This window comes from Myodes glareolus, chromosome 6 (genome assembly GCF_982192425.1).
Source record: "Myodes glareolus chromosome 6, mMyoGla1.1, whole genome shotgun sequence".
In the NCBI taxonomy this organism is placed as follows: domain Eukaryota; kingdom Metazoa; phylum Chordata; class Mammalia; order Rodentia; family Cricetidae; genus Myodes; species Myodes glareolus.
Window position 1 is genome coordinate 1,694,060 of NC_142031.1, and position 129,417 is coordinate 1,823,476.

General features: G+C 54.6%; 4 protein-coding genes across 9 annotated transcripts; 2 read left to right on the top strand and 2 right to left on the bottom strand.

Moving 5' to 3' along the window:
• The first annotated feature begins 1,783 nt into the window (after positions 1-1,783).
• Plch2 (phospholipase C eta 2) lies at positions 1,784-59,251 on the top strand. Of its 2 annotated transcripts, none has more exons than XM_087906778.1 (22): positions 1,784-1,921; positions 33,313-33,459; positions 35,461-35,723; positions 35,894-36,022; positions 39,177-39,347; positions 40,980-41,073; positions 41,648-41,851; positions 42,095-42,215; positions 43,502-43,673; positions 44,016-44,123; positions 45,494-45,652; positions 49,338-49,436; positions 49,749-49,831; positions 50,971-51,068; positions 51,156-51,338; positions 51,557-51,664; positions 52,225-52,349; positions 52,428-52,512; positions 52,693-52,839; positions 52,938-53,017; positions 55,050-55,347; positions 57,417-59,251. In XM_087906778.1, exons 1-22 carry the CDS (start codon positions 1,891-1,893, stop codon positions 58,709-58,711), a joined length of 4,200 nt encoding a protein of 1,399 aa, XP_087762904.1. In that variant the 5' UTR covers positions 1,784-1,890; the 3' UTR covers positions 58,712-59,251. The 2 variants fall into 2 exon arrangements, with proteins under 2 accessions (XP_087762904.1, XP_087762905.1); XM_087906779.1 differs by lacking the exon at positions 1,784-1,921 and adding an exon at positions 23,374-23,573.
• Positions 59,252-61,088: 1,837 nt separating this feature from the next.
• Pank4 (pantothenate kinase 4 (inactive)) lies at positions 61,089-75,884 on the bottom strand. Of its 2 annotated transcripts, XM_048416600.3 has the most exons (19): positions 75,733-75,884; positions 71,061-71,143; positions 70,480-70,694; positions 70,059-70,242; positions 69,750-69,842; positions 69,255-69,408; positions 68,688-68,869; positions 68,069-68,150; positions 67,729-67,829; positions 65,529-65,684; positions 65,324-65,436; positions 65,119-65,206; positions 64,507-64,658; positions 63,722-63,777; positions 63,493-63,542; positions 62,900-63,004; positions 62,359-62,459; positions 62,174-62,242; positions 61,089-61,724 (listed from the first exon to the last, which is right to left on the bottom strand). In XM_048416600.3, the coding sequence occupies exons 1-19, from the start codon at positions 75,854-75,856 to the stop codon at positions 61,511-61,513; spliced, it is 2,322 nt and encodes a 773-aa protein (XP_048272557.1). In that variant the 5' UTR covers positions 75,857-75,884; the 3' UTR covers positions 61,089-61,510. The 2 variants fall into 2 exon arrangements, with proteins under 2 accessions (XP_048272557.1, XP_048272562.1); XM_048416605.3 differs by lacking the exons at positions 68,688-68,869; positions 69,255-69,408; positions 69,750-69,842; ... (2 more) ...; positions 71,061-71,143; positions 75,733-75,884 and having other exon boundaries at positions 67,729-67,868.
• A 1,629-nt stretch (positions 75,885-77,513) lies between these two features.
• Hes5 (hes family bHLH transcription factor 5) lies at positions 77,514-78,977 on the bottom strand. 2 transcript variants are annotated; one of them, XM_048418224.3, is made up of 3 exons: positions 78,828-78,977; positions 78,576-78,741; positions 77,514-78,485 (listed from the first exon to the last, which is right to left on the bottom strand). In XM_048418224.3, the coding sequence occupies exons 1-3, from the start codon at positions 78,879-78,881 to the stop codon at positions 78,205-78,207; spliced, it is 501 nt and encodes a 166-aa protein (XP_048274181.1). In that variant the 5' UTR covers positions 78,882-78,977; the 3' UTR covers positions 77,514-78,204. The 2 variants fall into 2 exon arrangements, with proteins under 2 accessions (XP_048274181.1, XP_085546296.1); XM_085690170.2 differs by having other exon boundaries at positions 77,514-78,741.
• Positions 78,978-108,553: 29,576 nt separating this feature from the next.
• Tnfrsf14 (TNF receptor superfamily member 14) lies at positions 108,554-115,010 on the top strand. 3 transcript variants are annotated; one of them, XM_087906782.1, is made up of 9 exons: positions 108,554-108,572; positions 109,047-109,160; positions 109,720-109,828; positions 110,224-110,349; positions 110,448-110,603; positions 111,235-111,376; positions 112,869-113,038; positions 113,686-113,717; positions 113,876-115,010. In XM_087906782.1, the coding sequence occupies exons 2-9, from the start codon at positions 109,056-109,058 to the stop codon at positions 113,966-113,968; spliced, it is 933 nt and encodes a 310-aa protein (XP_087762908.1). In that variant the 5' UTR covers positions 108,554-108,572; positions 109,047-109,055; the 3' UTR covers positions 113,969-115,010. The 3 variants fall into 3 exon arrangements, with proteins under 3 accessions (XP_087762908.1, XP_087762907.1, XP_087762909.1); XM_087906781.1 differs by lacking the exon at positions 108,554-108,572 and adding an exon at positions 108,577-108,665; XM_087906783.1 differs by lacking the exons at positions 108,554-108,572; positions 111,235-111,376 and adding an exon at positions 111,377-111,467 and having other exon boundaries at positions 108,739-109,160.
• Positions 115,011-129,417: the final 14,407 nt, after the last annotated feature.

The following is a 129,417-nucleotide window of genomic DNA, read 5'->3' on the forward strand; positions in this document are numbered from 1 at the left end:
CTCTTTCCTGGTGACAATATATGGTATGACAGAGGGTTGTGGCTATGGTAGGAATGCCTGGTGCTACTTACCCCAGGGCAGAAACTGAGCACACCCAGCTCCAGTCAGATGAGGCATTCCAGAAGGTGTCTGACAGAGCTTTCCAGAAGGTGTCTAACAGAGCTTCAACTGCTGACTTTGAGGGGCCAGCGAGCCTCGAAAGCAGAGTGTCTCGGGGTTCAGGTGCCCCACAGGTATGACGTGTCATCTCTCGTGAGTCAGCTTTGACCCAGGATCAGTGGGTGACTTAGAATAGTCACGGATCTGTAGAGAACGGGAAGTTTGCATCAGGGGAAACTAAGGCTGGAGGGGAGGTCCCGGGCATCTCATAGATCTGTAGGAGCTGGGGCACAAACTCTTTAAGTCATTAGACCACAGCCAGTGAGTGGAGATCTGGCCTGGGACAAAAAGAACAGACAATATTTGTCCCGACGGATACCCTTATAGCTCCATATAGCTCCATTCCATATAGTTCTCCTGCACCTTGCCTCGTCCTTGCTTAGAAACCTGTTCCCCGTATGCAGCGATGGGTCTCATCCCAGATTGATTTTCTTCTGCTGGGTGACATTCAGGGTTTGAGTCTCCTCATTGGGTCATATGCCCTTCTTTGGCTAAGATTTCCCATCCCGTTCTGAACCATCCCAGCTCAGACCATAAAACATAGAGTCCAGGACCCTATTTGGTATGGAAACAGCACAGAATGGGCGTTAGGGTCATGAGTCCTCTGCAGTCTGGGGTCTGGGAGTGACTTGCTGGCAGGATGGGACCCTGTCTGGGCTATAATTGGCAAAGTGGGTTGACCAGAAAGCTGTTTCTCAGCCTGAGCCAGAGCATCCCTAGGAGGGTGGCACAGGTGTGATTGGGACATTTTCTCTTGGCCCTTCCCCCTCTTCCTCTCCATTCCTGCTCGCCACAGGAGGGGGTGAAGGTGGGGGCACCCTAGGAAGAAAAGAGCTAGGGGCTACCGAGAAGCCTAATTTGGTCCCAAGGATCCAGGGCCTCCCTATGCCAACAACTATGGATACCCTCCAGGACCTAGAACAGCAGGAGAGGCCAGTATTCTGTTTGCAGTCCCCACCCTGGTCCTTTCTCCAGGCCTGAGCAGCGGTTTCCAAGACAGCAGCACCAAGCCCCCTCCCACTCTGACCCAGAATCAGCTCTCCAGAAGGGAGCCAAGGGATGTTCCTATCCAGCTCTGAGGGCCGAACTATTGCTGGTCTCGGGACCGTCAGCGCTCTGCATGTGACCCCTGACATTTTGTTTGGGGAGAGGTGACCCAGACCCTCCTCTTCAAGCACCTGGGGTAGAATGGGGAGCAGAGAGCAATGACCTCCCGCTCAGGGCTTTGCTTTGACAGCCTCCAGATGGGGGAAGCGCTCTCGGCCCCGCCCCCTCCTGGTTCAAGGCTCTGGCCACGCAGAGGCAAGGGGGAGGCTGCGGGTGCATCTTTGCAGAAAGAGTACTTTGGTTGCGGCGGGTGCGGGGCGGGTGCTAGCCCCGCTGTCCGCCCCGCGCCCGCCCGGCGCTTGGTCTCTGTGCGTTGCGCTTACCCGAGGTTCCACGTTGCGCCCCGCTCTATGCGCAGCGCAGCCGGGGGCCCCCAGGCCCCCTCCCAGCGTGGGGCGGGCAGGGGGTGTGGTGCGGGCGGCACGAGTGACAGCGTGCTCCTCGCGCGGCGCCTCCACGGGGCTCAGTGTCACAGCGCCCGAATGTGCTGCGCGCACAGCCCGCCGCGGGCCGCTAGCCCTGGCGAAGCGATGCCCTCGGAACCTTAGCCCGAGTCAGAGCCCGGCCACTGACCACCCGAGTCCGCGCCCTCCTTGCCATCTCGCTGCTGTCAACGAGGAGACAATGGACGCGGGAGCCGCCCCGCAGAAGCACAGTAGGTGCCGCTCCTGTTGCTGCAGACACCGGGCTGGGGCGGGTAGACGCGCGGGGGCGCCGCTGCTCCTGGCCCGGGTAGGGGCTGCTCTCGGGGAGGGGGGAGTTGCAGTTCCCGAGCCGCATGCGGGGCTCAGCTGCTTCTTTTCTCCATTTGGGCACCGGTGCGCAGGTGGGATCGCAGCAGGACAGACAGAGAGGTCCAAGGCTCTCTAGGTGGCCTCAGGTACCGGATGAGGGATCAGAGCGCTACTCCCTGCAAACTTTCCTCTCCAGGTTTCAGGACGGTGTCTTACTGGGGCTGTGATTCTGTGTGGAAACTGACCCCTGCCAGGGTGGGGGTGGGGACGCCCCTACTTCCTACTTAGCGGTGCAGCAGGGCCAGTGCCGCCTGAGTCTACCCCAAGTGCTGGGTGGACAGCTGCAACACAGTCGAACACACACATCTGCCTGGGTCGGAGTGGGCTGCACCTGCCCAGCCCCCAGCCTTGGACTCTGTGGGGCCAGGTGGGAACCACATGATCCTGGATGGCGGTGTGGGGGAAGAGTTCAAACGTCCACTGTGTGTGGTGATCCCTGGGGCTCTGGGCCTTCAAGTCCTTATAGGGCATCCTGTAGGGGATGGAGTACTGCTAGAACTCTCTAAAGGGAGATGCCAAAGAAATAGGAGGCCTCCTCTCCTCTCCCCTCTCCCCTCCTCCCTTCATCTCCCCTCCCTTCTTCTCTTCTTCCTTCATTTCCAGCCCCTCTCTACACTGGCTGGTGACAATTGAGGGATATGAAGTGATCATAGACTCCGTCCCAAATCAGGCCTTTCTCCCCGATCTTGTTGCATCACCACGAAGAGGTACCAGTGTACACACCTTGCTTCCTAATGCCCTGGGTTCCGGAGGAAGTGCCCACTATTCTACCCTTCTCATGCCTGGGTCACAGTACTGAAAGCCTCCATCCAGGGATGCCCACTGGTGTCCTGCCAGGACCCATGAACAAAGAAAGGCCCAACTTAGGAGCTGCAGCTGCAGAGGGGAGTCTGGGCACCACGGACAGGAGCAGGTCAGAGGTCAAGCCTACCTTCTGAGCTCCCAAGGACCCTGGCCCTAGTTACCCCATCCCCTCTGCACTAACTTCACAGCCACTTTCTCTGCAAGTCCCCGTGAGAAGGGCTGGACTTTAGATAGAATGAGAGGTTCAGGTGACAGCTAGCATGTACCTTTGGCTTACCTGGGGAGCCCTGCGGTCCCATTCCCAGAGGCTTAGCTTCTTGGGGGTCCTTGTCCAATGTAAGACAACAGCTGACCCCTCACACTCTTGGAAAAGGGGAGATTGGATAGTAGATTGGCCTGAGAGTCGCTCGAAAGTGTGTGCTGTTTGGAGCTCCAGGGTTTGGCTTGGTAGCCTTGATGCCTTGGAGGAAGCTGAGTAAGCCTGGGACTGAAGCAGACAGACACTCTCTCTTCTCTCTCTCTGTCATTCAGTAAGACCAATACACTGCTATTGGGTAACAGCCAGCTGTGGGGTCTGAAAAGGTATTTAGAGAGATGGTGGGCCCTCCACTGGGTAACCCTTCAGATAAGCGTAGGCTAGACCCGTGGCCCTGGGCCCCCTGCAGGTCCTGCTGCTTATGAGTGAGAGAGCCCCCCCTGCAGACCCTCCTAGGGATAGGAAGCCCTGGTGCCTGAGGCTCTCAGTCCTACCACCAATAGTTCAGGTTACATAATCCCCCACCCCACACATGGCTTGCTGTAATCGGCAGCAGCCAGGTTTGACAATGTGAGTTGTAATTGGATTTTAATTTTTAATGCCTGCAATAGATGAAGAGCTATGGGCCAATTTGTATAGACTCAGTTACTCTGCGCCTAACAGGACTACTTCATTAGCTGCCAACTATCACACCCAGCCTGCCTTCTAGGCTCCTGGGAGGGGTGACGAGCCTGGCCCAGAGCAAGCGCCGGGGACCCGAGGGCAGCCTGCCACCTGCTGCAGTGGAGGGACTGCCCAGGGAATGAGTTACCTCCTGGATCTCAGCGTGGACTGAGGATGGGGCAGAAGGACCCATCCTGCTGCCTACCACTCTTCCTGTATCCCTGCAGCTCCCAGCTTACATGGGGCTCTGTCTGCCCTTGGCTTCCAGGAAAGGGGTTGCCATCCAGGACCCAGGCTTCAGGATGCCCAACCCAAGCTGCAGCTGCCTGCTCTTGGCCAGGGCTTTTGACCTCAGGGCCAGTAGGCACAGGTGGCTTAGGGTCCTTCGGACTCCCAAGTCACCCTGAGAGCTCTGGGCGGGGATGGGAATCAGGACTGCAGCAGGTCTCCCAGGTGCTGTGCTGGGGGTGGGGGGAACACTAGGGGGGCGGCACCTGGCCTCCACATAAACTGAGTCTTTAAGAGGAGCACGGTCCTTTCCCAGTGGTTCCTCCCACCTCCCCAGCTGGAGGGGTCCCGGGGCGAGGCGCTCGTCTGCGACCGCCCTTTAGATTATTCTTAGGTCTGTTGTGTAACAGGCAGCATCGCAGGCAGATGGAGGAAGGGCTCCTGGAGATGTCTCCAGTGGCGGCAGCTAGCCGGCCGGGAGTGAGCTTTTGTCCTTCCTGCCTGCCCAACACAAAGGGACAAAGGAGACTGCTTCTGCCACCCAGTCCTGCCAAGAGCTGGCCAATCTGGAGAGGGGCTCAGAGTCATGGGGTCTCCGTGCCCCTTGGCCTCCCAGGGCTCCCTGAGTTGAGGGTGAACCTGACTGGGAGCTTTCTCAGACTCCTGCCTCTGTAGCCTTACGTGTGCACATTTGTGCATGCGCGTGTGTTCGTGCGCATGCATGTGTGTATGTGTGCGTGTGTGTGCATGCATGTGCGTGCGTGTGTGTGTGTGCGTGTGTGTGTGTGCGTGCATGCATGTGTGTGTGTACGTATGTGTGTGTGTGTGTGTGTGTGTGTGTGTGTGTGAGCCTATACTCTTCTCCCAGATCAGTTCTGAACAGGGGTCTGAGGAGAGAGTAGAAGTGCCCACCCTGGGTCCAGAGTTTCCTGCCCCTTGCTCTTCTTCCTTCCCCACCCCACTCTCCTCTCCCAGCAGCTTTCAAGCTTAATTCCAGGGTCCCCAACCCCACAGATTGGAGCAGGCTCCTCGTTCCTTTTTTTCTGAGCTCATTCTGGTATCAGACCCCAGTGGGCAGGGCATGTCAGGAGGAGTCATTTCTGATGACAAGCAAGAGGGACTTTGGAGAGACTGAGAGGCCAACGAGACCACGGAGTGGAGTGGACTCTTCCTGCCGTCAGAGGCTGCTAGAGAAGGCCCCATGGATCCCAGTTCACCTGTATCCTGTGGACTCATGGCCTTCGTTACCTCATCCCGCCTCCTTACTAGATCTTCTGAGATATCTATATATCCTGGAACACCTGTGCAAATATCTGGACACACACATACATGAATATGTGTATATAGCTTACACATGCACGCATAATCTGCACAGTTACATAGACCTACTTCCAAGGCAGAGGCACCAAGTCAGCCTGCAGATGGAGCAAACTGGCTGGCATCTTTTTTAAAAAAATCAAAACAATGTATCATTTTGTAGCTCAGACTAGCCTTGAACTCCAGACAGTCTTCCTGCCTCAACCTCCCAGGTCTGGGATTCCAGGCACGGTCTACCACACATGCCGGCTCTAGCTCGCTGCCGCTCTGGAGGCTCATGCTCTCTCCCAGGACCCTGCTGTGTGTAAAGGGCATCAGAGAAACGAACTGTGCAGGGGCTTGAAGCTCTGGGTTGCTAATCTACTTACGACCCACGATTAGGACTGATCTGCTGAGAACCTAAAATGCAGGGGTCGCTGGGGGATGGTGAAGGACAAGCTTCTGAGGTTCTTGGCTAGTGAGGACCCAGGGAGGCCACTGACCTGAGTACTATACCAGAACCTCTAGCCTAGACTCTTGTCACGGGCCAGCCTAGATCTGGACTGGGGTCACTTGCTGATCTGATGCCTTCACGGGGCACCATGACATCTGGTAGCTGTTCTGTCTGTGTGAATGTCCCCCTGAGCTGACGCAGAGGTGTCCAGAGGTGATACTAAGGATGTTTGTGCAGCGCCTAGGACCTTGGAGTCCCATGGGCAGCGGGGATTGGGGGGTGGGGTTGTGCTTTGCTCTGATCCCTCTAACCAGCTGTCGGAGCAGGGAGGTCACCTAACCATCTGTGAGTCCCTTTCTCCTCTTCAAAGTCACATCAGCAGCCACCCGCTCCAGCGATCCTGCAAGCACTATCTGGGCCATTTAAGGAAGCACACGGCTCTGTGCTAGACACAGACACTGGGGAAGCCTCAGGGCCCTTCCTTCCCTACAGGAAAGCCTTGGTGACAGCTAGCCTGGACTCTTCTTCCCGGGACTCCCAGTTGTCCACCCCAGCATGAAGGTTATCATATAGGTTGCTGGAACCAACTGCCACACACTGATGACTTATACTGTCCTGGTGGCCTCAGGTCTGACGTGTCAGGCACGGGTGGGGTCATGCTCCTTCTGAAGGCTCTGTGGGAAGGCTCGTCTGTCATCTTCTTGTGGCCATGGTCCTCTTTGGCATCCTTATGTCTATACAATTTCTCCCTTTGCCTCTCTCTTTGGTGTCCTCTGCTGTCTCTTTAACCTTCCCCTTACTTCTGTGGGGCTCATTGCTCCTGGTGGAAGGTGTTGTCCACACCCTGGCCCTGTACACTGGAGATGGCCATGGCCAAGGCTCCTGAGCCTCTTGCCCTGTCCTACCTTACCCTGGGTCCCCGATGTGACATGTGAGCAGGAACCAGGATGGCTGCTGATACATTAGGCCCCTTGGGTAGCCACAGGTGCTCAGGGTCATCGCCTTTAGGCCATCAGCTTAGCCTTATTTGCAGAGATGCTTTCCCATTGTAGCCACGCTTGTGGGTTCCAGGGACACACACACATCTTTGTCATTACTCTGCCCACCTCAGCGGTCATTTCATCTACCCTGGAATCTCCCTGACTCAACACTGATGAACCAGAATCAGGGGCTCAGACTTCCCGCTACCGAGTCCCACAGGCTTGTGGCATGCTAATGGTCTGAACATGGCTGTTCAGCTGGGGAAGTCCAGGTTCTCCCCACCCCCATCTCTAATTGGGCTGCCACTGTCTTCAGAGGCTACTAGGATAAGTGGAGAAAAGCTGGGTTCTCCCAAAGGTCTCCAATCAATGTCTACTTTGAAAGAGCAGGTTGGGCCCCTGGGCTGCCAGGTATACACACAGCATCCGTTCTTCCCTGGCAAGGTCATGAAGGCTGGGCAGTAGCTTTTCCAGGAAGGTGGGGTGGGACCCAGCAGGGTAGAGACCACAATCCTGGGACTGGACAGGGAGGTTGGACCTTGGTAAGCTCAGCCATGGTGTCTTCTGTTGTGTAGCAGCCTCTGATGGACAGAGCTGCCCACACTATGGTCCTTGAACATGGCAGAGGGCAATGGGTGAGGAACTTGAGCCTTTTAACCTGTCCCATCCCTCCGCTGATCCTTGATGCCCCCCAGACCCAGACTCACATCCTTCCTGTAGAACAGTGACTCTGGGCGGCTGGTCAGTAGCTGCAGGTACCTGTGACGTGTGAGCAGGAGAGTGGCGTTGAGCCAGGATGGACGCTAGTGCTCTGAGCCTCAGTTCCCTTGAACTCGACCCTAATAACCTGCCACTTTTTGGGGAGAGTGGGACGGCTGCTTTGTACACAGTGTCTCAGCATCTCCGCTGGGCTTTTCTGAGATGCCCCGGAAAGCCTGTGGCACCTGTCCTGCTCAGCTGTGTCCCCAGGGTTTATCCATGTAGACTGCTTGGGGCAGAGACAGCTCTTCTGGTGATTACTCCACTGTTGTGACCGACACTAGAGAGCAGGCGGATTCGGTCTGCAATGGTGGCCTGAGGCTCTGGTTCTTCCCAAGGTTTTTGAGGTGGCTCCCTTCCTTGCTGGTGGCCCTCCCCAAAAGGGTTGCAGTCTTCTGGGCATCTCGTTAAAAAAATCACGAAAGACCCCACTGTCCCAAGAACTCCGATCGACTCCCCGAGCCTCTTGCACACAGTGGAGACGGGTTGGTCTTCTGGGAGGCAAAGCAGATGCAAAAGGGGCCAACCACCAAGCTGGTACTCCCTGGCTGGTCCTCCCTGGTGTCTCTCCTTGCTCCACAATCCCCAGACATGCCACACTATTCCTTGCTCAGACGCTCAGGTCAAGTCACCCACGACCAAGTTCAAGGCCCAGAGCCGGTGCAAGGATCTATTTCCCCCCAGGTTGTTCCAAGTGGCTCTGACAGGCCCCTAGGGCTCCACAGTGCTTCTAAGGAGGCACAGGCTGGAACTTCCCCTGGGAAGCCCGGCTCCAGCACTGCCCCAGGCTACAGCTACTTCTCACTTACTAGAGAAGCAAGGAAAGTGCAGGCCAGCCTGTCCCTGCTCCTGTTGGCCATCTCTGGAGAGGTGTGCCTTCCAGTGAACTCTGGACTGATGCCGCTGTGGGGGGAATGGAGGAGGGGTGGGCTCAGGGCCAGGTCTACATGTGACCTCTCCTGTTCCTGGAGGGAGTCAGTTACCAAAGGCCCAGTTTCCTCATCTGTAAGAAGGGGATGGATGGCACTGGTTAGAAAAGGTGAGGAACCTGCTAGAGGGCTTCAGTGCTGCCCGTTCTGGGCTTCCTGGTTCCAGGGGAGGAGCATTTAGCTCCAAGGAGACAACCTGCCCTTGCGCCTTCTCTCTTGGGCCCATTGCTTGGATATTTAGCACATACTACCAACCCTCCCCTCCTCCAGTCATTGGAACATGGTCTGGGATGAAACTTAGATTGGTCTGTACAGCAGGCAGTGGACACACTTGGGTGTCCCGGTCAGTTTCATGTTGCCAAGATGCCAGGATACTGCCCAGCCCCCTCCACCCCACCCCCCTCCAGATGATGGCAGGCTGCTGGGGGTTTGTTTTAAGTCCTAACCCAGGGAGTCCTAGCCGTCTGTGTCTCCTCCGGCCCCGATAACGAGATGCAGCATCCTCTTCAATGGATAAGACTTCCAGAGACAAGTGAAGAATTGTAGCCAAGAACACGGCTAATGAAGAAAGATTTCAGGGCTGTGCCGATCAATGCCGGCCTTGGGGAAGCCTGGTTAGCTCCCAGCAGCTGGAGAAGGTGACTTCCATAGAGCCCTGCTTTCAGAGTAAGGCCCTCCTGCCTGTTCCTTATCTCTTCCAGCCCTAAGAAGTGTCACCAGGAGCCACATTCCATCCCATTCCATCTCTGTAGATCACAGCCCTGCCAGGGATGTGACCCGGATGTGCTGTGGGCCCTCTAGATGCAGAGAAGGGGTAGACAGCCGCCCTGGAACCTGATACCTGTGGTTGACCATGCCAGTGCCAGCCGTTCTGAGGGGTTAGGGGGATGGGCCTTATTCCCCTGAGTTCCACTGGGGCTGGACCATGGTGTGCTCTTGGCCTCATCCTGGCTGATGATTCAGGCCCAAACTGCAGGGGAGGTACTGTCGTCTGCATGCTGGTGCGGAAGTGTCTGTTCACACACGCAGAAAAAACACATTCTGAGCCCGGGATCTTTGTCATCTTTAGAAATGCCATGCCTGTTAAGTGAGGGCTGTGTTCTGCCACGGGCTGGTGGGGTAGGAGATGAACAGAGCCTTCTGTCTGGGTACTCAGCCTGGTGGTTCACCTGCTCCCATGGCAATCCTCTCAGGCAGTAGTAAGTGAAGGGTATGCCTACCCTAGGCTTCCTGGTTTTCTCGTCGGATGGGGTGCCCCTGGGCATGGAAGTGGGGGTGGTGGGCAGCCCTTGCTGCACCCTCCAGCTGTTTGGAGTATTGCTGTGTTGTCCTCCAAAGTCACGGGGAGCCTCATATCCACCCAAGTTTACAGAAAGCCAAGACTAGAGAGGAGCTGGGATACGTGTTGGACTGAAGGCTGTGGACCCTCGGGGAGCAAGCCGGAGACTCCCTAGGAGTTGCGGAGGCCCGAGTCCCTCCACCTGGGCCTTGCCCAGTGGGTGAGCAGCACTGTGGAAGTATTTCATCTCAGTTCAAAGGCAGCAGCTGTTGTCCCGGAGTGAGCCTGTGGAAAAGGGCTGTCGTGGGGACTCAGAGTCCTTGATCCTGCCCCTTCCTGCCTGGCCTACCCTACCTGCCCCCCTGCTCTTGAGGAGTGGAACTGTGAGCAGGGGGAGGCTGGGGCTGGAGTCTGAGGCTGGGGCTGGAACTATAGCCAGAGAGGCTGGGGCTGGGACTGGGGCTTGGCTACTGTAGAAGGCTAGGCTGTGTCAGGAGGCTAGGTAGGCTTGCTTCTCTAAGAGTACCTGTAAGAGAGCCACAGACAGGCCTAGGGAAGTGCTTCAGTAATTCATAGGGACAGAAGACAATGCCTGCTAGTCCATCTTGGTTCTGGGAGGGAGGGTGCTGGGCGGCTCCCTTATCCAGCTTCCTGGATTTTCAGATGGTCTTTCTTGGTCTCCAGTCTCATTCACAGCAATGCACAGTAAAAGCCCTTTCTTGGCTGGCTAGGAGTTCCATGGAACCCTGGGAAAGGTTTCCCTCAGGGGGTCCTGTCTGAGCTGTACCGTCCAAGGGCCAGACCAGGGAAATAGCCAGGAAGAGACCTTGCTGGTTTCCATCGCTCTCCTCCCCTGAACCCCAGCTGAGTGTTTCACAGCTGGTCACCCCATCCTGCTTTGGACCACACCCACCCCACCTCCCACTGTCTGACAAGAACCTCCTGCTGGTCCGGTTCCTGAGAGTTGACAAAAGTTGGAACTATTTATCAAAATAAAGAATAACAGGACCACCCCCAACCCTCTCAGCACTACTGCTTCCTCCACTCAGAGCATGACCTGGGCTACCATGCTCCCCTGATGGTGCACATGACACAGAGATCACCTTATATGTGTGCTTACAGCTGGTCCTGCCTTGGCCCCATCTTAATGATAAGGAACTTGAGTCTGGAGGGGGAAGGACTTGCTGGGGTCTCGAGACCCTGTGGAGGGTTGGACAAGGGCCTATGGACAGAGTAGGTGCTATGTGTGCTTCCTGGGCAAGGTCTATGGACAGAGTAGGCACTATCTGTGTGTGCTTCCTGGGCAAGGTCTATGGACAGAGTAGGCACTATGTGTGCTTCCTGGACAAGGTTTATGGACAGAGTAGGCGCTATCTGTGTGTGCTTCCCTTTGTGCCTGGAGAAGAGCTGTGAGGACTGGGCCTGCTGGAAATCAAGTGGCTCTATCAAGGGTGCCCCCAACAGGGTCTAAAGCCAGGTCCTGTGGGGGGACATGGACCTCCTGCCTCTACCACCTCTTCTGCCTGCGCCTCTGTCCCGGAGCTCAATTCTCTCAAGAGGGAGAAAAGAGCCACATTCAGCTTCTGGCTCCTACTGTTCTTTTTCTGGGATCCGTGAAGAGCTTGGTAGCCTTCATCACTGTGTCTGTCAGCAGTAGCCTCCATCAGTGGATTCAGCTGGTACAGTTCAGCCAAGGCCAAGGGGTCCCGACTACCTGTGCCCCAAGATTGCAGTGGGGCTGCTGAGAGTCTGGGTTACCTGAGGTGATGCTCTGACCAGGGCCCACAGGCTCGGGCCCACACTCCTGCTGCTGAGCCCGTGTGTGCTCTGACCCGTGCCCACAGGCTAGGGCCCGTGCTCCTGCTGCTGCAGGCCTGACAAGACACCCTGCGATGAAGCAAATCTCACACTCTGCCAGTTTCTGAGCAACAGCTCTTAGGCCAGGCCTGTGGCTCACTTCTCAAGCAGTGGGGCTGTTGTTTACAGCAAAATTTCAGGGCAGCAGAGGTAGCTGTGGCCTGGGTAGATGAGGGGCAAATGCTAGCCTTGGCTTAGGGGCCCTTGGGCTCGCCTGGGGCAGGAGCAATGCTGAGACAGCCCGTGCCATCCAGGCCTGAGTGAGGCACCCAAGCCCATTCTTCTTGGCCGTTTTCTTTGCAGTCTTCAGGGGCAGCAATCCCTCTGGTCAGTGCCTGCTGGTGCAGGCTGCTACCTGCCAGGCCCTCAGGAGACTTTCGAGATTTGGTGAGCAGGGATAGGACCTGATTACCAGGATAACAATCCTGCTATTAGACTGTCATTGCTCACAGATGACACTGTGGAGGGAGCTGTCTTGGCTACAGGGCCCAGCCAAGCATTTCCTTCCCCAACTGCTCTCCATGGCCAGCTCTGCCCTGCTCTTCCCTCTCCCCGTTCAGGGCTGTTGTGGACCCAAAGAAACTCAAGCTCAGATGCCCGGACTTCTCTCCCATAAATTGTTAAATTGGCATTCAGGATGTCCCAATGGCCCCAGTAAGGGGGTCTCATATAAGGCCCCTGGGGGACAACTATTCTGCTCTTTACTCAGAAAGTGGCTGGGTGGCCTCATGGGATATGGTGGCTGCCCTCTGGAGTGGGCTGTAGAAGACCAAGGCCATAGACTATTCCTTTTCTAAGGGTTGAGATAGTGCACCCTGAATGGACATCCCCCCCATTACCAGACAGAGATGGTCTGACGGCTAACCCTGAGTGGATACCCCCCTCCCCGCTGTGTTAGCAGACAGGGATGGTCTGTCGGCTAAGCCTGAGAGGACACCCCCCATTACCAGACAGGGATAGTTTGATGGCTAACCCTGAGTGGACACTACCCTCCTCCATTACCAGATGGGGATGGTCTGAGCTAACCCTGAGCTTTCCTGGTAGAGTCTACTGAACCTTGGAGCTCCCGTGCTAATGAATCCCCGAGTCTGGAGAATGGCTCTAATCCCAAGTCTGGAGAACGGCTCTAATCCCGAGTCTGGAGAATGGCTCTAATCCCAAGTCTGGAGAATGGCTGTAATCCTGAGTCTGGAGAATGGCTCTAATCCCGAGTCTGGAGAATGGCTCTAATCCCAAGTCTGGAGAATGGCTCTAATCCCAAGTCTGGAGTATGGCTCTAATCCTGAGTCTGGAAAATGGCTATAATCCTGAGTCTGGAGAATGGCTGTAATCCTGAGTCTGGAGAATGGCTCTAATCCCGAGTCTGGAGTATGGCTCTAATCCTGAGTCTGGAAAATGGCTATAATCCCGAGTCTGGAGAATGACTGTAATCCTGAGTCTGGAGAATGGCTCTAATCCCGAGTCTGGAGAATGGCTCTATTCCCGAGTCTGGAGAATGGCTGTAATCCCGAGTCTGGAGAATGGCTGTAATCCCGAGTCTGGAGAATGGCTCTAATGAGTTTCTCAGCAGCTCCCAGGGCTCTGGAGAAATGGGCTTGTCACTTCCAGGCTGTTGCCCTGGCCTGGCCCACTCAGCATCCTGACTCCTGCTCAGTAGTTCCAGACAGGGGCCTATCTTTGAAAATTGCTGGCTTGTCCCTGTGCCTAATTTGGAGTGACTGAGTGACTTTAGGTTCCTGGAGCTGTCATTTTCATGAGTAGGGAGTATTCCCCAAGAGCCTGCTGTTCAGACTAGAGTGCATAGCAGCTTGGGTTTCAAGTGGGGAAACTGAGGGCAAGAGAGGGTGGTCATATATTGGCTCCTTTCCACAGCCTCTGTTGGTCCGGGATGTTTAGCTGTGGGACCTGTGTTCCTTCCTGCTGTTCATATCTGTGCCAGCACTGTGTGAAATACCCTGGGACCAGCCTGCCCAGGTTCTCATGGTGTAGGAGTTAAGGCCAGTAGGAACCACCTGCTGGCTACTTGGTGCCTGTGAATCCATCCACCGCTCTGTCTCTGCCTCCAGTCCCAAGAGTAAAGGTGCCAGCGACGTCCCTTTGGCCTGAGAACAACCTAGAGCTGGTATCTCCTTTGATGTAGTGGTCCGTGCCAAGTACACAGGGGCTGGGTACCCTTGGGTGAGGGGATTCTGGCCAGGAGACTCTGGAACAACAGGAGACTCTCTTCTGCCTTCCTCACCGCCACATAACCTCCTTCGAGCCCCAGGGAGTGAGGAATAGGGTCCCCCTCCCTCATGTCCCCAGCCTCACCCTGCATACCTGTTGAGCAAGGCCCGTGGGTGGAGGCAAACATCCTCAGAGGCAGTGCTCACGTATGCCCGTGTTTGTGTGTGCCTCCGTGTATTTTTAAAGCGACTTGCAGCTGTGTTTGAGTCAGCCCTGTTCTCCCCCCGGAGCTCGGCAAGCCGCACACTGGGGTGTTATTTTGGGCTTGGCATTATTGGGAATTATTATATTCTGTTTGAAAGGAGACAATGCAACTTGGGGATCATGAGGCTGGGAAGTGGGGGCTTGATGTGATTTGGGAAGTGGGATTCCGAGTGAATCCACGTATATCCCTTTGGGTCATCAGAACCAGGTCTCATATCAGCACTTGGCCCCAGTTCAGATGCCCTCTTCCGGGGACCTCTCCGATTTGAGCCTCCTCTCCCTGACTCCAGGTGATACTGGGGCAGAGCGGAGCTCCCGGACTTCCTTCTTTGGAAGTGTCTGGAGATTGACTCCCTCTCAAGGACACTCACTCCCAGCTTCTCAGCAAAGCCCAAGGGACCTCATCTCTGCCATCCTGCAAACACACCATTCCTGATGGCCAGCTTCTGTACGATCCCTGTAGGACATAAGGGCAGGCTTCTTCCTCAGGAAGGAACTGCGGACCAAAGCAGGGTGCAAAAGCATCCCACTACGGCTGGCGTCTCCATACCCTGTTCTCTGCCGTGTGTTCCTGCGTCTCCTCAAAAAAACCTAAATTACCCCTGCAGTCAGCTGAGCCTTAAAAAGCTGCAGGCATGACTCAGACGTCACTGCTGCCTCTGCCCCAGGAACACATGAGGTCACAGAGGTGGCACCTTCTGGCAGCACAAGCCAGGCTGGACCCTGTGGACCTTAGATGACACTTGACCCTTGCAGGTCAAAGGGTCATATGGACAAGGTGGTGGACTGGGATAGGTGCCTAGACACTATACCTTCTTACCACGGCTAGTGACCTCAAGCAAACCTGCACCTCTGGGCCTTCATTTCCCCATCTGAAACCAGAGAGCTGGGCTTTCCTCTGAGTGGGGCTTGTTCAGGAATCTTGGTGTAGGACTAGTTCCCACTGTGAACAGGACAATCCTTGCATCCTTCCTGGGGAAGAAAAGGGGCTGTGAGGGATCCTCACTTGGAAGAGACCTCTGCCCCTTGACTCATGCCTCAGAGCTATGAGGGATGACTGTACCTCTCCGATAGCTCTTGGTCAGGCTTTCTATCCAAGCCTATTGCTTCCTTTCTTAGGGGACAGAGCTGCTCCTAAAACCCACCTGATATGTCCAGTCCTCAGACATTCAGGTGTAGCCGCAAGCCCCTTAGGTATCCTGCTGTGGTCTAGGGTATTCTGGGATCAGAAGTACCCAGGGATATCAGGGAGTCAAACTGAACTAACCAATCACCAGCAGGGATAGGAATGAAGTCTGACTCTTGTGGATACCGCCCTCATGGGGTGCCTCCTGTTCTGCATGAAGTGGGACCAGAGAGAGAGAGTGTCCCAAAAGCAACTCCACAGGCTGTGATAACAGGGTGAGGTACCTCTGCCTCAGTCTCTCTAAACATGTGTCTTGCCTTGGGGCTCCTGTTGCATGGTTATAGGCATTCCTTCCTTCCCCTAACACTCCAGGAACCGGTGGCAGTCGGGTACATGTCCCTGAAGGTGCAACTTTCTTAGAATGTCTAGCCATGAGGGGATGACAGGTTTACCTTGAGTGGCTGCCAGAGCCAGGCACCTGCAGCCTTGGGGTGGGGTGGGGGTGAGGGTGTTTCCATTTCTACCCAGTGGCTGCTGGCTTGATGGCCTCAGCCTTCTGCTTGAATACTCCCAGTGACTCACAGGATTTCTTCTTCTCTCTCTCTCTCTCTCTCTCTCTCTCTCTCTCTCTCTCTCTCCTAAAGGAAAAAAAAATAAACATTTGCCCATGTTGCATTGGGTGGCTGCTGGGCCCACACCTTCTGCAGGTGGCACATGGTTGGGGGCCTGGCAGAGGGCAAGGAAAGGCGCTGGCACCGGGAATAGGCAGATCAAAGTCAAAGTGGACTCTGGGTGAGTGTGTGTGAAGGCGTGGTGTGGTGACAGCCGTGGGGCAGAGAGAATAGAGTGTCTCACCTAGACCCATGACCCACACCGCAAAGGGGAAATGATGGTTAGGGTTGAGGGCATCCGGCTGGCTTCCTGAGAGTCAGGATCGAGCTCCCTGCTGTCAACTTGCTGAATACTTGGCCCTGGTGAGACTGAGAATAGATGCTTTTGTAGGAAACAGGGGCTTCACCCAGGCCTTTGGCTGCTGGGAGTGAGGGAAAAAATCAGATCCTGCTGGCCGTGGAGGTCGAGCACCTCAACAATGGTCCATGAGTACCGGATAAGCCTGAGACTGCTGCCTGCTCTCCTTGTGTCCCCTCCCTGAGCTCTGTGTCCGCAGACCCATCTCAGCTGTGTTTCCATTCTCACCCTCCACTCCTCAGTCGTGTGTCCACGTTTCCCCTAACCTTTGCTTACACTTCCTCCGCGAGCCGTGTGCTCACACCCCTTCCCTGAGCTGTGTCTTGCTCATACCTCCCAGGTCCGTTCACACTGCATTGGTGCTGACCATTGGTGAACTCTGCTCACCTAGCCTGACCGCTTCCTTCTAGCTGCTCTTGGAAGATGCGTAGGTATGTTTCCTGGCAGAGCGGCAAAGACTTGCCGCTTGGGTTGATATTCAGGGAGGATCATTGCACAAATAATATAAAAGAGCTGTAGTACAAGGTCCCATGTAGTGTGGCCAATGGGTCTGCTTCCAGGGAAGACCCACGTGGGCACAGCCTCTTCAAAGACGCATCTGCTCAGAAATGGTTCCACGGCTAAGTTTCACTCCCTTCTTGTTTTCCCAGGGCCCCTTCACCTTTAGTCTCTGTTTTTGCAATACTACAAGTGGTGGGGATGGCACACGTATGGCAGGATATGTGTTTATACGTGTTTATACCCTTGGAGAGGCAGCCCAGGAACACGGTTTGATGGCTCTCCGTGTCTTCAGTACCATTGAACTGCTGGCTCCTGGGGACCCAGTCCCCTCTGTGAAGTCTGGCTCCCACTTCCTGCAGCCACTCTGGGGTTGGAACTCAGGTGGGCAGCAGGGCTGAGCAGAACTTGTGAAAGCCCAGCCAGTTTGCAAAGCCCTTATAGCCCATCAAGAACGGCCTGGTACACATACTTAGAGTTCTACTCTCTGTGGCTTCGTGGAATGTGGCAACCAGTTTCCCACTGACCACAGGCAGGTTGTGGCTTGTGTATTCTGTTTTTTGTTTTGAATGTATGAATTACCACTCAGTATTTTAAATTCTACCACTGAACACTGGCGAGCAGTTTCCAAAGGAAGTGTTGGAGCTTGCGCTGAGATTGGCGTGGGAAGCCCAGCATTGGAGAATACTTTCAGGTGACCGTCAGCAATAGGGCTATTCATCCCATGGTACAGTGAGGGGCAGGTGCTGATGGCCAAGAGCAGGGTCCTATGACTGTGCACTTTCTGAGTGTGTGCTCTGAGCACACACTCATGCCAAGTGTCCTTTTGTACTGATGGTGTCTTGCTGGCAATGGCATGCCCTCAACTTCCTCACCTCTGGCTCTAGGTCTGGTCCGAGGTACACAACCCATACCCCAGTCTGTACTCAGTTGTTCCCTGTTCTAGTCCTCCAGTGCCCACTGGTCTCCAGGGAAGAGGTCCCTTTTTCCCTGGCTTCTCTGAAAACGGCTACCTTATTCTCTCTGTCCAGAGTAGAACCACTGCAACAGCCCTGCCCTCCCAGTCAGGAGCTCCCCAGGGCGTGGGTTGCTTCTGAGGGACGTGTTACTGCCTTCCTAGCCCTGAGCAATGCCTGTACACAGCAGGCGCTTAATAAATGGTGACAGCCGAGGAATAGGCAGAAAGGAGAAGAACAAGAAGAGACACTGAACTGGGGGATCGTGTGGCCTGAAGGACCCCTCAGGCCTGAGAACTAGAGAGCAAGGACACATTTGCATACATTTGCATGCAGGGTGCATACTTCTCAGTTTTCAGGGATTTTTGATTGATTTACATATCCAGGGGCACAGGGTGACACATGGGTGTATAAGACCAGATGCTGGTCAACGGCCCTGTGTTTCAGGATGCCAGTCCTGTGGGGGTCAACCGACCTGCTTTTGAGCAGAGACTGTAGGTCTCTGGCCAGCATCTGTGGCTGCTGGCGCTGAGCTGAGGAATGGCTACAGCAGGCCTTGTGGCTTCTCAGTCTAGGACCCCCTGCTCTAACCATAGAGCTGCTGGAGCGGGAAGAAGACGGCAGAGAGGGTTTAACCCCCTCTGTCTTCTCTTCCTCTAGCGGCGCTTGGGTAGGGGCCAGACCAGAGAGTGGAAGCCAAGGGCTCCTCAGAGCTTCTCAGGTAGGGGCCTTAGGGCCCCAGAGAGGGAGGGATTTGGAAGGGTGGGCAGCACACATGGAGCCCCACACCAAGTGTATCTTGGGCCCATCCTAGTGGCCATGTGGCTGTACTGGCTCTAGATCCTACCCACTTGTCTCAGTGCCAGGCCGGCCGCAGCTCCGCATAGCTGCTGCACACGGGCACAGAATCTAGGTCAGGCTGGTGCAGGGAGGCAGGGGGAGCTGCCAGGGCAGTGTCTGCCCACTTTGGCTCTATCCAGGCTACTGCCGCTCCAGGCAGGGCTCTGATCCATTGACCTAGACTGGACCCCTCCCTTTGGTGCCTGAGCAAGGCTAAGAGGCCCTCCCGGGGAAGTGAGAAGCCAAACAGTGGATGTGTGCTGTGGCTGCAGATGTCTTTGGTGCAAGCAAGATGCTGCTTGCCTATGTGGCCAGGCCTCTAGCATGGGGTGGGGGTGGGGGTCAGCACCCGTGGTTGTGACAATTTAGGCCAAATCTTTTCTAAAACCTCTTGACCCTCCAGCTGCCCAGGCTTATGCTCCCTGCCACTCTCCCCATTATCACCCAGTCTGTGCTGGTGTCTGTGTTCACTGCAGCCCATGGGCCCTGGATACCAACCTGAGGGCCTCAACACTCTTAACCTGGTCAGAGCATCCCTCTTCCTTGTGCTGTCTCCCTCCTCCGTGGGTCCCACCTCTGGCTGTTTCTGCTTTGTCTGTTTCTTTGCCTGCCCTGGAATTGAGTGATGTTTCTTTTGAACCTGATTTCACTCGGCTTGGGGGTAGGGCAGGTGGGCACGCCAGACCTAGAATGGTGGTCTCCTTCTTGGGTAGTCTGAGGCAGCTGTGGTCCCCGGGGCAATCAGTTGTGATCAATGGTGTAGATGTGGTCAGCCTGGACAGCCAGAGTCACTGGGACAGCTGTGGTCACTGGGCAGCTGTGGTCACTCCGAGGCATTTATGGTCATTGGAGCTGTTGTGGTCACTTTGGGGCAGTTATGGTAATTGGATAACTGTGGTCAGGCCAGTTCTCTTGAGGTCACATTCATCCTGAGGATGAGGACCCGGGCTCAAGTCAGTATTAGTGACTCCAGGAGGGGACCTGATGACCATGGCAGCAGGGGTCTTTTGTACTGGAGACACCACCTTCCACATTCTGTCACCTGTTACCCAGATCAGGAGGTTGCTCAGCCTGCTCTGGTATGTAGAGTGTGCCGGGGGCGGGGGGGTGGCTGTGGGATGGTTGGGGGATCCCTACCACATCCCCTGAAGCAGCTTTGGTTCCTCACTAGAGGTGGTAACATCGTTAGAACTCTCAGACAAGGCAAGAGACAACACGAAATTGGATTTGGTGTTGAATAATTAATAAAATGTCTTAGGCACAGGCTGCTGGGCCTGTGTCCCTCCCAGCCGCAGGATCGTCGGCACTGACTCGATACCCGAGGGGCCTGCATGTCATTATCCAGCACTTCTGAGGTGATTACGGCCCACGTCAGTGGACCCTGGTGCTCACACTCTTGGGCTCAGCAGGGTCAGAGTGACTGTGGGGACCAGTCCACCCCAGAAGGTTTCTCTCTCTGGAAAGGAAAGAGATTGAAATCAGTGGTTTCTCAAGCCTTCCTGATTTGGCATTCTGAGAGGGACTCACGGGAGCAGAACTGGGGCCCCATTAGGGCCCCTACCCTGTGCCTGTTTCCTAGTGACGTGCCCAGGATTCTGTGCAGTGGCCATTGCAGAGATGCGGAGCTGGGTGCACAGCTGGCCTCTGGAAGCGTTTCCTTGGAGATTTATGTAGGACAGAAGTTGGAAGTTTAGATCTGAGGTGCCCCACAAAGACTTCAGAGGTGTGAATCGCTCTGCTGAGTTTGGGGATGCGTTTTTCTCCTGGCCTTCTGTTTCTGGAGATTATTGAAAAGTGGCAGCTGTTGCCTATCTACGGGCAGAGCTAATGACCCCAGAACCATGGAGCCAATGCTCCCAGGTCCCCTCCTTGTAGTGATGGTCATTAGAAGAGACTTGGCCCTTTCGCCTTTGGCCTGGTGGGTCACAGAGAGGGTCCTGCCTCCCACCTACAGGACTCCTCTTCTTCCATGGAAGAAAAACCTCAGCTCAAGGCTCCAGGTTGGCCCCTGCTCTCCCAGGCTGCTGGTTCTCCCTAGATGCTGGGTAGGGAAGTAGGCCAGAGAAGCATCGCATCCCAGTGGATTGCTCGTAGGTAACAGAGCTCTAGGATGTGATCTGTAATGTTTCCTGGCCTTGGCACTGCTTGCCACGCCCCTTCCTGGCTGAGCTCGACCCTGTCTGTGGTGGTATCTGCTGCTCTGGTGCTGTTTCCTAGGATATCCCAGGCTCCTCTCTCCCATACCCGCGTCCTCAGCCCAAGGACCCAGTCTCAGCTGAGCTGGCCAGCCTAACTTGTGCCTTGCGCCACCCACAGGTTTCCTATGGCACTGCAAGGTGGAGACATTCGCGTGCAGGACCCTGTGTGTGTGTGTGTGTGTGTGTGTGTGTGTGTGTGTGTGTGTGCGCGTGCGCACTACTTCATACCCTTCAGATAAACTGGGAGCCTAAGCGAAAAGCAGCGTCAGGGGAGTCAGGGCCTGACCCCTCCCAGACTGCTGCCATCCGCTGTGGGACACTAGAGCCCCCTGGCCTCTCTGACCTCTGTCAAAGCTGTCAGGCAAAAGTGCTTGCAGCTGAGAAACTAGAAAGCAGGCCCTTTGGTGCCTAGGGTGGCCCTGTAAGGTGTGTGTAACACAGCTAGGCCGGATGAGCTCTCAGCACATAGCCATGAACAAGGGGCAGACCGGGGGTATGTGTGAGCACACGTGTGGTGTTTTCATGAAACTCTGAGGAGAAGAAAGAGGTTCTGTCCTTCTAAAGGCCTGTCTCGGGGTGTATCATCCTCCTGCCCGTCTCTGGCAGTGCCACTAAAGATAAGGACAAGGGGACGGCACTTAGATCCGGACGGTGAGAACCGGTCCCCAGGGAGCAGAGTCCCCTTACAGGAGGAGCTCAGGTCCAGCAGAACCTTGTGGCCTGTGGGCACATGGAGGTCCTCCCTTATCTGAACGTGTGGAGCTCACTCCGGAGGAACATCGTCACCACAGGAGTCCCCGGATGTATACCCTGCTCGTCTGTCGGGTGGTCCTCTTCAAAGGAGAAGACTAAACTTCTCGAGCCGCCTCACCCCTTTAAGGTCACAGGCTCTTTCTTTCCCATGGAGTCTTCCTGCTTGCGACCAGCCAGGCCAAACGCTTTCAGAGCAGAATTCTGCCAAAATGCCCAGAAAAAAAGAGATTGTCATCCAAGCAAATTAACATGTGCCTGGTGGATTTTAATCACCGTTTTTAATCGCGGCCCTGGTGCTGGATTCATCTCCTGGCTTCATCGGGGGAGGGGGTGGAGCCGACTCTGCGATGGATTATTTATTGCAGTGTGATCTTAGGTTTCACCCAACTTCTCCAGGGAGGCTCAGGGGCCTTTTGTCCGTCAGGGAGAAGGTAGCCCCACTCTGGGTTGCTCTCCAGGGACCTTGTTACCTGCCTGACTCGTGGGAGCACCTCCTCCCTCCCTGCCTCTGGTTTTTGCTGTCTCCTTGCCCTTTTCCTTCTCTTTCTCTGCCTCAGTTTCTTTTCTCTTTTCTTTTCTTTTCTTTTCTTTTTCTTTTCTTTTCTTTTTCTTTTTCTTTTTTTTTCTGAGGAGGCTGCTAGTTCCTGGAGGAAACACATAAGGCTTAGCTGTGGGCGCCTTCCTGGGATTTCTCCCCCTTGTGGTCTTCCGGCCTTTGGCGCCCCCATCTTCTTGTCCCAGAAGCCCACTGTGCTCCAGAATGACCTCATCAGCCAATACATACCCAGAGGAAGGGCGCCTTTCTTTCTCGGATCTTTCAGTGGGATGCACATAGACCCTGGAGTCGTGCCTAGGCTGTATGCCAATGAGAGACAGAGTGCCTACCCAGAGGGCAGCTCCTATAGCCCAGGACAGAGCGACTCTGCTAAAAAAAAAAAAAATATGCCAGAACAAAGAAAGGAGGCTGCTCCTTTAAGGGTGCCAGGCAGCAGGGCCAAGGGCCTTTCCTGGCAGAACCCAGCTGGTAGTACCCACAGAGGCTCTCCTCCCCCTTCACACCTGGTGCCCTGCATGGCAGGAGGCTGTCACACCTTGGAGGTGGCAGTTCAGAGAGCCCATAGGTGGACCCGTGTTTATCTGTTCTTCTGGATCCCCACTGACTGTCCCTCTGGGGTGCGAATTTAAAGCCCCACCAGATGCTGGGGGGGCAGAAGTCATACCTTTCACCACCTCCCCTGAGCTGGAGTGAGCAGTCTGGAGGACAGAGCTTTGCCCAGATGCTGTGCACAGATCAAGGAGATTCCAGAGAGGCGAACCCAGGCTGGACCAGACCATGCCCCTTACCCTGAACCCTGTATAATTCAGGGCAGGAGTACACAGGGGGCATTGCCTGCCATGCCAACAGTCATTCCCCCCAGACCACACAAACCTGTGCAGCCAAGCAGAAAGTGCTTAACAATGGACATGTGGAGTCAGGCGGAGGAAACCTGGGTGGACACAGGGTGGGGCTTTTACAGAACTAGCCCTTGGGCTGAGCCTCTCCAAGCCTGTATCCTTCCAGCCAGGGAAGCTGATGGGAAGACACTTCAGCAAATTTGGAAGATCTAGCCACAAAGTCTAGAGTGTGGTGGTCAAAAAGACTCCGTGGTCACCAGGAACTGCCAGCCGGATTCATTTGGCTTCTGTTCCTTGAGGGTGTGTATAACTGCCCCTCTGGTAGGAGGGAGCAGCTTGGAGAGAAAGGTGGGCATGGTGAGTGGTCTTTCACTCACTTGGAGAGAAAGGTGGGCACTGTGGGGGTCTCAAGCGGCCAGCACTGCCTCCTCTTCTGGCCTCTGAGCAATGCTGGCTTGGTGCCCATCTGAAACTCCCTCCTTGATTCAAACTGATGTCCCTGAACAGCAGCCATGGCAGGCCAGGAGCCGGACATCCAAGAGTTAAGGGCAGGCGGGGCTCCCGTGGGAGGGGCGGTCCCAGTGGCGGTGAGGCCTCATCCCGCCCCTCCCCTCCCCTCCCCTCTTTTCCTTTGCTTGCAAGCAGCAGTGGCAGCTAGCTACAGCGGGCTTTGAACCGGTATGGGCGCTGTGCGTGGGGCGCCTTGGATCAGGCTACAACTCTGGGGACACTGGGGACCAGCACAGGGTCCCGGCCCCCTCGGGCCGTGCCGGTAACAGTGGGGCTGGTGCCTGCGGGGCATGGAAGAGCCTGGGTCCACCGGTGGGCTTAGCCAGGACCAAGGTAAGGGCAGGTAGGAGGGTGTCCGGAAGAGGCTCATGACTCCCGGCTCAGCTCAGACCCAAGAGCAAGGGCTATGCTATGCTTGATTCCCCTCTTAGGGTCTATGGGGGACAAGCCTGGTGACCCCATCCCCTGTCAGCTGCTATACAGGGCAGCACCCCATCTACCCCCATTTTGGCATCTTGCTCGTAGATGCTACCTGTGACGGTACTGAGGTTCCACTCTGCAGGACGAGATGCGCCTGCCCCGCGCCGCTGTCCCCTGATTTCCAGTCCAACACCCAGGGGATGTCTGGAGCAGGGATTGTCTGGAGCTGTCAGGGGGATGTGTGGGCTGGGGGAGAGGGGGCAAACGCCTTGATATCTAGTCAGCACCATGGACAGAACCACCGCCTTCTCTCCCAGCGGCCCGAGGTTCTCCAGGGCTAAACTCCCTTGCTTGGATCTGTCCCACTTTCCCTGTCTAGGGAACTGGCATTGCCCTAGGCAAACAGCACGGACCAGCAGGGGTGCATGAGTCTTCCAGGCTGCCCACAGGAGCGGAGCAAAGGGGGTTGGGTGTGAGGAGGCATCTTTAGTGGGGGTGGGAAAGGGCTTCTCCTAGGTAGGGTCTCAGCTCCAACACAAAACTTGGTTGGGGTCAGGGTGGGCGAGACTAAAAGTGAAAGAGACCCAAGGCTATGGCTGCATCAAAGTGATTTGAGTTAGACAGCAGGAAGAACTTCCTGATCAAGGCTCCAAGTTCCAAGGGGAATGGGCTACGCCGTCTTGATTTGTTTGGTTGATCTGGGACTAAACTTGTTCTACTCCTGACTGACGAGGATGTTGAAGAGGGGCAGGGGAGCTTAAAGGGGTGTGTGACTCCCCACTGACGACCCTCCCTGAACCTGCAGGGAGGGGAAGGGAAGGTGCGGGGCCACCTCATAGAGCAACTTGTAAGTATTCAAAAACTGTCTGCGGTGTCCCACCACACCTGGTCTGTGTGTTGCTCCAGCCTGTTCCTTCTCTCCTGTCTCGCCTATCCTCTGCTTAAGATGCTTTTTGTGAGTTGGGGACAGCATGGCCAGTGCGGTCAGCGTTTGGATAGACCCCTGTCCTAGTGTACTAGGGTTAGCTGACCTGAGAAAACCTGGCTGGCCTGCAGAGTGCCCATGGAGTCTCTACCCTGGGGTTACTGGACTTAGGACAGCTGCTCATTGAAGGAGCAGGGAGTGGATGCTGCCATGTAGCCTTAGGTGCCAGGGTCCAGCGGACTGGACATGCATGGGGGTTTCAGCTGCCTGAGGAAGAGCCCTGGTCTTAGGAGATGGGTGGCCGCTGGAGGACTCCAAGCCCACCTCCATCTTCTGGCGACCCCAGGAGAGACATACGACAGCGGAGTCCTTGCAGTTTCAACGTGCAGCTGAGGACGGAGCAGATGGGCTGCCGTCCTGAGCCTGGCCCTCCATCTGCACCACTGATGAACTGATGACGAAGGCTCCTTGGCTCCAGGCACCTGCCCTGGGCAGGTGTGGGTACAGGGGCTCCTCCTGGGCCAGAACTTGTGGCTCCACCGCAGAGAGAGTTGGGTGGAGGAGAGAGAGCTGTGAGGACTGAGTAATCGGATGAGTGAGCCTGCTTATTCCTGGGAGTTTGCTTTCAGCACAGAGTACGTGGGCTCATGGCCGGCTGGACAGACTTCCTGTGTGGGGAAAGGAAGGGGCAGGGTGGGGGGATGTGAGCACCAGCCCTAGGTTTGGGTGTTTCCTTTGATTTCTTGGTGACATTCCTGAGCTGTGGTGGATAGCCACAGGTGACTGAGGTCAGCTGCTGGGACAGCCTTGACATCCCTCCCAGCTCGCCCCAAAAAGGAAGCCTTCAGACATGAGGGCAGAGCCCTGACTTGGACACAACTGGCCAATCAGTCCATGGAGGAGGAGGTCCTCAGCCTGCTCAGAGGGCCTGGGGGCATCTCGACTCCAGGCTGGTCAGACCCCAGCCCTGTATCATCCATGGCTCCATTTCCTGCCCTTTGGGTCTCTAGCTTCTGAACCTGTGGCTGAGATGACTTAGGTTTTGGCAGCCCAGGTCTCAGATGCAGCTCCTGCTGTTTTGGGTTACGGGGGGTGGTGGGACAGCACAGAAAACATTCTGGGAGGTCCAGAACCAGGGAGAGCCTGGACCCACCCTCGACAAGAACAAGGTGGGAATGGAGCAGATGCTGGTAGATGTCTAGCAGGGTCGATGTCCAGACAGGTGTCTTCAACTTCAGGAGACACCGACACTGTAAAAAGTCAAACTTGGCAAGCCAGCTCGGCGTGCAGAAACGTGCTCTCTCCTGAGGCTCACTGGCCAGTTCTGGCCCCGTGGAGGGCCCAGTGCTCTCTAGCCTCAAGGTGGCTCTAGTTGCCCAGCGCTGGGCACTTATTCAGGGGCTCAGATCTCGTTTCCTGTTGTCTCTGGCCCCTGCTTGACCATACCCAGAGGTCACCCACCCTGTTTCAGCTGCTGCCATCCCTCCTGGCCTGGTCTGGGCTCCAGGGTAAGCAGTCAGCAGGATTGGCTCTTCTCGTTATGACTTGCACTCTTGAGAGAGATCCCTACCTGGATCTGATGGTTTTCCCGAAGGGGCCCCACACAGATGGTTACAGCCTGTTTCCCATGACAGCTCATTCCTCCAAGGGTGTCCTGGGCAGTGGCTTGGGGTCAGAACCTGTCCACCTTCAGGAGCCCAGCATGGCTGCTGACCAGGCCCTGCTGGAGGAAGACAGGGCAGCTGTGGCCTCAGGGAAGTGAGTGACTCTTGGCAAAGACAGGAACCCCCAGGGACACAGGAATGAGGGCCACCTGGGGGAGCTGAAAGCTGTGAAATGGGATATTAATAGAGTCCTTTCCCTAGCAGGGCTGTCGAATGTGATTGAAGTCACTCCTGTGAGCTAAGCTGCTACATGCTACCAGCTAGTGATAGCCAGGGATAGTGAGAGGGTAGGAAGGACCCTGACTGTGGCCTTGGAGCTCTGCTAGAGATAGAGGAAGGCCAGAAGCTGGGACCTCTGTGGGCTAAAGGCATCAGACCCCCATGGTCATTGCAGGTATAGTTGGAGGTAGGCTTGGGAGACCTGGTTTAGACCTGAACATGTGGGGACTTCTCTAAGTGGAGGCCTTGGAAGTGCTGACACTGCTGACCCTTGAGAATGCCCTGTCTGTCTGCTGCTGCTGCTGCGGCTGCAGTTGAGTTCTTGACCTCTGATGCCTTCACACGCAATGTAATGGCTTTGAACTTGGGTTCACCGTCACTCCTCCTGGGCTAGGGTCAACAATAAGGCCCCGTGAGTGGGCTGGACTGGGTCGGGGCTAGATCCTGACACCACCAGCTAAGGACAGGCCAGGCTGCTGCCCGGCCTTTGCTGCCCAAGGCCAGGTCCCTGAGCTGCAGGAACAGTGGCAGCTTAGGTCAGCTCGTGAATGAGCAAATGAGTTAGCATGGTGACTGGGGCATGGAGAGCCTGTTTCTACCCTCTAGACCGCTCATATCCTTGGCTGCCCCAGGCATCTGAACGAGGTCTGGTGGCCTGTCTCAGTCGTCCTGTGGCCCTCCCCACTGCTGGGTCAGGTGATGCGGTGGGTCAGGCCCACCCTCCCCGCCCCTGACAGAACTTGCCTCCTCCTGCAGGAAGCTGGAGTGGCATGCCATGGGGCAGACACTGCTGGAAGAAAAGGGCACATCCACCCATCAGAGTGGGCCTGCTGTTCCATCCCCAGGGCAGCCTCAGGCCTGGTCAGACAGCCCCGGGCTGGGTAGTGGCTGTCGCTTCTGCTGAGGGATTCCTCAGGCCCTGCCTTGGCTCAGGTGCCTCCTGAAGCTAGCACAGCCCCTTGGGTCTGGCCGGGGAGGGCAGGAACAAGCCGGCTCACACTCCCTGATACAGTAAAAATAGTTGGGGAGGAGGCGCCCAGACGTGCGGGGGGGTTGCGTTGCTGTTCTCAGACATTTAAATAAGCTTGGCCATATGTGTGTGGGCCTGTCCCTCCCTTCTGAGTGGCACAGGGCCAGGGGCCAGGCTCATCCCGGTGGGTACCGTGGGGCTGGGGCAGGACAGCTTCCTCCTCCCTCCACTCCACCCCAGGCACCATCTCAGTGTTGACCCGGATGACCTGCAGGTTGGGAGGCGCCTGACGAGGCTCAAGGCTGCAGGGAAAGGGCTGGGTCAGGAGCTTTGCTCCCTCATGCCCCATGCTGCTGACCTGTGGAGCCCCACTCACCAGGGAATGCATACAAGTCCTGGCTTGCTGGTGGGATGAGGGGCCACGATACCCAGAGGTGCCCCCGTGTATGTATGCATGTCTGGCAAGGGGTGTGTGTATGATATGTTGGTTTATTGGGAGAGTAAATTGATTTTCCAGCTTTCCCCGGGGAGAGGCGAGTCTGTTAACGGCTGCTGCTGTCTTGTTCACAGCAGCCATCAAGCTGGGCTGCCCACTGTGCTAGGACAAGATCGATCTCCCTCGCAGAAGTAAAATTGCACCAGTGGGCCCGGCACTGGCCAGCATGGGCTCCTTCTCCTTTCAGCAGCTGCTGGTATCTGTGGGTCCAGGCAGGAGGAGCCAGGGCTGTGGTGGGGGACTAGGGCACATAGGTGATGAGGACACCCAAGCTAGGGACATTAGTCCGGGCATGGCCTGGGTGGCATAGTTGCCCACAGCTCCCAGAGCAGACTGTGTGACCTTGGTTCTTCTTGGTCTCCCTCATCCATCCTGTCTCTTGCTGCTGGGGCAGAGCAGAGAGGAGACCCTCGGGGGCAGGTAGCATTCTGTGGAGGAGTTGTGTAATTCAGTGTGGGTCAGGTGAAGTTAGGACAGAGGCGTTACTGCCCTGCCTACCTGTCCTGGAGATGGGTGGTTGGGGCAAGTGTGTCTTTTTTGCTAGGCAATCAAACGCACTTGCTCCTCTCACACACGAGTCTTTGTGGGGCTGGTACACGGCAGCAAGTTATAGAGGTCACATTGCAACACCTGCCTGAACCACCAGAGTGAGGACCATGGTGGGTGCCTTGAACTTCTGGAAGCTGCAAGTCCTTGCCTCCTGAGGGTCCTTAGAACTTCTGGGGGAACAGGGGAAGCTCCAGGGCCTAACCATGAAGGAAAGCAGGGGTGTCTGAGCACGGCTCAACTGTGAAAGACAGTCTGGGGTCTCAGAGTCCCTCTGTGACCTTAATATGGGGAACTTACTGTCTCTGACCTCCGAAGGTGGTCTTAGTCAGCCCCCAGGGGCAGATGGGAGTTTTACCCATCCCTGGACCTGGTCCTAAGCATGACTAGGGGCTGATGGGTAGCTCTGGGTGAATGTGGGGTCCTGGTGGCATTGGAAGGGGCAGGGTACTCCTCCTACTCCATTGCCTTTAGTTCTTCTTGGAATGGCTGTCCTTCTTTCTGTGCCGGGGTGGGAGGGTATGCCTCAGCTTTCTACCTGGCCGGGGTGGCCAGGTGGTCAAGTTCAGGCCAGCTGTTGATGGTTTTGAGCCCTGTGTGGCCGGTAACCTGGGTGCCTCTTGCTGCCTGATCCCAGTCCAGTGCACTATGGACAGTCTGCCCCTGGTAGCTGTCCTCCACAGTCTTCCTCAGCTAGGGCACTGGGTTATTGCCTGACCCTGGTCCAGTGGACTAGGGACAGTCTGCCCCTGGTAGCTGTCCTCCACAGTCTTCCTCAGCCAGGGCACTGGGTTACTCGGTGGCCACAGTGACATTTCCCCCTTTTTTTTGCAGTATTGGTGGTGGGTAGGGTCACCTTGGTCCCCAGGACAGTGGGAGAGGCCTTACTAGCAGAACCCTGTGTGAGTGTGGATTAGCTGGGCCTCTGCCGGCCTCATCAGTGGAGGATTATGGCCTGGGGCCACTAGGAGGGTCAGAGAGTCCGGGTTCAGTGATCTACATCCTCTGCTGGGGCTGCTGGTACCCCTACAGTCCCTGCCTAGGCACCCTCTCCGGCTGATGGTGGGAGATGAGTGATTAGCGACAAGCAGGGAGGGGGAGAGGACAAAGGTACCCAGTTCTGGTGAGATTTGGGGAGCATGAATGGCCCTAGTCTGGGCTAGGCCCAGGCAGGGGAAGATCAGGTGTGTCCAGAGGCAGGAACTCCAGACGTCCTGGCACACAGTGGGCTGTGAACACTGAGTGGGGCTGGGATGTGGGCAGCAGGCAGGAGGGAGGGTAGCATAGCCACCATCCAGGGTGGAGAATCATGTGACCCTGGGGCGCTCAGAGCCTCTGCCCCATCTTGCCCAGCCTTAGCACCCCCATGGCTTTCCTGACTCTTAGTTCTTCCCTTTACCCCAGCTTTCATTCCATTACTCACTGGGGATTCTGGGCTTTGCCTACGCAGGGGACCATGCTGTCAGGGCCTCCTGTGTCCTGTCTCCTAGGGGAGGGGAGCTGCTAAGGGCTGTGCTCCTTCCTGTTCTAGCAGTAAATGGCTCCCTAATCTAATCTGTGGCAGAAAGGGCAGGCCGCCTGTCGACCTCCATCCAGCAAATGAGGCAAGGCCTCTGGCCAAGGCTCCTAATTGGGTCCTGGGTTTGGCTGTGAGTTGATTACCTTGGACCTGACCCAGTGGGTCCTGATTCCCTGTGGCTGGGCTTCCTGTTACCCAGGACACATGAGCAGACAGGGTCAAGAGCATTCAGGGTGCATTTCGAAGTGGGGAGCTATGGCTGTGGGACTGTGGAGTACCCTGGTAGGGATTATTAGGATGAGGTTAGGGAGGAAGTTGAGGTGCCCATGACCCCGAGGCAATGAAGCCATTGCCTCCCATTCCTACTGTCTCCTCACTTCTGGTTGCCCCGATTATGGGATGCAGAATTGAATACAGCACTTGGATACTTGGCTGCCCCTTAAGGTTACTTATGGCTGGTGTGGAGTGGTGGCTTCAGCTGTATAGTCAGTGTCCTGATAGGTGGACAGGTCCCCTCTGGGTCCTGGGACTGTCATGTGGGGTCTGGGTGCCCAGATATGCCCAGCCTTGGGTGAAGGATACAATGGTAATGAACCCTGGGTAACAGGATGCCTCTATATCTCCGCTTCTGGTGGACATCAGGAGGGGTCTGGTGGGGGCAAGGGAGATCTAGGCTTTGGAGTGGAACCTGCACAGGCTCAGGGAACCTACATTCTTCTCCTCATGCTGAAGGTCCAAGTGGAGAGGTGTCCCCTCTGCCCTGGTGCTAGGCAAGTAGCCCTGCCCTGGCTTAGCTCTGGCCTCCAGCCAGAGGGGTCTGGGTTCTTGTCCCATCTGAGGAGCAGCTCACTGCCACACTGCGGGGGTCCACCTGGAGGTCCCTATTTGTACAAGAATTTCAGACAGGAGGAAGTGAGAGCTCGAAACAGAGACTCAGATACCAGCCCTGGCTGGGCATGGTGGAGCACGCCTTTAATCCCAGCACCTCTGTGAGTTTGAGACCGACCCAGTCTACAGAGCGAGTTCCAGGACATCCAGGGCTGCAGAGAGAAACTCTGTCTCGGAAAATAAAAGAAAAACCAAAACAAGAACTAAAAATCAAGAAGATACCAGATCTGGATATCTAGTATGGGCAGGATTTAGAAAGACAGCCTCATGTAGGAGCAAACCTATGGATAGACAGCCCATCCTAGGGGAGATCTCACAGAGGCCTTCACACCAGGTCTTGCAGCCACAATTTTGTGTCCTACGAGGGTCCCTTGTCTGACCTGTTATCCTCCCTCAGCCTTAAACATGAGTCTGGTTGGTCAGACATGGGGCAGCCCGCTCTAAACTGGCAGCTGGGCATGCCCCTGGCCTCAATCCTTTGGCCAGCTGGGCTGGATCCAGCAGGATTACTGTGGGGATTGGCCAAGGATGACAGGGTGAGGCTTGGCTGCTCCCCCACCCCTGGGATTCATCTCCAAACAGACCTGTGAATTGTAGAGGATGGGTGGGCTGGCCTGGGGACCAGCCAGGGCTGCAGGTTGCAGCTGGGTCAATGCCAGTGGAACCTGCAAACAGCCCAGGGGGGACTTCAGCAGTGGGCTCCAAGGAGGAAGAGGTAGAGGAGAAAAGGGGAGCCCCGAGGAGCCCCTGTGCCAGCCGCCGCCTCGGGTGGGCCTTTCATCGAGGGCCCTTTCTGGCCTTGGGGAGCAAGCCTCCAGCTATCATTCGGATATGCCTGATCATCAGCCGTCTGCTGCCAGTTGGACCACAGGAGCTGTGGCCTGCCTGGCAGAGGCGCTCCTCTGGGTTGGAGGGAGCGTGGTAGTGTCACCACAATGGCAGCTCAACCTCTTAGGTAAGAAAGGGCATAGAGTGGGTCCCTCCTGAGGACTGGCCAAGTCCTGCTGGGTCACGGAGTGCATAGCTTCCTAGGGTTTACAAAAGGCCTGGGTTCTCTCCTGCCTCACACCGACCTCCCATTCCCTTGCATCTCCCTCTGATCTCCAGAAACATTGCCTCCTTGCTCCCAGCCAGAGAGACCCTCCTTAGCAGAGCTTGGAGGGCAAGTGGGGAGGGAGCCAGGCAGAACTGGGGCCAGAGCCCCGGTTGTATGTGCCGGGAACTCACAGGTGGCTTCGGAACTCTTTCTGAGGGGAGTCCTTGGAATTTTATGGGGCAGTGATACCTTCAGCCTAGTTATTGAGGCTGGCAGGTATAGATACCATGACCTCTAGACGGTGTCAGAAGCCCCTGGACCACGTGGCATTGAACAGAAGGAAGAGGACTGCTGGGTGGTCAGTGGGGAGGTCCAGGGCATCTCAGGAAGTCACAGACGCCCTGGTCAAGAATGTTAGATTCACCACTCCTAGCTCCAGGAGCGGAGGGTGCACATTCAATTGCCTTTGTCTGGATCAGTATGAGCAGCATCAGGAACTTGTCCCTGTCCCGAAACCCTGCCTCAGGTGCACCCGGCAGCCATACCTGTGTCCCCAAATTAGCTTTGTCCCCTAGAGAGTCCTATCTACCTTGAGTGCTCACCCATGCCTACAATTCCCGCCTGCCCTTGGTCAATAATAGCTTCCTCCAGAAAGTTCCCTGGGCTGGCACTACCCATGGCTTTCTGCTCCGCCCACCTGGGGATACACTTGTGAGATGCAGTGCCCTCTGGGTCTGAGCTTCCTGTGTATAGATAGGTAAGATGCCTGAGGAAGAAGGCTTGGCCCTGACCTGGACTCTGGAACGTGTGGACCTTTCCTGGGGACAGGAGGCCGAGTGGACAAGGGAGGCAGGTGGCTCTAGCAAAGAGCAGGTTGTGGATTTACACCCAGCACCTCAGCCTCCCAGTTTTATGCCTTCCTATAGGGCCTCTCTCTGACATTGCTGCCCACGAGACAGGTGATGCTCCTGACGATACCACAAGAAGGGGCAGCAGGCTCTCAGGGTGGCTCATGGCTGGGAGAAGGAGCTAGGCTTGGTGCATGGTGCCTAGGCCCACCTTGTGCTGAGTACGGGAGCTCCATGCACAATGCTTTTGGGAATTGGCCTGGGCTCTGTTCCTGGGCTCTGCTGGCAGTCTAAGTGAAGGCCACTTAGGGTCTCAGTGTTTCTGGGACTGGCCATGCATTGCTGAATGTCCTCCCTGGTGTCTCAACCCACCTCAAGTGGCCCAGGACCATCAGAGAAGGGGTGGTAACCACGCTGTCTCATGCTTGGACAGGGCCTCACAGGCACACAGGGCCCTTTGGAGAAAGGTGAAATTACCAGAGCTCTCATAGCTTCTGTCTGTCTGTCTGTCTGTCTCTGTCGTGTGTCCGTCTGTGTCTAGTGGAGCGATGCATGAGTGCCATGCAGGAGGGGACCCAGATGGTGAAGCTCCGTGGCAGTTCCAAGGGCCTGGTCCGCTTCTACTACCTGGATGAGCACCGCTCCTGCCTCCGCTGGCGGCCCTCGCGCAAGAATGAGAAGGCCAAGAGTGAGTGAACAAACAGCCCAGGGGAGGGGTGGGTGGGCCTGAGCCTGGGAGCACAGGGCAGGGAGGCCTCCCAAGTGGGCTAAGACCCCGCCCAGATGGTGCACTGGTCGACTCTAGGCTTCGGTGGCCTAGGGCTTCTGCAGTACACTCTGGAATAAGGAATAGGAACAGCTCGTATGGTCCCTGGGCAGCTGTGCCCTGGCAAGGCTCTGGGACTCCATGGGGACCGATGTCACATGCTGAGGTCAGTGAGAGGCAAAGGGCTGTCAGGCCAGCCGAGGGGAGGAGATTGTCCTGAAACCACAGAAGCCCACACAGTCCGGTACACCGAGGGCAGGGTGGAAGCCCAGGCTAACTTAGGCAGCATGGGTCAGGGCACCTGCTGTGGTTTGCGGGAGTCACTTGAATTGCTCAACTCAGCGGGAATTGGAGTATGCAGAGAATACTTTGGGAGGTCTAGGATCAGGGAGAGACACCAGAGTCTCACAGGCTGTGAGAAGTGAATTTCTAAGGTCCTCTGGTTTTACCAAGAGCAGCACCCAGGTATGCCAGCGAAGGCTTCAGCTTAGCATTTACCAAGGATACCACTGTGGAGTCCCAGGAGACGGTCACTCTGCCAGGGTCCCAGAGGGCCCATGTGAGAAAGAGTCCCATGGTGAAGTCATCCTAGGCTGAGTGACTTCTGCTGGCCCCAGGAGCTGGTGTAAACTGGCCCTGCCCTGGACCTGAGAGCGGTGGAGCTGCCCCCAAGGCTGCTCAGGCAGAGGAAGCCTGATGCCTGCCCAGGGGTGCCGAGCCCAGAAGTTTTCCTGGAATCTGAGCATCCAGGGGAAACCCTGACAAGGAGCAAAAGGTTCATTTCCTAGCAACTGAGCCTTGATGGGCCAGGGAACCCCTCCCCCAGGGAAGTTACTGGAAGAACAGACTGAGGAACAGGAACTTCTTCACGGGCCTTCAATCTTCCCCAGCCCTGGAGGCCCAGTGGGTGCTCCGGAATCAATGCAGAGGAAGAGGGTGGTGTTCTGAGCTCTGGACCAGGCTGGAGCCCATCTCCTTGACTACCACACTCATGCCAGGGAACTTGAGAAAGGACAGAGGCAGAATGGGGGCTCGCTGGTGTCTAGAAGGGGACCCGTGGGCTGCCTATCTGTCAGGGGGTCCTACCCAAGACATAGGGACAGATTATAACAGTATCACCTGAGCTCATCTACTCCAGAGATTTAACTGAGCAGAGGTTCCATTGAGCTGGGATGCTGAGGCCACCACAAAGAGAACTTGTGGAACCTAACCTGGCATGCCGATACACCTACAACTTAGCACATCTGTGAGCTGCAGCTCCCTGCTACACCTGGCTTCTCACCTGCAATGCTAGACTTGTTACTGAAGCAGCTGCAGGGTCTGGTCATGCCTGGTGCACGTGCTTTTCAGGATGGAGAGATGAGTTGGCTAGGGTTTGGTGGTGGAGTGAGTTGTTCCCGATGGTCCCACTGTTGCCTCTCCAGAAAACTCAGTCCTGAAAGAGCCAGGTGCTTGGACTGCCAATTGGAGGCATGTGTGCGTGTGTGCCTGTGTATGTGCATGCATGTGTGCTTGTGTGCCTGCATGTGTGAGCATTGTGTGTGCCTGAATGTGTGTGCGCATGCATGTGTGCTTGTGTGACTACATGTGTGAGCATTGTGTGTGTGCCTGAGTGTGTGTGCGTGTGTACCTGAGTGTGTGTGTGCGCGTGCGTGTATGTGTGTACGTGTGTGTTCTCACTAAAGGGGAAAGGAGACTGGTCAACAGAACAGGACAAAGGAGGTCAGCCAAGCATACTGAACTTTTACTTCTGAAGGGCAGAGGAGCAGAGGGGCCCCTCTGAGGATGGGCTTAGTGAGATGTTGAATTAGGGTATCAGTTATTGAGAGCAAAGATGCAATCTGCTTAGCTCATGGTGCTCTGGGCCTAAGGGGTAGGGGGGCACTTGGGTCGCTGACCTTGCATCCTCCCACTTGCCCACAGTCTCCATCGACTCCATCCAGGAGGTGAGCGAGGGACGGCAGTCTGAGATCTTCCAGCGCTACCCGGACAGCAGCTTCGACCCCAACTGCTGCTTCAGCATCTACCACGGCAGTCACCGTGAGTCGCTGGACTTGGTCTCACCCAGTGGTGAAGAGGCACGGACCTGGGTCACTGGCCTTCGCTACCTCATGGCTGGCATCAGTGATGAGGACAGCCTAGCCCGTCGCCAGCGCACCAGGGACCAATATCCTTGGGCTCCAGGGGTGGGGATAGACTCCAGGAGCAGACTCCGTTGTCCAGCTGGGTAGGGTTTCCCAAGGAAGGGAAGACGAGAAGGGGTGCTTGGGCTGGGGACTCTTGCTGCCTAAGCTGGAGGGCGGAACAAGTAAGGCCAGGCCCATGGACTGTGTTGGCCCCTAACTCAGCCCCAAAGTGGCTGAAGCAGACGTTTGATGAGGCTGACAAGAACGGGGATGGCAGCCTGAGCATCGGTGAGGTTCTGCAGCTGCTCCACAAACTCAACGTGAACCTGCCCCGGCAGAGGGTGAAACAGATGTTCAGGGTGAGTGCTGAGTGTCCAGGCTTGAGGCCGCTGTGGGAGCATCTTCTGGGGTGACTGCACGCTGCAGATGGGGAGCCTGGAGTGGCCAGCCAGGCCTGAGCTGTGGGAGGCTCCTACAGAGCCATGGATGCCTCCCAGGGCAGGCAGTCAGGGACTTCAGGGTGCCACCTCCTGGCATCTGTGCCCGCGCTGCTCTGCTGACTGTGGGCAGGGCACTGAGCACTGTGCATAGGCTGTACCTAGGTAGACCACGCGCTTAGAGGAGGCACCCAAATGCAGTCACACGCCGTTTGTTGGTCTCCTGTGGTCCCCAGCCTTGAAGACATACATGGTCCAGCAAAGAGCTGACCTGGTAAGCAGCAGCTCTCGGTAACCACCCTGATGTTAGGAGTTATGAAAATGCATCCTTCAGCCATGCACAACCTTTATTGCCTGTAATTAGTTCTGTCTTTTGGGAATCTCCATGGGAGAGAAACTCTTACGTTGGCAAGTCCTGGTTTGGGGCAGGAATGGGCTGAGCCAGCAAACCCAGATCTTTGACCTTGTTTCCTTGCTGCAGCCTGGGAAGGAGTTTCTGTGAGCATGGATGTCAGACCTGTCCCTAATGCGCACACGTGTGTGTGGACACACACGTGTGCGCATGCAGGCACACACACACGTATGCACACACATGCACACACGCGCACACACACATGTATGCACACACCTGTATGCACGTGTGTGCGCACACATGCACATACGCACACGCACACATGCACGCAGATATGCATACACACACAAGCACGCACACACACACACACACACACACACACACACACACACACACATGCACGCTCTTGACCTGACAGCTCCTCTGTGTTTGGCCCTCGAAGGTTCCTGCGTGTGCACTCATGCTAGACGGGCGGCCATGCTCAGCTGCAGCAATGACAGCAACTAGCGGGGTTTCTGTGTGAATGACGGGCGGCTAGCAGGACACTCTCGACTGCCTACTGAGGACGGTGGGAGTGTTCACTGCCCTTCTGAAGGCCCCTGTTGGGTCAGTCAGCTGAGCAGCGGGGCCTAGCAGACAGCTTGTATCTGATGGGAGTTCTTCCCATTCTCTACTGCCTGCACTGAGCCGTTCTTAACCCTTCCAGGACAGCCCTGGGCTCAGCCTGCTCTTCTCAGGGTGAGGATGCACTAAGGACCAGGCAACAGGTGGAACAGGATTCAGGGCTCAGAGAACCCTGAGAGGAAAGAGGAGGGAAACACCCTGGGTAGGTTTGTGCTATTGGAGGGTTTAAGCTCCAGGCCTCAGTTGAAGCTACTCCACGTGGTATCACCCCGGAGCCTGTGCTTCCCAGTCCATTGTGAGAGGTCAGGCCTCTGGGTGCTGATTAGTTCCCGGGGTCTGTCTGGGTGATCTCAGGCCTACCTCCTCCAAACTGCCTATAGGAAGCCCTGGACAGAGACAACAGACTGTGAGCTGAGAGGCAGGCAGCTGGGGTGTGCAGGTGGGACGGAGCTCCAGGGTTGGGCCTGGAAAGGAAGTGTGGGGTTCTTGCCCCAGAGACATGGGCCTTGCACCTCGGCTCACACAGTTCAGACCCAGTGGCCTTTATCTGCGCTGGTTAGGCAGCCACAGAGATTCCAAGCCTCCCTACCCACGCAGGGTCTCGTTAGGCCAAGCACCTCATGGTAGCCTCCATAGGCACTTGGAACCCCAGGATGGCTCAGGCCACTCTGATAATCAGTGTTATGATGGTCTGGATCTGATAGTCAGAGCAGAGGCCTGTGAAGTGGATACAGTGGCTGTGACATAATTTCATTAAGTCTAAAATAAGATGGGAATGAGGGTCAGTGCACTGGTCCTCAGGTTTAATGGCCCAAGAGTGTCTTTGGGCTAATCAGGGCTCAACCTGGAAGAGGCTTGGCAAGAGGTGGTTTTGGTAGCTTCCTTTCCATGCTGCCAGGGCTCCACTTGGGTTAAACAGTCAGTACCAGACTGGGCTCCTCCTGTCTTTCCTAGGGACCCTCTTCAGTCCATGGGTGGCCTGGGGAGAAGAAGCCACTGGGTTAATATGAGTGCCCAAATGTGCAGAGCCCCCATGAGGCCCTACAACTGTGGTGTGACAGATTTGGTGACGCCCCTTTGCCACGCCACAGAGGACATGTCTAGAACTTCTACAGAGGCCAGAGGAGTCAGCCAATGTCTGCGGACAGCTGCTGACTGGCTTCTGTATGCCCAGATCTGGGATGACAAGACACAGGAGAGAACCCGACTTTAGGGCCCATGGTCAGTGGAGGGCGAGAACCAAACCTTGGCTAAGCTGTGGCTGGGATCCTTGGCAGCTCTGTGGTAGTTCTGAGCCATTCGGACCACCCCAGTCCTGTACTGGGCACTGTCTCCGACACTGAGCCGTGGTCCCCTTGGGATAAACTCCCGACAGTAAGTGTCCACCCACAGGTCCTCGCAGAGCTGAAGCCCAGTCTTTAGAACTCAAGCAGCCTCTTCTTGGGTCGCTCCTGAGACCCTTGGAGACACTGTTAAGTCCACTTCAATCCCTGGCGTCCTGGTTATTTTCTGAACCTTCCCCTGGCCCGGGGCCTGGGGTGTGCACTGCCCCAAACGTCAGCATCCTAGGGAATGGCACCCTTGGTAGATGCTTCTTATGCCTATGAAAGTTGGGAAGAAGTCATGCTTCCTCGGGCCCCCCGTGAAGTGGTTCCTGGGGGTATCTTGTGAGCCCCCCTCTTTTTTTCGACTAAAGGAAGACAGTGACCAAAGGCACTTTTCTACTATTGATACCTGAGCCAGGACACTGCTGGGTCCTCCGGGGCCCTGAGTGTTTCCTGTCAGAGGGCGGGTGGCCAACTGTAGCTGCAGGTGTAGGCACAGAGCCCAGAGTGGAAGACACTCCAGTGAAAGCCTGTGGCTCACAAGGCAGGGTGTTGGTGTCTACAGCTTGGGTGACAATGGGGTTTGGTTACAGGTTGGCCTTGCACGGCACAGCGGACGAGAGGTGTGGCGCCCATCCGTGCTTTTTCTGGCGGGAGGAGGGAAAGGGAGCCGTTGGAGGGGTGCCCTGGGTAGCGGCAGAGGAAGGGAAGCTGGGCTTGAGACCGGGAGTAGGAAGTTGCAGCTCAGGTGGTGATCTGAAGTTGGTTGTTACAGGAGGCAGACACAGATGACCATCAGGGGACACTAGGTTTTGAGGAGTTCTGCGCCTTCTACAAGATGATGTCCACTCGCCGAGACCTCTATCTGCTCATGCTGGCCTACAGCAACCATAAGGACCATTTGGACGCCTCCGACCTGCAGCGCTTTCTGGAGGTGGAGCAGAAGGTGAGGCCTGCCTGAAGCTGCTTGGCTGGTGGGTGTGGCTGGCGGGTGTGGCCAGTGGGTGTGGCTTCAACTTCAGCCTTAGTTTCTGCCATCATGTGTTCAGAGATTCCTAGCGGTATAGGACTGAGCCTTTGATACTGCCAGAGAAGTGAAGAAGCTTACAGTTTCCTCACAGACGAGGGGTCCTCTGGTCAGCTCCATTCCAGCATTGGGTCTCCACCCAAAGCCTCCAGAGGGTCATACCTGCCCTTGGCAACAATTTCTTACTGAGCGTTTCATGGGCTGGGGTTCCATGGCCTGGCCTTTGAGAACCACCCTTCTCCGTGTGGGTCTAGACACGCGACCTCCCTGACTCCAGATGTGGCCTCCTGCAATTACCTGTCCCTTCAGCAAACACTTAAATAGCCTAGAACTGTTTACCTTGACCCCAGGAAGTCAGTCCACCAACAGGGAAGCAACAGAAAAGTCAGGTGCCCCTAAGCTCTGCTCTGCTGCCTAGGCCTCAGAGGCCGCCTCCTCCCACCTTAGAGCAGGTCTGGGCAGGGATGAGGTGATGGCAGGGACAGGGAGGCCAAGTGTACAGAGAGAACTTCCATGGAAAGTATGGTAGCGTGTGGCTCCCTCTGGTGGCACCTTGAAGTCAAGGGTCTTCCTGGATCTTTTCCCACGAGGAGGGCATGCCTTGGGGCGCAGGAACTGGCTGGGACTTGCTCAAGGCCCTCAGTTTTGCACGATTGCATGCTCAGAGCCCCCCTTACAGTGGTTGACCATGTACGACCACAGCAAGGAGGGGACTAGGTGAGTGAACAGCAGCCGTGAGCTTGGAATTTGAGGTTTGGTTCCTGGCTCTGCCCAGGATTGCCCCCTTCCCACCACCATGGCCTACTTCACTCCACAAGGTTGCCCCAGACCCAAGTGTCTTCGTTTCTTTCCTGTAGCCGTGATAAAACACCCTGACAAAAGTAACTTAAAGGGAAAAGGGTTGATTTGACTCAGAATTCCAAGTTATAGTCCACGGTGGCAGGGAAGTAAGCCACAGAGCCAGCAGCTTGAGCAAGCAGGGCTGCAGGGTTTCCACAGCCCAGAGCAGGGAGCAGTGAGTGCATGGATGTGTGTGCTCAGCCTGCCTTCCCCATATTACACAGTCCAGGGTTCCTTTCCCAGGGAACGGTCCCACCCACAATAACATGGGTCTCCCACGGCGATTAGCATGAAGACAGTCTCCTCCACGGCTGTCCCCACAGGCCAGCCTAGCTAAACAAGACCTCTCATGGAGACTTCTTTTCCTGGGGACAGTTCACCCTTGGGGTACCCCCTCCTCCCCGCCTTCAGGCTTTCCCACCCTATTGTCATGGCTGGATCCCACCCTATGGCAGCTATATCTTCCCCCTCAACCAGAGAGTAACCCCAAATCCGTGTGACCCGAAGTCTGCTGGCTGCCGAGTTCCAGGTAATGTGGCACGGAAGGTGGTCAGTGCCTCCAGCCCTCCCTCGAGTCACCCTTGCTGCGGTCAGTCTCCATGCGGTGATCAGAGAAAGGGCAAGAAATGGTGATGGCAGCAGGAGGAAGGGGGAGCTGCCTGGAGGTGACCCAGGCTGTGACTAAAGGGCCCTGCCTCTGCTCTGGCCTAGATGAACGGTGTGACCCTTGAGAGCTGTCAGAATATCATCGAGCAATTTGAGCCTTGCCCGGAAAATAAGAGCAAGGGGGTGCTGGGCATTGATGGTGAGTGGGGGATGCTGGGCGTTGATGGGGAGTGGGGGTGCTGGGCGTTGATGGAAGTGGGGATGCCAGGCGTTGATGATGAGTGGGGGGTGCCGGGTGTTGATGGGGAGTGGAGGTGCTGGGTGTTGATGGGGAGTGGGGGGTGCCGGGCGTTGATGGGGAGTGGGGGTGCCGGGCGTTGATGGGGAGTGGGGGTGCCGGGTGTTGATGGGGAGTGGGGGTGCCGGGCGTTGATGGGGAGTGGGGGTGCTGGGCATTGATGGTGAGTGGGGGGTGCTGGGCATTGATGGTGAGTGGGGGGTGCCGGGCGTTGATGGTGAGTGGGGGGTGCTGGGCATTGATGATGAGTTAGCTGTTCTGGGGGATGATGGGGAGTGGGGGTGCCGGGCATTGATGGGGAGTGGGGGTGCCGGGCGTTGATGGGGAGTGGAGGTGCTGGGCATTGATGGTGAGTTAGCTGTTCTGGGGGATGATGGGAAACTCATGGGGCAGCTGCATGCCTGTGGGGCAGGTAGTTCCGAGTGGAGCCCAGTGACAGAACTGCACTGTGCTCCACTCCCGGGCTCCACTGTAGGCTTCACCAACTACACGAGGAGCCCTGCGGGTGACATCTTCAACCCCGAGCACCACGGAGTGCACCAAGACATGACACAGCCCCTGAGCCACTACTTCATCACCTCATCCCACAACACCTACCTCGTGGGGGACCAGCTCATGTCCCAGTCTCGGGTAGATATGTATGCCTGGGTCCTGCAGACCGGCTGCCGCTGTGTGGAGGGTAAGCGCTTGCTCCTGGACTCTGCGCCCTCCAGCATGGAGGACCAGTCTTGGCTGCAGATGGCCCCTCCTTCGGAAAATGGGCTGGACTTGAGGAGCCATGGGGGCCTCCGGCAGGGTTCCTTCTCTTGTCACTGAGAGAGCAGCCCCCCCCACACACACCATGGTTGGAGTCCCGGGACTCAACCTTCCTAGGCTCACACAGCCAAGCCCCTTGGGCTAACCAGGCTCTGCTTGCCCACAGTGGACTGCTGGGACGGGCCTGACGGGGAGCCTATTGTACACCATGGCTACACTCTGACCTCCAAGATCCTTTTCAAAGATGTCATCGAAACCATCAACAAATATGCCTTCATCAAGAATGAGTGAGTGGCCAGGTCTTCTGGGGGCTGGCTCCTGCGGCAGGCGGCGAAGGGCAAGCAGCGTTTGGGTCTCTTTCCTTCCCTGTGTTTCCCCGTGGGCTGTGACTGTAATAGCCAACTGGCAGGTTTTGTTTAGAGATTATTCTCTGAGGAGAGTGGCCGGGGTGAGAGGAAAGGTTGTGCTGTGTGTGGGAATGGACAGCCGGATGATCCTGTGCCATAGCCTATCCACATACACTTAGTGGCAATCTCTGACCTCAGCCACCCATGGACATGATGATCCGAGCACTAATTACCCCCAGGAAACCACTCTGTTTCCAGACTCAATTTTCTGTCACTCAACTGTGGCCGTAGATGCTGCTGGGGAAAAAAATCCAATTTGCTGTCTGGAAATAGAAGACATTACCTTGTCTAAACAAGACTCTGAAGCAAGGGTGGGGCTGGTGAGATGGGGAACCAGGTGGATTCAGGGAACAGAAGCAGTTTCGGGGGGAGGTATTGTGGCCGAGGAGGGTGCTACAGCTCAGGGGCCGCTGGGCTGCACAGATGTCCTGTGACCGACCAGGGGCTGTTTCTGTGAGCCGGCATCTGTTTGCCCTTTCCACATCACGTGATTGCCTAGTTCTTGTTCTGAACACCTAAGTTTTCCAAACAGGTCGTGATGGCCTTTTGGTAAAATCAAAGTCAGATGTGTATACATATAATTAAAAATAAACAAACTGCACAAGCAAAGCAGAGCATTTAAAAAAGCTCCACCTCACACCGAGCAGGCAGCAAGTGTTGTGTTTGGTGGTGCATGCCAGCAGGTTTAGGTCCCCATTCTGCACTGAGCAGGCAGCAACTCTTGTGTTTGATGGTGCATGCCAGGCTTAGGTTCCTTCCTGGGCCCCTGTCAGGATGCGAGGGCCATCTGCCGTCTAGCTCAACAGGTTGTGTTTTTCACCATTTATTCATTATTCTCCATCATTTAATACATGCCATATTCAAACCATGACTTTTTCAGACACCCTACTTTCCGGGAGTTTATGGTTGCCTTTGTTTGTTTGTTTGTTTTTCTCACGTTTTCTTTACTCGTCCCCCAAATTTCTCAGTTTCTTTCCTACCCATTTACTGACTTCTTAGAGTTATTGGTGGGTCACCTCTTAGAGCAGATGGCAGATCTTTTACCAACTACTTAATGACCTATTCCATCATCCGAAGGTATAGGTGGCCTGTATGCCTACAGATGTGGGGCCTACTCATGCTCCAGGGTCCTGGCCTCTTCCCACCCTCTTGTCTTGGTACCACAGGTACCCAGTGATCCTATCCATTGAGAACCACTGTAGTGTGGTGCAGCAGAAGAAGATGGCCCAGTATCTGACCGACATCCTTGGGGACAAGCTGGACCTGTCCTCAGTGAGCAGTGAGGACGCCGCTGTGCTTCCTTCTCCTCAGATGCTCAAGGGCAAAATCCTGGTGAAGGTGACTTTGCTGGGGCCACCACTGATGGCCTGGGGCCGAGCTGGAGAGTTACAGTAGCTACAGACAGATTTGGGGGACACTCACTCTTGGGATGACTATACCATCTTGAGAATTACAGTATATATAGACAGATTTGGGGAGCACTCACTTTTGGGATGACCACATAGTCTTGAGCCACTTCCCTTATATGCCCACTGCTACAACAGCATTCAGCCTGGTTGTCCAACCCCAACCCACTTGATGGCCTGAGACTCCAAGAAGGAGCTTGAAGAAGGCCCCCTCCCTAGTGCAACTTTTCCTCGTGGGTACCAGCTGCTGGTTTCCTGTACCCCCTTCCCCCAGGGGAAGAAGCTCCCTGCCAACATCAGCGAGGATGCAGAAGAGGGTGAGGTATCTGACGAAGACAGCGCTGATGAGATAGAGGATGATTGCAAGCTCCTCAACGGGGATGTGAGTGGGGGCCAGATCTCTGATGGAGGTCCTACGGGTGGGGAGCCCACGGTCCCCCAGGGGATGAGTCAGATGCCCATGGAGGTCCTAAGGGTGGGGAGCCCGCGGTCCCCGAGGGGATGAGCCAGACGCCCATGGAGGTCCTAAGGGTGGGGAGCCCGCGGTCCCCTAGGGCAGCCTCTTGTCCTGGTTGACAGGATGAGTGACAGCTGGGAGGGATGGACGTAAGGTAAATGCCGATGTGGTGTGCAAAGCTGCCTAGCTCTGAGGTTGTTCTATGCTAGGGTCTGTTTGTCTGCTGCCTGCTTGGCCCTCTGGATAAGAGATGTGAGTCTTCTGTCCAACCAGCAGGCCAGTCACACAGCTACCGCTGCCCCACTTTGGCTTCCATCGCTAAGTAGATTTTGTCTGTGGTGCTGACCTAGCCCTCTTCACTGCCCAGTGAGTGGAGGCACCACTGAGCAGGGGTTGGGGGTACACTTTGGGTCCCACGTGCTTTAACTCAGAGCACCTCAGCTGCCTGGTCAGTTCAAGCTGGACTCTGGGTATGCATGCCCAGTCACCCCAGGCCCAGCACCAATACCAGCTTCAAGGCCAGCTCCAGTGCTGAGACCTCCTGTATGGCAGGCCCCTCTAGCGATCACCTTCACTTCAGCTTGTCTGGACCAGGGCTGGGGCTGTGGAGGGGGCCTGAGCGGTCTGCAGGAGGCTCTGCTGTTGGGGCTGGGGGTTGGGGAGCTGAGTGGAGGCAGGCTCGGTAGCTGACATCCCTCCTCTGGGCATTGCTCATCCACTGCTCTCAGTAAAGACTTTATTTTCCCCCGAGGAGTCGTCAGATGAGAAAATAATTGTGCAGGAGGCCTCCGGGCCAGAGTTGGCTAATTGTTTTAGAAAACCCTGAGACAGCAGATTCTTCCTATTTTGGGAGTGCCCGCACATGTCTCTGGCTGGCCCAGGATGGTGGCAGAACTTCTGACTGTGACATCCTTAATGGCCTGAGCACCCAGGGAGTCCTGAAGTCCCAGATCGAGGTCTTCCCTCAATGCTCCAAGTACATCAGTGCCTCTCTGGACTTACCTTGTCAGAGAGGGCACCCAGCCAGGGTTTGCGGATTCTCCAAAGTCTGTCCTGTCCCTACTGTCCACTTGACATGTATGGTGGCCAGTGTGTGGGTCCCATCCTCCTCCACCGGGATCCCCCAGGCAGGACCACGCTACTCTAAGGACCGCATGTGTCTGGGTTTTAGTGCTGTCCATAGCTGTCCAGGGGAAATCACAGTCTCTGCACCGAGACTCACAGGGGATGGCTGCCCCCCTGCTGCTCACTGGAGTGGGGACAGATGCCAGCGGGCTGACCTCTGGCTGTGGCAGGCCTCCACCAATCGGAAGCGTGTGGAAAACATTGCTAAGAAGAAGCTGGATTCTCTAATCAAGGAGTCCAAGATCCGCGACTGCGAAGACCCCAATGACTTCACTGTCTCTACACTGTCCCCATCTGGAAAGCTCGGGCATAGAGCAGAGGTCAAGAAGGTGAGACCTGTGTTGCTGACACGCGCTCCTCCAACAGCCAGTCTGCGGGCTGGGTGAGGGTCCCAGAATGTGTGGTAGTAAATGTATATACACATACAGGTGCTAGCAGGCAAGGTATATCTATAAAGCTATCCATATACACACCTGCAAGTACACCTGCACCTGTGTTCATGCCGGTACATACATATACCTAAACACACATACGCACAAGGCTTGCACATGCACATATATACCTGCATGCCCACCCACAGACACATACACCTCTGTACATACCCTTGCATGCATACATGTACATATGCATGCTTGGTGCTCATACTGCACAACACTCATGCATGTACACATACCTACACACAAATCTATACACACATACTCCTCTGAACATGTCTGTACAACACTCACACATGTTCACATACCTGCATACATTCCTGTGCACACTCATGTATTTATATGTAGTCCTTTGGGGGCGTATGATTTCGCTCAGAGAGGCTTTGAGCATTGCCTACCTTGGTGAGGATTTCGTGGGTAACAGAGGGGTGGGCATCAGGATCTCAGGGCCCAGCAAGTCCTGGGAACTGCCCACTACCTGAAGCAACTCACAGATATGTGGGGAAGTACAGAGAGAATAGCCTTCAGAAACTGTCCTGGCAGGTGGGGTGGGGTGGAGGCGGGAGCCAGACAGGCTGGGCCAGACGGTGCAGTCAGCAGTGCACCTCTGGAGGGTGGCAGCAAGCCAGGCTTGAAGGACAGGTACACTAGATAGTGGCCTGAGTAAAAGATTCATATAGCAGCTGGCAGGTTGGGCAGCTGGCCTCACAGCTGAGCAGGGCATCTGCAGGGTGGGAGATGGCTGGAACAGCTCCCATTGCCTGGGAGCCTTCCCTCCCCTCCCCTTCCCATCCCGTGGCACTGGCTTACTCTTCGCTGCTTCCAAGGCTTTTGGGAGGGCCGGAAGGGGGCCTGTCCCCAATGAACAGGGTCATCTGCTGCTGTATTTTCAGAGGTGTGTTTGTTCCCACCACAGCACTGGAGGGCTTAGCATAGCTGATATGATGGCCCCGTGCAGGTGGCTCACACAGGTCCTATGCACGCGGCCTTCTTTTTATTTTTAGCTCCCAGATATTTGGGCAGGAGAGCATAGCCTGCCTGATGCTTTGCCCAGCGTCTGCTAGCAGAGGCTGGATGGAGGTGGGGCCCTGTAACGGGTCCAGCCCTAGCGAGGGTTAACAGGAGCTCTGCTTTTCTTGACCAACAAGAGCGAACCTGGGTACAGGAGCACAGCTTGGCCCCTACTGTGTCTTTTGTGAATAATTGTGCTCAGAGAAATCTTCTTGGAGAAGGAGAGGAGGAGGAGGGGGAGGAGGGGAGTTCCTTTATTGAGATACCCAGATTGGAGGAGACGCTTGGACCCCCAGCCTGACAATATCACCAGGATGTGACACCGCCTACACGGGACAGACAGAAAGGGCACACGTGATGAAGTTTGCTGAGCTAGGGGCTGAAGAATCGTGGCACAGGGCACTGGCTATCCAGGGAGCTTCTTTGCCTGCAGTTCAGATGGAGGGGTGAATATCTGTGTGCCTACCATGAGCCATTCTGGCCATTTTTTTTTAAATTCTCTGGGCTAGGTGTCATTCTCTCTGCATATGAACCTTGGAGGACACGAGGCTCAGCTTAGGAGTTCTTGTGAGACAGGAGGAGGGTTTGGGAGTAGCTTGTGACAATGAAGGTGGGGCAAAGGAGATCCCCTACTAGCAGTTAAGCATAACTCCAGCGGGTGCAGAACAGTACCACTGGAGCCCTGACCCTCAGGTTGGCCCCAAGAAAGGATCTCTTCTGCTGAGTGTGGAGGCTTAACTCCTGTCCTTGTCTGTGGAGATGACCCCGCCCCCTGCCCCATTGCTGTCTATACTGCTTTACCCTGAACATACCCCATGATCAGCTGCTCACAGCCGCTGAGGGTGGCCAGCTCAAGCTGCATATGAGTGGTACTTCTGGAATAGTGGTGGCTGTTGGCCTCGTCATGTGAACTGTGGCTGGTGAGCACACACCTGTGTGGTTAGTGTTCTCTTCCCCTAATTTGTGTGCATATTTTGGTCATTCAAGCATGGTGACAGCAACAGTTTGAAGACTACTTAAAAAGACCAGAAACATGTCAGATTCATGAGGTTCTCAACATGAGTGCGGCTTCTAGGGCTTCTCCCACCGCATGTTCCCAAACTAAGAGGAAAATGTACTGTCATCATTGGGGGCTGATAGGCTGAAGAAAGGATGCAGGGCACAGGTAAACCTGGTACCTCAGCTACTGGGAATCTGGCTCTGGACCTTGGACGTCTAGTGGCTGGAAGGGCCTGGCTAACATGGCCACAGGGTCACTCTGGGCATCAGAAAGAGCCAGCAACATCTGGTCCTGACCCTCCAAGAGGGGAGAGGAGGAACTCAATGTGAAGGCAGCTGGCAGGAGCTCCGGATCATCATCACATCAATAAGATCAGCAACAGGGGGAGCTTGATGATGCCAGGCAGAGCAGCTGAGGCAGAAGAGAGCGTGGGGAAACATCAGCCATGATGTATGCAGGGGTGTGTGCATATGTGCACGGTATATACAGGAGTCCGCAATATGTGCAGAATCCAGTGTGTGCAGGGGAGCAAGGTGTGTGCAGGGATCCGTGTGTGTGCAGTGATCCATGTGTGTGCAGGGGTTCATGCTGTGTTCAGGTGTCCGTGGTGCATGGAGGTGTCTATAGTATATGAAGAAGTGTCCATATACATGTATAGGCGTGTCCTTGGGCTAGTGAGTAGGGCTGTCCGTGGTGTGTACAGTCACATCCATGCTATGTGCAGATATGACCTGTGCATGTACGGGATACACAGCATGGTGCGTGAACGGTTTTCACACGTGTAGTGTAGGGATACATGCTGCATGTCTCTCTTACTGACATCCCTCTCTAGCAAGGATCACCAGCTGCAGGTCCATGCTCTATTGCGTCTGATAGAGACCAACCTCTTCCTAGGCCAGGTAACAAAATCAGACGGGGCACCCCTGACTAGAACTCTCCTGAGTTCCCAGGTGTCCGTGCAAGAGTTGTGGGGAAGTGAGTGAGGATAGCCCTAGCGATCACAGAGAAGCAAGTGTGCAGTACAGTTGTTCAGTGTGAACAAGCCTTCAGGACTGGGTCCTGAGCCCCAAGGGCAGGGCCTGGGAGGACCACTGAGGTGTGTCTACCCTGTGCCCAATGGGTAGCTAGTCCCACCCTGTACTTCCCAGCCTCACGTAGCTGGATCTTGGATTATTCACCTGAGTTGTGTAGAAATCGGCTAGGGTGTTGGGGCTCCAGGGGTTTTCAGAAAAGGATTGTGTGAGCAGAGGCTGCTGAGGACTATTCCAGATGTGAGCCACACTTATTATGCAGCCTCCATCCGTGATAAAGGAATCTGGAGCTGGTTACTTGGTTTAAACTATACGTCATTGAAGCTGGTGTGGGCAAATGAGTCAATGCTGCTTCTGACCCGAGTCCAGCCCTTCAGGCATCTTCCTGGTAGCTGTGTTTGGCTCCCCCAAATCAGTGCCTTGCTCCCAGACCTGATCAACTCTGCTTCCTCCAGAAAGACCTTCTGGGGCCACCTGGGAGCTGCCCTGCCCTCCCTGACTGGTCAGAGATTGGGTTCAACTTCTGTCTGCCTCTCAGGCTCAGAGCAAGGTCGAGGAGGATGCGGAGTCCGGGGAGGACACCGGGACAAGCAGGAGGAACAGCCGTCTCCTCATGAGCAGCTTCTCCAGGCGCAAGGTGAGCAGAGATCCTGGGCTGGGACGTCCCATCTGGGGCTACTTTCATCCCTGTACCATTGGCTAGCTGTGGTTGGGGTCAGTGTCCTAAGGTCAGGAGCTCTGACTACTGCCCTCCCTTGGCCCACGCTGGCCAATGTCTGGGATTCAGATATCTGAGATGTCTGAGAGTCCCCCAGGACCAGGGCACTGCAGATACCTCTGTGGGTCCAACGGGGTTGGAGCTCAGAAACCTGGGGGCGGATAGCCCCTGCTCTGTACATCCTGGTTTGACCCATGGCTTCTCAAGTCCCGATTCTACCTCCTTGCACAGAAGAAAGGCAGCAAGATAAAGAAGGTGGCCAGCGTGGAAGAAGGGGATGAGAGTCTGGACTCCCCAGGAAGCCAGAGCCGAGGGTCAGTGCCCAGCCCCGTGTGTGTGTGTGTGTGTGTGTGTGTGTGTGTGTGTGTGTGTGTGTGTGAGAGAGAGAGAGAGAGAGAGAGAGAGAGAGAGAGAGAGAGTGCTGGGCAGACACGGACGGAGGGCTGGTGTGGGATTCCATGCCCCACTTTCATTCTGAACACTTAAGTAACGAGAAGGTGAAGCTGCTGTCCAGGCAGCTGCGGAAAGGGATGTGAAACAGGATCAGCCTAGTTGGGGTGCTGGTGGTGGGGCTGGTCCTAAGGTTCTGTCCGTCTCCTGGGCACAGATACTGCCTGATCACCAGACTGCAGTTCCCACCTCCTCTTCCCAAGTCCTCCACCCGTACATTTCCTTCAGGGGCAATATCTGTCTATCTCTGTGCCTCTCCGTGCCTCCTACACCCCGTAAGAGGGCCGGTCTGTTCGTGTCCACTTGCTTCCCACAGCACCTGAGAGAGTTCTTCGGGGTCTCATACCTATTAGTCCAGCTCCAAGCTCGTCTTCCCCACAGTGGGCTCCCCTCCTCTTCAGCCCCTCCCCTTCTCCTCCCAGGCCCTGTTCTATCTTTCTGGGTCACAAGCAGCCTCTCCCTCACCGTTTTGTGTCTGCAGTCCCAGCTCTGCCATGGCACGCTGCTAAGACACCATCACTGGCCAATTTCCCTCCTGCCCAGAACCCTTCAGAAGCTCATATTCCTTACAGCACCCCTTGGCTGGGCAGGTATCCCCAGCCCTGATCTTGTACAATGCTTAGGGGCAGCCAGGATCTTTGTCCCAAAGATCCTCCGAAGGCTTCGTAACAGTCCATACTCAGCAGACACATTCCCATAGCCTCATCACTGACGTGGGTGACTCCTGTCCCCATCTGTGAATACCAGGGTGGTAGGTACATAGAACAGAGGGTACTAAGCGACCAGGACACTGGAAGGTTGGAGTGGGGTGTTTTCCTGCTGGGAGTGAAATGAACCTTAACTATTGTCTATAAGTCCCAGGTTGGCTGGGACATGTGAGCTGGGGGAGCAGATAGACCTCTACTGGCCCTGGAGCCTGAGTGGAGCAGCCAGAAGGCTGGCTGGGACTGGACGGGAGGGGCATAGCCACAGGGTCCTGAGCAGCCCCGCCACACCCTCATAGGACCGCCCGGCAGAAGAAGACCATGAAGCTGTCGCGAGCCCTCTCGGACCTAGTGAAATACACCAAGTCTGTGGGCACCCATGACGTGGAAACGGAGGGTGAGGGCCATGTGGAGGGTGGGGCCAGGCAGGTCAGCTGCGGGGTGCAGGCTGGGTGTGCTCACGCCTGGCTGGTCTGCGCCCCAGTGGCATCCAGCTGGCAGGTGTCATCCTTCAGCGAGACCAAGGCCCACCAGATCTTGCAACAGAAGCCCGCCCAGTACCTGCGCTTCAACCAGCACCAGCTCTCACGCATATACCCCTCCTCCTACCGTGTCGACTCCAGCAATTACAACCCGCAACCCTTCTGGAATGCTGGCTGCCAGATGGGTGCGTGCAGGCCTGTGGTGCAGGGTGGGATGGCGAGGAGGGCCATCTCTGAAGGCCTTTGGCAGCCAGGGTGGGGCCTTTCAGACCCTAGGGTGACGTGAGGAACACCCTGTCTGTCCCTGCACCGCTAGTGTGTGTGCTGGGCTCCCGGTCCCAGAACTCATGTGGAAGGGTGTGTGAGCATCACTGACCCACACAGCCTTCTCTCTTCCCTTTAGTTGCCCTGAACTACCAGTCCGAGGGGCGGATGCTGCAGCTGAACAGGGCCAAGTTCAGTGCCAACGGCGGCTGTGGCTACGTACTCAAACCGCAGTGCATGTGCCAGGGTGAGGGGCTCAGGCTGGGGTGGGCTCCTGTGCGGCTACCCTGGATACTGGGGCAGTGGGTGCACAGAAGAGGGGAGGGGAGGGCTGAGACTGAACCACCAGGACAGTGGGAGGTTAGGGTGGGGTGCGGTGACCCCTAGCTATGTCAGGGGCCTGAGGGTGGGGATTTAGGGTGCATGAGATTCAGGACTTGTCTGGGGCCCTGGTGTGCTCTGGGAGATGGAGGCTCAGGACCAGTCCTTGGTGGGCATGCCACCATAGCATTCTCCAGCATGCTGTACAGGCTTCCATACGCATGCTGCTGTCTCATGATGCCTCTTTTGGTTGCCTTGAGCTGTTCTGCCGCATGGTGCATGCACCTTTGACACTAGCAGCCTGAGCAAGCCCCCACCTGCCCTGTGACCAGGGTCACCTGCCCCCACTATGATGTACAATCCCATCCCAGGCCAAAGCTTTCTGACATTCCCACGGGGCTGTTTCCCACCAGAGCTGCACAGACCGATAGGTAGGAGTATAGGTGACGTAATCCGGGTGTTTGGCTTACACCTGTGCCCTCTCAGGTGTCTTCAACCCCAACTCTGAAGACCCCCTGCCCGGGCAGCTCAAGAAGCAGCTGGCCCTGAGGATCATCAGCGGCCAGCAGCTGCCCAAGCCACGGGACTCAGTGCTGGGTGACCGTGGGGAGGTAGGGGCAAGCCAGCATGGGCACGGTGGGTGGTGGGAGAGCCCGGGACCCTGGTGCCACCCCTCGCCCTATCCCCAGATCATCGACCCCTTCGTGGAGGTGGAGGTCATCGGGCTCCCCGTGGACTGCAGCAAGGAGCAGACACGAGTGGTGGACGACAATGGTGAGGAGGGCACCAGATGCCAGTGTGTGCCCACGGCTGCCACAGACCCCAGTGGGATATGAGGGCCTGACCCCAGAGGAAGCAGCCCAGTGCCCAGTGTCCTGTCTGCTCTGGGGCCCCTTAGGTGCCAGTCATTGGTTCCAGCTTCTGACCTGTTGATTCTGTCCCCATGATCTCTAGGATTCAATCCCATGTGGGAGGAGACATTGGTGTTCACTGTGCACATGCCCGAGATTGCACTCGTACGCTTCCTTGTCTGGGACCATGACCCCATTGGACGTGACTTCATTGGCCAGAGGACACTGGCCTTCAGCAGCATGATGCCAGGTAGGGGAGAGGCCCAGGCCTAAAGAGCTTTGAGGAAAGCAAGAGTTGGCAGGGTAGGGAGGTGGGGACTTCGATGACTGGTGACCCTCTTGCTCCAGGATATCGCCATGTGTACCTCGAAGGGATGGAAGAAGCCTCTATCTTTGTACATGTGGCTGTCAGCGACATCAGTGGTAAGGTGAGTGTTGCCTCTGAGTCCTCCCATAGCCACAGGAAGGACAGTACCAGCCCCTCGCTCCCACCCGGTCCACTTCTGGGGCTAGGGCCTGGTATTCACCTCTCTGGGTCTCTTCCTCAGTCTTTGATGTGGGCTATTGGGAAGTGCTGACCCTGGATACCACCAGTGCTGCCTCTCTCTCCCAAGGAGGTTTGGGGCATCCAAATGTGCAAAGCGTCCCTGTCCCGGGATCTGTGCCCACCTCCTTGCCCTCCACTGTTGCCGGTGCCAGCCTCCGTTTTCCTCAGTGCCCTCCCATGCCCTGTACATCTGGGAGCAGAGCCAGAAAACCGTGACCTCTCCCGTGACTTTCCTTGTCCTGAGTGTCCCATCCCTCTGCTTCCTAGTCCCTGAAAGGGATCTACATGCATTTGCCCACTACCTGGCCCTTGGGCCCCCATCCCATGTGCCCCGCCCCAGGCAAGAGCAGGAACAGTTCTCGATCTGTGGAGTCCAGCTGTCTGGGTTCTAAGTGGGGTCTGATACACCCTTAGGGTACAACTTGATGCAACCAACCCTTCAGGGCCTGTAACCACAGTGAGTGGGTCCCGCTGGGCCCAGAAGAACTGCAGGTGTCCCTGTTCTATGCCACCACCCATCCATCTGTCCTGTGTCTGCCTGCCTCTGAGGGCCAAGGGCTGGGCAGGCCCTGCTCTGGCCGCCATGGCCACCTCACCTGCCTTCACTCTGTCTCTTTGGTCTTGCAGTCCCAAGCCTACTTTTAGGAGCTCAGCCTTGTTAGGAGTCTCAAAGGTACCCGGCGCCGCGGGACGGTGTAGCCCGCCGCCCCACCTGCATGCCAGGCCGCGCCCATTAGCATCCGTGATTCTTGGTAGCATTTTGGAGACTTGTCAGCTCATGTGACATGGATCATGACACGGTTCTGGGGTTCCCTGGGCCATCCTCAGCCAGAGAGTGGCATTTACGAGGCAGATCCAGGATTCAGCCAAGGCCAGGGGCCTGTCCTAACTTCCTGTCCACCCTCTGCCCTCTCCCCTGCCACCGAAGCTCTCTCCACACAGCCCTGCAGGTGCTTTCCTGCCCTTCCCTTCTCTCTGTCTGCCTATGCCGTCAGTTCTCAGCCTGTCTAGCTCTCTCCTCAGTCTATGCCAAGGTCTTAGTTGGGGTGTGGGTTACCCAGCCGGTGCTCCAGCTCGAATCCTGGATCTCCTTCTAAATGACTTTCCAACCATGTTCACCAAATTGCATTGGATTTGGGATCTTGAATCAGGAAGCTGATTCAAGTGCTGGCCATTTTATTGCCTCTGCAGAAGGGCCCCTGGCTGCCAGGCCCTGGGCCGCTCCAACGCACGAGCACGGCCCATCTTGGGGGAACGGTGGGTGTTGTTGTTGGGATGTGTATGGCATGTGAGGACCCCTGTGGCCTCTGCCCTCTAAAGAGGTAGCTGCATATACTCTCCAGCAGTGACCTATGCAGAGGGGAATGCAGGATGGGACTGGGCACTGGCCAAATGCTGAGCCAGCCTGGAGGAGTCTGCCTGGGGGAGTTCAAGAAGGCTTCCTAAAAAGCTGCCCTCTAGGAGGCAGGAGAAATACCTGGGAAGTAGGGAGGCAGAGCCCAGGGGAGATCAGGCCTTCCAGGCTGCTGCCACACAGGGCAGGGTGAGTGTGACCCACAGCGGCAACAGACCCCAACTTTTCTCTCTCCCCATAGCTGGGGCCGTAGCCCTCAATTCCTCAAGGCTGGGACAAGTGGGTGGCCAGGGTGTAGGGATTGCGGTCTGCCCTTGAGATAACACAGGGACGGTTCTCGAGCCTCCCTCCCAAGTTGAGTTTGCAGTCTGAAGGATGACATCGTGTTGTCCGAGTTACCAGGAAACCCTGCTCCCTGTATGTGGTGCTCCAGCGTGATCTTCTGGCAGTCCACGAGGCCACCCACAGACTCAAAGCCTCTGGAGAGCCAGTTCTCCACTGCAGCCATACTTGGGATGGGTGGGCCGGGCACCGGTTATGTGGGCTCCTTCTCTTGCAGGTCAAACAGACTCTGGGTCTAAAAGGTCTGTTCCTCCGCGGCCCAAAGCCAGGCTCACTGGACAGTCATGCTGCTGGACATCCCCCGCCCCGGCCCTCCGTTAGCCAGAGGCTACTGCGGCGTACAGCCAGTGCCCCAACCAAGAGCCAGAAACCAAGTCGCAAGGGCTTCCCAGAGCTGGCCCTGGGCACACAGGACGCGGGTTCCGAGGGGGCAGCTGATGACGTGGCACCCCCTAGCCCCAACCCAGCTCTGGAGGCCCCTACTCAAGAGAAGTCAGGCAGCAGCAGTCCCCGAGGTAAGGCACCGGCGGGAGAAGCAACGGAAGAGAGAACCCCGGCACAGGTGCGGTCCCCGCATGTCCCTGAAGGCCCCGGACCTGCAGGGATGGCCGCCACATGCATGAAGTGTGTGGTGGGCTCCTGCGCCGGGATGGACATTGAGGGCCTACGAAGGGAGCAGCCGCCCAGCCCGGGGACTGTGGGCAGCCACACGGCCATCAGCCAGCAGCCTCAGGCCCGGGTGGATTCACTGGGGGGCCCTTGCTGCAGCCTGAGCACTCGGGCCACCCCAGGGAGAAAGAGAGAGGCCCCCAAGGGTCCTAGGGCTCGGCGGCAGGGTCCAGGCAGTGGCTCTGTGTCCTCGGACTCCAGCAGCCCAGGCAGCCCAGGCAGCCCCAAGGTGGCCCCCTGCCAGCCAGAGGGTGCTCACAGGCAGCAGGGGCCACTGCAGGGAGAGATGAACGCCTTGTTCGTTCAAAAGCTGGAGGAGATCAGGAGTCATTCCCCCATGTTCTCCACGGGTAAGGCCTGCCACCATTCCTCTGTGTCCCGTGTGCTGCACACCGCTGCACACCTGGCATGCCTAGGCAGTCCGCGCCTGCTGTGCTCTTGTGGCTCTGCTTCACCTGCTCCATCAGCTTAACCTGCGGCCTGTCTGCCCCAGACCCCTCCCCTCTGCCTGAATGGCCCTGCACTTTGGTGGGGTGGGGAAGAGGGGAGTGTGAGTCACCTTGGCTTTTCTGAGGGCTGCATGCTGAGGAACCTAGGGATGTCCAGCCAGCCCTCAGTAAGGGCTTCCCTGGTGCCTTGCTGGCTGCCCCCGGCTGGGTGCCCTGATGGCAGGGTCTGAAAGGGTTCCAGCTCCTAGCCCTGCCCACCCTCCAGGGCCAGAGTCAATGGTGACTCTGTATTTCAGTCCCTTCGGAAAAGTTTGATGCCAGTTGGTGGTGGTACCAAATGGTATCTCTTGGAGTCTCCTCCGAGGCCAGGCTAGAAGGTGCTTAGAACACAATGCTGAGAGACGCTCCCAAGAGCCCGCACTGCCCAATCAGTGGTGCTTAGCATCTGTCTGACCACTCGCCATCTGGGCTCACAGTTCCTGGCCTGCCCCTTGTCAGCAGCAGTATGAGGGAACCGGACTGAGCTGGTCACCTGAGCCCTAGCCTGGTGGGAGGGGGCCTGCCCGCTTCCATTGCACTCCTGCTCCTGCCCAGCCTCATTGTCCGTCTGTCTCTCTGCTGGCCCACCCCACACTGACCATGTTCTCCTTTCTGTCCCTGCTCCCTGTGCTGCTTACATAGTTAGGGATTGAGACCTGCGAGTGCCAGGTAACAGGCCCCACCCCTGTGTGTTCCCCTGCTGCCCCAGCCCAAGGAGGGCCAGGCCAGGCCTGCCTGCGGCCCTTTGGACCCTGTGTGGGGCCCAGGCACCTCTCCTCTGACTTTAGTTGGGGGGGGTACCCTGAGTGCCACATTATAGTGTATCAATGGAGACGCCCAGCTGCTGGGATATCCTGGGATGGGCTGGCCCTAGGCTTGGCTCAACACTCACTGATGAGATCCATAATCTCTCTCTCTCTCTCTCTCTCTCTCTCTCTCTCTCTCTCTCTCTCCCCCCTCTCCTCTCTCTCCCTTTCTCCCCTCTCTTTCTCCTCTCTCTCTCTCCCTTTCTCCCTCTCTTTCTCCTCTCTCTCTCTCCCTCTCCTTTCTCCCCTCTCTTTCTCCTCTCTCTCTCTCTCTCTCTCTCTCTCTCCCCCCCCTCTCCTCTCTCTCCCTTTCTCCCCTCTCTTTCTCCTCTCTCTCTCTCCCTTTCTCCCTCTCTTTCTCCTCTCTCTCTCTCCCTCTCCTTTCTCCCCTCTCTTTCTCCTCTCTCTCTCTCTCTCTCTCTCTCTCTCTCTCCCCCCCCTCTCCTCTCTCTCCCTTTCTCCCCTCTCTTTCTCCTCTCTCTCTCTCCCTTTCTCCCTCTCTTTCTCCTCTCTCTCTCTCCCTCTCCTTTCTCCCCTCTCTTTCTCCTCTCTCTCTCTCTCTCTCTCTCTCTCCCCCCCCCCCATCCCTCTCTGCCTCGTCTCCCATCTCTTCCACTGCAGATACTCGCCTCTTCCCCCTGCAGCGGCCCATCTCCCCCCTGTGCAGCCTGGAACCCATTGCTGAGGAACCAGCCCTGGGCCCTGGCTCCCCACTACAGGCAGCTGTCCCCACAGGTCCTTCTCAGGAAGGGTCCCAGTGCCCTGTAGAACCAGGAGCCAAAGTGACCAGCCCCCAGCAGACAACTCTGGGAGCTTTTGGAACCCTCCAGCTCAGGACTGGGGGCAATAAGGACAATGAAGAGCCACCCCCAAAACCACACAATGGTGGGATCCCTAGTGGGCCACATGAGGGGAACTCTGGCAGACAGACTGACAGCAAGAGCCGCTCCTGGGCCCTAGGCCACCCACCAGTGGTTAGAAGGGCCAAGAGCGAGGGCCAGGTGCCCTTGGAGCCTTCTCCCGTGCCGGCAGTGTACTCGGACGCTACGGGCACCGACAGGTTATGGCAGCGGCTGGAGCCTGGCAGTCACCGGGACAGTGTGTCCTCATCCTCCAGCATGTCATCCAACGACACTGTCATAGACCTCTCATTGCCCAGCTTGGGCCTCTGCCGCAGCCGAGAGAGCATGCCGGGGGTTTCCTTTGGACGCCTGACCCCACGGCCCTGCTTGGCCTCAGCTGCCCGTTCTGACCTGCCTCCTGTGACCAAGAGCAAATCGAATCCCAACCTGCGGGTGGCTGGTGGGCTGCCTCCCGTTCCCGATGAGCTGCAGCCCCGGCCTCTTGCCGCACGGCTGACCAACCTCCACCCACGGCCACCCTGGCATCACCTCCCCTTGGTGGGCCTGCAGGACTGCCCAGCGTCTGCCAAGTCCAAGAGTCTGGGGGACCTGACAGCTGACGACTTTGCTCCCAGCTTTCAGGGCAGTGCCAGCAGCCTCAACTGTAGCCTGGGTGTGGTGCATCAGGAGCTGGAGCCAGGGTTGAGGCGAGACACCCTCACAGAGCAGCTACGCTGGCTCACTGGCTTCCAGCAAGCTGGGGACATCACATCACCCACCAGCTTGGGCCCAGTTGGGGATGGGCCTGGAGGGGGCCCCAGCTTCCTAAGACGATCCTCCTCCCGCAGCCAGAGTCGCGTGCGTGCTATTGCCAGCCGGGCCCGCCAAGCTCAGGAGCGCCAGCAGCGGCTAAGAGGCCTGGACTCACGAGGTCCCCCCGAGGAGGAGCGGGGTACCCCCGAGGGCGCCTGTTCTGTAGGCCATGAAGGCTATGTGGATGTGCCAATGCCCACCAAAGGGGCCCCTGAGCAGGTGTGTGGTGCTGCTGATGGCCGGCTGCTGCTCAGGCTCTGACCCTGCCTGACTCAAACTCGAGCCCTTCCCTGTGACTGCCTACAGCGGAGGCTGGCCTCAATTCACCCTTTGCTCAGGAAATGAAGCCACTGGGTCCCCAAAGCTGTTGTGCCCCACTCACTGTCTGTGGAGCACCCAGTAGCCTCCCCCTCAATCTTAGCTGTCCTCTTGTCTCTAATCCTGGAAAGCAAGGTACAGCACTGCTCACCTGCCCTAGCGGGCAGTCTCCACACTTTAAGATACATTTATCTTAAAATGTTAAGAGCTATTTAACTTTTTAGAACCCAAACTTCCACAAAATTAAAACGATTCTGAGCCCTCCCCCACTGTCCTACCTGGTGTCTGTCCCTGTGGTGTATGCCATGCTGTTTGCCACCTGCTTTGTGCTAGTGCCCCAGAATGCCTGTGACACACCCACAACCGCTAGGGTGGTTGTCCGTTCCCCCACCCCATTGTGCATCTGGCTTGTTCTGAACAAAACACCCAGCAACTGCGTAAACCCGGGAACACAACTCCAATAAATGCATCAGGTCTGTTCTGCGTGGGCTCACCTTGCACCCTTCCTTCCGGGTCACTCCTTGCGGCTGCAGCAGCTCCGTCTAATAGGGCAGAGAGGGAAGTCTTCCAGGGTCGGCCTGGGTAACCCCAAGTTCCCAGCCAAAGGCCCCCCCGCTGTGGGTGCTGTGCCCCTGGGGGTGTAGGACAAATGACTTCAGGCCCATTCGTCTCCTGGAGAGCTGTGGTGCTGCCACGTGAGGCCTTATCTTCTCCTGAGGCCTTCAAACCCACTGTGGAGAGAGCTCCACCCAGCCCTGCCAGGAAGGATACACCTCTGGGGAGGATGACTCTGCCCTCACTCTTCTCCTGCCATGGGCAGGGCTTGTGCCTGAACAAAAATACGTGGGGAGTGGACTGCCTGCCCAAGGCCAGTGAGAGGGTTCAGTCTGAAGAACTGCTATGCCAGCCTGGTGACTGGCATGTCACGGGGACAGTATACATATGCACAACAAAGCTGCGGGTGGCAGCAGGGTTATGGTGTGGTCTCATTCAGGGAATGAAGCAGACTCCACTCTGGCCAAGAGAGGGCTAGAGGTTGCAGACTGGGCTGTCTGTGGGATGACAAGTATTTGGCCACAAGCTGGTCCCTTCCCCATAGTAAGCAGTTGGGGCGGGGACACAGGCAGGCCCAGGGGACAGTACTAACTTATGCTTAGAGCCCTGATCACCCTCTTCTCGTCTCTTCCCTTCCGAGGGCCCAGTGAAGGCAGATGGGAGACCCAAAGGCCATTGTAACCCAGCCTCATGCTGGGCCTGGAGTCACATTAAGGTGGGGCTGGGATAGATGATCTTTCCAGTTTGGGCAGCGGGGCCTGCCTGCAGGAGTTCAAGGAAGGCAGGAAGCCTACCCTAGCAAGGAGGGCGTCCCCATTCGGGGACCAAGGAGTATATTCCAATTTGTGAATGGGGACTTCTGACATTAGATGCCTGGCTTGGGGCCTACTGCTACCTGGGCTGATGACTTGAGGCCCCTGGGCTAGGCTGGAAGTTGGGGAAGTGGGTCCTGGACTCAAAGACTTCTGACTGCAGAACTCCAGGATGTTGCTTTTGTAGTGTCTGTTGCCCCCTGGTGGCTATCTGTTGGAAAGCACTCACCTACAGGCATTGCATAATGGCTGGTACACACGGGTGTGTGTTGGGGGGGGGGGGGGGGAGAAGGTAGGACCTGAAATGGCCTCCAAAAACCTCTGAGGGCAAGGAGAAGGAGTGGGGCAAGTCGTCGAGAGGACCTTAGATCTAGGTACAGGCCCAGAACTGAGAAGGCTGGATGCTGGTGGTCTTAGTGGAGAAGAGGCGGAAGGCAGAGCAACCACCACCACGAAAGGGAGAGGGAACCCTCAGCTGGTGATAAGCATCTGGCCGTGCCTCTCGGCTGCCGTTTCTTTCCACCTGGGGGACCTAGTGGAGCTGGTGTTGGCCTCTTCGGTCTTTCCCACAGCTCAGATACCAAGAGTGGCCCCACTCCTGTACCTGTGCAGCCCCGGGAACACCTACGTGGCTCCACATCCACCCCTTGGGTCAAGTCAATTAAGGAAGGGGCCCAAGAGCCTTGAGTAAACCTGAGGCACCGCACAGCACGGCACTTCCAGGTGCCGAGCCCTGGGGACTGAACTCAAAGCCACAACAGCAAAACCCATATAGGATGCCGGGCTCTGCCCAGCTCCCTCCAAGAACCCTTGAGGGTCCTTCATGTCAAAGCTTCCTCTCCAGCAGCTCTTGAAACAGGAGAGCAGCTTAGCAGCTTGTGCTCTCCCAGGAGCTGGGTCGGCAGACACTGGTGTTTGCTCCTTCTGAGTCAAGAAACAGGAATGGCAGAAACAATGGGACCCAAGGTGATGTAATAGGCTGGCAGTTCAGCACTTGGTAGCTCCAGAGGTGACAGAGGTCATCGGCTGGGGCCGCCACAGACCACTGGGGCTATGAGCATTTTCTCAGCAGCACACAGAAAGTGGATCTGGTCTCTGGGAGACCTGCTGTGCCAGGCACCGCTTCCCACCAGATGAATACATGTGTATTTATATATTTATATATATATGTATATATATATATAAAAGATTATTTAACAGTTAAATACATCCCAACACCAGTGTCCCACAGGACAAACGCTAGGTTGGGTGGCCCTGGTACACGTGCTGTCAGTCACAGAAGCACAGTATCAATACTCCGGTGGGATGTAGGCTCCTCACAGTAAATCATGTTCCTGACGAGGGACAGGCAGGCAGGTCTGGCAGAGTGGGCGTCTCACTCGGTGGGAACCTCGTATTTGAAGATGACACTGAAGAGTTGGCCCCCTAGCCGCTCCGCCAGCCAGGCATTCTTCACCACTGCCAGCTTGAGGCTCTCACAGCTCAGCAACGCATGATAGTTGGTGTGGATGGCACGGCCCATTCCCTCGATGACCACCAGGTCCGCACCACGCTCCCGCACCAGCACAGCCAGCCCCTTGTCTAGGCGGCTTCAGGGAAGAAGGTGGCAGAAAGGTTGGACAAGGGGCTGGCCATAGCTTGCTCTGAGCACACCCTGGTGAACACCAACCCTGTTCCCTTGGAGGTGGCAGCCAAGCCCACCCTTCCAGCACTGCCTGGCTTCCTCAATGCCTGCATTTCTGACATGTCCTTTGTCTAGTACAATCTAAGTCTTTTCAGAAAGTCCTAAAGGGAAGGCCAGTGAGATGGCTCAGTGGGTTCAGGCACCTTTCACCAAGCCTGATGACTTGAGTTTTCACCCACAGAACCCACATGGTGAAAGGAAAAAGCTGCCTGTGGGAACGACGGGCAGAGCCCGCTACAGGAGGCCTGCAGCCTGGGTCAGTTGCCCACCTGCCCTACAGGCCACAGGAAGAAGTGGCTACTACACCGGTCATATTTAGGGCAGGCAGTAGCATGGAGAGCAGGGCTGGGTTACCTGAGATCTAGGCACGGGGAGCTGGAACCAGTCTGCACCAGCAGCAGCCTGTCTTCTCTGAGTGCAGAGCTATAGGAAACCATGCAGTCAGGCCCAGTAAAGCCCCCCAACCCTTCTTTGTAATATCTCTGGGTCCCTCTTATGCCCACCTCCTGCCTGGCTCAGCATGGGCGGCCAGAACCTACCAGATGATGGGGTCCATGGCCGCAATGCGCTCTGCCACAATGAGGGACTCACTGTAGGTGACATCGTTCAGGGCAGGGCCTGAGTTGCATGCCAAGATGACCTAGGGTGAGGGGGCAGCAGCTCTTTAGAACTTGGGCAAAACTCACCAAGCTGTCCCTGGCAGATTCCAAGTAGCAGCCAATTGGGCAGCAGGGCCCCAAAGAATCTCAGGGCTCTGTGGCTTCTGAGAGAGGCAGGGCTGTGCTCAGAGCATGCTCTATTGCCTCTTATCCCATTCTTGGCCTGCCTTCTGGATCAGGATAACCTCTCATGTATGCCCAAGTCTCTGGTAAATGCCTTTTCCAGGAGACAGGAAGCAGAGAGAGCTCAGGCTTTAAGCTACAGCCCACACCCACAGGCCCAAGTACTCCCTGGCCTCACCTGCACTCACCTGCCACAAACGTAGGAGCTCTGACCATGGCCAGAAGCCCACAGCAACGCCAACCCCACCAACAGCGAAGCCCAGGGGAAGGGTCCCACCCACCCGGCCTTCTCACTCACCTCCGTCCCTCTACAGAGTAGCTCCCTGACAAAGGGGAAGACTCCCAGAATGACGTCTATCCCACTGTTATCTGCGAAAATTAAGGCACATTTATGAGGGGGCCCCTGTAAGACAAAACCAGGACGTTCAGTTGGGAACAGGTGCACTCAAGCGATTCACACCCCACTGTCCTCTACACCCCACAACCCCGCAGGGGCTGGGTCCAGGCACAGGTCTCACGGCAGGTGATGGGGACAGGGCAGTTTGTCCCAAGGCCAGGTGACCCAGGCAGTGGTCACTGCAGGAGGCCATGCAGGGAGTGGGGACATCGTTTTTGCCTGTGATGCTGGGGATGGAACCCAGAGCCTCATTTATGCCGAGCAATTGTTCTTTTACTGAGTCATACCTAAGCCTAGATTCTCAGCTGGGGGCTTGTGAGCTCTAAGTGGTGGGCTACAGGCTATACCTGTGCCCCAGGGCCACTAGGGGGTGGGGCAGGGGCTGCTACACCCACCTCACAATAAGCCCAATGCCTTTGGTGGCCACCCTTCTTGGGCAGGTCCAGACTCTGTGTTTCAACCCCCAAGGGCAGAAGCAGAAGCACCTTACGTACCTTTAACCTCTGGAGCCACTTGGTGTAGGAATCCACGAGCCAGGGCCGTTCTGTGAGGAGACAGGAATTCCAGTCAGGGAAGCTGAGGCACAGTGTCAATGGCTTGTTTCGACAAGGGCTGGGCTCTCTCACTGCATGCCCACATGGTTACTCCTGCCCCCACTGCCTAACTTCTCCAGGGTCAACCACCTACCCACACAGGGCACCAAAGCACCCATGGTGTCCATACCTTGCAATTTTCTCTTTGCTTCTTCAAACCCAAACTGGGGGTCCGATTCAAGGACACTGTGTAGAGAAGAGAAAATTAAAATGAAGCAAAAACCACAAAGCAATCATTCCAGGCCAAACCAACATGGTGAGGTGCCTCCCAGCTGTGCTGTGCTGAACTGGCAGCATCTCCACTCAGCAGCCAGCCCAGCCTGGGGCAGAGGAGAACCCTTCAGTGGAGTATAATAGTTCAGACCTGCTCAGAGCACTGGAGCTAACTCCCTCTATGCCTGGCAGCCTCAGCTACCTTGCCACAGCACACTGGGGCCTGCATCTCAAAGGGGCAGCTGTGAGGAGGAGGAGGCAGCCAGGTAGCATGGTCATCCGACAAGGCGCAGACCTGGGGTAAATTACCATAGAGACAGCAACTCTACAGTTGTTCAATGCTCCTTCTAGCATTCAGTTGGTGCAGACATCTTTGTAAGACCCCTTGGTTCCATCAGACGCTAAGTATCATCCATCCCTGCAGAATCTAGTGACTATGGATTTGGACTTTTACCCTGAGAATGTCAGCCTAGAGTCCAAATCTACCCCACCGGTCTGCCCAGAAAAGCTCCAGGAGCACAAAGGCCCGTGACGTTGGGCTCTTGTCTGTCACTGTTCAAGTAGGGCCTGCCCGGAGCAGGATGGGTCTGGGTCTAGATAGCCTGGTGGCAGAATGGCACACTTCAGTCACAGAGGAAAGCATTTCTGAGCCAACTCAGGGAGAGAAAAGGAAGGGACTAGCTGAGCAGGCCTGACACCTACTCAGACACGGCCTTGGCTCCCCAGTCGAAGACATTCCCAGCTAACAGCCCCTTCACCAGGGCCAGCTGCCGCTCTTCCCAGCCTAGTGAGTCCAGCGAGCGTGTCACACTCTGAAAGCACTTTAGCGCGAGGCCGTTTTCTTTCTGCTTCACCTATGGGGAAGACACACAAGCACTGCTTTATTGGTGCTCGCCCTGGAGGTGGGCCCTGACCACTCTTTGTAGCTTCTATGGAGTCTCCAACTCCACACGATGGAGGCTCACTGAGGATGCAAACACTAACAATACCGGGAGGTGATAGGGACATTTGCGGTCATGCTCCTACGAGGTACCACTCAGGGCTGACCCCCTGGGTGTGCCATGTTACTTACTGATTTGGGGCAGTCTTGGGGTCTACATGGCGTTGGGTGAGGCAGAGCGGCACTTTGGCACACACCAGGTTAAGTGCAGTCGGGAGGGCAGAGGATACACACCCCCAGAGGCCATGGGTATGTGGAGCAGGGACAAGATGCCCAACAGTAGGGGAAGACGGGGCCCACAGCTTCTAGCCAGAGGATCTGAGGGGTGCTGACACAAGGGCTACAGTGGCTGCACCCCAGCCCGAGGAGCTCACCTTGGAGTAGGGATCTGGGAAGTTGAACTCATTCAAGCAGTGCTCTCTCGTGTCCAACAGGCTCCGCACAGTTAGTGTCCCATAAGCACTGCGGACAAAACCAGGATGGAGTGTGGCTGAAGAAGACAGGTCTCACAGAGCCCAGGAAAGCCCAGTGAGACCCCTCACACAGCCAGAAGAGACTGCACCACGTCACAGGACTCACAAGGGCTGGTGCCTCAGTGTCTGCAGTTTGCTCCAATACTTCTGCCGGAACTTCTCGGCCCTCTCAGCTGCGTCGATGGACTCTGGCTGGCTGGCCACAGCTCGCTTCACCACCTGCCAGCAGCAGAGGGTCAAATAAGCTCTGCCCTGCACCTGGGCACAGCCCCACAGGCCACATGGGCCACTTGCTGAGTCTTGAGCCTCACCCCATCCAAGGCCTCCTCAAAGCAGGTAAGCCAGTATTGGCGGGCCAGCGCATCGTCGGTGAGGTCCACGGTGTCAGGGACATAGGAGGATGGGTCCAGAAGGAGGGGCAGATTGACCAGGGGCCTCTCCAGCCGGTCCATCTCCAGCAGGTCAAACTAGGAGGACAAGAAGAAGTTGGTGGAAATGTCACAGAAAGATCATGATCCCGAAGGAAGGTCTGACTTTATCCCACCTGCCTCATCTCTGGGCCTCCTCTTGCAGCCACCAACCAGACTTCCTGGATCCAGCTCACTGCTTGGCAGTGGAGTGAGTCTACTCTTGAAAGCTGCAGATCAGCTCCCACCTCTGAATCAACAGCCCTTGGCCATCACCCTTAGTTCCACAGCAGCGTGTGATTCCTAGGCTGCCCCACCCTCCGGCTGCTCTGACACCAGTTCGTACTGTTCTGAGTTGCATCTCTAGCTCTCCACAAGCCCTGCTCCTGCTGCTCGGTGCCCAAGGACCTGCAGCACGAGGTGCCCGATGGCGCTCTGACTCAGTTTTATCCACATGATTTCTGGCAGACTCGCGCTGGCACGTGCCTTGGCCTCTGTCCTGTGCTCCTGATTTGCTGTCTGCGAAGCCTTCCAGGGCTGTTCCTTACATACTGGCCCCGAGATGCAATCAGTAAGACCAGCTACATTAGCGGCCACATGTACCCCACAGCCATGGGTGCCAAGTCCATGAGTGTTTCTGGAACTATCACTTGCCCCACGGGCACTGTCTATTTTAAGCTGAGAGAAGCTGAGTCAGCGTGCAGATAGCAGTAAGGTGAGCGTGCCCAGCAGCAGCTCCAGGCCCAGAGAAACTATCGAGAGACAGGGTCAGCCTAAGCATGACCTCTGCTCCAAGGCCACCTCTTTCTGACCTCAAGTGGCTCCAGCGGCACCACACCCTTGAACTCAAGCCCCTTCGGCCAGGGAATTTCAACAGCAGTGACATGAACTCTAGGTTAAGCTCAACTTGGACTGAACCACAGGGACCAAAGCTTGCAAACCTGAGAACACATACAAGTGGCAAGCTCAGCAAGAAAGGCCTGAGAAATTCTCGAACCAACCAGAAAGGGGCGGGATTACCTAATCAACCACTGGCTAACCACCAAGTGCCCAGCCTCCGTGCTGTCCGCATACGAGGACACATGGCATTCCAGGGTCTCATTACAAGTTTCCCATTCTGCAGGTTTGGGCATTGCCAAGGCTGCTGTTGGCTTCCCTGGTGGATCTCAAACCTTAGTTCGGTCTCTCTTAGCAATATAAGCCTCAAAGGACTGCTTGGCACCTACACGTCAGACATGTTACTTCAGCGTGGGCTGTGCAGCCCCCAAGGTATGGAGCAGAGCTGGGCAAGCACCACTCCCCCTGCCATGCTCTGCTGAGGGCATCAGGAGCTACCCTTCAGTACAGACAGTAGGACGGCTTTGATTGCTACTGCCTCCCTCCATCTCGAAATCCACGTGGCAGGCCTCAACAAAGCCACTTGATGAGTTAAAAACCAAGGCTGGAAGATCTCCATCTGAGCAGCAGTGCCCTCCTGGCCTGGCCCACTGACAACGGTACAGGGGCATGTAGAGTGCTCTCACTGGAGAGGCCTGGGCTCACTACCAAGGGAGGCTGTGTCCACCATGAAAAGCTGGTTTCTGCCAGTGTTGGCAACCTTGTCCTGTGGGTGTGGCTCACATCATGCTTCTAGCAGATGCTTTTACACCAGAGTGGGCATCTGACCCGAGAACGCCTGTCAGGAGCCCTCATCAAGAGGATGCTAACTACACATGTGCTAACGAGCCTCCTACCCACCAGCTTCACAGTGCTCAGCCTGCCTCTGGCCAGAGAAGCCGTAATGTCTATCGTCACAGTGGATTTCATCTCTTGTGGAGACTTGAGAAATGGGTCTAAAACATTCCAGGGTGAACAGAATTCCCAAGAAATGTAAAGCTGCTGGCAGTGAGCTCAGACCAAGGCAGGCCTACCAAGGGAGGCCTAGTTTCCACTTTTGTTGCAAACCAAACAGGCCACCAGGCCTCTCAGGCTCCCAAGAGCTCTGGAAACCTCAGTGCCTCCTGCCCTCAAGTCTAACTTGCTATCAACACAAAACCAGTCTGTGTGGAGAGAGGCCACAGCGGAGACGGCTGGGCAGGCTGCTCCGGAAGGGCCTGCTACTCACTGTGCCGCTCCTTGCCCGCTGTGTCGGGCACAGCTCGGGCGACGTGCTCATCAGCCCGGAGCTGGCTGCGTAGTTCTCACCCCAGCTGTACTGGTTAGGATCTGGAAAAACGAGAAGCTGGTCACCGTGTCAGCCTCGCCCTTGATTCAAAGGGGAAAGTAGAGGAGGAAAAGGGATAAAATCACTGGTCTAGTACACGCTAAGGGATTACCCCTTTCTGGGGCTTCCTCAAACCTCATGCCCCACCCCGCCCCCACTCTCCCAACCCAGATACCCCAGTCAGGGGCACAGGCCGCTCCCTGCACAGCCTGCCACTGCTCAGTGTAGCGACTCTACTCACTGTCTTGCTCGGCTCCTTTTAAAAACGCCCCGATGGCTCCCAGGTAGCCTTCGTGTCTCAGGAAGAGTGCCTGGACTTCGCCCTGCCCCAGCCCAAGCCCACAGGTAACTGGTCAGTGTCCAGTAAGAGCCACTCTGGACCCATTACACCAGCACACCAACCTCTGCAAGGCTGCCCGATTCCCTGCTGACAGATGGTATCTGTATGCCATAGGGTAGCCTGGTGGCTGAGGAACCTGAGGGGAAGCCTGACTATACAGGGCTGCTCGGGTTTGCCACTGCCTAACTCCGCTGGCTCAGATACCTCAGACCCATGTGTGGCCTCACTAAAGGACAGTCCCTGACGGGCCTTCACTATCAGGCTTATACTCCAATGCACAGAACGCCAAGCTGGCCAGCAGGAGGGCCATCTGCCTGCAGACATTTATCTTCCCAAGGAGACTGGTGGCAAGGAACTGTGGCTGTGCCCCATCCCAGAGCCTCACATGTGCCCCTTGGGTGCAAAATGAGTTCTGGCTGGCATGTCGCTGACATTGGGGGCCTTTACGGAGTATACTGGAGCAGCTGGAATGAGCTGAACCCACACCAGTGCCCAAGGACAGGAAACTGGCTACAGTCACCTTGGAGAAGAAGTTAATGCTGTAGGTGATGGTGCGCATGGTCACAGGGTGGCCTCGGATGAAGAAGCCCCCAAAGTAGACCCTGTCCAAGCCGTGAAGCTTGGCGTAGAGACAGGCGAGCTGTCCAATGTCATTGCTGATCATGTGCAGGAGGCTCTTGGCCATGTCTTCTTTGGAGAACTCTGAGAGGGAAATGAAAACAGAATCCAGGGTGTGATGTGAGTTCCCCTGGCAGCAGACGGCTAGAGGGTGAGGGGCAGAGCTCTGGGATGTGAGGCGAGACCCAGTTCTGGAAGAATGAGGTGTTCTTTTCAAGAGGAAAAAAAAAATCCTAACTGCTTTTCCTATCTTGCAGTTCCCTGGAAAGAGAGGCTGAGGAAGTTATCTGGCAACATTCTAATGAAGCCAGAGCAGGATGTGGAAGGGGAGCGCCCTAGAGGCCCAGCAAGGACAGTCTCAGGGGGAATCTGTGAGATTTGTCTCTCCACACTAGGGGGCACAGTGATGCCCTGGGCACTGAAGTGGGCCATGTCTTTGTCAACATGAAGGACAGGTCCTGGCAGGTACCTTTGTCGGCAGTGGCTGACTTTCCAAAGCTGCTTGCGATGAGATTGCCGCTCAGCCCCAGGGTCTGATGGGCCCCACCATATATGTCCTGCACCAGCATGTCAACATTGGCATGCCGGCCTCTGGAGGCCAGCTGCAGTAGCTCATCAAACTTCTGTGGAGGCAGAGCAGAGCAGAGCAGAGCAGGGTAGCGAGGGGCCTAGCAGCTGGGGGACCCTCACCACCCTGGACACCAAAGAGAAGCCAGCCAGGTCAGATGTGAATGGCCCTGTCTCAGCACCTGGGGTAAGGGCAGGAGTGGCAAGCTGGACACCTAACCACTGAGCTGGCAAAATTCCAGTAGCTCAGAGCCACTGACCTTCAGAGTATAAATAGCTCAGTCTCAGGGCTCTAAGACCTGGTGCTCAAGCCAGGATAAAGGCTTGGGAACGGCTTCTGCAAACGTGTAGCAGGGACTGTCTAAGGGCCGCAGAGCAGAGGTTCTAAAGGGGATACCTTTGTTTTGGTGAGCAGAGCCCCCAGCCCCCAGAAGGTGCCTCCTCCAATGGAGCTTCCACCAATCCACTCAAACCGGTCCTCGGTCTCCACCTGGGAAGGAGGGCAGACACATTAGGCATCGGGGTACAGGCCACAAAGCCTCCCCAGGAGTTTCTGTCACCCTCTTCTGAGTGATCCCTGGGCGGAACTGATGTCATGCCAACGACAGTTCAGGCCTGTTCCTATGTTCAGTGAAGGCTGTGACCCACGGCATGTCCATAGCTAACAGGTGCTGGGCCATTTACCTATCATTCTGTGGACTCTTACTTTCACGATGGAGACTCCAGAGCCAATGTTGACAAGGAGGTAGGGGAAGATGTTGGGGTGATTTGTCTGAAATCGGAACTCTGGGTCTGAATCTTTCTGGTACATGAAGGCTTCGTGTGGGATGTTCTTCAGCACGAAGTTGCACCCCTTAATCAAGCAGGTCATGACATCTTCCTTGTCCACCCTGTGAAGGAAGGAGCACAGTCATAAGAATCAGCCATGGTGCACTTGCCAGGACAGTGCAGAACAGCCAGACTGTACCCACAAGGTCCCCAGCACAGCCAAGCTTCAGCTTCCGCTCAACAGGTTTGCAGCTAGCAATGGCACCAAGACAGCACACACACACATAGCACCACGATCTGCACGGGAGTCCAGGGCTTCCCAGCACACCACAAGTACCACAGGTAAGGTTACCACTTACTTCAGGCGCAGCTTCTCCTCAATGAGGTCCTTGAACTTGTAGGCTCCACCCCCTGTGGCCTGGATGACCTTGGTCTCAGTGTTGACTAGGTGGTCTCTGATGAAGTCCAGACAGGCTTCCATGTAGGTATTCTCAAATTTGATGAAATGCAGGCGAGCTGTGATCTCCTCCTGAACTGAGATTTCATAGGGTGGCTCATGTTCTTGTTCCATGTCCTGGAAAGAGTTAAGTCTTTAAGACTCAAGAATCCACACAGTCCTGGGCACCCTACCCCAGCACAGTAGGAATTCACTCAACTGTGACACACAAAATACTTGATGTTAGCTTGGGCCAAGGCAGAGAAAGCAGATGAAGGAGAGAGGCCTAGTTACCCAAGACCCTCAGAGAAGGACACAGGAGCAGGGGAAGGAAAGGCATTCCCAGGAAAGGTAGGAGAGACAACATACAAGGAGTCAGGGAAGAACAATCATCTCTAGGACCATGGTGTTAATATGTGTACACAGTAGGGGACCAAGGCCAGAGGGAAGCAGCCAGCCTGTCTAGCTCCCCTGGCACCTGTGTATCCACCTTGCGAGGCTTACCTTTCCTGGGTGGTCAAAAGACCTCACTTTGGCCACCTTGTGCTGTACAGTAGAATAGTAGGCCAACTTGGTCAGTGATCCACCTACAAGGGGAAGGCACAAACCAGGCAAAATTCAGAACAGGTCAAAGGAGACCTTGAGATCCACCTCCTATAAGCTCTTAGAGGGCACTCTGATGCGTCAGCAAACAGCCTCTTCCTTGAGCACCCAAGTCTGTGTGGACAGGGTACTGAGTGCTGTGTGAACTTGGAATCCCTGTGGGCACAGAAGAGAGGAAAAGGATATAAGCCACCATGACGTAGCATCTCTTCTGCCCCCACCCCCAGATTCTTAAGTTCTGTTCACGGTTTCCCTCCCCCCCCACACAAAGCAGAAATGGAGCCAACCTGCTGCCTCCAAGTACACTTAGCTGTTGCCAGTTTTTAAGAAAATCTTGTTTCCAAGGGCTAGAGAGAGGTCCGGTTGATAGAGCATTAACCCTGCAACTGTGAGGGGCTGAGTTCAGAGCCCCAGAACCCAATGGGTGGTAACAAATGCTTGTAATCCCAGCGATGACAAAATGGGAGGAAAAAAGACAAATTCCTGGGGTTCACTGGCCAGCTTGTCTGCCTGCTTGGTAAAGCTCCACGCCAATGAGGCACAAAAGGCAGCCGGTGCCCGAGAAGCAGCCTGAGTGTCCCGACTCCCACCCTCCCCCACCCACCCCCACATACACTCAGGTACACAGCCTGGAGGGGCAGACCTGCAACCCCAGCTGGCTGGAGGCAGAAGCAGGCACAAGTGTCAGGCCAGCCCAGGCAGCTTAGTGAGACCGCCTCACAGTAAAACATAAAATGTGGGCTGAGGAACAGAGGACTGGATGAAAACGTGGTATACTTGTACGTGGAATTCTTTCCCAGCCATCAGAGGAATGAAGTCATGCCATTCGCATTGGTCATATTAAGTGAATTCAGCCAGCCTCAAAAAGACAGATATGTACTCCTTTTATCTGTGCTTCACAGATTTTATATAGCTATGTAAAACTATGTGTGCAGACATGTGACATCGTGACATTTCCAACACACAAGATAAAGAGGGCTGGGATGGAGCTCATGGTAGCACTCACTTTCCTATATGGGGTCCAGGTCTGAGCTCCAACACTGAAAGCAGTGCAGACCCCAAAACTGACCAAACCACATCTGGCCTCTCCTCTTAGCAAATCAGGGCAGGCAACACACAGCGTCTTTGAGACACAGAGTCAACAGGTAGGGTTTACCTACACAGGAACTGAGCTGATGGAGCAGCCCGAGCCTCAGAAGTAGCCAAAGGAAGTCAAAGGCCTCCACAGGACCCGACTCTGGCTTGTTGCTTTTAAAGATTTTATTTTTATATAATTGTTTTTAATCCGAGGGTTTATTTTTTATTCTGCCTACATAAACGCCTGCACAATACATCCATGCAGTGTCTGTTGAGGCCGGCATCAGATCCCCTAGGAAGTGGAGTTAGTTACAGATGGTTGTTAGCCACCATATAGGTGCTGGGAATTCAATCTGGATCCTCTGAAAGAACAGTCAGTGTTCTTTAGTGTTTATCTTTCTTTTTCTTCAGTTCTATTGTGGGTTTTTTTTTGTTGTTGTTGTTTTGTTTTGTTTTTTTGAGACAGGGTTTCTCTCTGTGTAGCCCTGACTGCCCCAGAACTCACACTGTAGACCAAACTGGTCTCTAACTCACAGAAATCCTCCTGCTTCTGCCTCCTGAGTGTTGGGATTCGAAGGAGTGTGTCACCACCTCCTGGCCAGTGTGCCACCACCTCCTGGCCAGTCCTATTGTTTTTTGAGACAGGGCCTCACTATGTAGCCTTGGCTGGCCTGGAACTCACTCTGTAGCCTGAGCTGGTTGCCCAGGCTACAGATCCACGTGCCTCTACCTCCCAAGTGATGGAATTCCAGGCATGCATCTATCAGCACACCCGGAGCCAGGCAGGCTCCTGGCATTGTCACAGAGCCTGTCACCCATGGAACACTGTCCACAGCCAGCCCCTGTGCTCTCCATTGAGCCACACACCCCAGGGAAAGCTGCCCAAAGGTCCAGAGAAGGCAATGCCAAGGACAAGCCCCTGCAGGCAGAAAAGGCACTTTCCAGTTTGTAGCTGCAGATTCCCAGACCTTGAAAGGACACGGACACGTGGGGAAAACAGGAACCTCAGCACCCCATTGCAGCTGCGCCTCTCACAGGCCGGGCAGAAGCAAGGCAAAGGTTCTTCAGCAGCAGAGTGAAATGGCTGAGTTATTTCCAAGTGTTTGTTTTTATGAGAAAATACTTAATGGACTACAAGGGAGCAGATACTCAAATTTATAGACATGTAGGACCAGAGTGCTTCGGGGCCAGAACGCCCCCTTGGTGAAACTAAAACAAGGCAGCCTGTCCCGCGCAACCAAGAATGACCATAATGCAGCCCTGCTAGTTTGGTTTAGTGAGTGTATCATGAGCTTAATCTCATCCCTGGCCATAGTCCTAAGCCTCCTGATCCCTCTTTCTTGCCCTCAGGCTTGTCAGCTTCTCTACGCCTGTCCCATTCACCACTGAGGATGCACTGTTTCTGAAAAGACAAGACTGCAAACAGATGGAAAAGCACTTTAAGCAACTCACCAGGAATTATAGCGAGGCTGGTGAGACGATCAGATAGAAGTGCTTGCAGTCAAGTGATGACTTGAATTTGATCCCAGGACCCACAAGGTAGATGGAGAGAACCGAATTCCACCAAGCTGTCCTCTGACTTTCACATGCACACCACAGAACCAAGGAAGGGCAGGTAGCCCAGCATTTACTCTCTGGAGCCTCTCCCTGCCTGTGTGCCCATCGGGGACCTTTCCTACTGCCTGTGTTTCCAGGACTGAATCAACCTAGTTGACATGAATGTCCCCATCCAAGAAAGGAAAAGAGCTCGCCAAGAACACAGATCAGCTGAGGCTTCCTCGATCCAGAGACACAGAAAGAGGAAACAGGAGAAGGCTATTTGTAAACAACACTGCCAGCAAGCATGTTGCTTTGTAGGTGCCTGAGTTACTGACCCCATCCTGAGTTCCTGAGTTGTGATGTCCCATCAGCTACAGGAAAATAAATAAATAAATAAGTTTGTCCTCAGGAACAGTAAGCAAGTCCTTCTTGTAAGCTCCGATCCAAGACCCAAGCTAGTGGGAGCTTTCAAAGAGAGGAGACAAAAACCAACACTGAACACACCCCTGCAGTGTCCTTCTGTCAAAGGAGTCTGTGTCTGACCTCAGGACCTTCAGTTTGGAGGCAGTCCTTCACTATAGCGCATGCTTTGTGGCTTCTGGTTGGATGGTCTCGGGGAGCCACATACATTATCCAAGGTGAACCCTATTTTCTCAACTGACAAATGATGTTTGTAATCAACTCCAACTGCTTTTCAGACATATTTACTAAATTTTTCTTCCCAACAAACAAGTGTAAGACCACAGGACAAAGCACAAAACCCAGCCCTGGAGAGAAGGTTTCAAAAGCCTGGGGACAGCTGCCTTGGGAGTTTTTGAGAGGTCTGGCTGTAGACAGTCCCTTCTGCTGGGCCTGTAAGATCACCACTTTCAGCCCAATATCCAGTTAGTCAGTAACCAAGTTATCTCGGGTTACTCGAATCTTTTCTACTGCCTACTTCCCCATCACCAACCCTCCTGAGCCCTTGATAAAAGTGGGAGCTCAGGCCATCTTTGCTTTCACATCCACTCCCCATTCCAAGAAAGGACACCTCAGAGAGACAACCCAAAAGCATGAGGGTAGAGAACACATTCAATATTCCAGAAGTAACGAGAATCATGAAGTCGTTTAACGATCCAGACTTTTCAAGGAGGCTAGGAGCCAGCAGCACATCCATTCTCATTCACGGAGTTAAGTCCAAGACAGCAGATGCTGCCCTGCTGTGTGGGCCTCATTGACCACGCTGGCATCAAGAGGCACACGGGCAAAACTCCCCAGAAACAGGATGCACAGCAGAGCGGTTGGGGGTTGGCCGGCACCCATCCTGGCTCTGCTATCTACGAATCGACTGATTCCCGAGCTTGGTCTCCACATCTGCACACAAGGATGACAGAATCTCCTTGTTGGGAGGTATGAGGTAGCCCCAACAAGGAAAAGGGTCTAAGGCCGGCCGGTAGCTGGTTGGCAGTGAGGTCAACCACCAGGCATGCAGGAGGAGGCGCACGTAGGAGGTAGTGCAGGCGACCAAACCCACGGAACACGCTGGGAGCTTTACACCCAGTGCACGAGTGTCCGGACCCCAAGTCTCGATCGCTGTCTGGGAAGTGGGAGGTCCGGCGGACTGTGCCGCGAGGAGGTGCGCAGCCAAACCCCAGGGGATGAGTCGACTAGGACCTCCGAGGCTACCCACCCCGCCCGTCCCTCCGTGGAGCCCTCACAATCGGCCGGCGCCGCGCGGACTACGAAGCCCGACATGCCCCGCTCCAATCGCGCAGCGCCTACCGGGAGCTGAAGTCCCGCAGCCGGCTCAATCCCGCACCTTGGCGCTGCACACACTACAAGTCCCAAGAGGCTGTGCGGCGACCCGTGAGGCTGTGCGCATGGCCCGCGCCTCCGCCCTTCGTCCTTCCCGCCGCCCCCGCTGGCCGCCTATGCCCACTGTTCTGGCCGCCCGCTCAAGTACCCGGACCGTGGCTACCTATATCAATGGCGAAGCGCTTGGCGTTCTCCAGGTTGCGGAAGATCTCGTCGGGGGGCAGCGTGATGCTCTTGTCCAGACTGTCCCCGCCGCTCCCGCCGCCACTTGCTCCACGCTCCGCCATTTTGAAAGTGCCTGGCCAGCCTCATCAGCCATGGAGATATATGCGCATATAATTGACTGCTAAACGACCGCGTGCATAAATTATGCTAATGTAGTCCCGCCCCTCCCCTCTGCCTATACAGGAGACTGTGCCTCTCGACGGTCCCAGACAAGTGTCCTAAAGGCCAGGATTACGGAAGGGAGTGCTGTTATTCTTCAGGCTACTAATACAAAGCTTCTGGAATATTGTTCCGTCGCTGAGCTGTCTGGGTGCTAACTTGTGCCGAGCCCGCCGATCCTGCTACCAGACCACCCGAGTCTGGCGCCCTCCTGCTGTGAGGTTGACTGACTTCCCACAGACGTGGGACCTTCAAACTCACGTGTAAACTGGAGTAGCTTAAGGACCCTACACTCAGGAGTGCCCAACCATGGGGAAAGTGATTTGGGGTAGGGAACGGAGGGTCATGAGTTTGCAACTGGGAAAGATGGGCGCTTTACTGGCAATCTGCAGAAAGTATAGGCAAAAGGAGGTAAGGATCCCTGGAAATGGCAGAGTTCCAGAGTGAAGGTGATCTGTAGTTCCTGCCGACTTTAGTCCCTTGACAGCATTGTGCCCTCCAAGAAGCTCGCCACATAACTTAGTATCTTGCTCTCAGGTTCTGTCAGCAGGCTGTCACTCACTGGCAGGGTTGAGGTGATGCACAGCTGCCATTTATCTGATTCAGGGAGGAGGCAGCCGTGTTCTGTATGTGCCTGCCAACAGGATGGGCATGCTCTGAATGGAGAGCCCCCTGCAGGGTGGCAGAGCTCCTTCCAAGAGCAAGATGGCCCAGCAACTCAGTCCCTGTCAGTTTAGTATGCCTACCCTGCATTTAGAAGGACACCGACAAGGAAGTGGTCTCCTCCCTGTTCATAGATGTGCTGCTGATTCTGTGGTAAGCAAAATGGGAGGAGATGGAGATTTTCTATCATTGCTCACTACATCTAGGGGCTCAGCAGGGACATCAGGGGGCCACCAGCCGAGTAGACAGAAAGGGATGACTGCTGAGTGGGAAAGATGGGCAGGACCCACATCTGTGACTTGTCATTCAGAAGACACGTGGACACATCCAGCTCCTTCCCGCTTCCTGCGCCACAGATTTTTTACTTTGGGGCAGCTGGAAGCTATGAATTTGGCCGATGTTGTGTAGCCTGCCTCAAAGTAAGTACCCTGTCTGAGGCAATGAACCAGGTTCATGGCCTGAATGGAATGGGTCAGCCCTGATCCTAGTCAGTCATCTCATGGGAGGAAATTTATGAATTAAACAGCTGTACTAAAGGAAGCAGGAACTGGGACAGACACTTTCTCGGGTTTGATGCAGCCAAGCCTCTTTTTGCTACATCGAGATCCACTGTGGCCCTCAGTTTCTATCTCAGTGGACAGAGCAAAGGACCTATGGTTATTAGGGTGCCTTTTCCCCCACCCTCCCCTGGGAGCTAGTAAAAGTTGATGGCGGCCCACCAAGGTCTTGTTCACAGTGAGCACCAGCAGCTCTGCCTGCCCCTCTCTCTTTCTCTTCCTGCCTCTTGCCTTCCCTTTCTCTCTGTTAGTCGACCACCAGCAACCCCCGCCCCCTTCTGACCCCTGTTTGGGGCAGGCCACCCCTATGGCTGCCAAGGACAGACAAGAGGCACAGATATAGCGAGCTTGATGTTTTATTAGACGCCTTCAGAGCAGTCTGTGGTCTCCCACGTGACCAAGAGTTCAAATTCTAAATACAAAATCGTGCCCACATACACCCACCCACACAGAGGAATCCTTTAAGGATCATCGTGGAGACCCCACCCTCCCAGACAGCCAAGGCCACATGGACCCTCAGGTGAGGTCCCATGGGCCCTGTGCCCACGCAGGCTAAGTGCTTTCCTATGAGGAAAAGCCTGCAGTTCCGCCTTCACAAAAGGCAAGTGTGCCCAGGGCACAGCCCACCTGCAGGGTGCTTGCCCAGCAGCAAGGGGCCCTGAAGAAAGTCCTCTACAGGCTGGGGCACCGGTAAACCAACCCCTCACTCTACAAATATCATAGAACCCCCGGTGACCGGGAACTTCCCAGAAGTCACTTGCTGAAATGCAAACACAAAACAACCCCATAGGGTCGGACACATGGCAGAGGGTGGACCCTGATTATCCCCAAATGACAACTCTGCACACACATTCTCTAAGAATGACCCTCCTGCTGGCCAGCCAGCCTTGGGGAGGGAGCCTTCGAAAGAAGGTTGCGGTCAACCTGGGGCTGAACTGCGGCTGGGGAAGGCCTTCCCTACACGGAGAGGTACGAGAGGAACCGGCTCGTCAGTCCTCTGGTTCGCTCCAGGCATCCGTTGGCCGCGGGGGTCACCAGGGTCGCCAGAGGCCACAGGCGGGTTGTCGAGAGGTGGCGACGGCGGCAGCGGCCTTAGCCGGGGAGCGCGTGGGGTGGGGCGCAGTGCCCGGCGCCGGGGGCTCCTTGGTAGGTGCGGTGGGGGCAGGGGGCCGCTGGAAGTGGTACAGCAGCTTCATCTGCGTGTCGCTGGCGGCATGCAGGGTCAGGAACTGCACGGCCTCTTGCAGACACCACGAGTAGCCCTCGCTGTAGTCCTGGTGCAGGCTCTTGGGGCCGGCAGCCGCGGCGAAGGCTGCAGGGAGACGGGGCGACATGAGTGGGGCGCGCGCGGTGGAAGCAACACCGGCGGGGAGCGGGAGGCGGGCGCAGATGCGTGGCTCACCTTTGCTGTGCTTCAGGTAGCTGACAGCCATCTCCAGGATGTCGGCCTTCTCCAACTTGGAGTTGGGCTGGTGCCGCGCGAACTCCTGCTCCAGCAGCAGCTTCAGCTGCTCTATGCTGCTGTTGATGCGGTCCCGACGCATCTTCTCCACCACCGGCTTCCGCAGCTGCGGGAGGAGAGGCGTCAGGTGAGCGGCTGAGACCCGAGGCCCCGGGGGAACCAGACGCTGCGCGCCGGGCGAGTGGCACTTACTCTGTTTTTCTCCTTGGGACTGAGCATCTCTACCGCCACGGTACTTGGGGCCATGCCTGGCGCTCAGGAGGAGATTGGCGAGCGGAGCGGAGAGGAGCGGAGCGGAACGGGCAAAGCCAGGCGTCCCGGGCTGGCGCGGCCCCGATCCCCGCGCGCCAGCCCTATATAGGCGCGGGCGGCGGCTCGGCGCCTGGGGCCCGGGCGCCGCGGCCGTTCCCACACTCAGCGGCCAATGGCGGCGCCGGCCGCACAAAGGCGCCGGCCCATTAGCGCACGCTAAATTGCCTGTGAATTGGCGCGGGCACAATGGTCGCTCCCCGAGGAGCAGGTGGGCCGCGCGGCACAATGTCCGGGCTGTGGGAACGCGCTCGCCCTCATTAGCATCCCGGGGCCTGATGCTGAGAGCCCCGCGCCTCAATATGCTGCCTTTTCCCAGGCCGCGGGGAGGTGGGGAGGGCAGGAAGGAGCGCCCCTTCCCCCATTCTCTCCCTTCTTCCCTCCCACTCCCCAGCGGCTCCCCACCGCTGGCTGGCAGAGGCCACAGGCGCAGAAAAAGGAGTCTTACAATTAACAGACAGCCGCTTCCAGAGGGTGGGCACGGGTGGGCTCCCCATTTGGGACCTGTTGCCCACAGGGAGAGTGTGTTGCAGTGGGCCACATTCTCCCAAACAGGTGCTGCCAGTCATACTTTCCACAGGTAGTGGATGAGAGAGGAACTCAGGCACTTAGGATCAGCATTAGTAGCTTTTATTGCCAGTCCCCAAACTGTCACTTGGGAGGAGTGACTTCTGCAGAGCTAGAACTGGCTGGGTGTTAAAGTGTGCAGCCTGCCGGGCATACCACCTGAATTTGCTTTGGATAGTGCCTAGTATGAAGCCCCACACTCAGGAAGCCTGCAGAAGCCTCCACACTCACAGGGTGTCTAGACTGTCTTGTACTGTCATCGGTGCCTTCTCTCCACCCTGTGTGGACCTGAGTACTACTATGCCTAGTTCTCTTAATCGGAGGACCATGCCTCCTTCACTTGCCTGTGATCCCTATTCTTGCATGGCTCCTTGGCTGCCCCTAACTTCTCTCACAGCCCCCCCCCCCCGCCGTGTGTGTATTATTGTTTGACTCAGCATTGTGTGTGTGGGGGTGCTAGGTGGCTCATGAATGTTGTGCCAGGATAGTTGGTCTCCTTTGGATGAACTTATAACAGTGGTGTCAGGTCAGGTGACCTGACTAGTCCCACCCTAGACTCTTAGGAAATGGCCATGAGGGAGTGTCACCTGGAACCTGTACTATTTCCCTTACAGTCTTCAGGGGCTGAGGGAGGAGATGAGGCCATTTCTTCCCCCTGAGGCAGCCTAAGACCTAGTCAGGTCCAAGTAGACGGCTGGCATCAGAACACTGCAGCCAGAGCTGAAATCAGCTTCTCTAGATGGTTGTCAGCCATGTCTGGCTGAGCCCAGGAATCAAAAGGCTTCATTAGAGTCCACTCAGGAAATACCTTCCTGCCATGGCAGTGACCGACTGCTGTGTTTGCCAGGCCTAGGGTAAGGAACGATCTGGGACAGTGTGGATGACTTGGCTTTGAGACAGCTTATAATGGCCTGTCCACAGCCAGATATAGGTACACAGGTATGTATAGTCACCTCCCACACCCCCCACCCTGAGCGGGAGGCTTCTCTCTGCGGTGTTTGTTTGATGTAGAAGGTAGAGGGGAGGCTCAGACCTGCATGCCTAGGCCTCTGGTCCTGCAGTCCTGAGGACCTGTGGCAAGCAGCCCCCACAAACCACAAAGGAGAGGGAGTCCCGATGGTGCTCGGGGGAGCGTTGTTTGCAGCCCAGAAGAGGTTCATGCCATATGGTAGTCAAATTTAGCCATGTTATGGATCCGGGCTCCCTGGGGGTGGAGAGAACAGGATGGAGAGAACAGGTCACCTGTGTGCCTGTTCCATATGTCCTGTCAACAGCAACCAGGTGATCAGCAGAGGGCTGAGGGAATGCAAACAGACCTGGGAGAGCCTGGAACCCACCAACTGGGAGCAGGGTCTGAACCCTTGAGCCCTCACCATTTCCACCTGGCTGCTGGCAGCAAGGACCCAAGACTGCACTCAGATGGGGGGGGGGTCATCCAGGCCCAGACTTTGGCGGGGGCAGTTGGCTAAGGCTGGTGCTCTGTACTCTCCGTACCCTCCCCTGAACCAGCTCCTCACCCAAATGAGACGCGTGCCAGGAGATGTGGTCCAACCTCCATCCCACCCCAACCGCCCGCCCACCCGTGGTGAGTTAGGAGAGAGGCCGACTCGGAGTGAGGGTGGTGGGTGGGCCATGGGGAGGGCCACCTCCTCCACGCTCCTCCTCGCCACCCCCGCCCCCGAACCCGAGCAGCTTTGATCCAATTTTCAGTTGTGGGAAATATGAAATGAATGGTGTTAAACCGCAGCCGGATGAAAGGCCGGTTGCCTCCCCGAGTGCGGGCCAGATGGCAGCCCGGGCGGCCTCTGAGGCACACGCCTGGCCTTTGTGGGCCGTTTAACACTGTGAATGGGGCCAAAGTGTGGGAAACTCGCTGGGCTCCTGGCTCACACCGTCCGACTTGAGTAGCGCGCAAAGGGGGAGGGGTGAAGGCTGCCTCTGGCTGGCGGGCTTTGCCTCACAGAAGCACTGTGAGCTGGGGGAGGGGGTGGAGGGGTCCGGCTGCCACTGCAACAACGTGGGGCGGGATGGGGGTGTCCTGCGGGAGGGGATGTCCTGCGGGAGGGGGTGCCCTGCGGGAGGGAGTGTCCTGCGGGATGGGGTGCCCTGCGGGAGGGGGTGCCCTGTGGGATGGGGGTGCCCTTTCCCAAGTCACCCTTCATACACCTTCCAGAGTTGCCCACATGAGAGTTCAGTAAGTTTGGGGGAAACGGCAGTAGATGAAATGGAATACAGTCTGGAGTTGGCGAGGCCCTTCCATTGAGTAATCACACTATTTTGTAGATGGGAGGGCTGCAAACTGAGTTGCCATGGTTATGCTTAAAGTCACAAACCCAATCCCTTCTTCATAAGCTGACTGAGGGACTCCCTGGATGAGGAAGGGCCTTGGGGAGGGCAGTAGTCTACCCCCAGTCTCTGAAGGAGGGCTCAGTTTTGGATGGGAGTACAGCACTCTTATAAACAGTTTGGAGGGCCAACAAAATTTAGTGGAATTATTTTGTAGTTCAAAAATTCTGCTTCTGTGTCTATGCTCAAAAAGTTAAAAGCAGACGCAAAGGCTCTCATACCGGTGCTCACAGCTGTGACTTACACAGTAGCCAAGAAGCCAAGGCCACCCAAGTATTCACAGACCAGCGAACAGATAAAGAACAGGCAAGATGTCTATAGAGTGGGAGACCGCTCATCTGTACACAGCACAGGGGAAAGGACAGATTCTGCACGACTCCCATTCCAGGAGGAACCCAGACTTGTGAAATTCACGGTCAGAAAGTAGAGCTAGGGTGGGAGGAAGTTGGGGTGGCAGGTTTGACGGGGACCGTTCTAGCTCGGGAAGAGGAGCAGAAGTGCTGGTGGCAGCTGCACAACATGGCGAGTATATTTAACACGCGTGAACAGCACTCGGAAGTGGGTGGATTTTTATGTTATGTGTATTTGGGCACAACTGGGAAGCTGTCTAGAGAAGAGCCACAGAGATGGTCGTGGTTGTGTGGCGGCAATACTGCCGGGGAATGTTGGGTGTCAGGAGTGCCAGCATCCCCATCCTGCTGCCCCTGGTTCCCAAACATCTGCAGGGGATAGGGCTGGCTCTGGAATCAGGATGTCCCGGGAAAGGGAAGGGGCAGCCTCTTGTTCCCACGGATCTCAGAAGCCCTCATGGAGCCGGGGAGTAGAAAAAGCCACTTGCCTGGGAAGTGATCTTATTTGGGATTGTGGCCACAGAGTCCCTTCAAGTTGTGACCACAGCAAGGTTGTGGTATGCTGAGCCCTGTGCTCATTCCAGCCAGCCTTCTGCTGCAAGGAGGAAGCCGTCCCTGGGAGACAGAGGAGCACTCAGTGGTTGCTGAGTCTGCCTTGGGGGCCAGGCGGGGTGGGCTCTCCTTCATGCTCCCAGCAGGATTTGCAGCAGGGGTGCGTGTGGCCAACGTGTGACTAAGAGCTCACCTGCGAAATGCAGGGCATGGGACACTGGACATAGACCAGCAGTGAGAAAGGGTGTCTGCCTTCAGTTCACACGAACAGCAGCAGAGGTCAAGAGGCTCGCCAAGGCACGTGAACCGTGGCTCAGCTCACCCTGTGTGTCGTCAGAACTGCCAGAGGCTCACAATACAGTTTGCCATCGTTCCCACCAGTCACCCTCTGGTACTTGTGGACTGACTGCCCATGCAGAGGGCAGGGATGGAGTCCAGGCAGAGTTCTCTGTGTTGCTTTGGAGCCTGTCCTGGAACTAGCTCTTGTAGACCAGGCTGGCCTCGAATCCTCAGAGATCCTCCTGCTTCTGCCTCTTAAGTGCTGGGATTAAAGGCATGCGCCACCACCACCCGGCAAGGCTGGGGTTTTCTTTTCCTTGCTTGTTTAACAGAGAATTACGATGTAGTTTGGCTGAGATTCTCCTGCCTCACCCTCCTGAGTGTTGAGAGTCCAGATTTGTGCCACCACACCTAGCTAAGGCTGGGATCCAGACCCTCAACAATTGCCTGCTTTCCTTCCTGAGCCATGAAGGGAGGTAGGTGTAGCTTCAGGAGAGAAGGGTATGCAGAGCAGAGGCCAGGTGATCATGTGAACGGTGGTTGAGGGGACTGTCTCTAGAAAGGGATGGTACATTTGGGGGGTAGACAGATGCTGGAGCTCCCTAGTCTGACCTTTGGGTATGTACCCTACGTGTGAGGAAAGTAACATGCCCATCATTTGGAACCCATGCTCTAGATGGCAGGTGACCAGATGACTCATTCAGGGACAGGGTGGCTATGCTGCAAAGACTGCCAGGAAGATACATAATCGATGCCTTTTGTCAATACTTTGATTTATGGGTCCCTGTGGGGCCAGGAGGAAAGCCTCCAATCTCTCCCTGGCCAGTGATCTGAATCTTCCCCTCTCCCACGAATTAGACTAAGGAACTGTATCCGAGATGGCATGGCTCTTTCCCCCTTCCTGCAGCATCCTTCCCCTTAATCAGTAGAGACAGTGCACGGGCTGAGCAGAGGGCAAGCTTGGCCTTGCATGTGGGTAGAAGATCCTCACATGTGGGAGGTGACTTGGGGGCTATAGATCGAGTATGACATGGAGTTACAATGAGGACAGACAGACACGGCAGGAGGAGGCATGCATAGAACCCTCAAATGTCAGCATGGTTTGGAGCATGAATTTGGTTAGCTTTTCTTATTGACATTTTCATCTTACATTTATGTACTCTCTCTCTGTGTGTGTGTGTGTGTGTGTGTGTGTGTGTGTGTGGTCAGAGGATAACTTGTAGATGTCGGGTTTTCCCTTCCAATACATGACTTCCAGGGATCAAACTCAAATCATCAGGCTTGGCAGCAAGGGCCCTACCTAGTGATCCATCTCGCTGGCCCCTTGGTCATATTTTCTTAAGTGGACTTTCACCACTATGTAACATATAAAATGCTTCCGCATAATGCACTCACATGTGCACCGTGTCACACAAGCCACACACGTAGGGACATGCATACAAGTACACACGCATATATAGCCCCACATTTCTGCTCTCGCAGGCCCAGGAGCACATTGGCATGCTCATTTTCACATTTATGTGTGGCTCATTCCTGTACGGGTGTACATGCACAAATGCTATGCCTGTGTGCATATATATGTATGCCATGTTTAGTTGCTCTCAGGGCCACTGTCCTCAGCCTGGCCCTGCTTCTCTCACCTCTCAGAAGGCCCTGGTCACCCGAACATTGTTCTCTGCTGCCCTTCCTTGGAACAGATACCCAGGTGCTATGATAGTGGGAGAAACTGTGTGGTCACCACTGTCCTGTGCCGGTGACACGGGGCTGGGTCAGACCCTCAGCAACCCTCAGAAGGAAGGGGTGTGTCTGTGCTGCAGGTGAGGAAGGAATTCGCCTGTGATCCAGTCCCATAGACTCTGCCCCAGCCCCAGAAGGCGATTTGAGAGGGGATTTACTATCCTCGGCAAAGCTGGGCCATTCTCTGTACCTCTAACATGGAATGGCCTTCTCATAGTGGGATGGGGACAGCTTCCGTCCGAGTGGGAACTGGGCAGACAGGCACTCCTGTGTCCTGCTAAGGTAAAGTCAGCAACTCCTGAGTCTCTTGGGTGCAGAGGCCCTGGGAGGGGCTAGGTGACTGCAGCAGGGGCTCTATGGGCTAAGGCTTGTTAGCGTTGGACCTATTGCACAGAGGAACAAATCAGACCTTGATGGGGGTGGGGCTGGGTTGCTTCTGGGACCCCCACTGGGCCAGCCTCCCTGCTTCTGCCCAGCAGCCTCCCTACTAGGTGTTCTCCAGGTGTAATCTCGGCCACTGAAATCAGCTTCCTGGACCCGTACTTCCCCTCCCACACCGGTCTTGAACTTCCAGGGCCTCGAGAACTACAGGCACAGCTGTGAGATGGTAGCCCCATTCTGTTCCCCTGGGTGAGAGGGTACGGCGTACTATACGTCAGGTTAATAGTATAATCTGATCCTAAGGTTCATAGTTCACTGGGTCTGCACCACCCCTGCCTTGGAGATGTACCTCTGTCTCCTGTGGCCATTCAGTGATGTACTTTGGAGCAACTTGACTCTGCCAGCTTCCTCCATGACAGGATGACTTTGGGGGATTCCAAAGAACAGGCTGGATGGGGTGACAGAGGGACTGGACCGGGTGAAGGTTTGACTCTGCCCTTGCCTTTTTCATACAGGTGACCACATCTTGCTTTTTCTAGAGACTCGATTTACTTGTCTGTAAGATGGGCTTATAGGTCAAGGCTCACCTGTATACTGGTATATTATTTGTGTTTTAATAAATAAAGCTTGCCTAAAGATCGGAGTGTGGAGCTAAGCCACTAGAGGCCAGGGAGTGGTGGCAGGTACCTTTAATCCCAGGGTTCAAGGCCACCCTGGGCTACCTGAGAATGAATCAATCTAAAAGAGAAACAGAGCTCACACCTTTGATTCCCGCACTTGCAATGACACACCTCTAATCCTAGCAGCCACACTAGTTAGCGGTAGAGGCAGGGCGGTGATGGTGCACGCATTTAATCCCAGCACTAGAGAGAAATATAAGGCAGGATGAGACAGGAACTCGCTCTCTTTCAGTCTGCAGGGCTCTCTAGTGGTTGACTGCTTTGCCTCTCTGATTCTTCAGCTTGAACACCAATATCTGTCTCTGGATTTTTATTAGTCACCCTACACACCTGGGTCTTGAGGAACTGAGTCCAGGTTGTGGGCAGACACAAAAAGGATCTTGCCGAGATGGGCCTCCACTGGGCTCCAGCCAGAAGGAGCATCTGCGGCGGGGGATGCCTGCTACCTGTACCCAAGCAGGTGCCTCGGTGTCTGCACTGGGCAGCACAAAGCCAGGGGCACCTGATGAAAAGGACAAGGCTTCCCTACCCGCCTGTTGCCCTCACACCAACCTGGCCCGAGAGTGGACGAGCCTCCAGGCGCCGGAGCTGCAGAAGCACAGACCCTAGGCCACCCCTCTGCACAGTAGGTCCGGTGTTGGGTCTACACTGTAGGCCACAAACGTGGTACTCTGCTGTGGCTCAGGTAACTCAGCTCTTGTAAAAACTGCTCATGCACAGGCTTCTCTAGACCATACCCTTCCTCTGTGTCAACCTCTTCTTCTGCTTCCCCAGCGGCCCGAGGGCTCTGGTGATGGCGGCTGCCTGGAGAGATTCCATGTCCAAAACCCTTTTCTCATCTGATTAAGGTGGGACGAGGGACTGGGAAATGCACCCCAACAGCCCTGCGGAAACTACTTTCTGGAGACACAGTGAGGACCCAAGTCTGAGCCCTGGCCCTCTGTCCCTTCTGGGCCTGGAGACGACAGGCCTGGTGAAGTGCATCTGACACCCCCACAGCCCCACTGGCTGAGTGCTCCATCTGCCTTAGGGGCATTTGGGTGGCTGTGAGGTGGAGACCCATACTCCCGGGGCTCTGGGAACCTTGCGCCGCACTGCAGCCCAATCGGGTCCACATTCGATCAACAGCAGGTTCTACAGCCCCAACCTTAGTCTATTAAAGGGGTGGAGAGGGCTCAGGACAACAGAGGGTGGTGGTGGGAAAACAGGGAGTGGAGGATGCTCTCCAGGCAGTAAAAGGGATTACGTCTACCCAGCCCACGTGGCCACGTTCTGTCCACCAGCCCCCAGAGAGCCAGGGTAGTGCTGGGGTCGCGGTCCCAAGCTGGTTGGAAACTCCGTGGTGTCAGAGAGCAGCTCCTTCCCAACTCCTGAAAAGCAGATGAGCCCTTTATTGCTCTATTATAACATGAAGCCAGATGGTCTTTTGGGAGCTACCCTCCTCATGCCCCCCACTGCCGCCCTCATTCATTCAGAGGCAGGCCCCGGCACTAATGCCTCAGGGCTGGGCACGCTTCCCGCGCTGCTGCGGCCACCACAGTGTGGGAACCACAGCCTAGAGTGAGGAGCACGGCGACAGGGAGGGAGGTTGTCCCAGTCTGAGCAAGAGTATCCCCACCCTTGGCTCTCAATCTGGAGAGTGGGTGACAGAGCCGTCCCCAGACACCATCCTCAATCCTCGCGTCTCCCCAGCTGTGTGGCCTACTACATCTCATTTAAACCTGCTCCTGTCTCAGTTTTCTTATCTGCGAAGCGGGGGCAATGGTAGGATCCCTCCATCGGTTTCGGGATCAGTGGCAGGTAACTGGCGGATACAGAGCACCAGGGCCCCATTGCCCCCCGGGAATGGTATTTACATTCAGAAACAACCGACATCCAAACAAGAAGATTCCATGATGTGAGATAGGAGATGACGTTGAAATGTCAGGGTTGTTAATGAAATCTTACCGGTGTGCAGCTGGCTCGTCTCTTTCCTATACCTACCTTGATTTAGTACCAGTGGATGGTCAGGGAAGTGCCACCCACACAGCCTAGAATAGTTATCAGGCAGCCCCTTTCGGGGAACAGCTGCCCTCACGCCCACCCCAAGGGTTTCTTCCTTTCTTCCTCTCACATCTGAGGCTGGCGTGGAAATTTTTGTTGGAGGACTAAGCTGGTTTACATGAAGTGGGATTACTTCCAGAGGCCTGGCATCATCATACCCATTGGACAGGTAGACAAACTAAGACCCAGAGAAATTCAAGGCTAAGCTGCCAGATGGTGGCTCAGGTCAGAGTGAAAAGGCCCTGGATTACCCAGGGCAGGGGTTGAGTCCTGGACCCTGGCAGAAAGGACAGAACTGGGTTACTGAGTCCATGGTGTATTGTCCACTTAATCCTCAAGTCAGCTGCACGCACTTCTCCCAGGGCCTGGAGTTGCTGATTGCCCATGTCTTGTGAGTTAGAAGTGCCTGTTGCTCTTCTCCAGTCAGAGTACTGATTGGCCTGGCTTATGTTTAAGGGGTTCCCCAGACTTTCAGGGTCACAGGGACCCACTAAACGAACACGGAGATGCCATGCTTTCAGAGCGAAACAGAATCCAGGGGTGAACAGGAGTTTTAAAGAAATGAGGGAGCCTTTGGCAGATGGCAGCCTGGGTAGTGCCTGAGATGACTTCTATAGTAGGTCGAGTCCCCCAGGAAGTCCTGGGGTGGGGATTCTGGGACTCTGACTGGAGGTCCCTTCTCTCAGCACGTTGTTTAGCAGAATATCGACCCCCTACCCTGCTGGTAATGTTTGAGACAGGCAGGATCCTAGCTCTGCAAACACAGTGAGATTTGAGACTCTGCCGTTCAGGGAAGATTACAGAAAGGGGCTCAGGCCCATGACCCATTGAGTACTTCAGCTTGACCCCCCTTTATTCCTTCCTTCCTTCTTCTTCTTCTTCTTCTTCTTCTTCTTCTTCTTCTTCTTCTTCTTCTTCTTCTTCTTCTTCTTCTTCTTCTTCCTCCTCTTCCTTCTCCTCCTCCTTCTTTTCCTCCTCCTCCTCCTCTTTCTCTTCCTTCTCCTTCTTCTTTTGTTTCTGTTTATTTGTTTTGTATAGCCCTGACTGTCCTGGAACTTGCCCTGTAGATCAGGTGGGCCTCGAGCCCACAGAGATCCACCTGCCTCTGTAGCCCGAGAGCTGAGATTAAAGGCATGCGCCACCATCGCCTGGCTTCTAGTCTCTCTTGATGCCCAGCTTCAACTCCAAGATAAGATCTTTACCTCATCAACTCTCCTTTTGGGGCCTGACGTGCACTGGGGTTCCCATCTCACGTTACCATCCCCTGACAGTTTACCAGCTAGGACCATCTATCAGAGATGGGGGCTTCTAGTCCAGCGTGGAGACCTCTGGTGAGGCTCACAATTACCAGCAGGGTGGACACACACCCATGGTCCCTGTCACACCTGACACTACCTGCAGCAGTGGGTGAAGGGGTGTCTGTCTCCTGGGACCTGGATCACAGCCGTAGAGACTGGAGGGAAGTAAACCAGCTCCTAGGGCTTCCAGCTCAGGAGGAGGCAGGTCTGACTGCCCATCTCCCACAGGGCAATACCTGTCTGCTTTGACAAGTGGCCACCATGTGACAGGTTCAGGGGTTTGTCCTTGAGCCTGGCCTCAGAGTGCGGACTGGACAAAGGAACGGTTGCTCCCCAAATCTGGCAGTGATTGCCACTTTCAGCCTCTTATCTTGGAAGTGCCCTAGTGGGTCCCGGAGTTTCCTGCTCTTTCCATAGGCGCCCCAGGCAGTCATGAGCCGTTCCTCCAGGAGCCCAAGAAGCCCCTGCCAGCCCCACTTCCTGCTTTTCCCTGCGTGAGAGATGGAAGCCACACGTTTCTGTGTTGCATGGAGCCCCATATGTTTGCCTGACGCCACATCGTGGGGCCTAAGGGTGCCGAGGCAGTGCCTAGGGCTGGCTCTGCCTTCTTTCCAGGCAGCAGCACCTCAGCTCCCCCCTCACACAGAGCAGGGGAATAATTCGGGCGGGAGGCCCGCTCCGGGTGGGTTCCCACACCCCACCCCCTGCCTTAGATATTCATCCTCCACAAAAGGCGCGTGCGCGGCAACAAACTCATTCGCCACGGGGCCGCCTGTGCTTTGTGAGCCAAGCTCCCGGACCCAGAGGCCATCTGGGGAGCAGTCCTCAGGGCGGGCAGAGTGGGGGCTCCCTCTAGGCTGCCTTTGAGGCCCTGGGCAGCGGCAGCAGCTCCCTGGCAACCTCCTTGGATGTCAGCACATCTGGCCTCGAGTGCCCTGGAGTTCTCACAGCCTCTTGTGTCCCATTATGTGTGAGGAGGGCACTCTAGGGAAGCTTGCCTCTTGCCCTACCCACGCATGAGCACAGGGTTCAAACCCATGAGCTACTACTATATAGAAGTCAAACTGCCTGGAACTATGGAATGGGGCTGATGGTCCCAGTCCAGATGTGCCCTGAAGAGCAGGGTGGACAGAGGAGACTTCATAGTGTCCTTGGAATCAGAGCTGCCAGAGGTCAAAATTCCTGAGCCCCAGACACCCTCAGGCTCTTCCTTCGGTTTCCTGGTGGGTGACCCAGAGCTGTGCTCTGGGCTGCATGGATCTGGCCGATAGGTCAGGGAAAGGCCAGAGTGACAGACAGATAGCGAGGTGTGGTCCTCCCATGTCCCCAGCTCTGAGCTAGGAGAGGGACATTCTACTCCGCTCTGGATGCTGTAGGTGTTAAGTTAGTGCACATCTCTCTGCCAAGCTTCTAGCCCTGGGGCTGCCTTGGGCACACAGGGTGAAGAAGACTTCTGCTGTGCCTGGCAGCCCTGCCTTGTAGTGGGCATTTCTAAGTCTGGGCAGCTGGGCTGGTGGGGGGGTGGGCAAAGTGCTCCAGGGTCTTTTCACTCAAGGACACTTCCTGGCCAGAGGGCTTCTGAGGCCAGAGCCTGGTGGACAGACCCTCTGTGGGGGTATCCCTGCCCCCAACCTGACTGGGGAGGGGGTCCTTGAGAGGGTGTCCTACAGGCTCAGAGATAATCCCGGCTTTTGAGAGACTGTGAGAGGCTGGCCCGGGGACTTTCCCACAGCCCCACATAAAGGGCCGGGCGCCAGCTGCTCTCCCACAAAAGACGCCTGGCCATTCAGGGCCTCCAGGCAGGCGGGGCCAGCAGAGCAGCTACCACAGCCTACCTGGCCACCCTCAAGCCAGAACAAGTGCCCAAGGAGATTCCTCTCTGTTGACCAGTGACAGGCCGAGATGTCCCCAGAGCCGGGGACCTAGGTGCAGTTTTATAGAGCCACACAGGGCAGCTACCCCTCCCCTTTGCCCAAGGTTGGCACCATTCCTGGCTCTATCACTCATCCTCAATGCCCGGGGAAAGGACTCCCAGGAAGGCAGTGCACACTCTGGCCATTATGCCTGGCACAGTGCCTCTGCCATCATCGGGCTGTCCCATCTCCTCTCCTCCTGCCACACGTCCTGCCCAGAGTCACACTGGCTGGCACACTTCCGTGCTCTCTGGTGTGCCCATGTTAGTCTCACTTCCAGCCCACCCTCCCAGCAGCCCTGCCTGCCACTCAATCTGAGCGACAACGTGGGGTATGGTGGGCACACAGTCAGACAAGGCCTTCTCGGAACACCTCTGCCACCTTTTCTGATACGAGGAGCAGCAATGTCCCATCTCTGGGCAAGCGGAAGAGACTCTCAGGCTTAGCTGTTTAGAAATCCCAGACTGGGTATGGTGGTGCACCCGTAACCCCAGCATTTGGGAAGTAAGCACAGGCAGGGTTATCAGGAATCTAATGTCATCTCTGGCAACACAGTGAGTTGTCAAAGCTAGCTGGACTGATGTGACCAAAAACACATCAAAAGCCAAAAGCAAAACCAAATTAAAAAAAAAGGTCGGGGGGAGAAACCCATCAAATCACAGAGATATGAGGGGATTGATGGAGAGGTGCCCTTTCCCTAGGAATTAACTACTGGGACCAGCACTGTGATGACTTCTTCCTCCCAGAACTACTAGCCTCCAAGGTGTGGGGGACTTCCCGGAGAAGCTGAGGATCCTGTTGATGGAGGCTGGGTCTGGGAGGGATGATTTTGACATAATGACTTCTGCAGTCATTAAAAAATTGACGTGTGTGTGTGTGTGTGTGTGTGTGTGTGTGTGTGTGTGTGTCCCCTCAGACAAGTCGGACGGATAGATGAAGGGATAGACGGAGGGACAGGGGACACTTGTCCTGTGCTTTTCCTGTAGGAAGCTGGGGCCAGGGTGGATACTGCTGGTGACACTGATCTCCGAGATCCTGGCTGCAGTGTGCAAGGCAGTCACAGCTCTCAGGGGGTTGGAAGGTAAGCTCCAAGGGTAAGGAGCCTACCAGGCAAGTGTCCAGGATCCCCACCCCTCACCCCTGAGGGAGAATGGTCCAGCCCCTCTGTGGGAGGGCTCATGCTCTGTTGTCCGATCCTGGCTCTCCATTGGCTGCTGGATGTGAGAAAGTGCTAGAGACTGCATCAACACCTCCGCCCCCAGCAGCATAAAGGCACAGTGACCTCTGGTCTGGCTGCTGTTTACAGGGTCCCCAGCTCTGGGAGCGAAGAATGAGCCCAGTGCTAGCAGAGACCGGCAGGCAGCCTGGAGTCTCCCGTTGGAGGTTTGTGGGGCGAGACGGTCAGTAGCCCCGCCAGCGCTGGGGACGAGGAGGCAGCATCTTTGGCGATACCTTGGCCTGGTGGGGGATGGTGGCTGGCTTACTGCCCTGCCTTGGTTCAAGCGCCTCTGGGCCTCTTCCCTTTACTCCGCAGCAAAGAAACATGGCAGAGGGAATGGGGAAAGGAAAGGTCAGAGCCCCAAGTGCTAACCTAGGTGGAGAGCTATCCCTGCGGCCATTCAAGCGCAGTATACTGGAGCAGCCCCTGCCCATAGGGGACAGGATGGAGGAGGAGACCTCATGGTGTAAGGTCCTGGGAATCAGAGGTGACCGTGTCAAGGTTACTGTCAGGGCTCTTCTTACAGTTGGGACTCTGCGTCCCAACTACTTTTCTGACTGACTCCAGTGGACGGGTAAGGGGTTGGTTAGCTGCCCCAACAGGGGCCCTGAACCAACACCTGTCTTCATATTAGAGAACTGGGTACGGGGTTTGTGGGTTCAAAGGCTGTGCACAGGGGATCTGGGCCAGCATTCCATGGGGGATGGATATATGGGGAGCATCTTCATGCCAGACCAGAGCTGGATCCTGCTCCTGCCAGGCTGTGGAAGGGCTCCATGTTTTATATTGAAAAAAGGCTGGGTGGATCCTTGCTGTGCCTCAGTGCTGTGCTCTGGGTACTGTAGCATGCGGCTGCAGCTGCGTGTCCCTTGGGTGGTGGCGGGCATGTGTGTGGGTGCTCACAGTGCATACTTCAGAGTGAGAGCCGCAGACTTTGAATAAAGGCATTGGTCAACAGTCTTCAGAATCTGCGTCTGTCATCTGTCTTAGACTGGCTGTAACCCTGAGGTCCTGGGCACCCACTTTGGCCAGAGACCTTGCTACTGTCCAGGGTACCCCAGTGCTGAGGGCTTCCTGGGCTGGACCTTTCTCTTGCTGGCTTCGTCCCTGGGTCTGTGGTTAATGACAGTCCACTTACTTGGTCCACATGACTGGGAAGACCCCCAAGAATGTTTCCAGCTAGGGTAGCTCCTCTCCCTCGTGTGATCTGAGGAGGCTGACTCACCCAGCACCCCAGGAGCAATGGCGGGTATTAACTGTCCATGCAGTCATCTCTTCACAGTCCCAGGGACAGAGCATGTCGCCGTCACTTCAGACAGGAGCATTCATCCGTCCATGGAACCACCATGGAACCTCTACTAGGAACTCAAGTAGAGGTGACAGTAGGGCTTTTCTGCCTCTGCCAGAGCTGCCCTTTCACTTCCTGCCTCCTCTTTATTCCTTGATAACCCCTAATTCCTCTCAATTCCCTGACCCTGCCCAGCATTCATGATCCATAAAAACCAGTATCCGAGCCGGGAGTCCTTGTGTTTCCCCTTTTCCCCTTGGTGAGGGTGGGATGTGGCATTCTTAAGTGAACACAACCACTGTAGCCCCCAAACCTGCTTCCGCCAGGGTATGCCTGGTGGTGAGGCTAGGTGGCACAGGGATCTGCCAGGCCTGGGTTTTGCTGCCCTCTAGTGGCTCCTGCTCTGAACCATTTATAACCCAAAGGAAAGGAAGTGGGTAGGGTTTCCCACACTAGAGCTGGGCTCTCGGCTCCCAAGTGGATATCCTGGAGTTCCTAGCTGCCACCAGAGGTCACACTTCAGCATTGGACTGACCAGGGAGGAGACCTGAAAGAAAGGTTCTTTCCCAGGTTATGGGAAAGTCGACGGGTGGGTGAAGACTCAGACGAGAAGTCACCTGTCAGGGGAAATTCCCTGGCCCTGTGAAGAACCCCAGAGTAGCTAGCGCAACCTGACAGAGGCCCATGGGGCCAGCAGGGAATGGAAGTCTTGTCTTAGAGCTGGTTGTGTGGTGGTGCACACCTTTACTCCCAGCACTTAGGAGACAGAAAGAGGTGGATCTCTGTGAGTTCGTGGCCAGTTTGGTATACAAAGTGAGTTCCGGGACAGCCAGAGTCTTGGAAGCCTGTCCCTTCCCGAGAGAGACAGATCCTCTGTGGGCAGTGACCTTGACTAGCCTCTGGCTACATTCTTAGTGGTCTTGAGCCTTCTGTGTCCATGTGGTCTGAGATGCTCCCCTGGGTGTCCCCACTTCATTTCCACGTTCCAGTTACTCCACCTGCTAGCCTGTGTGTTTTCAGGGATAGGATAGGCCCTCTAGTGCCCCACTGCCCAGCTTCAGTAGGCCCTTCATAAATGGGTTACAAAGTAAGACTCTTGGTGTCACAAGGGGCAGTGCCTGGGACAAGGGCCATATCCAGACTTAGCTGGGGCTTCTGTCTGGGGTGGGGGCTTTCTTAGCTATGCGGATAGATAGAGAAGCAGTCTCTATTCAGTTGAACACTAGATTGGATGTTTGTTTCATGGTCTCTAGGGCCTCCCTGTTAGTGTGGTGTGTGTGGTGTCTGTCTGTGTGGTGTGTGTGGTGTGTGTGTGTGTCTGTGTGTGTGTGTGTGTGTGGTATGTGTGGTGTGTGTGTGGTATGTGTGTGTAGTATGTGTGTGGTGTATGTCTGTGTGTGTGGTGTGTGTGTGTCTGTGTGTGGTGTGTGTGTGTGTGTCTGTGTGTGGTGTGTGTGTCTGTGTGAGGTGTGTGTGTGTGTGTGTGTGTGTGGTGTATGTGGTGTGTGTGTGATATATGTGTGTGGTGTGTGTCTGTGTGTGTGGTGTGTGTGTCTGTGTGAGGTGTGTGTGTGGTATGTGTGTGTGGTGTGTGTCTGTGTGTGTGTGGTGTGTGTGTCTGTGTGAGGTGTGTGTGTCTGTGTGTGTGGTGTGTGTTGGGCGTAGAACTTAACAGCACTTCTTTGGGCACAGTCTGAGAACTGGTATCTGAGTATTTTGGGGTGCCACAGAATTCAGGCCTACAGCCCCATCACTGATCATTGCGGGGTAGCCAGGAGGGAACAACCTACATCAACAAGCCCATATCTTCTTGGGGGTCCAGGCCATTGATCTGAAGTCTACCCTGCACGGGGCCTTTGTGCTCAGATGCCTCTGCCTGGAGCTGCTGTCCCTTGTTCTGGAGACGGTGGCCATGCTCACAGGATTTATTCTCTCAGGGCACAGGTGAGCTGGGCGAAGAGCTGACAGGCCCAGGTGAGCAGCTGTCACATTCCACAGCCTCCAATTAGGAACTCCACGATGTTTCTCAATCCACTATCTCCGTCCACAGAAGGCAGGCTATCCTGACAGTTTCGAAGACCAGGGCCCACTCTGTGAGAGAAGTTTGCTGAGGGAGCCTGGAGGCTGCCCTGCAGTTGGACTGAATGCTCGGCTTCCAGGAGCCTGCCTGCAGGACCTTGGCTACCACTTGACTGATGGTGCCACAGGACTCCTTCCTTGGGACACTGATTGCCCAAGTGGCAGGCCTTCTAACCCTACCTTGCCCTAACTCCATGATTCTTCTATCAACATGTTGACCTTAGATTTTGCTGCTCCCAGGTCAGGGAGATCTGGACAATATTGGACGACTTCAGGAGCCAGAATTAGCTGCCCCATAAATCCCGACCGAATGTTTGGGAGGAGGCAGAGCGAATGAAGGTCCCGACAAAGTGAATTCAAGCATGAGAAGATGGTTGGGTGATTGACTAAATGAGTTATTATTGTATGGGGTGCATTTCATAAGTAAGAGAGGGGATGCTTCCCTTCAGACCCGGGAAAGTCCCCGACGAAGTCAAGGTTAGGGTCTTGCTACACATCGATACTTTACATATTCAACATTTTCTTTGTGAAATTGTGCTCCATGATCTCGTTTATGTAAAAAAGAGAGATCATATCGAGAACCTCTTGTTTTCCACTATAACGAGTTGGTGGAAAATAAATTCGTGTTTTTTTTTTTTTTTTTTTTTTTTTTTTTTTTTTTTTTTTAGAAGAATCCTGAGCCTAGCAGACGGCAGGAAGTGCAGCCGTTGGAGGTTTTTTGACCTTCCCCTCCCCCTGGCTTCCTATTGTGCCCTAGGAAACCAGTCTGTGAGCTAAGCTCAGCTGGGGAGGCCCAGCTCTTGGGTTATGCTCAGTGATTTCCTAGGCAAAGTGCAAATTCTTGCTCTCCCGTGGGCCCTCTTTTCCTCTCTCCTTCTTCCCTCTTTCTTTTCTGCTGGTAAATTGTGACAAATGTCAGAAACTCCCGTGACGGTCGTCTCGCCGCATTGACCCGGTGACACGAGAGCTTCTGACCCACCAGACTCCCTCCTGGTTTCCTTTTCCTTTTAAATCTGGGTGCAGGGGGACAGCTCGGATGTTAAGAGTGCGTACTGCTCTTTCACGGGACCTGGGCTCACAGCACCACACTGGACAGCCCACAACCACCTGAGACTCCACCTGAAGGAAATGCGACGTCCTCTTCTGGTCTGTGAGGGCACCACCGTCACATGTACACATCTTCACACAGAAACACACAATATACATAACTGAAAATGAAATAATACATCTTTAAGAAAAGTAGAGTTGGGCTGGAGAGATGGCTCAGTGGTTAAGAGCATTGCCTGCTCTTCCAAAGGTCCTGAGTTCAATTCCCAGCAACCACATGGTGGCTCACAGCCATCTGTAATTAGGTCTGGTAGCCTCTTCTGGCTTTCAGGCATACACACAGACAGAATTATGTATACATAAAAAATAAATAAATAAATAAATAAATATTAAAAAAAAGAAAAGTAGAGTTGCTGTTTTGATATTTTGAGATGGAGTCTTATTATACAGTTCAGCCTGGCCTAGAATTTTTTGTCCTCCTGCCTCAGAGGAATGGGATCATAGACATGACTTTTAAAGAAATCTAGTGAGCCAGGCATAGTAGTATATGTCTTTTAATCCCATCTATTGGGAGGTAGAGGCAGGTGGATCTTTGTGAATCTGAGGCCAGCCTGGTTTACATAGTGAGTTCCAGAACAGCCACAGCTACATAAAACATGTACAACATAAAATCTAATATTTTAACCATCCTTTCTGGCAAGGTTTCTGTCCCGCTTGGTCCCACAGCTGTTCAGTCCCAAAGAAACACACAGAGGCGTATTTTGATTATAAACTGTTGGCTTGTTAGCTCAGACTTATTATTAACTAACTCTTACAATTAAATTAATCCATAATTCTTATCTATGTTTAGCCATGTGGTTGGTACCTTTTCTTAGTAAGGCATTTTCACCTTGCTTCCTCTATGTCTGGTTGGTGACTGTGTCTGACTTTTCCTCTTCCCAGAATTCTCCTAGTCTGGTTGCCCCACCTATATGTCCTGCCTGGCTACTGGCCAATCAGCATTTTCTTAAACCAATATGAGTGACAAGTCTTTACAGTGTACAAGAGCATTATCCCACAGCAATCCACAAGATTTTTAAACATTAGTGCAAAGCATGTGCCCGATTCTTTTCAAAAAGACTAATTTTTCAATTTTGAAAAATTTATTTAGTTTTATTTTGTGTATAAATGTTTGCCTGTATGCATGCCTGCAATGTCTGAAGAGACCAAAAGTGGGTATTGGTGCCCCTTGGAACTGGACTTGCAGATGATGGTGAGCTCCCAAGTGGGTACAAAAGCTGAAACTAAGTCCCAAGCCATCTCTCCAATTCCTACGTGTGTGTGTGTGTGTGTGTGTGTGTGTGTGTGTGTGTGTATGGGCGGATAACTTTTCACTGTAGGATTTTTGTTATCTACTTACCAGAGCACAGATGCTTGGTTGTTTTCACTTTTCATCTGTTGAGAATCAAGGAGATATGAACGTTCATGGTCCTGCCCTGGGGGTGGCCTCTGGAGATAAAGGCTAGACCCAAATCCCCAAGTCTGGGGCTGAAGGGTGAGGCCTGGGGAGAAGCCTGACTGTAGGAGTCGGCTATGCACCCGACCCTAATGCTCAACTGGGTCGTTGCTGGGGAAATCGTGGCCTCTCGGGTTTGCCTGGTGTTCCAGGCTTCACAGGGCTATGCGTGTTCATCCATCACTTGCAAATGCTTTTCTGGTAAAGGGGCAATGTCTGGCGGAGACGTTCAAGCCAGGCAGAAGTGAAAGCAGAAACAAAATGGACTGCAATGCTCTCCATCAACCCCCTGGGGGACATGCCTGGCAGTTTTTTCAGGATACAGATGAGAAGACACATGTTAACTCTTACAGACATTGAACATGGAGATTCACATTCTTGGGTGGGGTGTGGGTGTGGGTGTGGGTGTTTCTGGGAATCCAACTGGCCCTCACGCTTCTGCAACAAGCACTTAACTTTTACTGACAGAAATATCTCCCTGACTCCTGGGGACAGGGCTTCTGAGTTCATACTCTGAGCCCAATGCCTCGACGGTCTGAGGGTGGGACTTTAGGTGAGTAAGTAGGGGTCGTTAGAGTGACCTTAAAAACATGCTAGAGTCACCAGGGATGTCAGTGAGCACACAGAAAGTGAGCAGACAGAAGGTGCTCTTTGTGGCCGGGAAGAACGCGTTTGAGGGGCCAGCCGTGCCGCATCTTTGAGCCGAGTTCACACCCGAGTTCACACCCTGCAGAACCGTGAAGGTGTGACTATTTCTTCTTTTTGCCATTGAAGTAGATGTTTGAGACCGAGTCTCATGTATACCAGACCAGCCTCAAACTTGCCATGCAGGCAAAGACGATCGTGAACAATTTCTTTCGAGACAGTGGTCTTGTGTTGAGCCTGGCTGTCCTAGAACTCCCTCCGGAGACCAGCCTGACCTTAACGCAGACATTTGCTTGTTCCTGCTTCCAGAGTTACCTTGAACTCCGATCCTTCTGCCTCCATGGGCATAGCCACAGCACCCAGCTTGAGTGCTTGTCTTTAAGTCTCATCTGTGCTGTCTTGTCACGGTCACCAGACCAGCTCAGATGACCCCACCCCGTCACGTGCTTTCTGGATCTTTCTGTAGCCCTCCCCCCCGCCCTGATTGCTCTGCTTGTTCCAGAGCTTTGCTCAAGTGTAGTCACATAATGTGGTCCTTTGTGTCTGCCTCCTCCACACAGCTTGGGTTCAGCTTGGGTTCACACGGTTTATTCTGCCCTAGTTGCAAAGTCGGACCTCAGCTTGTCCCTCTGCTGGGAGGAAGAAACTGAAACCATTTCATTCTCAAGTGGCCTGAAGTGAGTCATTATCAACTTTTCTCTAGAACTTACCTACATATTTATTTGTGTGTGTGTGCGTGTGCACATGTGTGTGTATGCAGCACATGTGTGTGTGTGTGCGTATGCATATGTGTATGTGTGCGTGTGTGTGTGTGTGTGTATGTTGTTGTTGTTGATTGTTTTACTCTTTGACTCTTTGGGGGCTCGCCACCCAGCTCTCAAATAAATATACACAGAGTCTTATTCCTACTTATGAATGCCTGGCCTTAGCTTGGCTTGTTTCTAGTCAACTTTTCTTAACTCAAATTCTGTCTACCTTTTGCCTCTGGGCTTTTAACTTTCTCTATGTTTGTATTTCTTTTCTTTGCTTCTTTCTCCATGTCTGACTGTGTGTCTGTGTGTCTGTGTGTCTGGCCCTGATGTCCTCCTCCCGTTCTTGCTCCTCCTTCTCCCAGATTTCTCCTACTATTTCTTCTCTCTGCCTGCCAGCTCCGCCTACCTTTTCTCCTGCCTCACTATTGGCTGTTCAGCTCTTTATTACACCAATCAGATGTTTTAGTCAGGCAAAGTAACACATCTTCGCAGAGTTAAACAAAGGCAACATAAAAGAATGCAACCCATCTTTGCATCATTAAACAGATGTTCCACAGTGTAAACAAATGTAACACATCTTAAAGTAATATTCCACAGTATATGTGTGTGTGTGTGTGTGTGTGTGTGTGTGTCTGTGTCTGTGTGCAGGTGCCTGTGTGTGTACGTGTGGAGGGCAGAGGGTGACACTCAATGTTTTTCTCCATTTTCTACACTATTTTTTTCGAGACAAGGTTTCTCACTGAACCTGGAGGTTGCTGTTGTAGCTAGAACAGCTGGTCATTGAGCTCCCTGGATCTGTCTAACTCTTCAGTACTGGAATTCCAAACATATGCCCTCACGCCCAGTTTTCACGTGAGTGCTAGTGATCTGAACTCAACACTAACTAAAGTTAACAATTAACCCACTGAGTCATCTTTCTGGCCTTGCTTCTGACTTCTGGAAACATCTGTGTACATACCTGTGTGTAACTTGGTTATGTCCCTGGGAACTGAAATGCTGGCCACACAGATGGTATGTGTCCGACTCTGTAAGGCTTCACCCTACCGTTGTTCAGTGTGGTTGCACCGTCTAACGTCTTCACTAACAGTGCGTGAGAGTTCTTGTTGCTTCATGTCCTTGTGATGGATGGTTGGGCCAGAGCCTTCTAACGGTGGAAAGACCCCTCTTGTGGTTTTAACTTGAATTTTCCTAATGGCTAATGATGTATAGAGTGTCTTTTGTATTCTTTGGTGCAGTCAGTTTTTTTTTTTTTTGACACAGGGTTTCTCTGTGTAGCCCCGGATGTCCTGGAACTTTTGTGACCAGGCTGCCCTTGAACTCACAGAGATCTGTCTGCCTTTGTCTTCTGAGTGTTGGGGACCCAACTAGATTTTGTTTTTAATTTTGAGAGACAGGGTTTCTCTGTATTACAGCCTTGGCTGTCTTGGAACTCTCTTTGTAGACCAGGCTGGCCTCCAACTCACAGAGATCCACCTGCCTCTGCCTCCTGAGTGCTGGAATTAAAGGCATGTGCCACCACGCTTAACTAGATTTTCTTTTTCTTTTTTTATGTTAAGAGAAATTAGGTGAGTCGAGTGGTGGTTGCACAGACCTGTGATCACAGCCCTCGGGAGGCAGAGGCAGGCGGATCTCTGAGTTTGGGGCCAGCCTGGTCTACAGAGCAAGGTCCAGGACAGAAAAAGAAAGGAAAGAAGGAAGGAAGGAAGGAAGAGAGGGAGGAAGAAGGGAGGGAGGAAGGAAGGAAACCTAGATTGTTGGGGCTGGAGAGATGGCTCAAAGTGTTAAGAGCACTGACTGCCCTTACAGAGGACTAGGCTTCAAGTTCCAGAGCCCACGTGGTGGCTCGCCATCATGCAGCTGTCCCAGGGGCACTGATGGCCTCTTCTGGCCTCTGTGGACATGAGGGAACTCGTGTGCTGCACACACGAACATGCAGGCAAAACTCCCATACACATGAAAACAAAATCCCCTCCCCCAAAAAACTCTTTAAAAACCCAGCTAGCCCGTTTTTTTGCTACAGGTTAACACACTACCCATAGGCCCAGCTTGGGACAGTACTGGGTAGTGGGGGAACCTGGAGGAGGTGGAGCCAGGTGGGAAGAAGTTAGGTTCCTGGAACCATGGGACCCGTGATTCTCTCTCTCTGCTCCTCATCTGTGTCAGGTGAGCAGCTTCCTCCACAACGTAGTGCAGCCTTGGTGCCGCCGCCTCAAAGCCCTAGCGACTTTGGTAGCAGACAGTTTTCCTCTTTAAAAGTTGGTTATCTGAGGCATTTTGTTGCCCTCACAGAAAATCGAACAACATGTTTGTCTTCTCATTAAATTATATGAACTCAAAACATGTTTTGGCTTTGTGATTTATGTGCTGCGAGGATTTTTCCCGGTGTGTGGCTTGCCTCTCATTTCCTTCACAACAGACTCTGAAGTGCTGACAGACAGACGTCCTCTGTCTTCACAAAGCCCAGCTTCGCTTGTTTACTGCTTGTGTGATTTCTCTCCTCTCAAAGATACCCTTACCCGCTCAAGGTCGCAAACATGTTTTTCTACGTTTCCTCTTGGTCTTGCAGGTTGGACTTTTTGAGTCAGGCCTATGGTCTCTCCAGAGACTGGACTTCACTACAGTGCTAGAGATATAGGGATACACCATCGATGTCTTTACTTTCATTGCAGTTTTATTACTGTTATTTTGACCTGACATCTCACTGTGGTGCTCAGGCTGACCTGGAACCTTCTTTTATACGCCCCTCCCCACCACAGTGCTGGGATTATAAGCCCACTTTGATATTCTTTTTTTTTTAAAGATTTATCTTATCGTTTATTTATGTGTGTGTGTGTGTGTGGGCACATGCACGTGAGTGCTGGTGCCTACAGAAGCCAGACGAGAGCATCAGATCCTCTGGAGCTGAAGGTAGTGTGCGGTGTCCATTGTGGGTAGTGGGAACTGACCTCTGGTCCACTACAAGCACAGCAAGTGCTCTTAACCCCCGAGCCACCTTTCCGGCATTGAAAGGCTGCCTTCTCAGATAGCCAGTTCCCTGATAAAGTGCTGTCTCTGCCCATCGGTAGCCAGTTCTCTAATAAAGTTGTCTCTGCCATTGGCCTCTTTCATAACAGGCAGTATGAGGTCTAATATCCCGGGTCCAGCCACATTTTTCTACTCTGTAGATGACTAGTAATTTCTAGCCAAATTCTAGACACCGTTTAACTACTTGACCTGGATTCTGCAGGGCGGGGAGGCACCTCCTCTGAGGGATGCTGTGCGCTATGCTAGTGTGCAGCCAGCGTGGTCTCACTTTGCGCTCCCTGCAGCCGCTCTCCATGTTCTTCTCTAGAACTGCTGCATTCCTGTGGTTCTTCTCTAGAACTCAGACCCTGGCCTTCCCAGGGCTCACTAGCTGCCCGACTTACTCCCAGAGTAGTCCCACACCGGCGCTTGGGAGCTCTCCAAATTGGACCTGCGTCCCTTAGCTCTCCAGCAGCTTGCTGTTCAGGGCTCAGGGGAGCACTCAGCACACACAACTGACCACATGCGCGTTCCTGTTTCCTCCCTTCTGAGCACTATTTAAGCATCTCTGAGGCCTGCAAGGCAACACATTCAGGCCTCCATGCAGACACCACAAAGCTCTACAAATGCTGACCCATGACTCTTGTGACTCTTCTCCTGTGCTTTTTCATGTTGCCCAATCTTTAAAAACAGTTGATTCATGCATTTTCAGTTTCAAACTAACCACTTCTCTTTCCCCCACTTTCTTTGTTTCCTTTTTGAAGACAGGATCTCTTTTTTGTGTTTGTGTCAGTGGTGGTGGGTTCTCTGTGTAGTCCGGACTCACAGTCTTGTCTGCACCCAGAGTGCTGGACGGGTATGTGCCAACAAGCCAGACTCTACCAGGTCTGTTTTGGTGAGCGTGTGCACTGAAGATCTAACAGTCCTGAGCATGGCAAACATGGTGCTGACAGGCTTTGTCCTTTACTCTTCTCTCAGCCTTGCTAAAAACATCTCAATACATCTCCAAAGCTAGTCCGCATGACTGCTGACTCACTCCTGAGACTAAACACCAAAGTCCAGCAATCAAAATTAATTACACACCCGAGCACAGACTCTGCCGCTTTCTCCATAAAATCTATTCCTGCAAAACACACCCGCTTGCTGCCTGCTGCCTGTCTGCCTTGGTCCAGCCCAGAGGCAGCCCCCTACCCCTCTTGCCCCTCTAGGGTAATAAACGTCTTCAGTGCTGAGAACTTGGTGTCTGGGTGTGCCCTGTACCCAACTCTGAGGGGCACCCACTCTTACATGGACTGTTTCCAGTATCCCCATTATTCTCAGGGTAGCCATGTGCCTCCTTGTACACATTCCTCATGCTTGGCTATTTCTGAATCAAACTGGGAGTTGATGTAAACATACTTCCGACTTACAAACGATTTTCCAAATAGTTTTCCCTGGTGGGTAGTTCTAACAGAGGAGGGATGTCCACTGAGTCCATACACTGTCTTCTTAGCCTTCATGGGGTGTCCAGTGCTGACCTTCAGGATGTTTTCTCCAGGGAGTGCTCAGTCTCCTTCCCAAGACCCTTGCCTTTCTCCATCCCTGTCTTCACAGATTCCCCGTTCAGCAGCTGCCCATGCCTGCCCAATTTGGAGCCCAGGGTCTCTTGTAGCTCCTGGAAAGCTCCATGGATCAATGACTGTGGCTCTTTCCTAGATCCAGTTCCCTCCAGAAGGTCAGGGAGTCCTATGATCCAGGAGACAGGAGGAACCTCCCCGCTGATCCTCTGTGGCTGTCTCCTTGAGCACTGTAGGAGTGGGCACAGATTGTGGGTGAGCAAAGAACAGGCGCTGGCAAGAGATACCCAAGGGTGAAGGAGAGGGGAGACTTGCAGCATGTGAAGTCTGCAAGACTTCATGGAGAGAGGTGCGTTTATGGGCTCAGGATAAGACAGCGGGGCTGGAGCTCAGGACTGGTAGCAGGCGGCCAGGAAGGTGAGGGGCGGGCAGTTGGCTTCTATCCTGGTTTCTGATCCTATAGTCCCAGAGGAAGGTGGCCAAAGGTAGGCAGGAGCGGGGGAGATAAGAGGGCCACTGAGAGCAGCCGGAACTTGGAGCTGAACCAAAGACCAAGCCCGGGTGTCACACGCTTCTGCCTTAGCGTCTGAGTCCTGGAAAACCCCGGGGCTTCTCTCTCTGCCAGCATCTTCCTGACTGCAGCACACCCTGCACCTCTGTTCTCTGTGCAGCTGCTGTGCAGAGCCTCCCTGTCCAGTCTGCCTCCACCACAACAGCTGGAGAGGAGCCCCCCTGCTCTCACCCAGCCCAGCCCAGCTGCATCTCCGTGGTTAGCCTCCCGCACACATCTGACTTCTCAGTAGTTCTCTCCTGGATGGCCTCAGGGTCTGTTCCTCAGAGCTACGCTTCCCGTTCCCCACACAATACACAGCTCTCTTAGTGCGGAGTGTGTCTGTGCTCATGGCTGGCACTACTGGTGCTTGGCATGCCTCCCCAGCAGCGGACCTGACGGCTCAACGTGTGCCCTAACAGAGAATGTCTTTTCCTCTGTGCCATCCTCATCCTGCAGTGGCTCGTCTGCCAGGTACAGCCCAGAGCAGTCTTGAGCACTGACCCATGGGAGGGAGGGAACCATTTTAGAATGTCCCTTCACTGGGGAATCTTGGTGCTGGACTTCAAGGTGTACAAACAAGAACAGTAGGGTGACTCAGGACCTCACCTTCCTTTCCCAGAACTGAGATCAGATGTTTTCTGCATTTCGCTTCCCACCATCCTGACAAGAGAAAGAAGAAATACCATAGGGGGAATTCCAGATGCTGGAGACTTCCCTGATGGGGTCAATGTACCAGGGGCACGGCAGGGATGGGCAGCCCCTGTGGAGGTCACGCTGAGATTAGGGGATATCCTCCAGAGGATGTTAGGTGATAGAGACAGGCTCTGAGGAGAGCGTGTGGCTTGGGTCTTCTGCCCTGTGGAGATCAGAGTCTTGGCAGGGGTGTCTGTGTCTGTGATTGGATTTCCTTCTGTCTTAGTTTTCCATCTTCAGTCGGGGGAAGGGCTGCTGTGGCCCCCTCCCCAACCTCTCAGCCTCCCCTGGATCAGGTGGGCACCCAGCAGGAGCCTGGCCTCAGGGCATCTGGCTAGGATAGTCAAAGGGATCTTGGGGGTCTCAAAGCACATGGGGACAAGAGGCAAGAGCCCAGGGATGTTGGCACCTCCCGTCTGTCAGTGACTGAAGTCAAGGGGCAAAACCAGCAGGTGACAGCCACTAGCGAATGCTTTGTAGGTGGGTAAGACCTGGATCCTGCCTCTGCTGTCGACTCGGGCAGAGCTTATCTGGCGATGGGCATGGGATGGCTGGGGTTGAATGAGTGGCTGGGCACCTGTAAATGGAGACTGCTCAGTCTTTTTCCTCTTTGATAACACCACAGTCACCCCTAGCTTTCATTCAAGAGGTGGTGAGGTAATCCTACACATGGTGGAGAGTTATAAGGCGGAGGAATGGATCTCACAGAAGTCCTTCTGTTTAGGCCAAGATACGTACATAGATAACATGACCTTTATGCTGGCATCTGGTGGAGGGGCCGAGCAACTGGGCATTCCCGCTTCAACTAGGTGTTCCACGGTATTAGTAGCTCCTGTCTCTTGCTGTGTTCCTGACATGATGATGATCTCTGATTGTGTATCTTCTGGGAATGGTGGCTTGGGAACTTAATGGTGGGGGATCTTTGAGGTGCTATATTGGGCTCAGTGATCTCATTAGAATCCTCTGGCCTCCCAGTCAGAAGACAGGGAGATATCCTAGCAGCCCAGAGCCTTCCATGTGTTCTGAGGCACCCGTGAGTTGTAGGTTCACGTGTGGGATGGGGTACAGGGGCTGCCCTTCCCTTCCTTAGAAACTCCTACAGTGCTATGTTGGGCTGCCAGAGCAAGAGATGGAGGATGAAGCACAATTAATAAAAACTCAGAGAGAGAAATTGGGGTTCAACCTGAAGATCTGACAGCAAAGCAGCCAGCCACTGGCTCTTATCCCAACCTCAGTCCAAAATGGCGATCCTGCCTCTAGAATCTCAGAATGAGACTGCTTGTTAAGAGTTGTTTCCTCCCATTTTTTTAGTTGTCTCTAGGGCTGGAATCAAAGGCATGAGCCACTGGGATTAAAAGCTTGCGCTGCCTGGTTTCGATGGCAACTAGTGTGGCTACTGGGATTAAAGGTGTGTGTTACCATTACCTGGTCTGTAAGGCTGACCAGTGGGGCTGTTTTACTCTCTGATCTTCAGACAGGCTTTATTTATTAAAATACAACTGAAATTCTACCACATGAAGAGGCTATCCTTCCACAGGGCCTCAGACTACAAGGTTGGAAAATGAGTGGTGAGAATCTCATGAAGGCACTCATAACCTGGCCCCTGTCTGGTCCCCCACTTCAGGGCCTCAGGAACTGGGAGTGCCAACTCCTTTACCCGTGGAGGTCAGCAAAAAGCCTCTGACCCCAGGCCGGGGAAGCTTCGGCTTGACAGGGCACCTCTGTTCATGCCCATATAGAAACAGTCCTCCTGCCCTAGCACCCAGCTTTTCCTCTCTGGGTCTCCAGTTGTGACCTGAGGACACTAGTGGTTGTAGCCAGTGTGACATTTACCAGTGGATAGCCTTGAAGGAGATATCTGAGCAATGCTGTCTGACCCCAGTGCCTGTAGTTTGTAGAGGCATGTCCCTGTCCCCGTGTCCTGCTTTTGCTTTCTGTGACTTGTCACTCTGAACTGTCTGCTACAGACAGAGAACACGAGGGGCTGTGTGGATGGAACAGTCTCTGTAACATACAGCAGACTCTTTGGTGTCCCTCTGGGGTGGGATTCTAGGGGACTGTGGGCTAGTGTCCCGGCTAGTTTTATGTCAACTTGACACAAGCTGGAGTCATCTGAAAGGGGGGACTCTCAACTGAGAACATACTTTCGTAAGATCTGACCAAAGAGCATTTTCTTCATTAATGATTGATGTGGAGGGCCCAGCCCATTGTGGGTGGTGCCATCCCTGGGCTAGTGGTCCTGGGTTCTCTGAAAAGATGGGCTGAGCTGGTAAGCAGCACCCCTCCATGGCCTCTGCATCAGCTCCAGCCTCCAGGGTCCTGCCCTGCTGAGTTCCTGTCTTGACTTCCTCCAGTGATGAACGATACTGTGGAAGCTCAAGCCAAATAAACCCTTTCCTTCCCAACGTGCTTTTGGTCACGGTGTTTCATCGCAGCAGCAGTGGTAATCCACAATGGACCCAGAAATTGCTGTGGGTGGGTCTGCCTCCCAGGAGATGGAGGGACCCATGGGAGAAGATGGGAAAATGTAGAGGCTCCTGGACCCCATTTGACAGTAAGAATGGCAAAGCAACTAACTCCTCGACTCTGAGCCAAACCACATCTCCACTGCAGTGCGGTGCTGGAGCAGCCCAGGGCAGCAGCTGTGCTCCTCAGCGTATGGAAGTTTCCATCTGGGTCTCCAAGGTGCTCATCACCCAGAACTCACACGGTTGAAAGCTGTCTCCTCCTCAGCAGGCCCAACCTTGGCAACGGGAAGCTTGTCCTCTTAGGCTGGCTCACAGTGTTTACTGAACAGGGTGTGTCCTAGGTGTGGGCAAGCCCAGGGCTGGGTGCCTGCCAAGCCTATGAGGACGGAACATTGATCTGTGGTTAATTAATGGACAGCAGAGAGGATAGAGCCAACAGTGCAGGTCGAAGGATCTTAAGGAACTCGGTTTCCTGCGTTCTGTTGGGGTTGCTCAGTCCTCTTTGGAGCCTAGGTCTATAGTTGGCCCCCACCTCCAGGCTTACTGAGGTCCATGCTCAGAGAAGGTGGATCTGGGCCCAGCACACTACTCTGTAGTGAGAAGCCCCACCCACAGTTGCAGAAGGACTGTTCTGCCTGGGGGTCGGCGATAAGATGTCCCACTTCACCCCTTCCAGGGATAAAGGTTGGCTCCTATTCTTAGGCCCCATGTGCTCAGAAGTGTGTAGGCTGAGGAACTGGGCCGTGGCAAGCGGCATTGGGGAAGAACCCTCACAAGGTGACTGAGAAGTGACTAGAAGCTTCTGGGGAAGGGTCCTGTGAGAGGGGTGTGCTGGGAGGTGGGTCAGCAAAGTTCCCAGCTGCTTGAGGCTGAGGTTCCTTTGTGTGTCAGAAAACTCAAAACCACAACCAAAGTATTTGAAGTGTCCTGGGGGGCAGACAAGCTTCCACAGGGTGTCCCTGCAGGTTGGGACTGTTTGTGGGGGGCTAGTGTTCTCGTACCGCTGTGGCTGAGGCTTCATCTGGTGTTTTGGGGCTGGCCCTTCTAGATCACCCCCCTCCTTACACTAGGTCCCTCCCCCAGGCTGACTGGGTTGACTGGGTTTCTCTTTCATTTTCCCTTCTTACTCTATGGGCTGAGGAAGGTCTCTTTGTGCAGCCCAGGCCCATGGGGCTCCGGGCCTTCAGGGTCTTGGTCAGGAGCATGGAACCTCTGCCAGGATGGGAGTCTTCACCCTGGAACCAGGCCCCCACAGCCAACACCTTCAGGCTGGTGAGTCCTTGAGCCTTTTTTGTCCCTAAGCTCTGTTCTTCCAAGCCCAGCTTCAGCCACAGCAAAGATCACCCCAGCCATTTCCTGTCCCCAGAGAGAACATCTAAGTTCTTTCCGGAACACAATCTCCCGGGGCTCTTTGTTACTGAATGTCCAGATCTCTGGAGGCGATTGAGGACAACCTCATGTTGGGAGCCTACAGGCAGGCTGGCCCCAGGGGGCTCCACTCACAGACACCTGCTGTGGCTCTCATTCAAGAGCAGGTGGTGGTGCCCTGGGCATGGTGGCACTTGGTAGGCCCTGCAGAAAGAGGTCAGCACTATGCAGCTCTGCCTCTGAGGACAAGCACCTTCCTACCGTGGAGGTAGACATCAGGCCAGGCCAGCAGGAGCCAGGATGTCTCTCCTGTTTGCTCAAGTAGGCGACTGACCACCAGTCAGACACAGCTGCTCTCCCCTGGATCCTGAGAACTGTCCCCACCCCCACCCTGCTGGGGGAGCGCGGGAGCCTTAGAGATGGAGGGAAGATTGTGCTCTCCAATGTTCATCCCCTGTCCCAGGGGCTGTATGTCTTCCTTTGGAACTTCCTGTCCTGTGTCGCTGCTGAGCCCTTATGCAAAGAGGAGGAGTATTCTGTGGGGGACCACTGCTGCCCCATGTGCATCCCAGGTAGGAGCAGCTCCAGGAGCAGAGCTGTGCCAGGGACTCCTGGACGGAGCCTATTGGCCTCTAGGTGCTCAGTTCAGTGGCGCAGTGGGTCCGGGCTGTACAGTGTTCAGTCCGGGGATATCCCCTGGTGGTCTGGATTCCTCAGTCTCTGGGACCTTTGTGGTGGCACCGTGTAGGGTGGGCCTGGGACATAGGGAAGGCCCAGCATAACGGGAGGCTGAGAGTGGAAATGGGCTGCGGTCAGAGGCAGTCCTGGGTGAATTAGGAGGCCCCCCATTGTGAACTTCTGAATTACCCATAGAGGATACACAGAAGGCAGATGGGCCAATGGGTCCTGTGGGGTCGTTGTTTTGGTCAACCCCCAGCACTGAGGAACTGTGGGTCTGTGGCTGCAGGTTACCATGTGAAGCATGCCTGCAGTAATTGGACAGGCATAGTGTGTGCCCCCTGTCCCCCACAGACATATACTGCCCATGCAAATGGCCTGAGTGAATGCCTGTCCTGCGGAATCTGTGATCCAGGTAGGAGCTCTGTGGAGGTGGGCTGTGCGGAAGGCACGCCCTGGTGCACGGGGACAGTTGGAGGATGGGTGCTCTCATCACCCTGTCTCTGACGGCAGACATGGGCCTAGTGACCTGGCGGGAGTGCTCCAGCCGGGAGGACACTGTGTGCCGCTGCATCCCAGGCTACTTCTGTGAGACCCAGGAGGGAGACCACTGCACCACGTGCTTGCCACTCACCAACTGCTCCCTGGGACAGAGGGTACTGGAGAGAGGTGAGCTGGCTGACTGTAGGTTCCTCCTCTGAGGCCGTTCTTGTCCCAGTTCCCCTGCTGCCTGGTGTCCAGAAACTGTCCAGCTCAGGGATTGCGGAAGCAGCTGAAACCTTGACCACCCAGGTCACTTACCCCAGAGGAGTCCTGCTGGCAGGAGAGGCAGGAGAGCTATAGGCAGACAGGGGAAGGGAGGGTGAGAAGCAGAAGATGGGGAGGGTGAGAGAAGGGGCAGAGAGGGCAGGAGGCAGGGAGGACAGGAGACACACAGGGCAGGGACAGGCAGGAGAGGGCAGGGAATCTGGGAGATTCGGGGCAGGGAAAGGGCTTTCTGGTGAGAGTCAGGAAGAGGACAGAGGGCAGAGGAGGGAAGGGGACCTGGAACAGCACCAATGGCTCTCACTTCTGGTCTAACCTCAGCTATCCAGCCTCAACTCTGATGCCTAGCAGGGAGCCTGACTTGTAGGATAACCTAGGGCAACCTTGCTACTCACCAGATGTGAGTGTGAGGCCCGTCTTTGCTTTTCATCTGGAATCTGGCCAGGACACTCAAAGGACCCCTGGATTATTAAATCAGGTCCTTTCCTTGCCCAGGATGTCCTAGAATTACCCAACCCCTCTCACACATTCTCAGGGTGTTGTCTACCACCTCAGCGCTCAGAGAATTATGTGCTGGAAGCTTCTGGAGCAGACAGATCCAGGTCTCACCCCAGGGAAACCCAGCTTCCTGCCAACCTGAGCCCAGAGTTTTCTGCTTGTCTCTCTCTGACCCTCAGGTAATTACAGCCAGGACACTGTCTGTGCTGACTGCCCGACAGGGACCTTCTCACCTGGAGGGGCTCAGGAGGAATGTCTGCCCTGGACCAAGTAGGTGACCTGTACCTTTGGGTAGGAACTATTCTTTTCCCCGGGGAGAGGAGCACCCAAAGCCTGCAGAGCTGCACCCTTGATAGGCAGCAGTCAGAACAGCATGGAGGAGCCTGTGCTTTCAGCGACCATTGGGCCTTAGGCGGGAGGTCACAGGCTGTGGCCAGTTTCTACCATATGAATGTGGCACCCGGGAGTCATGGATATGGACATTATCATATTAGTTAGGGTTTCTATTGCTGTGAAGAGATACCATGAACCTGGCAACTCTTATAAATAAAGCGTTTAATTGGGGCTGACTTAGAGTTCAGAGGTTAGTGCATTATCATCATGACAGGCGGCAAGGCTTCATGCGTATGGTGCTGGAGAGGTAGCTGAGAGTCCTACATCTGGATCAGCAAGCAGAAGGAAGAAGAGGGTGACATTGGGCCCAGCTTGAGCATCTGGAAACCCAAAGTCGGCCCCCAGGGACACAGTTCCTCTAACAAAGCCACACCCACTCTAAGGAGGCCACACCTCCCAATAGTGTCACCATGAGTCTATGGGGGCCTTTTCATTCAAACCACCACAATAATGACCTCAGGTGAGGTCCCATCTCCGCCTAAGCCAGGACCTCTTTAAATGTGGGCCTCAGACCCTAAAGCTCACCTGAGAATGCAGGGTCTCTGAGGGTCTTCAGGTGTAGCTTCCCTAGGGAAGGGCCCAGTGGTCCCTCCTTCTGTCCTTGTCTCTCTTCACTGCTGTCAGTTCAGTTCCCAACTTTGCCCCATCAACCCCCTCACTCTCCTTCCCTCCTTCTCTTTCTCCCTCTCTCCCTCCCATTTTTCCTCCCTTCCTCCCTCCCTCCATTCCTTGCTTTTTGCTGTAGTACGAGTTCTAATTACTCTTAATAATAAAAATCCAGAGTCAGATTCTAGGGGCTGAAAACTGAAAGACCAGAGAAGCAGAGCAGTCCCCCCACCAGAGCTCCTACCTCAGACTGGAAAGAGCGTGAGCTCCTGTCTCCTCCCGCCTGCTGTTCCTCTCTTTGCCCAGTCCTGTCACTTCCTGTCTGTCTGTACAGACCTCCAGACCTCTGTGGCTAACTAGTGGCTGGCTCTGCCCTCTGATCTTCAGGCAAGCTTTATTTGTTAGGGTACAAACAAGGTGTCACCACGCTTTGCTGCTTCCCCCCTTCTCCTTCCTTGGTCTTCCTTTTCCCTTATTTCTTTCTTTCTCTGTCTCCCCATAAGGGGCTTGATGACTGTGGCAGACCTGAGTCCTACCTCAGAGCTGTTGACCGCCCGAGTGGTTCTGAGCTTCATGGACCCTGCCTTAGCCCTGCCACACTAACAGCACCCAGTCTGCTGACCTGTTCCCCGGCCTAGGTCCCCACTGAGTCCCTTGGCTGCTCTCTCCTAGGTGCGATGCGTGGTATCTGAGAGAAGCAGAACATGGGACCAGCAGCACAGACGTCACCTGCTCCTTCTCCGGGCTGTTCTACTTTGCTATTTTTTGTCCCATATCTTTGGTCTTTATTTTGGTGGTTGTCACAATAGTTATCTACGTTAGAAGAAAGACATCACATACCCGTGAGCATCCTTTCAGGTCTTACAACCCCAGGAGGGATCCCAAGGGTCCCTCTTTGTGCAATGACTAGAGGTGGGCTCTCCTTAGAACCCAGCTGTCAGGTGACCTCTCTGGGGCCCTCCCCTCTTTCCCCTTCTCTCCCTCCCCCACCTTCTCCCTTCCTTCCTTTTCTCCTTCCTCTGTCTCAGCCATTCTGTGCTGAGCTGGGTACCAGAGACCTGCTTGCAGACCAACTCAGGCCTGGGAAGCTCATCATGGTTCAGGGAAGAAAAAAAAACCCACCAAGGGCCAAACAGGCCACACTTTTGGCAGTGAGGAAGCATACTCCTGTGTGCTCACCTCTGGATGTTCCCAGTATAGGTGGCCTCTTCCTAATCTCTGAGGGGGTCAGACAGCCCATCTCCATCCCCTACTCATGGGAGTGAGGGAACCCCAACTCTGTCCAGTTGACTTTGGCCTCCAGGAAGGTGGGCCTCCTGTGGGTTGTGACACATGTCCACGCTCACTTCCTCTCTTCGAGAAGGTCAGACTATGGGGGTAGACCACACAGCTGGGAGCCCAGAATGTGGGTTCTGCATTGCTGTGTACCCATCTCCCCTGGCCAGTCTTGCTTCACCCTCTCCCATGACCTAATGTCTTTGTGTTACAGGACCGGCGGCCAGGGAACTGGAGCCCTTGCAGGTATCCTTGGTGGAGGTGTTTGGGTTGGGGGAGGAGGTCCCAACAGCGTGAAGGACCCAACTCCTTGGTCTATTCTGAGCTTTATCTGTCCTCCAGAACTATGCAGCCCCTGGCTTGGTGCCTGAGAGGCTGGACTTCACCCTGGGTTTCTCTGGCAGAGGCAGAAACAACACAACACTGTGAAACTTCCTGTCGCCGAGGTTGGGCCTGCTGAGGAGGAGACAGCTTTCAACCGTGTGAGTTCTGGGTGATGAGCACCTTGGAGACCCAGATGGAAACTTCCATACGCTGAGGAGCACGGCTGCTGCCCTGGGCTGCTCCAGCACCGCACTGCAGTGGAGATGTGGTTTGGCTCAGAGTCGAGGAGTTGCTTTGCCCTCCTGTTTTCTTACTGTCAAATGGGGTCCAGGAGCCTCTACATTTTCCCATCTTCTCCCATGGGTCCCTCCATCTAAACTCCTGGGAGGTGGTGACCCAAAACCTCCAGGATCAACGACAGCTACCACTGACCCTACTGCCCAGCTATTCCTGTCAGCTCACAGCATCCAGCCTAAACCCTAGGCTGCTGCCTGCCCTGAAGATGTTAGGCCTAGGCCTGAAGAGGTGAGCTCGTGAGCACGGCCTCCTGGGTCTGGGGAGCACTCCGTGAGACGTGAACCAGGAGATTCATTTATTTTGAGGATCTAGGGCTGCAATCCCAGACCTTGCCCATGCAAGGCTTTGCCACTGAGCTATATTCCCAGCTCTCTCTTCATTTTTATTTTGAGGCAGAATTATATGAAATTGTCTGGGATCACTTTGGACTCATTCTGTACCTCGGGCATGCCTCAAACTTGACCTCTCTACCTCAGCCTTTCAAGTAACTGCGATTACCTCTGTGGGCCTCCAGGCTGGGACAAGATTCTTTTCTGTTCTTTTCTTCTCTTTCTGGTGTGTGTGTGTGTGTGTGTGTGTGTGTGTGTGTGTATGCAGGCTAGAGGTCCTTTGTGTGATATTCCTTAGAAGCTAACTATCTTGAGTCAGCCTGGGGCTCACAACTCAGCTAGACTAGTCTAGTCTGCCCTGAACCCATCTCTGTCTCCTCAGTGCTGGGAGGAGAGGCAGACAGCACTACACCAAACTTTTTACGTGGATTCTGGGGATGAACTTGGGTTCACGAAGTCACGTCCTTACGCTTGTGGGGCAGTTTAGTGACTGAACCATTTCCTCGCCCTCAGAATGATTTTCTAAATTACATTTGTATATTCTCTTATTTTTCTACTTGTTATAAGAAATAAATATTTTTGTTACGTGCCCTGTCTCTCTGTAGACGTCTGTGTCTCCTCAAACATTTGTCCTGTGATTGCGACGGTGGCTACTCCAGGGTTCCTGTGTCAGGCGGCCCCTTGGTGAGGGGCATCCACGGGCATCCTTGGGTTTTTCATCCTGCTCGCTGGCATTCATTCCGTCGCTGCCTTGATTTCTGGCCCTGTACCAATAGGTGTCTATGAACGTCTCACATCAAGTCAAGCACTGTACTCTGGGCTCCCTTGTCTCCTTGCCCCGGTTCTGGCATCAGCTCTCCAAACGACTGTTTGTATCCACGAAAACAGTGTTGAGGCTGAGACTGTGGCCAAGTGCATTCTTTCTGAGGTGCACAGGGGTCAGCCGTGGTTGTCAGTTTGATTGAGTTCAGGGGTGCCTTTGAGGTTAGCAAGACACATTCGGAGTACACTTGTGGAGCATCTAGAGAGGGTTTGCTGAGGGGAGATTCTCATCCTGAGCACGGGTACCACCATCCGATGGGGTGTGTCCAGGCGGGAGGAAAGGGAGACAGAAACCCAAGAGCACAGCCTCCCTCCCCCCCCGACCCGCTCCCTGGGCGCTGTGGAGTGAGCAGTTCTGCTCTGCCATACACATCTGTTATGGATACTGCCAAACCACAGAAGTAATGGAGCCGGTGATCATGGACACCACCAAAACGGTGAGCTGAAACACATCCTTCCTCCTGGAAGTAGTTCCCTCAGGGATTTGCCACGGTGATGGAGAGTCTCACCGACGCTCCATGTCCCAGTTCTGTGTATTTGTCTTTTCATCTATGTTCTAGTTCCTGTTCTGTTGTTGTGAAGACACACTGTGAAAAGGCAGCTCATAAAAGGAAGCGTTTAATTGAGGGCCTGCTCCCAGGTTCAAAGGGTTAGCATTATCATCATGGTAGGAAGCAGACAGGCTTCCTCATCCACAGGCAGGAGAGAGATACACCTCTGTATCTATCACCCATCTATCTCCTCTCTTTATCACCTGCCTTTTCTTATCTTTCCTGTATCTTTCTTCTTTATCTCATATAATCTGGCTGTTAACATACTCTCTAGGTGACTAGTAGAATGTGTGTGTTGTTGCTTGTAGTTCAGGGAGTTGAGTTAGGAGGAAGAGATGGGCAGGTTGTATAAGTACCTGTCATTTGCTGATACAGGTGGACTGCAATCAGACTGTAGAATGAGCCCGCAATAATGTCTCACAAAGAGGACATAGGAACAGGAACCTGGTGATCATGAGGAGAGCCTCCAGTAACACAGTGGCTCTGTTCACCAAAGGCTCATGCCAACTTTAAGTGTGTGCATGGCTGTAGCTTGGCCCTATGCAGTCTTTCTGAGTCTTCATTCCACGGTAGCCACTGACCTGCCTGGTCTGTGTTCAACAGATGGTCTCCCAGCAAAGTAAAGGAGACAGAATCGTCGGAGTGCAGCGTGGAGTCTTTTGTAAAGACTGCTATCAGCACCCGGATGTGCTTGATGCCCCTAGTGTAAGCTTGAAATGAACCAGGGAGACCAGGCTTGCGTGAGGTCACTTTTCTCCTGACCACTTTCTAAACTCTGAATTCTGATCTAAGTTACAGGGATCAGCGTTCTGCCGCTCAGGCCCATAATTCTGTCTGTTTAGGTCCCCAGCAGAGTGCCCGTTGTATTGTTCTAGATCTGTTAACCTCTGGCTTTGCTCTGACTGCATCTACGGCCTGGTCTGTGAACACAGGGCCCAGGCTGCCCTAGAACAGCACCTATGGACTCTGGATGAGCAGAAGAGACATTGGAATCACTAGGAGGTGGGGGAATGGTTGTGAAGCAAGGTCGGGGCACAGTGGGGCCTGAGCACTGTTCTATCTGCTGTTGTCAGGATGGATGAACAGAGACACGAGCAGGGCGCTGAGACCACTGCCCTCTTCTGCTCTTGCAGGGCCCTCTTCTCTGCGCTCTGCCCTCCTACAGAAGGACAGGGCATGCGTGATCAACCAAGCAGAGGCAGAGTTCATACCAACTCAAATAAATGGAGGCCTGGGAAGCTGTGTGGCACCGTGTTCTTCGTGTCCCTTGAGCTGGCTGTCTGAGGCTGTGGAGAGTTCTGGAGATGCCCAGTCTGGATCCACTTGGAGCTAGGGGGTCCCCAGAACCAGTGTCTCCAAGCCACATTTACTCCTGTTCCATGAGAGGCGCAGTAGGACCCCAAAGGCTCTCTTGGTCTCTGTATCCAGATGTCCACACAAGATGCCTGCTCCAAACGTGGTTTTCGTTTGATGGTTTAGCGTCCGGAGGATCACTTCTCCTTATGAGAAGTGCCAACTCCTGAATCCAGGAGACAGTGACTGGGGAGTTTGCAATTTCTGCTCAGACTGACTAAGCTGAAGCCCACCTGTGTGAGTCAATACCTGATAAGAAACAACCGAAGGGGCAAGGGTTTATTTTGGCTCCTAGATTGAGAGCCTCATCCGTTATGGAAGGCAGCAGCACGAGGTGTCTGGTCACACTGGAGTGGAGGATGCTGACACCCAGTTTGCCTTCTCTTTATTGAAGACCCTTGCTGGTGGAATGGTGCCCCCTCACCCCTGCTAAGGGGGTAACCAACCCTAGGGGCTGGTTTCCCACCTCAATCAACCCAGTCTAGGAACTCCTTCGAAAGATGCCTAGAGGTCTGTTTCCATGGTGATTCTAAATGATGATAATCACCATTAGCCATTACACTGCTGGATTTAGAGTCACAGCCTGTGCCCCAACAAGACAGATTTGGACTCCTGTCCTTGAGAAGACACTTTAAAAAGCTAAATTCATAGTGAGAAGCAGAGAAGGCCCTACCAGCTTCCATCATGGTGGTGTCTGCACTGTGAGACAGGGCACAGGACAGGGCTGTGCTGTCTCTTCAGGTGCCTGGAGGACAGGGCAAGCTTAGATCACAGTGTTGGGCTGTCAGCCCAGCTTCTCTTCTCCATGCATTGTGTGACTTTTGCCCAGGAGACAAAGTGAGCAAGTGTGCCCAGATAGGACACTGAAGACCTTAGCCCTGCAGGTCCCGCCCCTGTTGTGTGGCCTCACATTAGCTGCCCTGGAACAGTTCCAGGAGGGAGGTGTGGTCCACAGAGGCTGGCTGGGCTGGGGGAAGGGAAGGCACCGAGCGCCTGCAGGGCAGGGCGGCGCAGAGGCTGGTGGGAAGGAAAGTGACAAGGTCCAGCTGAGGCCTGGGAAGTGGTCAGGGCAGGAATCACCAGAGTGGATGGAGTCTGCAGAGGGATTCAGTGACGTCCATCTTGCTGCTCCTGACCTGAGGTGGAGTCAAGGCAGAGGCCAGGGCAGTCCTGCTAGGCCACAGTCTCACCCACCCAGACCCCTTGTTGCATCTCCTGTAAAGTGGTCAGGCAAATTGGAAATCTCTTTCCAGAAGTTTCGCTTCTGACTGGCCCAAGCTTTAGGCTTTCTTTTCTTATAGAATGAGTTCTGGGCCATTCCAGTCCCCTGGGATCCTTGCTTCAACAGTCTGAGAGTCAACGTGAAGAACAAAATGAGTCCTTAGAATAGCTTCCCCTCTGCCAGATTAGTTACAGCCACATCACCCTTCGCCTCCCCTAGGAGACACTTCTACCCCAGGCCACTAATCCCCAGAGCCCAAGAACTAAGACTGGCCCTACAGCCAACCAAGCCTAGGCCTCCTGAGTGACATTGTCTGACCTTCCCACATGAAGGCTCTCACCTGTTGGTACCTTGCTTCTTCTGCTTGCTGATCAGCCCTGGGGCTTCCCCAGGTGGCCCTGTGTGGCATGGGGGAGAGGCTGTAACAAGCCTGCTTCTCAGTGGTGGTTTCCCCAATCTGCAATCTGACCAGCCTACATTAGTGCGATCCCTGCACTGAGACAGGGCACAGGATGAGGCTGTGCCGTCTCTTCGGGTGGATGGCTGGTGGACAGGGCAACCTCAGCTCCCAGTGCTGGGGTGTCAGCCCACTTCTCTTGTCCATGTATCGTGTGACTTTTGCCCAGGAGATGTGAACAAGTGTCCAGTTATCCCAGATCAGAACTCAAGACAGATGAAAAAAATATACTACCCAGGTCTAGCTTAGAGAGCCTGTGCATTGCTGCTGCTGTTGTTGTTACTTACAGAGTACGGACACTCACAGTCAGCTGCATCAGTGAGACGTCTACCCCCACAGGAGAGACGGCTCAGGACCGCCACAGCTGGGCATCATCAGGACTGGCTTTGACACAGAGTTTGATCCTCTCCCATGGAAACTTCTGGGAGCTTGAGAAGTTCAAAGGGCTGCAAGCTGGGCAGGCACAGTCAGGGGCCTTCTGCCAAGGGGATGTCTGAAAGGATAGAAGAAGCAGCTGAGAAGGGAGAGAGGCAAGGGTCTTCACCCTGGGAAGTGGGGGCAGAGTGCCCCTGGAGGGAGACCTGCCTGGGCAGATGCAAAAGTTGTGATATCCCTGTGCTCGGCCCCACCTAGTCAAACCCGACCTCATCTCTACCGCACAAACAGCCTTATCAGCAGGGAGCGGCTGCAGGTGTTCAGTGCCTTATTCTGCTAGGGATGCCAAAACCCTGGTCTCTGTGGTGCCTCCATCACATTTCCTGAACGAGGGTCACGGCCGGGGCCTTCTAGGTGGGTCTGGCTCTCCTGAACCCCTTTCCTTTGGGGCGAGGACAGTGCAGAAGGGCCTGGCGTAGCTCTAGAGAGCTGGGCATAGGCCTTTACCCCACGAGCTGAGAAGCCAGGCACTGCTATGGGACCTAGAAGTCTGAGGTGGTGGTTGGGAGACATGGGGACAGAGAGAGGCCTGCAGCCTGCCACCTGGACTCCAGGACCGAGCATTACTACCTCGTAACTGTGTGAGTCCTTGGTTCCGAGTTTCAGTAGAAAGTTTCTTAAGTGTGGAAGTTGTCAGAATCAAAACAGAGGCACCAGTGTCAAGTAGGAGATCAAGAAGGAGAGCGTCTCCCCTCTCAGCATTAGCCCAGAGCGGCCACCGCAAACTCTTGGCCAGTACAGCAGCCTTGTATGGAAAGCGCTTCTGTGGGAAGCCCACCAGCCCCTGTCTGTTCTGCCTTGGGCTGGCATCATTCTCATCTGTCATCCTCCATGGCATGGGGCAGGCGGCAACCTTGCCCACTAGCCTCAGCCTTCTTCAAGTTGGATACTTTTACTGTTGTATGTATATGCTCCCTTGGAATGTTTGGTCATTCCTGAATCCTTTGGAGAACTGCTCTGCTCGTCTTCAGGTTAACAAGATTTGGGGGTGCAGAGAAGAGACACAGAAGAGACGACAGTAGGAGGGGACCTTGGACATAAAACCATGCAAATGTTAGGGAGTCACTGTGCAACCTTTCTTGCCCCTTGGCAGGACATGGTCTTTGGAACCACCTGCTTTACATGTAAGAATACTTGCCTACATGTATATCTGTGTATCACGTATAAGCCTGGTAGCTTTGGAGGTTGGAAGAGGGAGTTGGACCCCCTAGACAGGAGCATGAGAGGACTGTGAGCTACCACATGGATTCTGAGAGCAGCCAGGACTCTTGGCCACTAAGCCATCTTTTTAGCTCTATTTTTTTTAAAGACAACTTTTGGTTTACAGTAAAGTGATCCAGAAGGCCCAGTGTTAGACAGCTTTGTGAAACTGTGGGAAAATATCTGAGAAAAACTCAGCAGAGAGAAGATTTACTTTTTTACTTTTTTGTTTTATAGTTTCAGAACCTGGTTAGGGAGCTGAGAAACAGAAAACTTCCCACTTCATGGCCATAACAAAAGAGGGAGGAGGAACTGGAGACAAGATATATTTGTGTGTGTGGTCTCTGAAATTCTATTTTCCTTTTTCCCAGCATAATATTTTTATTAATTATCTGGGAATTTCATACAATGCACCCTGATCACACTTACTCCCCATTCCTCTCAGGTCCACCCTCCCATCCAGCCCCTCCACCAAAAAAAAAAAAAAAAGAAATGAAAAAAAATAAAATAATAAAAAACAAGTCCAGTTTATGTAGCCCACATACTACTCACTGGAGCATGGTCAAACTCCTAGTGCCAGCCCCTAAAGGAAAACTGAGTCCTTCCCCAGCTCGCCCCTCCCTGTCAGAGGCCCTCATCTGTGAAGAGCTACACTTCAGCGTCTTTATCAAGGATTTTAGAGCTCTCTTCAGTAGCTTCATATCCGAACTGTATCTTTTTGGAGGTCGGGCAGAGGTTGTCATACAGCCTTCACTGCCTTTTTTGCTCAGTCATGAGTCTGTAGTCATCAATACCATTTCAAAAGGAGCTCCCTTGCCCATAGCAGCCGGCAGCAGCATGGATCCCAGACATCAGCAAGCCTCCTGGCGGCAGCATGGATCGTGGAAGTCTTTTGAGAAAACTTAACCTAGGAAATGGACCATTCTTCATCTTGGACATATTCTTGTTGCTTACAGTTGGGGTGATCATGTGACTGTGTCCGGGAACAGGACCTGTGTGAGTTCCAGGCTGCTATGTATCACCTTGTCCTAGGTACCTGCCGTTCTGCCTGTAACCTGGGCACAACCACAGCCAACACTTCAGGCTGGTGATTTCTTGAGCCTTTTCCTGTCCCTAAGCTCTGTCCTCCCAAGCCCAGCTTCAGCCACAGCACAGATCACCCCAGCCATTTCCTGTCCCCAGAGAGGACATCTAAGTTCTCTCCAGAACACAAGCTCCCGGGGCTCTTTGTTACTGGATGTCCAGATCTCTGGAGGCGATTGAGGACAACCTCATGTTGGGAGCCTACAGGCAGGCTGGCCCCAGGGGGTTCCACTCACAGACACCTGCTGTGGCTCTCATTCAAGAGCAGGTGGTGGTGCCCTGGGCATGGTGGCACTTGGTAGGCCCTGCAGAAAGAGGTCAGCACTATGCAGCTCTGCCTCTGAGGACAAGCACCTTCCTACCGTGGAGGTAGACATCAGGCCAGGCCAGCAGGAGCCAGGATGTCTCTCCTGTTTGCTCAAGTAGGCGACTGACCACCAGTCAGACACAGCTGCTCTCCCCTGGATCCTGAGAACTGTCCACACCCCCACCCTGCTGGGGGAGCGCAGGAGCCTTAGAGATGGAGGGAAGATTGTGCTCTCCAATGCTCATCCCCTGTCCCAGGGGCTGTGTGTCTTCCTTTGGAACTTCCTGTCCTGTGTCGCTGCTGAGCCCTTATGCAAAGAGGAGGAGTATTCTGTGGGGGACCAGTGCTGCCCCATGTGCAACCCAGGTAGGAGCAGCTCCAGGAGCAGAGCTGTGCCAGAGACTCCTGGACGGAGCCTCTTGGCCTCTAGGTGCTCAGTTCAGTGGCCTAGCGGGTTCAGGCTGTACAGTGTTCAGTCCGGGGATATCCCCTGGTGGTCTGGATTCCTCAGCCTCTGGGACCTTTGTGGTGGCACTGTGTAGGGTGGGCCTGGGACATAGGGAAGGCCCTGAGAGGTGTGAACCAGGGAGTTGGCCAGTGCTTCTGTTTTCATCACAGATCCACAGTATCAAGACACTATCCTGGGTGCCCCGTGCCTGTATGATTGGTATCACCCTTGTGAGGATACCCTGTGTGTGTGGGGGCCTGTCCGCATCCCCACAAAGATCCTGCACTTACACATAGTATATGCGGGGAGTTGGCCTCACCCCTACAGAGGATGGCCCTGTCTCTCTCGTGCCTGTTAGTGTACACTGGAGATTGCCTCACCCTTAAAGGTGGACCTCTATGCCCACACACAGTGCCTGCATGGGGCCAGCCTCACTCCTACAGTAACCCTGGATCTATCCACACGGTTTCCATGATGAGTTGCCTCAGGCCTAGAGAGAGGTAGAAGACTGCTCTTTCCTGTCGATGAGATTCCCAGGTCTGAGATTTTAAGAGCTACCATGCCACTCCGTGGAATGGCAGAGCCTACCGACTCCACACTTCCAGGGCAGCGAGAACATAGTTGCAGAACTCCTGCTTCCCGGAGTAGGAAAAAACAGACACAAGGAGGATCCAAACTGGGTTAAAACCCAGGCCTTGGGCCTCCAACCAAACTGTGTAAACCAATCAATCCTTGACGCAGGCCAGAGCTCAGAACAGTTGTGCAATGCCTGGCTCCCCCTGCAGGATGAAGTTGGTATCATACGTGAGGAGCCTTGAATAGAGGATCAGGTGGTGGGAGGCCTTGGTGCATGGTGCACGGGGCCAGTTGGAGGATGGGTGCTCTCATTGCCCTGTCTCTGACGGCAGACATGGGCCTAGTGACCTGGCGGGAGTGCTCCAGCCGGGAGGACACTGTGTGCCGCTGCATCCCAGGCTACTTCTGTGAGACCCAGGAGGGAGACCACTGCACCACGTGCTTGCCACTCACCAACTGCTCCCTGGGACAGAGGGTACTGGAGAGAGGTGAGCTGGCTGACTGTAGGTTCCTCCTCTGAGGCCGTTCTTGTCCCAGTTCCCCTGCTGCCTGGTGTCCAGAAACTGTCCAGCTCAGGGATTGCGGAAGCAGCTGAAACCTTGACCACCCCAGGCCACTCACCCCAGAGGAGTCCTGCTGGCAGGAGAGGCAGGAGAGCTATAGGCAGACAGGGGAAGGGAGGGTGAGAAGCAGAAGATGGGGATGGTGAGAGAAGAGGCAGAGAGGGCAGGAGGCAGGGAGGACAGGAGACACACAGGGCAGGGACAGGCAGGAGAGGGCAGGGAATCTGGGAGATTCAGGGCAGGGAAAAGGCTTTCTCATGAGAGTCAGGAAGAGGACAGAGGGCAGAGGAGGGAAGGGGACCTGGAACAGCACCAATGGCTCTCACTTCTGGTCTAACCTCAGCTATCCAGCCTCAACTCTGATGCCTAGCAGGGCGCCTGACTTGTAGGGTAACCTAAGGCAACCTTGCTACTCACCAGATGTGAGTGTGAGGCCAGTCACGAATTGTGTAAATCACTTGATCTTCTGTAACCCAGGACCAGTGAGAGAGAAAGTAGGTGGGGTTGAAGAGATGCTATGTAGCTACCGAAGGAGAAAGATGCCAGAACTTAACAGGTAAGCCACAGCCTAGCGGCGAATCATAGATTAACAGAAATGGGTTAATTTAAAATGAAGAGCTAGCTATGAATACATCTGAGCCATTGGCCAAACAGTGTTGTAATTAATATAGTTCTGTGTGATTCTTCAGGTCTGGGAGGCTAGGAAACGAAAGCTCAGTCTCCGTTTACACCTAGCAAATGCCCATTCTGCAGTCCTTGGTCTCTCTCCCTCTGTTGTCACTCTGAGAGGATCCAATGGGTTGGGCCATAGACACTGTTCCTATGTTGGTTTGGGAGAGCACCTAGTAACGGACCTCAGATGAATGAAATAAACTTCTGAATAAGCAGGGAATGGAGGCCCCAGTGCACAGGCACAGAGGTCTGAGCACTACTTGAACGCTGACAGAGGGGCAGATCGAAGACTTCGGAACAAGTTTGGGCAGGGCCTGGACATCACCATTTTCTTTCCCGCTGTCTCTGAGCGCTTCCTACCCTCTTCCCAGTAGCTCACTCCACTGGGCAGAGGCTGAGTTCAGGTATGTTTGTGTGAAGCCCCATGCTTTATTGCTCTTTGGCCTGCCTCCCCAAGACTCTGGTGGGCTCTGGGGGCACACAACATGGAGCCATACTGGTGTTTCCCAGGAATGTCCAGCATAGTTTTCCCAAGCCACACTCACCTTGACTGTCAGCAAAGTGCACTGGGATCCCGTGGTCTCTTCTGGTTTTGTGGTCAGTCACCCACAAGAGAGTGCCAGTACCAAGCATGTGTGTTTATTCTGATGATCTGATGGTTTTATACCTGGAACCTCACTCACCTAGGAGACTACACTTCTAGGGAGAGTAGTAAATCCTAGACACACAAGCTGTGAGACAATAAGCACTGATTGGCCAGTAGCCAGGCAGGAAGTATAGGTGGGACAACCAGATAGGAAGTAGAGGCAGGGCAATGAAAATTCTGGGAAGAGAAAAGTACAGTCTGTAGTTGTGACCCAGACTCAGAGGGAGCAAGATGTGACTGCCTTGCTGAATAAGGTACCGAGCCATGTTCCTAATACGGACAAGAATTAAGGGCTGATATAAGTTAAAATAATTAGTTAATAAGAAGCCTGAGCTACTGGGCCAATCAGTTTATCATTAATGTAGGTCTCTCTGTGATTTCTTTGGGACTTAACACAGGAACTGAGCAGAACAGAAGCCTCAGTCAACACACACACCAGCAGCCAGAGTGTGCAATTTGTATGTAGACCAACCAACCCAGGCCTTTTCTTCAGCTTGTGACCCCAGGGTCCATGCCAGTCAGCCAGGATTGGTCTCTGTACCACAGCGTCTGGGCAGCCATCTGTAATCTATACCAGACCAGCCAAGCCTAGGCGTACTCACTGGCTTTGCCTGGCCTTTCCCAGGAAAACCATATGAAGGTTCTCACCCGTGGGTAGTATGGTGGTTTGAAAGAAAATGGCAGAAAGAATCCACATTCTTCACCAAAACGACACAAGAACAGCACTATGCCACATACTAAAATTCTTATCCTTTGAAACCTCTTGAGCCAGACCCACAGCTCCAATCGCCCTCAGTACGACTGTCTTCCACGCCCCTATTAGCATGACCCACTAGGTTGCACTAAGTATTCCACTGCTTTCCTGACCCAAAGCCCACATTCCTCAAACAAAAGCAGAGACAGACCTATCACAGCAATACCCTAGTCCTTGGTACCAGCTTCTGTCTTAAGGTTTCTGTTCTGTGAGGAGACACCATGACTGTGATTGTTAAAGCTCTGAAGAGAAAGGTGTCCTGGCTGTCAGAGGTCAGGCTGTACCCATAGCCCTGAAGGGAAAGCTATCTTGGCACCCCTGTGTGGCTTTCATAGTAAAAGCTAAAAAAGCAGGGAGCTGGGTAGTGACACCCAGTGGAAGGGGAGAGACAGTGGTTAGAGCAGCAGAGGGGAAGTAGCGGGAATGTATGCGTCTTAGGAAGCAGAATTGCACACGTGGTGGGGTCCTGAAGGGCATCTCAGGGAGTATGCCCACATGAAGGACAGCCCAAAGGCTGTAGAAGATTCTTTCTTAAAAGGTCAGAGATAAGAGGCTTCATTCCCCTGAGGCTAAGGAGAGAGAGTGGATATTGAGCCTGGGTAATATTTTTAGTGGGGTTTGATTGTAACCCTACCCCGATAAGAGGGGAACAAGAAGATGTGGGTCTCTAAAACTCTGTCAGAACTAAATACACGGCCCCAGCATCTAGAAGGAGAGACAGATCACCCTGACACTGTGATGTCTACCCGAGGCTTCCAGTGAGAGATGGGCAGTGGTCAGGCCAAGGGAGCCTGGAATCACTCAGTTGTCCATGGCCAGACCTAGGTCAGCCATCGGGGCTTGAGGTCTCCACACCATGAGGGACATGGGGGCAGTCAACACCCGGACACCCTTCTTGATGGCACTTTGGGCATGGTCTGGGTGGTTTATAAGAAATCAGACAGACCTGGGTGCAGTAACCCTCATGACTGCATTTGAAACAGGGACCCAAGAGGTTCTCAGGCTTTGGGAGGCCAGGAAGCCAGGGAAGTTGCTATGGCCAGTTGAAAGGCCTTCACCATCATCAGACAATTTTGTTTTCGGGCTTTTTCACGTGTCCCAGGGTATACCTTCAAGTCACTGTTAAGACTATGGAGTCAGGAGTCCTTTCTCTAGACGTTTAAGTTTGGCTCTAATACCAGGGAGAATGTGGGAAGTGGTAGGTCATTGGAGTGCTTTCACGCTGGGGGTCTCACGATCCAGATTGGTATATTGTAAACTGAGATGCGTTATCATGTTTGTCCTGGATGATCTCTTGGATTTTTTTCATAATTTACCTTTTTAAGGGTGGTTATTCAGGAGACCAGTTGCAAATGGATCTCTCTAGCAAGGATGCTCCCTGGGGCATAGTAATTTCATTCAAGGTCCTGGTCAGGGATTGCTTCAGCTCTGACTGGGTGGGCAATTGTCGCTGAAAAGTGAAAAGAGAAACCAGAGAGGCTGGAGAGGAAGAGAAGGGACTGTGGGTTGAGGTTTTAGCGTGAAAATCGTGGAAGAATCATCTGATTTGGGCCTCACAGCCGGGAGGAGTTGTTTTTCCTTAGATGGCTTATGTCATGTGATCACTTTCATCAAGATGGGAGTGAGGTCACATGGCAAGATTGAAAACATCAGACAACACCTTAGCAGAAGTGTCAGAGTTAAACCAAAACCACAAGGGTTTGAGATGAGTAGCAATGCTCCCCTTTGAGAATAGTCAGTCCCTTTATTTTGTTTTGCTCTTTTCTTTGTCATACAGCAGGTGACTTGCCTGATATGGGACAGAAATTTTGGAAGAAACCTTTAAACAAGCATGCTTGGGTCTAGAGGAGGAGGAGCCCTACCCTAACTCTAGAGTCAGATTTTAGTTCAAGTGGGACAGAAAAAAAAAAAAGACAAAACAAAACGCCACCAACGACAACAAAAAACCAAACAGTATAATGACATTCATACTCCTGAACGTCTGTAAAGCTGAGTTTAGTAAGCTGAGAACAGAGACGGTTCATAGATAGGAGACTTTTGAGTCTTGACTATAGACAGTGGATGCTGCAGGAGGGAGTTGAGAGAAACACCAGCCAGTGAGGAGTGTGTGCAGGGTGTGTGCATGGCATGCGCATGTTGCAACTGGCCTGCTACTTTGCTTTCTGCCGCCCCTGCTAGGTCAGACTCCTAGCTCCCACTTTGTAACAAACTTATAGATCCAACTATTTGTAACTTAAAAGGCAAAACCAAACTGGGCTTGGAGCTGAGAAATAGGGAGTGTGGAATCTTTTTCCATTTCCCCAATCAAACACTATTTGTAAAGGTCCAGATAATGTTAGCATCTAAGGTGTCGTTGGTTGACCCTTTGTATTCATTATCTAAGGAGTTCAATACCAAGTTTGATTGCAAAAGTGAATAAATTTAAGGCCCTTCAGGTCGGGTGTCAGGTGGAGAGGCTGGGGTTTTCTAAGAGTCATCTCAAGGGGGAATGAGAGGGTATGGGAGACACAACACCTTGGATGAGGGAAAAGAAAAAAATGTCACTGCATCCTGTAGTCGTGGGCATTCCCAGGACTCAGGGAGGACCAAAGGAGGACCAAACCATTCAGTGGGTCATCATCACACTCAACTGTGGTCAGGGCTTAGCCTGGCTAAGCCAGAGGAGAGACTCGGGGCCTGGAACCAGGGCTTTAGCAGAGGTGAGAAGGGGAGAACGAAAACCAAACTCTAGGAGGAGGAGGGTCTCATCCACAGGAAAGGGTCAGGGAACAGGGTCACAAAAGTCATGAGGGCCTAGAGGAGCTGTGGGATTACCAGAAGCTCCAAGGGGAAGGTGGGAGAAGAGGGCAGGAAGGGGCACAATAGCCCAGTTTGGTCTAAGGAAACTGCAGGATTGCAGCTCCAAGGGTGGGGGGGTGACGTCAGGTGAAGAGGGCCAGGTTTCGCCTTTAAGACCTTGGCTGAGGATATCTCTGACTCCTTGAGGGGTGACGGACACTCAGCGGTGACTTCCTCAGACTCAGGGAAATGCTTACACTGACCAAAGGGAAACTTACCTAATTACTGCTGGTGGACGGGGTGGTGAGTGTTTGGTGACCCAGAAGAGATGAGTCTGTTGCAGGTGTAATGGGGAGGAGGGATAGGGTCCCAGTGCAGCTCAGATTGCGAGGGGAAATCCAGGCTCTCGGAGAGCCTGTCTGAGTCTCTGTACCAAATTTAAGTGTTACAGCTCAGACAGAAAGGTATCCTGGCAGCTGGGAGTCAAGGAATACCCCAACGTCACACCACACAGCAAACCTCGCACAAGAGGTTTAGTGGGAGGGAAAACACGAGGAGGGTGGCTCAGGAGAGAAACAGCAGCAAACCGAACAGGATACAGGGCTTAGCTAGAATCTCTTGAGAAGTGGTTGGAACTTTCCAGGGTGGAGATTGGTGGAATTTCACATCCAGAGATTGGGCTTTTTGCTCTGTCGGGTGAGGGCAGGGTCCAGCAGTTAGGACAGTCAGAGTGTTCTGTGGGTGGAACCTGGCAGTTAGAGGGCCTTGAGGGAGAGGCCTGGTCACTGATGTGGCTTGAGGGGCTGACGGTGACCACAACGACTCTTATGAAGGAAAACATTGAACTGGGTCTAGCTTACAGTTTCAGAGGTTTAGTTCACTAGCATCATGGCGAGAAGCATGCAGGTAGACATGCTGAAGAAGGAGCTGAGAGTTCTGCATCTTCATCTGCAGGCAGCAGGAAGTGAATTGTTCCACAGTGGGCATAGCTTGAGCATATATGAGACCTCAAAGCCTCCACAGGGACACGCTTCCTCCAACAAGGCCACACCTACTCCAACAAGGCCGCATCTAATTCCTAATAGTGTCACTCCTTATGAGCCTATGGGGGCCATTTTCTTTAAAATCA

Bases quoted from the DNA above. Each gene is read 5' to 3' on its own strand.
- Pank4 (XM_048416600.3), bottom strand. From the start codon at position 75,856: ATGGCGGAGCGTGGAGCAAGTGGCGGCGGGAGCGGCGGGGACAGTCTG. The intron at 68,151-68,687 runs GTGACTGTAGCC...GGGCTGGGGCAG, and splicing joins GCATTAACTTCTTCTCCAAG to GGCGAAGTCCAGGCACTCTT. The intron at 63,778-64,506 runs GTAGGTGTCAGG...TTCTCTACACAG, and splicing joins GGAGCCAAGGCCGTGTCTGA to TGTCCTTGAATCGGACCCCC.
- Plch2 (XM_087906779.1), top strand. From the start codon at position 23,531: ATGGAAGAGCCTGGGTCCACCGGTGGGCTTAGCCAGGACCAAG. The intron at 51,069-51,155 runs GTGAGGGCCATG...TCTGCGCCCCAG, and splicing joins CCATGACGTGGAAACGGAGG to TGGCATCCAGCTGGCAGGTG. The intron at 51,339-51,556 runs GTGCGTGCAGGC...TCTTCCCTTTAG, and splicing joins GAATGCTGGCTGCCAGATGG to TTGCCCTGAACTACCAGTCC.
- Tnfrsf14 (XM_087906782.1), top strand. From the start codon at position 109,056: ATGGGGCTCCGGGCCTTCAGGGTCTTGGTCAGGAGCATGGAACCTCTG. The intron at 109,829-110,223 runs GTAGGAGCAGCT...CTGTGGCTGCAG, and splicing joins CTGCCCCATGTGCATCCCAG to GTTACCATGTGAAGCATGCC. The intron at 110,350-110,447 runs GTAGGAGCTCTG...CTCTGACGGCAG, and splicing joins CTGCGGAATCTGTGATCCAG to ACATGGGCCTAGTGACCTGG.
- Hes5 (XM_085690170.2), bottom strand. From the start codon at position 78,881: ATGGCCCCAAGTACCGTGGCGGTAGAGATGCTCAGTCCCAAGGAGAAA. The intron at 78,742-78,827 runs GTAAGTGCCACT...CTCCTCCCGCAG, and splicing joins GTCCCAAGGAGAAAAACAGA to CTGCGGAAGCCGGTGGTGGA.